Source organism: Sceloporus occidentalis, unplaced genomic scaffold, assembly GCF_023333645.1.
Source record: "Sceloporus occidentalis isolate IW3139 unplaced genomic scaffold, rSceOcc1.0.p SCAF_5, whole genome shotgun sequence".
Classification (NCBI taxonomy): Eukaryota; Metazoa; Chordata; class Lepidosauria; order Squamata; family Phrynosomatidae; genus Sceloporus; species Sceloporus occidentalis.
Window position 1 is genome coordinate 46,797,491 of NW_028316985.1, and position 103,516 is coordinate 46,901,006.

At 38.5% G+C, this 103,516-nt stretch overlaps 2 protein-coding genes across 6 annotated transcripts; one reads left to right on the forward strand and one right to left on the reverse strand.

Moving 5' to 3' along the window:
* Window positions 1–1,603: 1,603 nt before the first annotated feature.
* On the forward strand, window positions 1,604–84,241 carry CEP290 (centrosomal protein 290). 5 transcript variants are annotated; one of them, XM_089524000.1, is made up of 58 exons: window positions 1,604–1,792; window positions 4,349–4,469; window positions 4,578–4,655; window positions 6,546–6,615; window positions 7,835–7,881; window positions 9,151–9,294; window positions 10,985–11,038; window positions 11,822–11,842; window positions 12,017–12,169; window positions 12,802–12,984; window positions 13,214–13,303; window positions 13,386–13,508; window positions 15,189–15,209; window positions 15,306–15,429; window positions 17,440–17,612; window positions 18,413–18,575; window positions 19,467–19,567; window positions 19,646–19,733; window positions 20,458–20,570; window positions 20,895–21,497; window positions 22,052–22,144; window positions 22,467–22,551; window positions 26,508–26,650; window positions 29,653–29,817; window positions 30,232–30,381; window positions 31,100–31,215; window positions 33,670–33,772; window positions 39,988–40,218; window positions 42,420–42,593; window positions 42,863–42,974; window positions 44,883–45,088; window positions 46,350–46,501; window positions 48,641–48,752; window positions 48,864–49,319; window positions 49,848–50,012; window positions 50,218–50,325; window positions 50,427–50,561; window positions 53,516–53,785; window positions 54,946–55,053; window positions 56,464–56,663; window positions 57,902–58,115; window positions 59,651–59,788; window positions 61,250–61,471; window positions 62,192–62,308; window positions 65,371–65,516; window positions 65,767–65,922; window positions 67,406–67,529; window positions 68,973–69,593; window positions 71,955–72,089; window positions 73,517–73,603; window positions 76,433–76,597; window positions 76,878–77,000; window positions 77,282–77,454; window positions 79,241–79,364; window positions 81,420–81,493; window positions 81,589–81,692; window positions 83,413–83,495; window positions 84,038–84,241. In XM_089524000.1, the coding sequence occupies exons 2-58, from the start codon at window positions 4,368–4,370 to the stop codon at window positions 84,224–84,226; spliced, it is 8,730 nt and encodes a 2,909-aa protein (XP_089380126.1). In that variant the 5' UTR covers window positions 1,604–1,792; window positions 4,349–4,367; the 3' UTR covers window positions 84,227–84,241. The 5 variants fall into 5 exon arrangements, with proteins under 5 accessions (XP_089380126.1, XP_089380127.1, XP_089380129.1 ...); XM_089524001.1 differs by lacking the exons at window positions 20,895–21,497; window positions 22,052–22,144; XM_089524003.1 differs by lacking the exons at window positions 11,822–11,842; window positions 20,895–21,497; window positions 68,973–69,593.
* Window positions 84,242–84,788: 547 nt separating this feature from the next.
* Window positions 84,789–94,335, reverse strand: RLIG1 (RNA 5'-phosphate and 3'-OH ligase 1). The gene is given in 8 exon segments (XM_089524005.1): window positions 84,789–85,642; window positions 85,644–85,826; window positions 86,518–86,687; window positions 87,155–87,352; window positions 88,213–88,329; window positions 89,369–89,464; window positions 90,837–90,954; window positions 94,175–94,335. Coding segments are annotated over 8 exon segments (990 nt in total). The 5' UTR covers window positions 94,265–94,335; the 3' UTR covers window positions 84,789–85,624.
* Between the last annotated feature and the right edge of the window lie 9,181 nt (window positions 94,336–103,516).

Below are 103,516 nucleotides of genomic sequence, written 5' to 3' on the forward strand. Positions count from 1 at the left end.
AGGAATCTCTAGGTCCTCCAGTGCAACTCTATGGTCAACGTTCGACAGGCACTGACCATAGAACTGCCCTGGAGGAGCTACAAATGCCTAGTAGAGTATTCTCCCTAAGAGTCTCTAGGTCTTTTGTTTCAAGTTTTAGTTACAATTGACCATAGCTTTGCACTGGAGGACCTATATATTCCTAGAGAGGACATATTAATCAAATCCGCAAATATCAAAACCGTAAATATGGAGGGTTGAGTGTATTTACTTTGGTCCAAAACACACTGCAGAAACAATCCAGTTTGAGGCCACTTTAACTGCCCTGGCTCAATGCTAGGGAGTTCTGGAAACTGTAGTTTTGTGAGATACTGAGCTATCTAGCTCTGGTGCCACAATAAAACTACAGTTCCCAGGATTCCCTAGCACTTAAAGCAGTTAAAGCGGTCTGAAACTGGATCGTTTCTGCAGTCTGTTTTGGATCTTTGGTCCAAAATACATTGCAAGAATAATCCAGTATGAGACCGCTTTAACGGCCTTCGGTTATGAGTGTCCAAACTGACAGGGGCCTAGCTGCAAATTTCAGCCTTTTTAGGGAGAAAACACACTGCAGAAATAACTGAGCCCTGGCTCAATGCTAAGGAATCCTGGGAACTGTAGTTTTGTGAGAAATTTAGCCTTCTCTGTTAGTACCACAAGAAAATACATTTCCCAGAATTCCCTAGCATTGAGCTGGGGCAGTTAAAGTGATCTCAAACTGGGTTATTTCTGCAGTGTGTTTCGGACCTGTATGTCCTAACCACAGAGAAGGACAAGGCACGTTCACAATGTAGAACAGTTGGACACGACCAAACAAAAGCTATTCATATAAATATAAATTCATGCTTCTTAGCCAGGCTCAAAATGGAAGGCATTTGGGACATTCCTCCTGGACAGAAGGCAGAAAGGGAGGACACGTCCTGGAAAAGGAGGATGTCTGGTCACTCTGGCCCCTGAGTGCTTTGCATGTGGGCTACCTAGCCATGAGAAGAAGCAATAATAATAATAATAATAATAATAATTCTGAGGGACCAGGGTTACCATACGTACTCCAGTGTGTTTTGGACTCTGTTCATCCTGTGTGGAATTGATAAAAAAAAATCTTACTTATGGTTGTCCAAATTGTTGCTATTATTATTATTACTTATTGTTATGTGGCACCAGGGTTGTTGTTATTATTCTGAGGCACTGGGGTTGATGTCGTTTTTGTCATTCTGTAGCACCAGGGTTCTTGTTGTTGTTGTTGTTCTTATTATTATTCTGTGGCACCAGGGTTGTTTTTGTTGTTGTTCTGTGGCACCAGGGTTCTTGTTTTTATTTTTATTATTATTATTATTATTATCATTATCATTATTATTATTTTGTGGCACCAGGGTTGTTGTTGTCGATGATGATGATGATTCTGTGGCACCAGGGTTGTAGTTGTGTTGCTATTTTTGGTGTCATGGTTCAGGGTGGGCGGCGGCCCTGGCGCAAAGCATGCTGGGGCCCGTAGTCTTCGGGAGGGTCCCTCGCGGGAGTTTTGACTCGCGGGCTTTTAAGAACATCCGGGTCTTTTTTGAGCCTGGGCCAGGAGGAAGACTGTTTGATGGCGTCGCCTAGCAGCGGCCATCTCTCCTCTTCCTCCTCCTCTTCCTTTCTTTTAACGACTACGGAAACCAGTGAGTCCTGAGGGAGGCGGGAGGCCCTTGTGGACCATAAACTGTTGCGGAGCTGCTGGCCGGAGAGCGGCATGGAACAGCAACAACTGCAACAGAAGAAGAAGTGTATCAGGGTGAGGCTCCTTTATCCGAAAGGCTTGGGATCAGAAACTCCAACTCCCAGAATTCCATAGCCCTGAATATGAAACATGGGTCCAAACACACACTGCAGAAATAATCCGGTTTGAGACCGCTCTAACTGCCCTGGCTCAATGCTAGGGAATTCTGGGAATTGTAGTTTTGGGAAACATTTAGCCTTCCTTGTCAGAGACTTCTGGTGTCGCCGCAGACTACAAATCCCAGAGTTCCCTAGGACTGACCAAGACAGTTAAAGGTGGATTATATCTGCAGTGCAGATGCAGCCCTGGTGTGATATCGGGTTGCTGTAGAAATAATGTGGTTTGACACTGCTTAAATGGCCATGGCTCAGTGCTGTGGAATCCTGGGAACTGTGTAGCCCATTGTGGCATCAGAGCTCCCTGACAGAGAAAGCTAAATGTCACACAAGGCTACGAATCCCGGGATCCCAAAGCATGCCGCCATGGCAGTTAAAAGCGAACCGCCACGGCTCCTAAATTGTTTCTCTTGGACCAATTTGCATACTTTTGATATTATCATTTTCTCTTTTTATATGCTGTTACCCGCCTTGATCCAACACAGAGAAAGGCGGGTTATAAATAAATACTATTATTATTATTATTATTATTAGGGATTCTGGGATTTGTAGTTTTGTGTGACATTTAGCTTTCTCTGTCAGGGAGTTCTGATGCCTCTGATGCCATTAATCCTGCAATGCGGTTCGATGCAACCCGAGAAATAAGATCCAAACCTAAACGTGGAATTTATTTATTTATTTATTTATGTTTCATGTACACTTTGATACACATAGCCAGAAGGTCATTTTATAGACAACATTTCAATAATGGTGCGCATGCAACAAGGTTTGTGTGTATGGAACCATCGGAAAACAAAGTTGACACTGTCTCAGCCACCCATGTAGACATTAATTTGGATATTGGGATTCTGGATTAGAGAGACTCAACCTGTATCTGTTTATTTCGTGGCTGATGTTGCAATTGGCTAGGACAGGGTAGGTCTTTTACTCTGTTTTCTACAAAAAGAGGTGTCTGAACTCAGGGAAAATGCCATTGCTTGTAACAGATATTTCTTTCTTCTGGTACTTTTCACAGTCATAAACTAGTACAGATTTATTGTGGCATAGACTTTGTTCACTGAAAGCCTCAGATGTTACCCTCACTGGTCACAAATCTTTTACAGAACACGAAAAAAGAAGAAGGCAGCTCCTTTAAGAATCAATTCTGTGCTATTAGGAAGAGGCTTGCTGAGTGGCCCACAATTATTAAATGGGACAATATGGTTGCAGTGCTGCACACGCTGATTTGGGAATAGGAAAATAAATAAAGTAGAAAGGAGTTGAGGGAATTATTTGCAGAAGTGACTTAGTGTATGTATATGTATAAGTCTGAAAATTTTAGTCAAAAAATCTACCTGGGTCAACCTATCCATGGGTCAGTGTAAGTACTGTATCTTAACTCTTATCAAAATAGGAACAATCCCTTTCTCTGAGTAGAGTGACAAAAGGCAAGACCTAATCTAAAAGAAGCACTACATCTCTGCGGTGCCTCTTCTGGGCTTTTTAATCATTCAGGTGGGGAAATAGCAGAATGTTTTGGCATCATTATACATTGCTTAATCCTTTATATCCTTTGTTACATGCCTCTAGGTTTTACCCTTGGCTTATACACGAATTATATCAAAAGCCATAATTCTGGCCCCAAAAGCTGGCCTTTACTTATACATAAGGTGGACTTATAGTTGAATATATACAGTAAGTATTTCCAGTACTGTTATTCCACACCTACACCAGCAAGTCCTATCATACTAGACATAATTTTAGTAAACATACATGGGATCATGCTCTCTCTGTTGAAGAGATGTATCCATGTGTTACTTTGTCTGCGTTAGAAAGCAACCCTTCGCTTTCTTTTCTCAGCTAGGCATAGTCATCCATACCCTATAACTATAGGAATGGGACATAGATAAAATGTTCACCTCAATCTAGGGAACCTAGCACATGAAGGATGGATAAACTTTGTAAAACAAACAGCACAAATTCTCATATTGCAGAATTAGTCACTAGCAATATGGCCAGACCTTTCTGTGATGCAAATTTAATATAAACGGAAGAGTAGAGAAGAAAGTGACAGCAGAATTTCATTAATATAATATCCAGTATTTAGATACTGATACAAATTCCTGATAGGAACCAGTATGTTCACACAAACCAGAAAATATGTCTGTTTCTAAATCTGAGGTTAGTCCTTCATCCCCTCCCCCCCACTCCATTCCGATTATTATATATTTTCTTATCATTTGGTTGTTACTCCTGAAAGTAAACTGGCCTTCCAGAAAAAACTGTTGAAATTTGGGGGCCAGTAGATGGAAATGATGGTAAATCACTTGAATGCATGGATGAGGAATTTGGCTTCAAGTTTTAATGATCTGTTTACTTCTTGCATATAATATGCAGCAAACTTTCATTTCATTATGAGCAGGTCAGGTGATTAATATTTTGCTTTATTTATAATGCTACTTTTCTTTTTGTACAGAGATAAATGAACTTTCAAGATGGCACCCATTTTAGAATGGAAAAAGATTATGCGAGTAGATCCTGATGCTTTGCCTCGTCAAGAAGAGCTTGCTGATAATTTATTGGAGGCAGTGGCCAAGGTATTTTTTGTAGTGAATTTCATGTATTATATAAATATACTAAACAGAAATAGTATGTGTACATTGGGCAGTTGCCATAATAATATAGAATTCTTTGTGTATATTTAGGTTGATGGAAATGACCTGAAGGATGAAAACCCTGCACGTTTAATTCAGCTTTTTAAAATTTCTCAGTCACTAATGAAGGTCAGTCTTGATGTTTCCTAATTACTAGTTTGTAAACTGGTCTACTAGCCTTTTAAAGAGGAACTTCACATTTTAATTTTGTAATTCTGATAATAAAAGCTGTATCATAATCGCGTACATGAGCACTTGAAATACCTAATTTAAGATGGTTGTCTTGAATACTGATCAGTACAGCACATTACAAAATGTCTTGTCACAATGAAACAGTTAATTGGAAATTAGACACTGAGTGCATGGTGTACTGGGTTGCTCTGGGGAGAGGAGGGCACTGTCCTAAGAAGGGCCATTTCTAGAACACAGGTAATGAAAGAAGTAGGCACTGGCAAATCAGCTAAGTGTGGCAGTGAGCCTTTAACCCAAAGCATTTACCTCTCACCCAGGGCAAATTCTCTGACTTCTTTCTTTCCATGATATTTATCAGCAGCCCCCACATTACCCTGTGGCTGTGGCTGTGATTGTTCTGGCTGGTCTTCAATCAGCTGCAAGATTGTTTTTGGTACTGTTTCTTACTAACAGGTGTCAGTTGGCCACCATAATAACAAAACAGCTGTGTGAGAACAATACATGCAGTTGTTCTTGCCAGGGGCTCAACAGAAGCCAGTTGTCTTGTTTAAAGTTTAAGGACTAATTTGTAGCACATCCTGGTGGTAGAGCAACTTTTATTTATCTAATCCCCTCATATACAATGGGTTTGTATAATAATTGCAGTTGAGCTGAAAGTGTGAGAGAACACTTTTCTGTATTTAATACAATGGCATAGCCCTTCTGAGTTAATAAAATGGCACTGAGTGATTCGGGTCCAAAACACACTGCAGAAATAATCCAGTTTGAGACCACTTTAACGACCCTGGTTCAACAGCTAGAGAATGCTGGGAACTGTAGTTTTGTGAAAAATATAGCCTTTTTCTGTCAGAGAGCCACAATAAATTACAATTCCCTAGCATTGAGCCAGGGCAGTTAAAGCAGTCTGAAACTGGATTATGTCTGCAGTGTGTTTTGGGCCTTAGCTTGTGTCTCTTTCATGCACAAGAGTACCTGGATGTAAGTTCCAGTGAACTCAGTGAGACTCATCTCTGAATGCATATGCATTGGATTATATTGTTTATTTATTTATTCATTCATTTATATCCCACACTTCAGCCACAAAGACTCTCAAGGTGGCTTACAAATTGTTAAATTGACAGTTCCCTGCCCTATGGCTTGCAATCTAAGGAAGACACAACACATGAGGAAAAGGGAATGGCAGTGCAGGAGGGGATTAACTCCATCTTCTGCTTCTGGGTTTAGGCATGATGGGGCTGAACCTAACTCCTCCTCTCTTGCTCTGAGGCCAAGGCAGCCTCTGGTTTTCTGATTTCTTTGCCTAGCATCAGAAGAATAACCTTTCATGGCCTCTGTGTCTTAGGGCCCATACAGACAGGCCAAAATAAAGCTGCTTCGGGTCACTTTGGAGGTATGCTGTTTAAATGATGCATGCGTCCTAAGAGGCCAGAAGCTGTGCCAAAGCTACGTTGCAGTCCTTAGGACTGGAGCTTAGCTTTGGCATGGTTTCCAGCCTCTTAGGATGCATGCAGCATTTAAACAGCATACCTCCAAAGTGACCCAAAGCAGTTTTATTTTGACCTGTCTGTATGGCCCCATAGATTCCAAAATTAGTACTGTTTTAGTTTGCTTTATGTTCTGATGGGGAGAGCACTTTAGGGTGTTCATATTTGAGGTGTTTTGTAGACAAATATCTTGTGAAAATGTTGTTCCCACACTACACATCTCTCCTTAATTGTATGACACGTGATAGGAATTTATTTGAACGTAACAAGGGGTTATTTTAGATCCTGTAAATTGTAAAAGTGATTTTGTTTTATCCGCTTGTTCATCTTACTGTATTTTTAGATGAAAAATCAAGAGGTGGAGCTGGCACTGGAAGAAGTTGAAAAAGCTGGGGAGGAGCAAGCCAAATTTGGTATCATCACTTCCTTGCATAAGTAACAGTCTCATGTGCCCACATGTGTTACCAGTTTTTGAACAATAAAGTAAGGTGTTTACTGTAGCATCCAGTAAGATGATGATGGAGAGTCTGGTACAGCAAGGGAAAGTCTGGTAGAGCAAGGAAGAGAATCTTGCAACCCAGCAGATGTCACCTCCTAGCAATGCTAGCCAGGATAACCAGTTGTGAAGCATGCTGGGAATTGTCCAAGAACATATGGATGGCTGCATTAGCCCTACTTCTGTGGTGGAAGCCAAAGTACATTAGACCTTATGAGTTTTGTATCTGAGTATTTGTTCAAAGGTGGCTTCTATTATGTTTTCCTTCCCTCTACCACTCAGTTGTTGGAAGTCCAAGAGTTCCACCCTTGGATTGTAACTTGCACAGAATCAAATCATGTTAAGACAAATTTGGATATTTTCAGCCTTTCCAGCTAAAAGAACAGTCAGGGAAACCAGTGATGCCCAAATCACAAACTCATATGTTTGCTTTAAAAATCAGAACATTTACATCATAGTGAAATAGAGATTCACTGCATTCATATTTTCAATAAATAGCTGAATCTTGGTTTCATATTAATAAATGAAATAAATGGGTAAAGCAGGGATGGACAAAGTGGGGCCTGCAGGTTGCATGTGCTGCCTGGGGTCATATTTGTGCCCCATAAGGTCAAAAATATCTTATTTAATTTAATCTTTTGTTTTGTTTTGTTTTGTTTTGGCAAATTGCTCTAGAATGCCTCCAAATACATTCCAGGGTTGTGGAGGGCATTTCCCCCTATATCTGCTAGACAGAGCAAATATATACCTATTTATACATATATTTTATTTGGGAGGAGATACAGATGCAGTCATCAATGGTCTTCTAGGAGATTAATACAACGTGTTAGCATTTCACAATCTCGCACCCTGGTGTAGAGAATGACTGACATTAATGGCCAGTTAAAATTAATCAGTTTTTAAATTTCAGTAGTTTTGATTAGGAAAAGTTACCTTTTTCATTCAAATAATTGCAACTTAGAAATATATCATTTTTGTTGGATTGTCCCATAATTATTAATTATAAATGAATGAGTAAGAGGCTCTTTGTGAAGCTGTCACCATATATGGTCTGTTATTGTTGTTTGTTTTTATTCTAGCCTTTAGCTGAGGGTTTTATGAATTATATTTTAATAGGTTGTATTTTGTTCAAACAGAAAATCAATTAAAAAGTAAGGTGATGAAGCTGGAAAAAGAACTAGAGGTATGTTGTAGTTGAAATTGGTTTTTTAATACTATCTATTCCAATAGTGCTTTTAAGATGCTAATTAATTAATAGCAGTTCTGTGAACCTTTTAGGACTCTTCAGAAAAGCTGATTAAACACAAAAGATGTTATTTGTGTACCCAACAGTGGTTAGGTAATTTTAAATCCTTCCATTTTCAACAGGAAATTGGACATAGCCTACATCTAGAAAACATATTCAGGGGTTGCTATGTTGGCATATAGCAAACTATGCATATAGCAAACATCCAAAATCCACAAAACAGTGATACCTTTATGGAGTCAACCAAAATTCAAAAAATAAATGATGAACGCTTTCAGAGCTCCACTTGTTTCTTCAACAGGCAAAGGTGTTAAAAATCAGAGGAAGGGAAAAGAATGATGTTACTCACATGTCTGCATTTTGTCAAGTTGTTGGTGTTGTTGTTCTGAGTTGAGATGGTGTGGAGGGATATCTATGTAGGCAGACCCCTCCTCCTCCTGGGCATGTGGCACTGGAAGCAAAGCATTCCAAACTCCAGGATATAAAATTTAAATTCCATTAGCAGTACAAAGGAAGCCCCGGTGGGACGGTGGTTAAATGCCTGTACTGCAGCTATTCACAGCTACAAGGTTGTGAGTTTAGTCCCAGGGTTTCAGGGTCGATTCATTCTGGCATCCTTCCACAGGTCGCTAAGATGAGTACCCAGTTTGTTGGGGGCAATTAGCTAACAAATTATAAACCACTTAGGAAGTGCTTAAGTGCCCTGATAAGCATTATAGAAATGTAATTGCTATCGCTACTGCTAATGTATAGATAAAGAGCTAGCAAATTTAATTTCCTTTTGCACATTTGAGAAAATTTTCTTACTAGTATTATTCACAGAGAAATCTGACACATATTTGTCGAGCTTTTAAGCACAATATGTATATGCAGAGAATATATAGACAGTGTATAATTTTGCAGGGTATACATAACATTCTTTTACTTTTAACTTTTCATTTTTCAGTTTGTTAGATTTCAGTTTGTTATATATTGCAGTAGAAATTAAGTTAATAGCTGACAATTCAACAATTCTGCTTCAGGAGATCCAAACTGCATTTAGTTGTAGTCCAAAGTCTGTTATGTTTAGAGAGAGAAACTCATACTTTTTTATCAGTTGGAGGCCCTTGCATTTTGTGTTTTGCAGTTCTAACTGAAAGAATTCACTCAGTGCCTTTTTTATTTAGCTTGGAAGCATATTAATGACTTCTGTTTCGTTGTCATAAGGCAGCACAGCGATCTACTGGTGGTCGTGATACTCGCTTTCTCCGTGATGAGATCCGTCAATTGGAAAGACAGCTAGAACAAAAAGACAGAGAATTGGCAGATATGGAAAAGGAGTTAGAGAAAGAAAAAAAAATCAATGAGCAAGTAAGCAGTATTTCTAAAATCCACAAATGGGGAACCTATACTGAACAGAGTTGCTTTGAAGATAACAAAAAAGGAGGGGAGTTAGGACTAATTGTTTATAATAAAATGTCAGGGTAGCTAAGAGTTTTGTGTAGTGCTCTTTTGTTTGATAGGACCTCCTAATGGGCACATCAGTATAAAATTGGAACCTGAAATTCTTTGCTTTCTTTTTAATTTTTTTTAGTTCTATATTTAAAAGGTTTTTTTTTTAAAAAAAAGGTGTGTTGGGGGAAGAACAAAAAAAGGAGAAAGGGGAGGACTACATAGAATATGAACATGGACTAGGCATATACAGTTGGCCCTCCAGATTCACGGTTTTGATTATTTGCGAAGTCAAGGCCGCTCACCAGGACATTCTTCCTCCCCTCCCTCCTGGGCTTTTCTCCTCAGGAAAAAAAGTCCAGGAGGAGCCAATACTGCTTCTTTCCTGGCTAGCCAATGGACGAGAGGGTGGGAAAAAAGGAGCATGGGCTCCTGCTCCTCTTCATCCGCCCACCCCTTCCTTTAACTGGCTTCTAGGTGGGAGGTGGAGTTATTTGTGATTTTTCTATATTCGTGGGGGTTTCATTCCCCTAATCCTGCAAATATGGAGGGAGGACTGTACATCAATAAAAACTAACCATATGACCCCGGGACATATGGTACATCAATAAAAACTAACCATATAACCCCGGGACATATGGTACATCAATAAAAACTAACCATATGCCCAAAAACACATTGTCCTGAAATTGGCATTTATAAAATATTTTGTAGATACCAAATTAGCTTTCTTTGGTTGATTAACTAAATAGAAGGAAGTCCTTCCCTCACGGTTAGAAAATCATGCTATTGTGTATATATGTTTTCTCAAATATTTTAAATTTGTATTATAAGCAAGTTAAAGCTAGGTTTTTAGTGTGCCCACACTATAAATGTACTACCATTTAATGTTCTTTAAATTGCCTAGCACTTGGGGTGGGGGGAGGCATCATGTAAACGCCATACCCCTGGAGCAGCCGGAAGCCGCCCCTGTCTGCCTGTCTGTTTTGGACCATAGTGCATTTACCGTGCAATCCTATATATGTCTACTGTCTAGTAAACATCAGTGAATTTAACTGTGTATAGGATTGCAACCTTAGTTCTCAAGAGTGCTTTGCTATTGCTGGATTATTCAGCATGTATTACTTGTCCTCCGCACGAAGTGTAAACAACACTAAGTTGTTTGGTTGCATATCTTCTCCACTCTTAAGTGGGGAAATTTGTAAACATTTTACACTGTAATATGATGTTTTTGTCTGTAACAGAAGAAACTATTACAGACTAAGTTTTTAACAAGCTATCACTCTACATTATTCACTTAGTTTTATGGGGGCTTAGGTATACTCTTCTGAAATTCATACCCTCCCCGTTTGCTGTTCTACTTTTTCCATCTTTTTCATTACTGCAAACATTTCATTAATGAAAAAAGAAAGAATAACTCCACAGAGTCATCTGATTGCTTGTGTGAACAGCCCTTGTTCTGGAAGCATTCTTACTGTTTTTACAAATATAACATTTGCTATTTCTGTACACCAGGAGTATTGCTAGTCTTGAAAAGAAGAGAAAACATGGATCTATATATCTCCTTGACTTGCTACATTTTCCTAAATAACTGCATTTGTCATTGCAGCTTGCTCTTCGAAATGAAGATGCAGAAAATGAGAACAGCAAATTGAGAAGAGAGGTTAGTAAAATAACTTTGATTTTAGTCCTGATTTAGTACTTTTATGTTAAATAGCAATAGCATGTACATTTCTATATCACTTATCAGTGAACTCAGCACTCTCTAAGCAGTTTACAGTCTGTACACCAATTTCCCCCTACAAGCTGGGTACTCATTTTACTGACCTACAAAAAACTTTGGAGCATCTGGATGTGTGTAACATTTAAAGTATATTTTGAAATAAGTGGTGGGTGGGTTGGCTAAGACCTGGACATCAAATAGTTCAGACTTCTTTTTTATGTGTCTGGAAAACTGTTCATGTTAAATGAGACATTGCTTTCTGTCACTACTTTTCTTTCAGTGTTACTACAGGCCTTGGGGTTTCTATGTATTCTTCACAGCATACCTTGCTTACTTGTCTTTGGCTTATTATAACTGTGTTTTTTTTATTAGGTGCTATGCTTCCAGCTTTTCATATATATTTATCTTATCTTTATCTTTCAACTTGATAAACATTTCTGAGAAGTCCCTTTAATTTTGTTTCATTTATTTGATACCATGATGAAGAAGGATGCAAAGGGAAGGGTAGGCTCATTGTTGAGCCATGGACCCTTCACTCTAGTTTATGATCTACTGCAAGGATTAAAGTCTCATCTTGCTAAGGCATTTGTATGCTTTGTTAAGTACATACCACAATGTTATTACTTTTTCTCATACAAAAGAAGCTTCTAGTTTTTCTTTGTCTTCTATCTACTAAGTTATGGTTTCTTAATTTTTCCTGATTTTTTTTTATTTTCTTCTAAGAAAAAAAGAATGAAGAAAAAGGTGAGTACTCAGTAGGTTGACTAGTACTGATGATAGTGGTATGTGATGTGATAGCTTGTTCTGAAGAATCTAGGAGAAATACTGATTCCGTTAGATTCATTGGTCCTCCAGCCTTCTGTGTTGTCAATATTTCCCTGTAGAATTCTCAGACTAATTCCTTATGTTTTGGTGCAGAATGAACAGCTCCGACAGGATGTGATTGACTATCAGAGACAAATAGATACGCAAAAGGAAACACTTTTTTCACGAAGAGGAGAAGAATCAGACTACAGGTCACAGTTATCAAAAAAGAACTTTGAACTGGTCCAGTATCTAGATGAAATTCAGGTAACCTTGTAAAAGCCGTTCAGAAGAAATGAAAATGATACCTTTGCCTTTATTTTCAGATTAGAGCATGACAAAACTTAGTTTGAAGGAGTTTGGGGCTTTCTGGCTTATTCTGGTCAATGTCTATCTATTTGTCTAAGAATAGCTTTTGAGGATAGGAACTTCTTGAAATGCATGTACCAATGATCCTTAGTTTAGGTTATTTTGCAGAGTAAACTCCTGTGCATCTCTACTTGGAGATGTAAGTAAATGTGTATAGCTTTACAACTTGTTCATCTTAGGTCATCTTTGAGTGTGTGTGTGTAATGCTGTTGTGTTTTTTTAGGCATGGGCATAGTGAATTTGTTTGGCTCTTAGAGGTGAGAAAAAGGTGTTATCATATTTCTGTGCTGATTAATGTAATAAGGCTCACGTTAAGAACCTGCTTGATGGTCAGACATTGTCTGAAAATCACTCTTATTGTCTAATTTAAACAGAAACTATCTTAGCCAATTGTTGAGCTCACAGCAATAATTGAAGATATCTTATAGTAATTTTCAGAGTTTTAGTAAATTTAGGTTTGGTGCATTTTTAATAATGGTTTGCTTACACCAAAATAATCTCATATTTTATTTTTGCTTTTAATTTTGTAGGGTTTAACTGAAGCTAATGAAAAATTAGAAGTACAGAACCAGGAAATGAGGAAGAATCTAGAAGAATCTGTGCAAGAGATGGAAAAAATGACGGATGAGTACAATAAAATGAAACTTATTGTGCAACAATCTGATATTGTTATGGACCAACTAAGAAAGGAAAAGGAACAATATAGGTTACAGGTACAAAGTGATTTGTATTCTACTTTGTATTCAACATCAGGCCAGTAACACTATTGGGAATATATAAAAGGCTTTCAGAATTACCAAGGACCAAGTCAGAGGGCTGGCATTTTTTGAGGGAGCACTGAATAATATTAGCTGCAGCATTAGATTTGTATCATAAATATATCTGACTCACTAGTTGCTGTCTGCATACAATATATGATGTAGTACCTCATGCATTTTACAGGTGAATGAACTAATGGAGCAACTTAGAGCAAAGAATGAAGAAGATGATCCTCTTATGGTAGCTGTAAATGAAAAAGTGGAAGAATGGAAGGTATTTTGTGTTTAATTATAGCTAACATTTAGAAATTCTATTTATATGACCCCGTTTCATCCTGATTTTACTCTTCTTACAGGGAATTTTAGCTTCCAAAGATGAAGAAATAGTTGAATATCAGCAGATGTTGTTCAGCTTGAGAGAGAAATTGAAAATGGCCCAGCTTGATACTGACAAAAGTAGTGTTATGGCACTCCAGCAGGTATTATTTCTTCTACACTAAGAAACTAATCAACTATATATGAAACATTTCTGACATATGCACATTAGAAATCTACTCATACTTGTTATGTGCAGCAAGCTGAAGAAACTTACCCTCTATAACCAAGTTATAGAATCTTATAATTAAATATTTTCTGTACTATTGGTTCTTTATCGTCAATATCATTATTATGATTTTACTGTATAAAGTACTGGTTAATCCTTAAAGTCATAGGAAGTTTCTTTTCGGAGGTAAAGCTTGATTGTCCCTTCATGAATTTAAGTGGCAGTTGTAAATTTAGATGATTGCTGGAACTGATGCTTCAAGTGTACACAGAATCTTGCTCCCCTCCCCACCAGTGCTTTGGGGAACCACCTGATACCATTCTAATAGTTAAATAGTTACATTATGCATGCATTTGGAGTATCCATAATAAAATCAGAACATGGGACATTGTTTGGAGTCCATACATTTGGGGTTCTTGCATTTCCAACATTGTCGGTCATCACCAATTCCTCCCTCTCTTGAGTTCCATTGAACATACAGACATATCAGAAGGAGTATTGCTTTGTCTTCACTGTGGGCTTTTGTCAAAGGTACAGGCAGGGTTTTTTTGTTCTGATGTCTCCTGGAAAAGGTCAGGAAGAAGAGAAAAATTCCTTCACTCTTCTATACTCTTTTTAACCTTCAGAGTACTTGATATGTTATGGGCAGGAGAAAAAGGAAGGATTTTTGCCCCTGCCTTGTTACATTTTCCCATGTATTCCACAATTCAAAGAGAAAACAAATGATGATACGTTTAGGTTATAGGAATGTTCTGTGCTCTTGTACTAATATTTGGTGCAGCAGTGGCAATATTCACTCTGGAAAACAGGCAGATAGACTTTATGACATATTGGAAACATGTCTAAAGGTGGCTGAAAGACTTGCTTACTGTGCATGAAAGATTAGACTTCTGTGTAGTCTGTGTACACAGTCCAGCTCTTCCACACTTTTTGTCTATTATTATTATTATTATTATTATTATTATTAACCTTTATTTATATAGCGCTGTCAATTTACACAATTGCCTACTCCCTATCCTGATTTTTTTCTCAGTCCCTTGTTTTGTATTTTATCTATTTTTCTGTCATTCCTGCAGACGTCAATAACTGGTTCCCACATTAACTCTCTTTAACATTCCTTGCGAAACCTACCTGTTTTCAGCCAAGTACAGTATTTCCCATCTACTCTAGCCATCATAGTTAATGATGTTGGGTAATGAGAATTGTATTCCAACATCTGGAAGGCCATACGTTTCCTAACACTGATCTAATTCCTCATTGCTTCTGACACTTCACATTTTTGCAGGTTATGCTGCACAAAGTTTTCTCTATTACCAATCCTGCCTCTTCTGCACAAACGTTTTGGTGCATTTGGAGGCTATACACACAAGTAATTCATTATTGTCAATTCCATTTAAAATGAGTTGTAAAGCATGCAGATCATCACAATAAACAGCTCTGTTTGCATAAGCATATACAGAGGTCAGTGTCTCTTAAGAATAAAGTGGAAATGATGCTAAGAAACAATGTAATTTTGAAAGAATTGTTATTTTTTATGTTGTAATTATTATTTTTTTGTTTTTTGTTTTCACTTCTCTGTTTTATTTTTTGCTGCATATGCCTTTGCTTATCCTAGATTATATCTGAACTCTATATTGTAAGTATTTCTGCTTTTTCTGTTATATTGACTTTTTGTATACTTTTGTGGTATGCCATCCATGTTATTAATTAAGAAAATAAACAATTTTTTCAGGGTGTGCAAGAAAGAGACAGTCAGATCAAACTTCTTACGGAACAGGTTGAACAATATACAAAAGAGATGGAAAAGAATGCACTGATTATTGAGGATCTTAAAAGAGAACTCCAAACAGAAAAAGGTAACTCTCTTTTATGTTTAATATGCTAGTAATATGTATAATTAGATTGGAGACCAAAATTTTTGAAGCTGGATTTAAATCATGGTAGAAGTGAATTTTGCTTAGAGTTAACTATATTCATGTCTGTGAGTAGAGGAGAAGCACCTGTTTTAATGCCCCACTGCTGAGTGGGAGCACCATACCCTGAATCCCAACTCAGTGGGATTTATCAAAATATTGACTCTCCATACAATTTATCAAGGTGTGTCATACCTGCTGATTTAAAGCATTAATACTCAATTATTTAGCACTCCTCTCCCCTCCTCCTCCAAAAAACCTGCCAGGATGGCTTATAAAAAGTAACATGATACGCAGTGGTTAAATGCCTGTACTGCAGCCACTCACTCAAAACCAGAAAGTTCCGAGTTCAATACCAGCAAAAAGGGCTCAAGCTTGATTCAGGCTTGCATCCTTCCGAGGTCGCTAAAATGAGTACCCAGATTGTTGGGGGCAATTAGCTTACAGTTGTAAACCGCTTAGACACTATTAGTTCAGTATGAAGTGGTATATAAATGAAGCTGTTTGTGTTTCAGAATTTCAGTCTAAATGTAAGACATGTCATAAGAGATGGGGTCAGTTTACAGTTTTTATAGTGACAAGCAGGTGTAGGAGATTTTGGAAAACTGAAAAATATATTTAAAGTAGTCTTCTCATTTGATGCAATTACTGGCTGAGTGAAATATCTCCAATCATTTGTAAAGCCTGGTTTGTTAGTCTACTTGCTGAGGATTCCCAAACACATGTAAGATTCAAATCAGGTTGTCGTTTTATTTATCATCATCGTCATCTTAATTATCATTTATTCATATAATGCCACATGGCACTTTACAAATAAAAGACCAAACAAAAAACAAAAACAACCATATTCCCTCAGGTTTACTGTTTAATTGAAAGAAAAAGGGGATGGTAGTGAGGGAGGGGATTACATTCAGAAGATATTATCTCTTCTCTCCCTCCACAGCCAGGGCAGTGGCAGTTGGAATGAAGGGGAAAACCTCTGTATTGGGCCGCAGACATGATGGCCCTGTGCCTGCCTCTTCTCTCTGTTGGAGATTAAACAGATTAATGCCATCAGAAAGCAGAGCAAGGATCACACATTCATCACCAAGAAAGAGTAGACCATTCACAAAATTCAGTTAACAATATATTACTATCTGTGGGTGATCTTCATTCTGGATTCACAAGTATAGAAGGTGGAAACACAAGAGAGGTTCTTCTCAGTGGCTGCCTCTACACGTTGGAACTCCTTAGGGAGGCTAGAATGCCCACTCCTTGCTGTCCTTCTGTTGGCAGGCAAAGACTTTATTGTACAGACAGCTTTTAACAAAGAGCTGTAAGTGCTGGATTATTTGAAATTGTACTGTGTAATTTTAAACATCTTTTTAGAATGTATGTTTTTAATGTATTAAATAGTTTAATTTTGTTTTAATGTTATTTTTGTATATTCTTAATTATAATCTTTTAAATGTGTAAGCTAACTTGAGTCCCAATCTTGGGAGAAAGGCAAGATACAAATAAAGTTAACAACAAGGACAATATAATAATGCTTGACACTGAATGTCCAAGTATAAATCACCTGCCCCAGCAACTGCTTCTCTAATTGTTCTTTCTAAATGAGCTGGCATAACCCAGGAGTTCTTAGAGGAGTTCTGCACCTGCCCAGCACACTGCACAAAGGTTCTTCAGGATCTCTTGATTCTTTTTTTCTTTTCTTTTTTTGGGGGGTGGGTGGGTGGGGAGGTGGAAGTGGATGTTTACTACTATACATTCATTGAACTAATTGTGCTGGAAAAGGACCCCCATATTTTTCATGATTTATGCAGTGATTATTGTTTTGTCACTTAATTTTCATTCATGAATCCATTAAAGATAATGAATTGAATATCAGTTTCTCACTTAATATTCTTTAATGAATGAATTAGGATAATGGAACAACAAATTCCTTATGGGCATTTGTTGTGCTTTTTCCAGGTCTGCCATCTTTTAGACAACAAGATTGTATTGAGGAGATGCAAGTAAAGTTGCATACATTGGAACAGAAAACAAAAGAAGCTGAAAGGATAGCAGAAGTTGCAGAAGCTGATGCAAGAGAAAAGGACAAAGAACTTATTGATACTCTGAAGAGAATGAAAAATTATGAAACAGTATGTAACTGAGTTTCACATAATAGTGGTAGTTGTCATGGGCTGCATTGCATTTGCACTGCAGAAATAATCCAGGTTGACACCATTTTAACTGCCATGACTCAATGGTAAGGAATCCTGGGAAATGTTGGGGTTTTTTTGTGTGTGTCACCTGAGTGCTTATTACACCTCCCAGAATCCCATAGGATCAAGCCATAGTCGTTAAAGTGGTGTCAGCCTTCATTTCTGCAGTGCAGATGCAGCCATGGTTTCAATTTCCTTCTATATTGGATTTGTGAAGTCAAAGGCTTTCATGGCCGACATCCATAGTTTTTTATGGGTTTTTCGGGCTATGTGCCCATGTTCTAGAAGAGTTTCTTCCTGACATTTCGCCAGCATCTGTGACTGGCATCTTCAGAGAATGTTTGCCTGGAAAGGACTTGGGTATATATATTGTGTGACCTGGAAAGGCAGGAGTGATTTGCATGTATATTGTTTAGTTGCTAATGGCAGACCTTAGGGTGGGAGGGTCTGCAAAAGAGAATTAATGTCTGCTTGATAGTGCTCATTGTCTGCTGGGAGATGCTGACAAAATATTAGGAAGAAACTCTTCTAGAACATGGCCACATAGCCCGAAAAATCCACAAAAACTATATTGGATTTGTCTGTTAAAGTTTATATTAAAGAAACAAAATCCAAATTTGAAGTGTTGTGTCTGTGGCCATGAATGCAGGCTCCCAAAAAGGTGAGGTGAAAACAATTTCAGTTATATGTATTTCTCAGTAGTTCATTATCTACATAAATCATTTCTATTTTCTAAGGGTATATATGGTCTGGAAGATGCTGTTGCTGAAATAAACAATTTGAAGAAGCAACTTAACATAAGAGATCATGAGATTGAATCATTAATCAAAGAAGTTAACAAACTTGAACTTAAAATCAATGATTTTCTTGATGAAAATGAAGATCTTCGGGGTCGATTAGGTATGCGCTGTCAGCATTTGCTCATACTTAATTATACAGTGGTAATGAAACAGTTTCCTTAACCTACATTAATGAACTGAGTTTTTTTTTTCTTTAAGTCAAATTTCAATTGATTTTTTGTGTGTGTTGATGTGAAATGTAGAAATAGTCCTTTCTTCCTAAATTAATGCAGTCAACAAATTGTAATTATTTGGCCTCAGTCTAACAGGGCTGAGTAGGGAAGTATCATAATGCACAGGCATCATCTGTAACCACCCATCAGAAAAGACAGCGGGGATACAATGAAGATAGCAAGTTGAAACCAATAAATTATAAGTAATTAGAAATAAAATGGGAGATCCTTGAATTCATATCTCTTGATTGCAACCAAAAGACCTGTCTTATATTTCCATTTTATTAACTACTTAACTACAGACTGTACAAAGCTATCTGTTCTGAAATAAAAATCTGAATCTGTGTAATCATTCAAATTCACACACATAATTTCTTTGTCCTGAATAAAAAGGAAGGTTACCAATAAGTATTTAAGTGTAAATTCTGCAATTGCTTGCAGCCACTGCAGGGATAGTACCAGGCCCTTTCACAAAGCTCTTGGAGCCAGTGAACTTCCTAGTGTTGAGAAAAATGTGCAGTGGATGCCTAGTGCAAATTTAGAAGTGTGTGTCATAATCCACTGATTTCAGAACTCACAGGGATATTTGTTGTAGCAAGCAAGTTGAAGGTAGTAGTGGCTGAAGGTTGTCTAATCTAAGAGTGTAGCAAAAAGGAACTTTAGGATGATAGGTGAGGAAAGAGGTTCTCTCCTCATCTCCATCCCTCAACCCATTGTCCTGAGTAGCATTTCTCCAATTTATCCAGTATAATCTAATACATGCATGTATTGTGTTTCAGGCCTAGATCCAAAAACAATGATTGATTTAACAGAATTTAAAAACAGCAAAGCATTAAAACAGCAGCAGTACAAGGCCGAAAATCAGATCCTACTGAAAGAGGCAAGTGATAAATTTTACTTTAGATTTCCTTGAAAATAAGTTTAGATAAAGAATAATGAATGTTCAAATGCCTTGCAGATTGAAAGACTGGAAGAAGAAAGAGTTAATCTGAAACAGCATATTCGTAAATTGGCTCAGGAGAAGGGAAGAAGGGCTGCAACTCTAGGTAGGCTGTATTTTTTCTTTAAGTTTGTTAGTGCCTTGTGGCGGATAATAGAATGCTCTTGTTAACTTGTTTTTAGACCACTCAAGGCTTCTTGACAATATTGAGATGACAGATTGAGAAGAACTGTTCTCAGATTTTTGTACTTTTGTTGTGACTCCATTATGGAGTTTTGCTTCCATGACAATTATGGAGAGGCTAGTGTAGATTTTTTCCCTTTGAAATATAATGGAAAAGAGTTGCTTTTAATTAGATGACCTGTTCTGCTGCCAAACTGCCTATCCATTTAATTAATATTCACTACCTTACGTTCTTTATCGTCTTTTCCTGTTTCTATTCCTCTCCCCCCCATCCAGTTTTGTTCCAGCATAGACACAGAAGGCACAAACTCCTCTGGATCAGGCAGCTCCTAGGTTTTTTGTGGGTTTTTCGGGCTATGCGGCTGTATTCTGGTAGATGTCAGACACAGACACAGGTGAAACGTCATGAATAAACTCTTCCAGAACATGGCCACATAGCCCGAAAAACCCACAAAAAACTATGGATGCTGACCATGAAAGCCTTTGATTTCATAGCTCCTAGTTGTTCATGAGAGGCCGCCTTTGTAGGTTAAACACAAAAAAAGTGTTCATTACAGTTTCCTTCTAGACTTTTGTCATGATTTTTCAGGTCAGTTAGGAATTCACTTAATTTTTAATACCCTGGTTATTAATTTTGTTCTGAGTAGGTTTGGATACAGATGATTTACATCTGATTGATACCTTTACTGAAGATCTGAAAATGAAAAGGAGGAAGTCTGAGTTCATGAGTACTGGGAACACTGAAGAGATTCAAGCAAAGGTAAATAAACACATGGTATCCATCCATTACAAACTGATTTCTTAAATTAGAATACTGTTGAAATACTTGCATAAACTATTGTTATATACAAAGAAAATATTTGAGAAAATTATATTTAAAATATTCTCTTAACATCTGGTCACCTTGTTAATTGCTTGTATGATCACAAGATAGTAATACTGTAACACAAATAGGAAAAGACATTTCTTGTTACATGATCATCACTTTTTATTCCTTGTAGTTCTAAGGTGCAATAGTAAAAACAAAACAAAAAAACCAACCACAACACTTCTTTTTTTCATTTTTCTTTTTTCTTTCTTTCAGTGGAGTTGTCAGTTGACTTCACAGGTACAAGTGGAGGATAATAGTGATGGCTCCAAGGCTTTAACAATAGATGAGCTTTACAGTTCCCTAGGGAAAGAATCAACAGAAATGCTAGGGACAGCTTTATGCCCAATCAGTGATGAGGAATACAGAAAACTGAAAGTAGAATTTCCAGTTTCATTTTCTGCTATGCAGACTAAACAAAGAACTAGTACAAGAAAACTGGTGCAAAGGCAGGAAAGGCAGATGAAGAAAAATGAAAGGCATTCTCGTGCTCATATGTCAAGATGCTCAGCGGGGACATTATCCTTGGATTCCCAGGAGGCGTTGCCTCTTACTCTGCTTGGAAAGCCAGTTTCATCCTATGTAGTACAGGAGGTTCTATTGAAAGATGAGGAAGACAATTCTGAAATAAAGCTGTTGGATTTGAGAACCGATTTGCAAGGTACAGGCAAAGATAAAATATATTTTCCAGAATCATGGCCGGTAGAACACTTGGAAGGAGAAATTGATTGTGGCCAGCCAGTGAAAGCATATCAGATAGATCGAGTTGAGAGTCTCATAAGACAGCTGAAGAATGAATTAATTTTCCTTAGATCAGAGGTGAGGTATTTTAATCATACTGATTTATTCATTTATTTATTACCTTTGATCTTACCTTACCACTAGAAAATATTGCTCATGGTGGCTGAAAACCATCATGAAAATCCCATTACACATTGAACAATAAAACTTGTAAATTATCATATATGTCCCTAGATTTTCACTTTAAAATTGCATATATGCCATGTTTATGAGCAGGTAATTAATACAGGTAGTTTTCTGGATGAAATGCAAGAAGATTTAGATCACTTACTGTACATATGAGAATTTTAGAAACCAGAACAAATGTAAAAACTCATTTAAAGAGGGATTGTGCTGTCTCATAACAATTCAGAATCTATTATCCTAGCAGTTATATCTGCATCTTTACAAGACAGGTAATTACAACAGAATTGCACTAACAATGATCATTTCATATGTACATAATGTATTACAACTAGTTCAATGTACAGTTATGATTAGCTAAGATAGAATTATGAGTAATAGGTAGCATTGAAGCCTTTAGATATTGACAGTAAGAATGCATGATTTGCTAATTATTACTTATTTTTTAGAATGAACAGATATTAAGAAACTTGTTCGCCAGGAATACACTGAATAAAAATGCAGAACTAGAGCTTGACAAGTTCAGAAGCCAGAAATTGGAGGTAGTGGAAAGGTTTTAGAAAGATAATATTATGAAAGCTTACATTAAGAACCCTGATAAGTATTTTTTTTTTCTTTCTCAAGAATTTAGTATTTTGCAACTGGATTGATTTGGACTCAAAATGTCTGACTGCCAATTCCTTTTTATATGTATACTCTGTTTTGTTTAGAATATGTGAAATGAGGTACACATTTCATATAAATGGTTGCAAATGCATTTCCTATATGATTTAGCAACATTTCATTAACTTCTCCACAGTCTGTGTTCTGTTCAAACATCTTGGCTTTTAAAAGTGGTAAATGTTATGTTTTTCCTCCCCACAGAATGACTATCTTGCCAAAGAACTAAATGAAAGAGAGAGAGACCTCGAACAAAACAGGAATGTAATAGCAAAATTTCAGTCCAAATGTAAGCAGAAATTTAAGTAAATTATATGATGGTCAGTATCAACTTAACTTTTAAATCTTGGCAATCTTTTAGAATTTACCTCTGATTCAATCAGTAGTAAAACTTCTCACTTTAAAGAGTGAAAATTTGAAATAGGTTCTCTGAATGAGAACTTACATGAGAAAATTCTATTAATTTTAAACCTATAAATATTATCATTAAATTATATACTAATTGGAATGAACAGAACCTAGCTTCGTAGTGATCCAACTATTTGAATTTTTCACTATTAAGAATGAGATGGAGGGATACTTGCCCTGGGCCCATGCAAAGCAAGTACAGTAACCCCTGCCTCAGCTTCTTTGTGTACTTAACTCCTCATTTGGCTCTGCTGCATAGCTCACCAGAGCCCTATGTCTCCCTCATGAGGAAACCCATTTGCCATAGCACAGGTTTTGAAACTTTTTATATCGTTCTGGGGAAAAAGAAACAGAACAGGAATGTTGCTACTGTACCCCCTGCCACTGCTCAGCAGTCTTGCTAACTGAGATGGTCTCAGCTAGGGTTGCCATAATCCGGCGGCCCCCATGCCATTCACGGTTTCGGGGGGGGGGGCCCTCCCGGTCACGGTCCGGTTTGGGCCCCCACCCGTGCCTTGTTCCCGGTTTGGGCCCCCACCCGTGCCTTGTTCCCGGTTTGGGGGTCCTCTCCGGCCATTGCCGCTAATGCGGCTGCTGCGGCGCCGACCCACCTCCTCCTCCTCCTCCGGCTCCACCTTCCTCCTCTTCCTCGGCGGGCCGGCGGTAGAAACGCCGCTGCCACCGCGCCCCCACTGTGAGGGCTTGCGCACTGCCCAGGCCTCAGTAGGAGTCAGTGGCAGTGCGCGTGCCTTCCCCATTCCCTCCGCGCGCGCGCCTGCCCCGCTTCCCTTCTTCCTCCCGCGCCAGCCATCCTAAGGAGGAGGAGGGGGGAGAGGAGGAGGAGGAGGAGGAAGGAGCCGGAGGAAGGGTGCCTGAAGGCCAGGGCCAGGGCAGAATTGGGCCAGAGGAGGAGGAGGAGGAGGAGGAAAGCTGAGTCAGTGGCCATTAGGTCTGCCTTGGTATTTTGGGGTTTTAAAATTATATTTAAAAATATAAAATACTTATTTTATTTAATTTTTTAAATATTTTTATTGCTTTTTATTTTATTAATTTTTATTATTGCTTGTTTTTATTTTATTTCATTAATTTTTATTATTGCTTGTTTTTATTTTATTTCATTAATTTTTATTATTGCTTGTTTTTATTTTATTTCATTAATTTTTATTATTGCTTGTTTTTGTTTTATTTTATTAACTTTTATTATTGCTTGTTTTTTATTTTATTACATTAATTTTTATTATCAAATATATACACCCCTGCCTTGTTTTTTATTTATTTTTTCATTATTTTTTATTATTAAATATATGCAAGTGCATTTTCTGTGTATTTATGGCGCTTTGAATGCTAACAAGTCTGCCATTCTTGCACAATTATAGTGATGATGATGATGATGATGATGATGATGATGATGGTGATGGTGATATTGATATCAACAAGCCTCTGAGGCACAGCCAATGTAACTTGCTGTGATTTTTACAAACTCATGCGCAGTGAAGAAAAACCACAGTCCCTTGCCCAAGTACACACTTCTGAGAAGTAAAGTTGAACCCGAGGGCAAGTCCATTTCTGCCATCTGTCTAGGAATAATGCCAAAATGTCCTCCATTTTGATCATGCCTAAAAACATGCATTTATATTAACATTAAAAAAAAAAAAAACCTCAATTTTTTGCGCGTCCTCCATTTTTATAAAAAAAGTGTCCTACATTTTAAAATGTTGCCCTACATTTGTCCTACATTTGTCCCGGTTTGGAGGTCCTCACTTATGGCAACCCTAGTCTCAGCAGAAATAGATAATCCCAAAATTGTGGTTTTCAGTGACTTAACACCAAAACTGTTCTTGATGGGATTGGCTTAGAGCCTGGTGCTGGCCCAATGGATGTGGTAGAACATACCCTTGACTTGTTTTTGTTGTTGTGGGGCATATGGAAGAAAATTTAGTTTGGGCTAGAGATTTCAGTGACCTATTGTCAGGTTCTGTGACCCACTGTCAGGTCCTGTAAATTCATACCTGTGACCTCCCTAGTTGAGTCTAGCCATCTAGCATAGGGTCTTCCTCTCTTTCTACCATTTCCTGTGGGGTGTGTGTTGTGTGTGTGCACAACTTGTACATCTGATTAAGATGTTCTGCCTTATCAAATCTGAAGTATGCCTGAATGCTCTGGGGGATTTTCTGATTAATTCAGTCAAGGTTTTTAGCTCACTATGGAGGGGTGAGGTAGAAAAGGCTATCATGAGAATAGTTCCCAAATGTCCAATCCACTGCTGTGGGGCCCAAAATTCATTTTGATTTTCAGAAGATCTTTGGGCACTGAAGCATGCTGAACAATAGTTACAGTATAGGTAGAATGGATCTTGGAGCAGGTATAAGTGAAGATTAGCTGGTAATCTTAATTGCGCCCATTAAGTGGCAGTGAGTTTGGCAAAATAAAGTCTTACTATTCCTTAATTCCTTAAAATATACTCTATTATTATTGTTAACTGTCTTGTCCCCATCCTGCTTCCCAATGACATTTTTTCAAGTGTTCCAAAATCTATTGTAAACATGCTTAGAGAGACCAGGAATGGAACCTTTAGTTGATTGCTCTGATAAAATTCCTTAGGCACTTTGAGGAGAAAATCACTCGTATTTGCTCAGAACTTGATGACTGATTATGTGGATGTCTCTAGTTTTCTGTCTGTCAAGTTCCTTGAGATCAGTTTCAGTTGTTGTCACATATGATGTGGCCAAAATGTTTGAATCAGTCCATCGCAACACGGGTAAGCTTGACTTTTTCCTATCTTGGCTGATAAGACTCAGCCCAGGTAGATTGAGTGGCTGGGTGCAAGTGATGGTGCCTGCTGCTTTGAAGGAGGCTGTGTTGAGCCCTCTCCTGAAGAGAACCTACCTCAACACAGGTATGTGAAAACTACCGCACCATCACTAGTGTCCCCTTTTTGAAGAAAGGTGCTTAATAATATATTGACTGAGCAATTTCATATATTCTTGGAGTAAACAGATTATCTGTACTGATTCCGGTCTGTTGTCAGGGCAAAGCATAGTGCCAAAACAGCTTTAGTTGCTCTGACAGATGATGGAGAAAAATGGGGAGTACTACCTTGTTAATCTTTCTGGATCTCTTGGCATTTTTTGATATCAGCAGCCTGCAGGATGTGACTGGAGGCACTGTGTTACAATGTTTCCCCTCCCATCAACAGATCTGGTACTGGAGAGTGGCAGGAATGAATGATATATTCTTGCCTGTTTGTTAAAATAATCTTTAGAGGTAACTTCTTTGCATTCTCCCAGCCTAAATGATGTACTGGCTGGCTAAGAAGAAAAGAGCCTTCTCAATAGCAGCACCCTATCTGGAGAATGTTTTGCATAGTGAGATGACTTAGATGATGGAATAAAAGATATGTTTACCAGTTCTGCAGATGACACCAAGTTGGCAGAATGGTAGTGAACATTCCAGAGGACAGCATCAAAATGCAGAATGACCTTGACAGATGGGACACTTGGGCCAAAACCTAACAAAATGATTTTAAACAATGCTAATGTAAGGTACTACATCTACTCCATTTAGTCAGGGGAAAAAGTGCAAATATAGGGTGGGTGATGCCTGGCTTGAAAGCAGTACATGTGATGGAGTGAAATTGTTTGTTCTGCTCCAAAGACTAGGACACAAACCAAATTTTATTTTGCTGGCTTTAATATTTTATCATTTTAATACTGGAATTAGCAAATTTATTTGTTTTAGTGGTTGTTTTAGTTTTGGCTTTATGTTTATAAACCTCTTCAAGACTAGTTGCTAGCTGGACAGTATATAAATGGAATAAATAAATGTGTATAATTTCAGTAAAAGAATTGGTACAAGAAAATAAGCACCTTGAGCAAGGCATGAAAGAAATTCTTCAAGCTATCAAGGATATGCAAAAAGAGCCAGGTGTAAAGGGAGGCGAAACATCTCTAATGATTCCCAGTCTGGAACGTTTGGTAAATGTAAGTCCTTTGTTTTGTTTCATTTATTTCCCTTAATTGAATCTGCTTTTGTTAAAGGATTTCATACTGAACAGTTTGTTGTGTTCTGTGCAAAAGGACACAGAAAGTACAGACTGGAAATGTAAATGTTCTTGGAGATCTGTTGTTGTTAACTGCCCTTTAGTCTACCCCAACTCATGGCGACGCTGTGGATGAGACATCCCTAATATCCCCTATCCTCCACTGCTTTGTTCAGGTTCTGCAAATTCATACCTGTAACCTCCCTAGTTGAGTCTAACCATCTAGCATAGGGTCTTCCTCTCTTTCTACCACCTTCCATCTTTCATAGTATTGTCTTTTCCAGTGAGTCATGGCCTCTCAGGCTGTGGACAAAGTACAACAGTCTCAATTTGATCACCTTGGCTTCCAGGGAGATTTCAGGCTTAATCTGTTCAAGGACCCATTTGTTCTTCTTTTTGACTGTCCACAGTATCCTCAGCACTCTTCTACAGCACCAAATCTCAAACGAATTGATTTTCTTCTTGTCTGCTTTCTTCATTGTCCAGCTCTCACATCATACATAGTGATGGGGAATACAACTGCTTGGATGATTCTAACTTTTGTGTTCAGTTGTATATCTTTACTCTTTAGGATCTTTTCTAGCTCTTTCATTGCTGCTCTTCCCATTCCTAGTCTTCTTCTGATTTCTTGACTGCAGTGTCCATTATGATTGATATTTGATCCTAGGTACAGGAATTATTGTATTATTTTGATTTCCTCATTGTTTTTGTGGAATGTATGTTGGTACTCTGTGGTCATTATTTTTGTTTTCTTCATGTTCATCATGAAGCCTGCCTTTGCACTTTATCCTTTGACCCTGTTAAGCAGTTGTTTCAAGTCTATGGTGCTTTCTGCTAGTAGTATGGTGTTGCTTGCATATCTCAGATTCTTGATATTTCTTCCCCCTATCTTTACTTCTCCTTTTTCTGAGTCTAAGCCTTCTATTCATATGATATTTTCTGCATACAAGTTAAATAGATACGGTGATAGAATGCAGCCTTGCTTGACCCCTTTGTCAATTGAGAACCATTCTGTTTCTCTGTGTTCTGTTCTAACAGTTGCCTCTTGTGCTAAGTACAGATTTCTCATCAGGACTGTCAAATGTTGTGGCACTTCCATGTCTTTTGAGAATGTTCCATAGCTTTTCATGAGCTGTGCAGTCAAAGGCTTTGCTATAGTTTATAGAACACATGCTGGTTTTCTTTTGGAATTCATGGTACACTCCATTAGACATCGTATGTTTGCAATATGGTTCCTAGTGCCTCTTTTTTTCCTGAACCCCATTTGGGACTCAGGGATTTCTCTCTATATATATATGATTGGAGTTGATGTTGCAGAATGTTGCTATATCCATACTGAATATTTTTGAAAGGGTTGCAGCATATTTTAATACTGAATCAACCATGGATACAACAGCTACTTAGACTCTGACACAATTGTAAAATTTTTGCTTCATCCCTAATTGCTGCCATCTAGTGCAGTCATTTGTTTCCATCTAGGAGAAAAGTGTATTTGAAGGAAGGAACTGGGCATGCTTTCACCTGCCTCAGGTAACAATATGCATATAAATAATATTAATATGGATAATATGAAGCTGGTAGCTGAGATGGTTAGATCATTCTGTAATTCTTACCATGGCATTAGGAAATGAATAATTACATTCTTGTTATCTAAACTGGTAGAAAGAATATCTTCAGGGTGCTTTTCTCATTTAATTGATATTGTCCCTATAGTTTCTGAAAAGTTGCAAGGTTCTTTTGTGTTGCAAAACTTGAGAGTTTAGTTATCATGTTCTTGATTTGTTGTTGATTTGTTTTTGTTTTTTAATGGTCTCTATTTCACCTACCTCTGTTTGTCTAGATATAAATATAGATACATGTGTTCTTTTAAAAACATTGTTCATTGACCACAATATGAACCCTATATGGGCCACATATTTTGCTTATATACTTACAGTCTCTTGGGGCGAAACATATGGTCAAAATAAGCAGGTTTCCGGCTGGCTTCGAGGTGGGACATTTAGATGATGCATGCCTTGAAGCCAGCTGGAAAGTGCACCCAAGCCGCACTATGGGGAGAAAAGCCAGACTAAAAAGAAACTGGATTTTTCTTCTTCTTGGAAAGTTCGCACCTTCACATGTACATATAAATGCACCGACGTCAGGGCAGCTCTAAATGGGCACCTTTTCTAAACCCTAACCCTAATTATACATGTAAATGCCCCATCACAGGAGCAAATTTAAAAGGGATGGAGGTGTTGCACCCAAGCAGTGAGGGTGGCAATGCCCAAAGAGAAACTGTGACACTTCTCATGGAGATAAGTACAACATACACAAAACAGACAACCAAAGAGGGGGTATGGGGCGATGGGGTGTGAAAGGGGCATGATTGTAACTTGGAGGCATCTGCTCCAATGCCTGTCCTGGTGAAGCGCTTCACTTGCAAATGTGTGCAGTTCACAGCCATCCAATGGGATGGCAGTCACCGGCAGTTCGCTCCTGCAAAGGTGTGCAGGGATGGTGAAGGGAACAGTAAAAAAAAAAAAAAGAGTACCCAGTGGCACAGCTTGAAGCCGTGCTGTGTAGTCATGACATACACACTCCAGCCACCTTGAGAGCGGGTGGTGCAGCTGGTGGGATTTCAATGTGGCTTCAGAAAAGGCAGTTTCAAGCTGATTTTTCCTGCCCATCTGTTTCATCCCTAAGTCTGCAGTAAAATAGAAAGGTAATGGTAAGTCTACAGTACTCATGCCAATTTTACTAATCATGCAGATTATGCATGTTACTCTTGCAGATGTCATTAAAAAATCCATACAACTATACTGTGTTAATTAAAATTGCAGAATATTCTGTGGTGAAGCTCATGGATAAATCTGAACAATTTATACATTTTTCTAACTTTTCAGGCTTTCTGAAAAGTTTTTTTTCACTTTTCCCCCCTTCTGATCAATGAATTCTTGACAGGCAATTGAATTAAAGAACACAGAAGGAACTTTTGATGCCAATTTGCATTTGAAGACTCAAGTTGACCAACTTGCTGGACGAAATGAAGAGTTAAGGAAAGAACTGAGAGAAGCTCGGAAAGAAGCTATTAATTTTTCTAATCAGCTAGCCAAAGCAAATACAAAGGTTTGTAGGCTAACATGAACTTTCAGATTTTATACAGGCTTCTGTTCATAGCTCTCCGTACATGTGGTGCTTGAATTGCAAACTGTGATCAGTTCAACACCATATGCAAAGCTAAACTTTTTGAGTATATTTTTCATATGTGAGGACAGCATCGTTGGATAACCCAGATATTGATTTTGCGACCCCAAAAATGCTATTCCTTTGCCCTTATCTGCAAATTTCTTTTTTAAACACTGTGGAGCTTCCAGAGTAGCCAGCTTTGGTATGTTGGATTTTCTGAAAGATTTCTGGACTATGACCATAATATTTTTGAATAGATTCTATTACATGAGCTCTGTAACATTTGAAAAAAAAGCATCATTGATAATATGGCTTTCTGCCTCTATATTTGTGGCTTATATTTTTATTTCTCAGATTGCCAATCAAGAAAAAGATATTGAGTTGCTGCGACAATCAGATGGTGCCAATATAGTATTCAAAGCAGTAAATCTTCCTGAGGGGATGGCTCCTTCTAGCAGGAACATAATTAATTCACAGAATGAATATTTAATACACCTTTTGCAGGTACTTGATTTTAAACTGGATAGTAATGTATTTCAACATGTCTTCTGCTCTGTCATCTCTATTCTTATAAAGAACATGGCTGTTAAAAAGCTGGGCAATATTTTAACAAAAATCAGAAGATTCTTTGCACATAATTCCTTATTCACAGCAGTTCAGTACCTACTACCCATACAGCTCCTGAAAATGAACTGCAGACAACAAGTATTTTAAGATTGTTTCATAGAAGGAATTTCAAGAAAAAATGAAATGTAAAAAATCCAAATATAGTAGAACCTTGCCTTACGCGGGAATCTGTTCCGGACCACCCCGCGTAAGGCGAATTCCACCTATGCTTGAACCCCATTCACTTGAATGGGGCTTGTGTGCGCGGTGTCACGTGTGCGCCACAGGCTCACACCTCATTCATCTGAATGGGATGTGCTGCCCCTTGCACTCCCGCGCGGCTTGAGCACATAAGCTCAAAGACACATATAACGTGGGCGCACTGTATGATTAAGTTTCTGTTTATAAGAAAAATTGATATTACACTTCATATATATGCTTGATATGCACATATAATGCATCCTTACATGCAAATTAGTGTGCTATTCCTTCCATGTACATGTTTTTGAAGAAGCCTGGAATTTTAATTAGACACATGTTATTTTGTACCATAAAATTTGAAATTGAAATTGAGATATCTCATGTATTTAATCATGTATCTCATGGTTATCATTAGGAACTGGAAGATAAAGAACAGCTACTCAAGAAGTTGGAAGAAGCAGTTGAAGAATATAAAAGAAAATTTGCAGTTACCCGCCATCAACAAGGTTTGCTGTATAAAGAATATCAAAGGTATAAGGATTGCTTCTAAGGATGTTTTGATTTACTAAGAGGCTATATAGAATCAAAAAAAGACACACATTTGAGTTTTGCCTTACAGTGTGTTCTGTTGCAGTTCGAGTTCGCTGAAAGACAAGGAACTCTGTGCTCTCTTTCCTATGTTTTTGGACCCTACCTTTCACTTGTAGAGTTGGTGGACTATCTGAGCCTCTCTGTCTTTCTAACTCATCTTTAGAAATAGTGCACTTTAGCTCTTATCATATAATAATATTCAAATGAACAGTGCAAACTGATCTTAAATTAGCATAAGCATGATAGAAGGTATTTAGTAAAGTCAGATTATGTAAAAGAGCAATTAAAATAGCATAGTGGTCTTGATTAATTCACAGATTAAAATTATAAAAGTTTAAAGCAAGGTCTCCTATAGTTTACTATCTATCGAGAATATTTAGTTCGGAGGAAGAATCCTTCAGATAATTTTGTCTCAAAGTGTAATTGACTATAACAACTCTTAAGTTTTCAAATATGGGACTTCTTGTATCCTGCAGATACAAGATAGAACCAGCATGGTGTAATGGTTTGAGAACTGGACTATGACTCTGGAGACCAGGGCTTGAATCAATGTTCAGCCATGGACACTGGGCAAATCACTCTCTCAGCCTCAGAGGAAGGAAGAGGCAAAACCCCTTCAAACAGATTTTACCAAGAAAACATCTGTCTTAAAGTGTGATGGGTTTGCCTTAGTTTTGCCATAAGTTGGAGACAACTTGAAGGCACACAACACCAACATAGTATTCTCGGGAGGGAGGCCCATGGGTATAGAGCCACTATCAAAACTTCACTGTTACTGTGAAGTTGAAGTCTTTCATGGCCAGCATCCATAGTTTTTTGTGTTTTTTTCAGGCTATGAGTCCGTGTTCTAGAAGAGTTTATTCCTGACATTTCGCCAGCAGCTGTGGCTGGCGAAACATCAGGAATAAACTCTTCTAAAACACGGACTCATAGCCCGAAAAAACCACAAAAAACTATTCACAGTCACTGTTACTGATAAGTCAAATGTGTTTCTAGTTGATCAGTGTCTTGGTAAATGACTGTAAAATTCAGTCAGATGATCTATTGGTGGACATGACTTTTCAGATAACCTGTCCCAAACCAGTTAGAAAATTAAAGGCCCACCAGCACTTTAAACTGGGTCCAGAAACAAAAAGCCAGTGTAACTGGTACACAATTTGTGTAACATATTGTATATGCCTGGACCCTGCTAGTGTTCTTGTTTTTGAATTCTGCACCAATTTTAAGTTTACCAATTGTCTTTAAAATCAGCCCCATGTAGAGTTGGTTAGAGTACCCCAGCCTAGATACATTTTTATATCAAGGCAAGGGACAGGTTTCAGTTCTGGACATCAACTGATGAAATTCAGGGGGATCTGTCCTTCCTCCATTTTAGTTCCTTTTGCATCCCCAATGCAAAATTTTCTAACTTCTAACTGAACTCTTGGGAGTTCAGAAACTAACTGGATTTTTGGGGGGTCGGGCAGCAGGGTTGTGAAGGTAGGGTGGAGGAAAAGAGAAGAATTAACTCTCAGAAGCTTGGTTTAGTCCAGATGTGCTTTCTCCAGATATCTGTTAAATGCAACTTCTGAATACTACTACCAGGGAAGTATAACCCTATCTTACACAGGCTGCAGGTTTCCCAGCTCGCAGGACCATTTGCCTTATCAGGATTATGCTTTACCTATGGCAAAACTGCCTCCAGATACTTGTTCAGTATCTCTTATCTTCATGGAATTGAAAGGGTGTTGAAACTGTAGGTTATCTACAGGTTAGTGAGGTTGCAAGCAAAGCCTCAGGATGGCATGCCCCAGTAATTTCTTGTTTGAAAATCGTATCTTCAGATCCCAGCCCTAAGCTTAAACACTTTTATACTTAAAGAATAAATTCACAGTTGCCAAGAAAACGTGGCCCAAAACTGGCTGTGAAAAGAGAGGTTTCTTACCACTCTTTTTTGAGGCCTGTTGACCATGGCACCGGGTGCTCCTTTAGCTTTGTCTGCTTGACCCCATAGATCATTTAGTAGCTTTGGTTTTAGAAATACCATGCAATTCACATATTCTACCATCCTTTGACCAAACTGCAAGTGGTAGAATTGAAAGATATAGCTGTGTAGAATCAGTATGCAGTGAGATCTTGCAGCACCTTTGAGACTAATTGAAACGCATCTGAGGAAATAGAGTTTAGTTTATGAAAGCTCATGTTGCTAATTTCTTTCCTTAACTTAGTCTCAAAGATGCTACAAAAACTGCACATTGTTCATTAAAAAAACTGTTATTGCCATGCATTATTGCCCCTTGCACATACGGTTATGCATTTCTTGACCTGCAGTTTTAAGGATCCAGCTAGCATAACATGTAATGGTTATTACAATAAACATTTAATAGTGTGGTACTTTTGAAACTATTTTTTTAGTGAAAGAGAACATTGGCAAACTGCTGGTGAAAAAATACGAGAAGAAAAAAGAAAGTTGGAGTATCAAAAAGAGCAAGATGATATAAAAATAAAGGAATATTATGTAAGTATTTTATATTTTTTTTTAATAAATGTTCACTTAGATGTAGAGATTTTCACATGCATCAGTATAGTCAACATGCTGAAATGGAGTATTGCCTAAAAAGTTGTTATTATACAGTCATCCCTCCATATTTGCGGCTTTGATATTTGCGGATTTGATTATTCACAGATTTCATTAATATGTTCTCTCTAGGACTGTCTAGGTCCTCCAGTGCAACTCTGTGGTCAACTTTAACTAAAAGTTGCACTGAAAGACCATTTGTAGCTACTCCAGTGCCATTCTGTGGTCAGTGTATGTTGGACATTGACCACAGAATTGCACTGGAGGACCTAGACAGTCCTAGAAAGGTGTCCTCTCAGGTAAAAACAGTGTTTTTATTATTTGCGGTTTTTTCCATATTCACGGGGGTCTTGTTCCCCTAACCCTAGTGAATATGGAGGTACAACTGTATATTATTTATGTATTTATATATTTATAATAATAATAATAATAATAATAATAATAATAATAATAATTAAATTTCCCACCTCTCCCTGTGCATCGAGGTGAGATTACAACAATAAAAACAACATTACAACAATAAAAGCTACAATATCATATAAAATATACTCAGTAAAACAGTAACACCACTACCAATACAATGCATTGACTAAATGGTCATCTAAAATACATACCATTACTAATGGAGGTGGAGCATTTTTGATTCTCTCATAACAGATTGGGTGGATAGGCCTGCTGGAAGAGAGATCCGTGTTAAGTGCCTTCTTAAAGGCATCTAAGGTGATGATGAGACAAATCTCCTCCGGCAAGCCATTCCAAAATTTAGGGGCTACAGCAGTGAATGCTCTGTGGGAAGTTGTTGTTAACCTGGTCTTTACATGCTCTAAGAAATTCTTCCCAGATGTTCTGAGAGTGTGGGATGGATTGTGTAGGGAGAGGCATTCCCTCAAGTAACTCGGGCCCAAGCCATGTAGGGCTTTAAAGGTAATAACCAACACTTTGTACTGTGCCCGGAAGCTGATCGGCAGCCAGTGAAGAGATTTTAATACTGGTGTGACCTAGATGTTCCAGTGACCAATCTGGCTGCTGCATTTCGCCCCAATAGAAGCTTCTGAACTTGGTATAAAGGTAGCCCCATGTAGAGTGCATTACAGAAATCTAGACGAGAGATTACCAGTGCATGTACCACTGCTTCAAGGTCCTTTTGGTCCGGGTAGGGATGCAGTTGGAGTATCAACCAAAGTTGGTAACATGCACTCCTGGCCATCATATCCACGTGGGATTATAACTGTAAAGATGAGTCCAGGAGTACTCCCAAACTGCAAACTTTGTTCTTTAGGGGAAGTGTGACCCCGTCCAGGGCTTGTTGACAAAATTTCATCCCTGGACTTGGGATACCTATTGTGAGTACCTCCATTTTCTCTGGATTCAGCTTGAGTTTGTTTTCCCTCATCCAGTCCATTACCAACCCAAGGCAGGCATCCAGAGGAGAGATGCCATCCTTAGTCACTGCAGCAGTCAGAGACATAGAGAGATAAATTTGGGTGTCATCAGTGTACTGATAACACCACGCCCCATGTCTCTGGATGATTTTTTCCAACGGCTTCATGTAAATGTTAAGCAGCATGGGGGACAGAATGCTGCCTTGAGGGATGCCAGAGGTCAGCTCTCTCCTAGAAGAGCAGCTGTCCCCCAGCCTCACCATCTGGAATGCCTGAGAGGTAGTAGAAATAGAGCCACTGGAGCGCAGTGCCCCCAATACCTAGCCTGAGGGAGCGTTCCAGAAGGATACATGGTCTATGGTATCGAAGACCCCTAAGATGTCCAAGAGCACCAACAGGGTCACACTTACCCTGTCAATGTCCAGACAGAGATCATCGACTAAGGTGACCATGGCAGTCTCAACTCCGTATCCCGCCCTGAAGCCGGTTTGAAATGGGTCCAGATAATTGGCTTCATCCAAGACAGCTTGGAGTTGGGAGGCAACTGCCCTCTCGATCACTTTGCCCAAAAATGGTAGAATGGAGACCGGTCTATAATACCTGGGGATCTAGGGAGGATTTTTTAAAAGAGTGGTCTCACTTTTGCTTGTTTTAATTTAGATGGAAATATTCCCTCCCGAAAGAATGCATTAATTATGAGTTGTAATAATGTTTTCATTGCATCCCCTCCCTGAGCGGTCAACCATGATGGGCAAGGATCAAGAAGGCATGTCATCTTCCTTACACTTCCAAGAAGCTTGTCCACTTCATTGGTATTTACAAACTGAAAATGATCCAGTTTAATACAGTCCACGGAGTCACTGGACACCTCTCTTACTGTTTCTGTCATAATGCCGGCATCTAGGTCAATCCTTATCTGAGAGATTTTAACTGCGACAAAGTCATTAAAGCAGCAGGCCTTAGTTGGTTCCAATAAAGAGTTCAGGGTGGAAGGCAGTTGAGTTAGCTCTTTAACCACCCTGCTGGACGAGACTCTGCAGATGCAATACATGCAGCATAGAAAGAATTCTTTCCTGCCTCTATTGCCACTCCATAGGAATCCAACAAGTTCTTATGGCATGTCTTGTCAGATAAACGTTGATGTTTCCACCACTGGTGCTCTAGTTGTTGTGCAGCCCACTTCATTTGACCAAAATTTTCTGTGTACCATGTTTTTTTATTTGAAGTGGGCTGGAAAGGATGCTCGGGAGCGATAGTGTCTGTAGCCCTGGTAAGATCGTTATTCCTGATATCAACCAGGGCTTCAACAGAGTTGCTCTCGTTCCCAATCATAAATCCCTCTAGAGCTTTCTGGAACCTTTTGGGTTCCATCAGCTTTGGAGGGCGGACCATTTTAATAGGTCCTCCACCCCCGATAGGGATATAGGTAGTAGCCTTCAGTCCCACTTTGGCCAGAGAGTGGTCTGTCCATGAGAGGGCAGATATCTGAACTACTTCTGCCTATGGATATTCCTGATCCGTACTAAAAACCTCATCAAGTGTATTACCAGCACAATGTGTTGGAACCAATACTATTTGGGACAGGCCCATGGCTGCCATGGAAATCATGAACTCCCGAGCTGCACCTGTCAGATCTAATGAGCCAGCCTTGAAGGGGATGTTGAGGTCCCCCAGCACCAAAAGCCTGGGAGACTCCAGCACCAGCTTCGAGACCAGCTGGGTCAGCTCGGCCAGGGAGTCTGTTTGGCAATGGGGTGGATGGTAGACCAACAGAATCCCTGGACTGTCTTTAGCCTTCAGGGTCAGATAGATACACTCGATGTGTTTTGTTTTCTGGACAGGTCTCCTGGTCAACGTGATGGTACATTTATGAACCAAGGCTACTCCTCCCCCTCGCCCACTTTCCCTGACCTGCTCCTTGACATTAAACCTGGCTGGGAGAGCCTTAGCCCATGTCACACTAGTTTTCTCCCCCAGCCAGGTTTCTGTAAAACAAGCCAGGTCGGCATTCTCCTTCTCCAGCAAATCATAGATTATGTGAGATTTGTTCCTCACTGACCTGGCGTTACAAAGAAGCAAGGTAAGGGTCTGTGGTATGGTTGGGACGGCCCTCGGTTCTTTTGGGCTAATAGGGTAAGTGGAAGACAGGATAGATTTCAAGCATCGATCTTGTCTTTCCTTGTGTTTCATGCCCACCCTGTTTGCACCACTCTACTCTGATTGACGCACCATAACTGGAGTCTACAATCTTATAATTTTCCCCATCCACAGTTTTCGTTCCCTTCCCATTCCCACCTTCCTCCATTAAAAGATATAATAATAGTAATACCAGTATGTTGAAGATCAGACTTGATAGTTGATTCCCAGTTTGACTTCTGGTTCCTAATTGAACCATTTCCAAAGGGGAAAAATGTCTGACAGTTGGCTTGATGGTAATTGTTATCTGCCTTTCAACAACTAAACTTGTTAGATATGGTTCTAATTCAATACTAGTATATTTCAAGAAGGTGGTGGAAGTGGGAGGGATAGGTGTCCTCTGTCTCCACTTCTTCTTCTGCTGCTGCTACAATAAACCACCCATTCAATTCAGGGTAGATATAAGTCCGTGGCGCTTGTGCTCCATGGCACGGTGAGTGTGTTCCGGCGCTGGCGCTTGTGCTTCTGGGGCTGACCGGCAGGCTGGCTTTTGAAGGTGCCACTCCCACCAGCACCTCCCCCTTCTTCACTCCAGCGCTGGTGCTTGTGCTCCATGGCACGGTAAGTGTGTTCTGGCGCTGGTGCTTGGGCTTCTCTTTTGTGTTTGCTCACTCTCTTGCCTCAGAGCCCCAGCTTTCTCCTTGCTCTGTTTGTTGGTTTTATGTATCACTTTTCATAGTGCTTTACAAATAAGATAACAATGAAACAGTTCCCTGCCCTCAAACTTACATTGTAATCAAAACATGACACAAAAGGAAGACAGTGTGGGAGGAGATTAAGTCCAATAGATACTGTCATTTCTTTTTTTCCTCTGAGGCCACAGCAGTGGCAGTTGGGAAGGAGGGAGGGCCTTTCTAAAGTGAAAAGCGTTGAAAATAGCTGGTGGGGAATTGGATTTAGTATGTCAGTGTGGGATATTTTTGGTAATGTCTTCATGCAAGGAAGCTTTTTAACAAAGGGCCAAAACAGTTGGACTTTTTGTGCCACCTTCTTGGATGCTTGAGAGCGCAATGTTTACATGCCGCACACTCACAAGCCACCTGGAAACCACCCAGCCATTTACACTGGGGCCAGCTTCCAGGCACTGTGGCAGCATGGTGTTTTTACGCTGCACACCGCCAGTGCGCCTTAAAGCAGGCTTCCAGTAGTAGTGGGGTGAAAAAGCTGGCTTTTTACCAAACCAAAAAGGAGCAGTTGTTTGCCGCTCCTTCTTTGGCCAGCAAAAAGGTGAATAAGGGCCTTCGGGGTTGTCTGTCTCGCCCCAGAGTCAAGAGGAATGCTCTAGCTCAGAACATAAAAGTGCTCCCCGTAGTGTAAATCTTTGAGTTTCAGGGTGCTTGGCTGAACATGTAGAAGGAACCAAGTTGCCTACTGGTTTAAGCATAGTACAGTTTTTCATGTTAGGAAATGCTCCAGTATCCAGAAGAGAGTAGGAAGGGAGAGTGAGTGAGCCCCCGACTTGTGCAGTTTCTTTACATAGCTTTTTCCATGATATGTGAACCTGACCAGATTAATACAGTAACAGAAAATTTTGAAAGGAATTGGCAGACAGTTCTGCATCTTACTAATGGTGCCTGCTAAATGTGGTAGAGGTTTATCATAATGTGCAACATGAAAGCAAGTCTTCTATTGTGCATTGGAAATGTTTTGAACTCCACATATAACCTGTTCTGTGTAACTGTGTGTTAAAAAGTTTCCGGATCTTCTATGAATTTCTGGAAAGGGAAGAAGCTTAAAAAACAGAAAGTTATGAAGAAGTTTTGTTTCTGAAAAGCTTACCCAAACTATAAAATCACTTTGTATGGATATAGTACCTTGACTTAATTTCATCATTTGAGTAAATTTCAATCTGTTACAGACTTTTTTCTGGAAAGAGTGATTTGCCAAGACTTAATATAATTTCCATCTGGTATTATTGTAAAAAAAGAAAGAAGGAGAAGTGGTTCATAGAAAGAAGAGAGATGTGATTTTCATTTTTTGCTTTCACAACTGGGAGTGAACACAAATCTCACTTATTTGCCTTGACATCTTTAGTTAAACTTTAAGGAATTTTACCTTGGGAGCAAACATGTGGTTCAGTTGTTTATGATGTGAAATTATGTATGATTGCAGATTTGTGTACCAACACTGGTTCCACATGTGCAAAAAGGTTTTTCTATCTATTGCCTGTTGCAATCAATTTCATCTCATGAAAAGCTGCTTCTGATGATTGTGGTCAACATTTTAAGAATGATATGAGATGTGACAATTTTTGGGGGGGGGGGGGGGAGTTGGGCAACTCCTCCTTCACTTTATTTGGAATGATTTCTCCTTTCCTGACATTCTGGAGATGTGTAGCTCCACAGACTTTCTTCCTTTCCTTTTCAGCCCCATATATCTCTATACATTGTATGCTGTTCTGAATTGTATCCCAAGTGGTCAGGAGCTGCTTTTCAGAGAGCTTTTGGGTTTGAGAGAAGGTGGGAAAGGTCTGTCATGCAAATTGACTCTGTGGTAATATTTGGATTCAGGCCACTGTGAGTGAATAGAGTGCATAATAATAATTGCATCACAGTATCTTTTGATAACTTCTTATAGAATTTGCTAGATGTGCTTCAAAAGGACAATGATGACTCGAAACGACTCTTTGCGGACTATAGTAGAAAAATTACTGTCCTACGAGTAAATGAACGATCATTGACAAGACAGTACACAACCTTACTTGAAATGGAAAGGCATCTTCGGACAGAGAATGAGAAGATGAGGTCTGAGTTAACATCAATGGAAGCAGCAGTTCAAGAAAAGATTGGATGTTTACAAAGGTTCAAGGTGTGCTTTGGAATTAATACCAGTTCTAGTCATGCATAAGTCATAGAATTTTGTGCTGGTTGTTCAATGAATAACTGGTGTGCTAGGCTGTATTTCAGAGAAAGGAACTGGCAAAACCACCACTGAGTAGTCATTATCTAAGAAAATCCTATAAAATTCATGGAGTTGTGATAGGTTGATGTGTGACACTGTCAAGAGCTGCCTTTTCCTCCCACAGTTCAGAGAACCAGCCTTCTGTCTTTCAAACAGCAACAACTTCATTGCAGTAACCATAGGTATGAGGAGGAAGATGTTTGTAGACAGAACTGCCATCATCCACAAACATTGGCATAAAATCAACAGTGTCCCACACAAAAATGTTGTGAGCTTTACTTTGCCGTTTACAAATTTTAAACATACCTGCCCTCTCCAGCCATATTTGCCCAGTCTGCTCGACTCCATAACTTTCATTCTTGCCTCTGTCTGCTCTTTTCCCTGAGAAAGTTCTCATCAAAGGAAACCTCCCCTGGACATCCGCACATTCCAATACCAGGAAACTGTCTTCTATCTGTACCACTACTAAGTGTCCAAACAATCACAATGCCTCCCATCATTCCCTAACAACAAGAATTATACACTAAAACTTTAAAATTACTACATTAACACCAATATGACACATCAATACATGCAGACAACACGACAGATTTGGTTAGATTCTGACAAAACACATCCAGTGATGAGTAAAGATGTTCCCTTGTAGAGATCATATCTTTCCCACCGTCCATTCAGAAAAGAAAACCAAAGTTGCTTTTTCTCCTGTGGCTGGAGGAAGTCATCTTGGTTCTGCCAATCTAACAATTACAGTAACTGTTCTGATCCTAAACTTCTGCCTGAAGCTTTGAAGAGTTATCATAATAACTTCATTGCCATTGTCCAAAGGACAAGTATCTGTATGGTTAGCTGAAACAGAAGCAAATATAACATACCATATATACTCATCTATAAGTTGAGACATTTATGCCCAAAGATTGACCCCAAAATTCCAAGTCGATTTATTTACAGGTTAGTATGGTAATGAGATAGCAGCTCTTTCAGATTTCCCCATGCAGTCAGGAAATCAATTTCTTTCTCTTTTGAGCCAAGCAGAAAAAGTTTTGGGTAATTGTTTTTAAAGAGAGTCCCTCTCCTGCCCACACTGCCACTGTCTGGGGAATGAAGGATGAAAAGAAAGCTGAAACAATTAAAAAACCTCTTGACATGGGCACACATACACACACTGAAGGAACCTCCAAGTTTTACCCTTGACTTATCCACGGCTCATGGCAAAATCCATAATTTTGGCTCTCAAACCTGGCCTTGACTTAAACATGAGGTTGACTTATAGTTGAGTATTTATGATAGATGGTGTTCAGTATTTTATATAAACATGTGAATCATTGATCAAGCTTCAGTTCAGCTGTCACTAGTTTTTATTTATGATTTCAGCAGAAAGATTGACAAGTACTATCTGTAGATAATGTAGATATAAGGTGTTATTCTTTGGCAGAAGGTTGAATTACCGTATGTACTTGTCTATAAGTCTAAAGATTTATGCCCAAAAATTGACCCCAAAAATCCCAGGTTGACTTATTTATGGCTCAGTGTGGTAATGTGATAGCAGCTGTTTCAGATTTCCCCATGGAGAGAGTGTTTATTTTTCTCTTGAGCCAAGCAGAAAGAGTCCTGTATGATTAATTGCTGTTAAACAAACAGACAGAGCCTCTCTCCTGTCTGCGCTATCTGCTGCTGTCTGGGGAATGAAGGATGAAAGCAAAGTTGAAACGTTATACACAATGGAGCCTCCAGGTTTTACCCTCGACTTATCCACAGAGTTTGGCAAAATCCATAATTTTGACCCCCAAACCTGCCATTGACTTTAGAGGTCGACTTACAGTTGAGTATATATGGTAGTTGAATTCATTGCATCTCTCATAGATGATTCATTGCATCACCTATGAATGTGGGTGTTTTGTTTTTGTTATTTGACCAAACAGAGAGATGGGATCTAGGAGCCACATCATTTGAGTCTTATAGCATTTAAAATTGGAATTACCATTTAATATGTCTTTGCATTTTTTGCCAAATCTAGACTATTTTCACTTCTTTCAAAAAAAGTATGACAAATATGTACTTGAATGTATTGTTGGTATTAACATTTTAGAACACCCTTCTTTTTTCTTTAGGATATGGCAACTTTCAAAATAGCAGCATTACAAAAAGTCCTGGATGACAGCGTACCTTTAAATGATCTAGAAGTGGCAAATAAACAGTATAATGAGCTAACTGCTAAATATAGAGATACACTACAAAAGGATAATTTGCTTGTTCAAAGAACAACTAATCTAGAATACTTGGAGGTAATCTTATATGTTTTGTGTTACTCTGAGAAAATGTTAGGTTCACTCCATTCTTTTAAGATTCCAAGCTGGTGGTGCATATCTCATGGGAGATTCAGCTCCCTATTATTATAGACAAGATTTGAAAAGTGGAGGACAGATGTGAGAAATCTCAAGAAAGCTGCCGACTCTTTAATATTAATGTACAGTGCCCCTTCTTCAGCTTGTGAAACACCCAAAGGGTACATTTAAATTATTTTTCTAATGTATTTTCATTTCTTTCTTTTTAGAGTGAGAATGCATCCATGAAAGAACAGATGGAATCTTTAAACAAGGAACTGGAAATTACAAAAGAAAAGCTTCATACAATTGAACAAGCTTGGGAACAAACAGTAAAACTGGGTAAAACCATTGTGTAACTTTTTTCACATAATGGGGTGATATTTGTTACATCTATTTAAATTTGTTACTGATTTTTTTTAAAAAAATGAATACTTTTACATGCTTTCTTTGTACTTTTAAGTTACAAGGCTACTCAGTTTCACTTGGTGTTCAAAGCTTAGTAAAAGTCTTAAATGGTGCCCAACTACTAGATTTGTTATTTTTTAAAAAAAGATGTTTGTATGGATGTATCCCAAAAAAAGCATCTCTGATCATTTGTTACTCTTATTTTGCTGTCCCAGTGTCTTACCAGCCAAGAGAACCTATTTGGGGTATTAAAATTATAGCATTGATGAGATTTCATGCCCTACTTGCTGATATTAGCTAGAATCCAATGTTGTGCTAATGTGTTTCTACTAATGTGACAACCCCTTTCCCCCATGGCATTATTTTTTTCACATTTGAAAATTGTTCTAGAAGGTTTCCCAGCCCTTTGGAGGACATTGAAGACACATGGAGCAGCTGCCTGCCCCCATTCAACTGACAGAGCAAAAAGATCATTGGTGTCTCAGAACAGATGCTTAGTTGCTACTTAATTGTGACAAAAATTGAGATGATGGTCTGATCCACTCAGAAACTGGTTAACCAGATGCAAGAATAGAGCAGTTGAACCACTTCTTTGATCATGTGTGGTAGATCTATGCATGCTAGTTATATAAATGCAAGCAAAAACTAATGTATATCTGGATTGGTAGTAGGCAAAATTCCTTATAGTAATTGGGTCACAAGGTGCATCAAGATTCCATTTGACGGATCAACCATAAAGCACTCAGCTGGTGGTGCATCTCCTCATCCTAGGGGGGAAAAAGATGCCTCTTATATAACCTCTCTCCATGTTCTAGCAACTGCAAAGTGCAGGTTAGGTCATACAGTCGGCCCTTCTTAGACACAGATTTTTTATACATGGATTCAAGCATCCACAGTTTGAAAATGTTCAAAAAAAGTATAAATTTCCAATATCAAACCTTGATTTTCCATTTTTTTAAGGGACACCATTTTGCTATGTCATTATATTTAATGGGACTTGAGCATCCATGGATTTTGTTATACATGGGGGATCTTGGAACCAAACCCCAGCGTATAACAAGGATCCACTGTATATCACCTTCTCTATAAAACAGGGCCTTAGAATGCCCAAGGATGGAGGCCAAGCTTACATTTTACCCATGGGATAATGAGATGCATCCATTATCTCAAAAATGTGAAGCAAGCTGACATAGCAAAGTAGCTGCAGGATTATGTACAGTATATCTGGTGCTATAGTACCAGTTAGCTGTGTGAAAAACCTTCTTGGTTAGGCAGAGTTAACAAATTATGCTAGACCATGTACATTTTCATGCTGTGTAAGATGTGATAGCAACTTAGGGGCAAAGCAGACCACCCCTTTGTGCCAGCGTGGCGGCGGTGTCTTAGCACAATGTTTAGACACTGCACACTCTTATGCTGCCCCCAAGCTGGTGTTACACCACACACCTGACCACACAGCAGGCAGCTTTGTGGCACTCCAGTGATGTGGTGTTTATATGCTGCATGCCGCAGGAGTGCTGCAATCAAGTGCGGTGATAGCAGCAGAAAAGCAACCTTTTTTCCAGCACAAAAAGAAGCGGCATTTTACCACTTCTTTTTGTACTGGAAAAAAGCTGGAGTGGGGCCGCAGCCGCGGTGCCCTCACAGCTTTTTTAGGGCAGTTCATTTATATAAGCTTTTCCATGTCTTCCATCTTCTTAGCATACCAAAAGATATTGTTTTAAGTATTTTGGAAAAATTATATATTTTTGTTTCTTTTCTCTATAGTTTAGATTTTATGTTGTGTTGTTTTTAAGGTGTGTGTGGACATATGTGCCAAAATTTTGTATTATATTGTTGTAGGAGGAGATAGTGGTACCGACAAGGCTGCAAAAGCCATAACCAACACTGAAATTGTTTCTATTTCTAAAAAAATTACTATGCTGGAAATGAAAGAGCTAAATGAAAGGCAAAGAGCAGAACACTCACAGCGAATGTATGAACACTTACGGAACACATTGAAGCAAGTGGAAGAACGTAATTTTGAATTAGAAGCCAAATTTGCTGAGGTTGGCTATTGAGCTTTTGTTACATAGTTTTCCTAAACTGCCAGATAATTCTTAGTATGTCATGTTATCTTCAGTCCATTAGGATTCTTAAAAATAATCCATCTTGCATAGAGATTGAAAACAGAGTATGCTGGTAAATATTAAATATTTGAAGGGATGTCATATTGAGGAGGGAGTAAGCTTGTTTCCAGGGAACAAGCTCTGGTACAATGTATGCAAATTACAGGAAAAAAGATTCTACCTCAGGGGATTGGACTGGATGGTCCTTGTGGTCTCTTCCAACTGTAAGATTCTGTGATTCTATGGTAAAGTCTACACATTCCTCATTCTGTGAGGTTTTGCTCCTATACATAATTCTTTGGGAGGAAGGCCCACTGAATGAATGAAACTTGCTACAGGATAGAACTGCATAGGACTGTGCTGTCACTGACCTTTTTTCCTCTGGTGTCTATTCTTTATTTGTTGCTGCTTCATGTTTCTAGAATGACATCCTCTGCCTTGGGCAGTCCACAGCTCTTTTACCATTCTGGGCTTCAAGATGGTGCCCTGAATCTTGCATTGTCCTCTTTTTATTCCATGAGAGATGCTGTTCCATTTGCAGTGCCTCTTTTTCCTATCTCAGCCATTTCTGAGCATAGTATCAAGCATAGGGGCATGGAAAGTAAAGCCCGCTAAATCCCCCAATCCTCTTTTTAGGTTTATCCTGAAACAATAAAGAAAATGGCTTTGAATGTCCAAATATGACATTTTTGTACCAGAAAGCAGCCATCCCAACCCCAAGTAGATTTATAAGTTAAAAGTTGGAAAAAATATCCCAAATTGGTTGAAAATGAAACATGAAATATCAGACTCATCAAGTGCAGTCCTTGGGTGAGGGGAGGATTTTGGCAGTGAAAAATGGCCTCCAATTCTCTGCAGTTGTGCAAATCTGATCTTTAATTAATACTGAGGACTGGCTTTCTAAATACTTAAATGCTGCTGAATTTTTATTTTTGTTTTATGTTGTCCTTCATTTGCATGTTATGATACCTATTATTATTCTTCATTCCTGCATGGCAGAGGGTTGGAGTGGATGGTACATGAAAGGTGTTTGTGAACTGAAATTGCTTGGTTTCACGTTTTAAGTACAAGTGACCAGAAAAAGATCATATCCCTCCTGACATGTTGAATCCTTCATCAAATGGTCACTTCTGTATTGAAATGCTTTTTATTGGATTGCACTGACATTTGAAATACATATATCAAATCTGCTGTATCCTAGCTTACCAAGATCAACCTTGAGACACAGAAGGTGGAACAGTCCTTGCGAGATGAACTGTCAAACAGTGTGAGTAAAGCAGTCAGTGAAGCAGATAGATGCCGTATAATGGACTTGGAGAAAAGTGAAACTGAACTCAAGATTGAAGTCTCAAAGTAAGCTTTAAAGTGTTGAATCAGAATCTTGATGTACTGCACGAGCAGTTGCACTTTTTTTCAGTATTGTACAGTGGTAGTGAGAGCAGGCAGATAGACTCATCTAGTTGTTTCCACTAATTCTGTATTGTTTTAATAGCTGCTGCACCTGCCATCTTGCTCTTCTTGGTTCCACTGTATCTCCCGCCATAGTTACACCAATGTAATGCATCAGTAAGATTGTGACCTTCATGTTCTTCTCATTTTAGGCTTGTTTGGTAGGATAAGGGACACATTGGCAAACTTTTTTGAGATTTTCTTTCTTAGAAACAATTCTGTTCCCTCTTCATGTGCATGTCGCAAGAGCTTTATTGGAGAAGAAAAGTGTTAAAAAAAACGAGAAGTCACAATGTTTTTCACTTCAATAAGTAAATGTTTTTCATCCTTACATTGCTTTGTGGCCACAGGGAGAATAGAAAATTAGAAAATTCTTTGGAGACAATATCTTTAAAATTGATGAGTACATACTTCAATTTTCACTTTGGCATTTATTTTTTGCTTTTACCATTTGTGTCATCTTTAATTTAAAACATTTATGATGGTTTTACAAGAAAACAAGTAAATATGTAAAATAGTCTGATAAAAAAAAATAAGAAGAACAATTAAAGTAAGCCTAACAAAAATACAGCAGAATAGAATTTATGTTACAAGGCCATGTTTTCTGGGGCAACAGATGTGAACATTTTCCAGCTATACTCCTCCAGCAATCTATGTCACATAGTTATGAGTTTACAGTTTCCCAAAGTAAACTCTACTCACACAATATTAGTGTTATATGGCACAATAATGGCATGTGGCATTGTGGGTGGAGGTGAAAACAGTGCTATTGTGGCACATCATCATTTGCCGCTTTTTACTAGATTTTCCACCTGCACATAATCCCCAAAACAATAGCTGCAATAGTAGCCATAAAAATTGCCTAGTTACTCATTGTTAAATTGTGGCTGAAATCGAGGCTTTTAAAAGCCTCAGTGGCTGTTCTTAATGAAGTGTGGCATATTTTGTTTAAAGTGTATTCTTACAATGCTATGTTTGTTTTGTCCTCTGTTTTATAGTTATATTTGAATAAGGACCATAATCCCATCCCTTAAAATAATGCTGCTTATTCTTGCATTATATATAACAAGAGAGAGGATCTATATCTAACTGTTGTAGATCCAATACAGTCTAATGTGGAGACTTGACAATCAATATGCATACTAAGTGTACTCAGGGTACACTGCACTGAATTATTTATTTATTTATCTATCTATTTATTTTTATTTATTTTCTTTTTAAGACATGCTTGCTAGTGTGCCAGAGTGATGTAGTGGATTGAGCACTGACTGGACTATGAGTCTGGAAACCAGGGTTCAAATCCCCAATAGCCATGGAAACCCAGTGGGTGACCTTGGGCAAATTATTTTTTCTGAGCCTAAGAGAAAGGCAAAAGCCAAGCCCGTTCTGAACAAATCGTGTCAAGAAAACGATGATAAGGTCGCCTTAGTATCACCACAAGGTGGAAAGGACTTGAAGGCACACAACAAAAACACAGATAATTTTGAGGAATTTTATTCTATTAGTATGTTTGAAACCTTCAGTGCTATCTGTAGCCATTTGGTAGTATACTTCCAAAGCCAGCGCAGTTACAAGCAGTGGCGTTTGTAGGGTTGGTGTTACCTAGTGCAGTCAGTCATGGCAGGGGGTGGGATTTACAGGGGCAGGACTTCCTGTGCATGCAGGAGCGTGCATGCAGAGCTGGAAATCCCCCTCGTGCTCTTGGGAAAGGCCAGGGAGGAGCTGCCGGGACCCGGGGAGGGCGGGAAATGCCCCATACGTCTCTTGGAAAGTCTAGGGAGGGGGACCCAGGGAGGGCTGAGGTCCAATCGGGTGTTACCCTCCTCTTCTGGGGTGTTACCTGGTGCAGTCCGAACCCCCCTGGTGATGCTGCTGGTTACAAGACTACCTCGTCCCCTACCAAAGTAGAATAACAGACCCTCTTAGGGGTGCCCTATAGATATGGCCTTGCTGAGAGGGTCACTCAGATGGGTTATCCTGCATTTTTCCCACCACCTCCATTTCCTGTAACCAATTTGTTCTTTTTGTTTTTTACTTGTCAAGGTTAAGGGAGCTTTCTGATATTGCCAAGATGCAAGTTACTGCTTTGGAGAATCGGCAACAATCCAGAGAGAAAGAGGTAGAATCACTTAGAATGCAGATTTTGGACTATCAGGTATGGAACTCAACGATTTCACTGAGAAAGTTAATGACCCAGTTTTTTATAGATGTATTAGAACTCCTCTGAGAATTTTTGTTTATTTGTTCCATCTTGTTTGGTGTTTAGACACAATCGGATGAAAAAACACTTATTGCAAAATTGCATCAACATGTCGTGGCTCTTCAGATTAGTGAGGCTACTGCAGTATCCAAGTTAGAGTCTGCAATATCAAAACTTCAGAAGATGGAGATTGTAAATATGCGCCTGGAGCAAAAATTGGATGATAAGGAACAAGCGTTATATTATGCACGGCTTGAAGGGAGAAACAGAGCCAAGCACCTTCGCCAGACTGTGCAGTCACTGCGGAGGCAATTTAGTGGTGCCTTGCCCCTGGCCCAACAGGAGAAATTCTCCAAGACTATGATTCAGCTTCAGAATGACAAACTGAAAATGTTGGATGATATCCAGCATGCTCAACAAGAGCGTCGAAATGCAGAGAAGAGAACACTAGAGTTGGAAATGAAATTAAAAGGATTAGAAGAACTACTAGCCACATTAAAAGATACAAGAGGAGCGCAAAAGGTGTGAGATATTAACTATTTCATGTGACAGCTTTGAGAAGTGTTTAGTCCTCCATAGCCCCTGTATCAAACTGAATTTGCCACTTGTGTTGATTTATTAATGCTCCTCTGTGCTGTGAAGGATTTTGGCTCAGTCTGATTTTTAACCTAAAATATTAACAACAGTTTACATTTCAGAGGTGCTGTAATGCACTCTCTCTTAAAACAGACTTCAACTTTTAATAAGAAAATAACACTGGTGATTTGTTAATGCTTCTGTGTTAGGACAATATGAATTGTAAGCATAAAAATGGATAACATTGCAAGATGGTTGAATCCCCCCCCCCCCCCAATCAGCTCAAGCCCCAGGGTGCAACAGGAGCTTGCCTTTTCTTCTCATGAACAGGCTGTTTTCTATGAAGAATGCTCTTGTAAGCCCCAGTTAATCTCCTTAAGTGTCTCACTTTTTTTGTTTTGTTTTACCTGCCATGTTTTGCTACTTTACCTATAAATTACTGTGGAGGTTTGACTAGTTGTAGTTTATTGTCAGGTCATTGAGTGGCATATGAAAATTGAAGAGCTTCGTCTTCAGGAACTCAAGCTGAACCGAGAACTAGCCACAAAAAAGGAAGAGATCAAATATTTGAACAGTATTCTTTCTGAATATGAGCGTACAATCAGTAACCTGGAAGAAGAAGTTGTTCAGCAGAACAAGGTACAAAAACAAAAACAGATGGTGTTGCGCTACCAGGTTTAAAGCTTTTAAAATGTAATTTTAGAAGTACTTCAGATAATATTGCAGTTCAGGCCTTACTACATTTTTGGTGATAAAATTAAACATGTTTCATCTGTGGTATATTTATATTGATCTCAAGTACTTTTAAGCAAAAAAATCTTAATAATTTTTTCCAATCTTATAGTTCCACGAGGAGCGGCAGATGGCCTGGGATCAAAGAGAAGTAGAATTAGAACGCCAGCTAGACATATATGACCATCAGCAAAGAGACCTGTTAAGTACAGCTCACAAGGTACTTATGTCTGTTTAGTTTCAGTTGGATTAGTGCTTGTATTGAAGGTAGTAATCAAAAAGTTGCAGCCATTCTGTTGTTGTTGTTTTTCTATTTTACAGTTGGATGAAACTACAGGATCATTTCCAGATCCTAGCTTATCACTTCCACATCAGCTTGAGCAAGCTATAAGAAAAGTTAGAGAACATGTTCGAACAATCCTGGAAATGCAGGTCACTTGCAAATCCTTAGAAGAGGTAACTGAATTGGTTATATAAAAGAGTATAGATAATATTTCAAGATGGCATAGAGTATTTCATTAATTACTAGTGTCCAGGTCCCTGTTCATATTGATAACTTCCTTTCTATCTTGTATTGTAAAACATAAATAGTTTTCTAGCTCAAGGTATTATACTTGTGAAGATTTGCAATGGTTGAAACTATTTCTCCAACTTAATTCTTATGTTTTCTTAGGTGAAATAGAGAAGGAAGATTCTGCTAATAAAATGTAAATGTAAAGATATTTGTGGTTACATTTCTTAATGCAAGCAATTATATAAGCTTTCTGATTAATATTAACTAGTAAAATTGTTAAATCAGGTTTAACTCTCTTGTGAATTTAAGTCTGAATTAAGGGAGTTTCATTCAATTTTTGTCCATAGTATTCCAGTTTAATTGGCTAGTTTATAAACTAGTGTTGCTAGTCTCTTTGGGATATAACTATGAGGTTTTTCACTAATCCTGCTGCTGTGGCCACCAAATGTGATGATTTTCAATAATCCTTTCACTGCCACCAAATGTGAAGGCTTCCATTTATCCTCACCTCTGCCACCAATGTGTGGTCTTCCTCCTATCCCACTGCTTTAGTCACTAACTGTGGGGCTCTCCTAGAATGCCCTTGTGGTTTTTGTGCAAGACTTTATTCATCTTTTCTTCCCACTGGACACAACTACAGTACTCTGTATTAACTGTTGCAGACACTCATGCTTCACAATATGTAACATTATCAGAGGCACAAGTGTATAATACAAAAATAATGATTTGTTAAATAGAAATTGAATTTAGGCGGGTTACACACTGCCATTAAAGTACGCGCGGAGCGCGTACTAGGGTTAGGGAGATGCGGTGCTTCCGCACCTCCCTAACCCTAATACGCGCTCTGTGCGTAAAAAATGACTACGGCCGTTCCAGACGGCCACCGCCATGAGGACGTCACAGCCGCGCCGCCTCTATACAGGGCGGCACGGACGTGACGTCCTCGCTCTGCGCCAGGGTGCCTAGTGCGCCCTTTGCGCAGACCAGGAAGGAGCTCCGTTTCGGAGCTCCTTCCTGGTTTGTGGCACCGCTTTGCGTCGCTGGGCGCAGCCTTCAGATGGCTGCGCCCAGCGAAGCAAGGGAGAAAGGGGCCAAGCGGCCCCTTTCTCCTCCTCCCCGCCGCCACGGGGTGTCCTTGGGGCTTGAAGCCCCAAGGACACCCCTTTTCAGGGAAGCGGCGGATCAGGACCTCAGCAGCTGCCGTTCTGGCAGCTGAGGCCCCGATACACCGGGGAAAGGGGCGGGTACAGCCCGCCCCAAATGGGCGGTCTGTAACCTGCCTTAGCATCACAGATTATTTATTTAATACTTATGAATCCTGAGAGATTCTAACTCTAACATACATTACTCAGTTTCTGTCTTGCTTATTTCCTAACTCTCTCTCATATCTTAATTATTTCTATCCCTGACACTAACTCTCCTCTAGCTCTTGTTAGGGGAGATGGAGCAATGAGGGATTATTATTGGAATGAAAGGCCTGTTAGAGCCTTTACTCCACCCACAGTGAGCAGGAGTGTCCATCTTAGGATGGTGAATTTGAAAGAACCAAATTGCCGGCAGAAAAATAAGTGTAGAATCCTCAACAAGAGGAACATTTATTAAGGAAATATATTCTCGGATAGCAATAGCCTGATACTTTCTAAAGTATCTATTTAGTATCTATTAAAGTATCTTAACGTATTTCTATTTAGAATAAACTGATCTAAAAGACAAAAGGTTGATGAGGAAGGGCATGTAGGTGAGGTAAACATGTTGTGACATGTCCTCCCTCATCAAAGAACAGATGAGGAGAGGGTGGAGGGGTTCAGTCTGGGATGGTTCTTTTTGCTTTCCAAATAGAAGGCAGTTACTTAATTAACCCTGACTAAACATGACAAAGTTATCTGTCCATAGTGTTTTTGAAAGAGGAAGGAAAAGCAAGCAGGAAAGGAAGACTAAAAGTCCTAATCTTTATCTGTCTAAAGCCTCTCATCCCTAGTGGACAAGAGATTAGCAAGGATAAATGCAGAAGCCACTGTTCCTTCCAACATCTCTGACTCTGATTAAGGGCCTGAACAGACAGGCTAAAATAAAGCTACTTTGGGCCACTTTGGAGCTATGCTGTTTAAATGACACACACATCTGAAGAGGCCCAAAGCTGTGCCAAAGCTGCGCTCCAGTACTTAGGACTGGAGCATGGCTTTGGTGAGGCTTCTGGCCTCTTAGGATGCATGCTTCATTTAAACAGCACACTTCCAAAGTGGCCCGAAGCAGCTTTATTTTGGCCTGTCTGTTTGGGCCCTAACTTTCTTAACATCTCAGGCCCCTGCTATCCTTTGCATACATAACCCTATTACCTTAATGAAACTTATAAATGCAACAGCATTTTCTCCAAAAATAGTCCATAACATCATAATTACCAAATCAAAAATTGAATTACTATTGACATTTTGATAATTGTACAAAACTAATTTGCCCAGGATAAAAGCATGTTAAATAAATAATAACTGAAATTTAAAATGAAACTTTCCCATCAAAAATCTTGCTGGTAGTCATTATGTACTAATCCTCCCAAATACACATTCTTTATCTGTAAATTTAGAAACATAGATAGAAGGGGAAGTGCACATACACAGCTCCTGTGCCAACCAGATACCTATGAAAGACCATAGCAGGACATGAATGCAATAGTTTCCCTGTGTGTTTCTCAGCAACTGGTGTGCAGTTTAAACTTTTGTAACTATTTGTGGAAATGCTTTATTTGCTTGCTCATATATCATCAAACACCAGTATTTAAATGCAATATGTTTGAAGCATAACTGATATAGTCGTGAAAATATTGGTATATGAAAAAAAATACTACCTAGAGTAATTTGTATTTTTAGTTTTCCGTAATATAGCTTTTTTGTTATTACAGAAACTGAAAGAGAAAGAAGCTGCTCTATGGAAAGCAGAGCAAAATATCTTGTCAAGAGACAAGGTAATAAATGAACTAAGACTTCGATTACCAGCGTCACTGGAGAGAGAGAAGATAATAGCACAGCTTGACCAAAAAGATGATGAGCCTTCTGCCCATGCTCATGCCCTGAAAGTTGCACATCAGACTATTGCAAATATGCAAGCAAGATTAAATCAGAAAGAGGAAGTGCTGAAAAAGTACCAACACCTTTTAGCCAAAGCAAGAGAGGTATTTATGAGGGTGTGAAATACATATCTTATTATGAAGTGTTCTGGAAATTTTGAATTGATGGCTGTTATGGAGACAGTTAAATAAATGTTGTCCTGGAACTTGTGGGGTTGATAGTGGAGTTCATGGCTGGGCAGTGTTATGCAGAGGTACCATGCTTCCATGTGGCCTGATTTCAGTGATCATGATGTTAGTGACCATGCCTGCAACTTTTCAAGCACCATACATGAAAAGCATTGAAGGCTGGAAAAGGAAGTAGTAGAGGGATTATGGTGAAAGAAGACAGGGAAAAAATATAAGAAGGTCTCATGTTGTATTGCAAGTTCAAAAATGGATCATGGAATTCATTTTTAGAATATTTGAAGACCAACAGCCTCACTGATGTGAACATAGTTCTTCTATATTTTATATAATATAGTACACCCTCCCCATATGCAGGGGATCCATTCTGGGGCCCCTCCCCATGTGGGGAAATGAGAGTATGCTCAAGCCCCATAGAAAATAATGGGGCATGTGCTTGCGGCAGCGAATGGGGTGTGCGGCCCCGGTACAAGCCCCATTATTTCTGCCGGGGCTTGCCTTCCGCATAAAGTCAAAGCAAGCCCACCTATGGGGAGGGCTGACTGTAATTCCATCCCCCTTGGGAATGTAACTCTAAAAATAGGATAGTTCCAGGTACCTTTGTATATTCATTAGCAGAAGAAAGAAAGGAAGTGTATTATTTGCTATTTGGAGCTTTGTGGTTTACGTGTCTACATGGCCCAAATTAATCATTCCCCCCATCCTCAAGGCAACCTGTATTCATGGCGAATGACCAAATTCCTGATTCCAGTGCAGACTGTCTTTACAAAGTAAGGCCAGTTCCACACCAAATCCACCCTATTCCTCCTTGAAACCAGTTTTAAAAAACATACCTTTTACTCAAGGTTTTGCAAGTAAACCAGGCACACTCCATAGTGATGCCAGGCAGCTGTGTACATACACATTCCTGCTGTGTTGCCCAGTGCCACCACCACAGGCACAAGTCCCTCCCTCTCAGGTCAATATGAGGTGACCAGCCATTTGATTGATACTGGGCTTCTCTTTCTGACCTCAGATTAGTGACTCACTTTACTTGAGTGTTCTGTAGTGTTAAGAAATATGCATTGTCTACTGTTTAGGAACAAGAGGAAATAGCAAAGAAACATGAAGAAGACCTCAGAGTGCTACATCAAAAGTTAGATTTACATGCTGACAATTCTTTTAATAAATTCAAGCAAACTGCAATGGTAAGTATAAGCATCTTTTTTTTAAAAAAATGATTATTTGGGGCATGAGATAAAAGATAATGAACTCATTTGAGTAGTCATTGTTATTTTGGGGGGGTCCAACAGCAAAACTGTAAAGGGGGCAATTGCCCTGTCCCCCATACAGTCTCTTATATGGTCTTTGAACCTAAATGACCTCAAATGCCTCTCTGCAGCAGGTTTTCCGTCATCATGGAGGGATGCAGCAGGGGCAGGAGGAGAGGAAAATCCTTCTGCAGTAGCAGACATCTTCTAACTTGATGTTAGATTGAAGTTGTTGATTTTTGTTGCTTTGGCTTGGATCCAGGAAATGGCATGTGAAACTGCTTGGGAGACTACATCTTATAGCCCTCTAGCCTTTCAAAAGCAGATTTTTGGAGTAGAGTCATTTTTATGTGTGTTCTGGTGAGGTTTACTTGGATGCTGAATATAGAAGAGGGGATACATTTGGTGGGAGGACCTGACAGAAATGACAGAGTTGCCTCTTGCTTGATCAGAGCTAATCTAACTGTGATCACTTTATCCCAAACTCATTACATTTCATCAAGCTTTCATGCATTGATTTTCCTATAGTCTTCTGGATAAACATTCTTGCCTGTAACTCATTTATAAAAAAGGAACTCTAGAAAAATCACCAGAGTCTAAGTCTAATAATATTTTGTGTTACACTGTTTAGGTTGTCTAGGTTGTACTGTTGATAGCACTTTGGAATGTGTATGTTAAAACACTGCTGATTTTGTTGAGTTATTGTAATTTTAAAAGGGAATATAGGAATAGTGAACTAGTACTTTGGAATGCATATGCATAATACCATGCTAATGCATTATACTCATATGGCTTTACAATACCATGTTATTGTTTTTCATTTTCATTTATTTGGCTAGTGTAATGAGCTAAGGAAGTAAAGAAGTTGGAATTGTGCAGCCTTCCAGATGTTCAACTACAACTGCCAACAGTTCTCACCATTGGCTGAGCTGCCTAGGGCTGTTGGGACTTCCAGTTTAGGAATATCTGAAGAACCACACATTTTACACAAGTAGCATAGTATATATAATAAGGCTTGCAAGTATTATAATGATGTAATATTTTCCACCATAATAACTGTCTGACCCTCATTCAGATATCGAGTTTTGTTACATCATAGATCTGTTATATCATACTAAAATTTATGTTGAGAAAATATTAAGATACTAAACTATCAACAGAAATCAATAGAACATTTGCTAATTTTCACTGAAGTGTTTGTTCTAAAAGTTGGGTATGAACAGTTAAATGAATTCCTTTTTAGGTGTGTGTCTAGAAGTAATCTGATCCTTTAAGTCATAAGTTGAATGGTACATTAAATAAACAAATAGTGAAATATTTATTCCCTAAAATATGTTGGTTCTACAGGAGCTGATGAAAAAACCTTCTATAGCTGTCACAGCAAATAAGCACTTTATTCGTCTGGCAGAGATGGAACAAACAGTCGCAGAACAGGACAGTTCCCTTGCTTCCCTTCTGAACAAATTAAAGAAAACATCATCTGACTTACAGAAGCAAAAGCAAATTACTCTGGCAAAAATCAAGGAATTTGATAACATCAGAGCACAGTAAGTCTAAACCAGAGTTATAGGTGATATGCTGACAGTTTGCAATACACAGTGGCCCCTTCCCATCCCCCCATGGCTGGCAAACAATGGCAGTCTGTTTCCTCCCAGAATTACATCAAAGTTCTGTCCCACCCAACTTAGTAGTTCTTAAAGGATTATTCAGCTCCTTGATGAAACTCAGAATAGATGGACATTGTGGAATCAAGATTTCTCATGCCACACATGACACTGATGTGTTTTTCAGTTCACATAGTGGCCTACAGATACAGAGCACTTCTAACTAAACCCAATCTCGAATATGAAGTCGAAGGCTTTCATTGCTAGCATCCATAGTTTTTTGTGGGTTTTTTGGGCTATGTGGCCATGTTCTAGAAGAGTTTGTTCCTGACGTTTTCCCAGTATCTGTGGCTGGCATCTTCAGAGAGCTTGCAGTTGGCCTGTGGTGATTTGAAGGTCCTTTTTGTTATGAGAAATTGTGTTATGGTGTCTGTGTCTCTGCAGTGTAGCAGGAATGTTAGTGAGCAGAGTAGATGTGCTTTCCTGGTCCAGAGTTTTTCCAGTCTCTGGGTGTCTTGCAACAGTTTATCTCCGTAGAGATTTCCAGTGTGAAGTTGAAGGCTTTCATGGCCGGCATCCATAGTTTTTTGTGGGTTTTTCAGGCTATGTGGCCATGTTCTAGAAGAGTTTCTTCCTGACGTTTCGCCAGCATCTGTGGCTGGCATCTTCAGAGATGCTTGCGAAACGTCAGGAAGAAACTCTTCTAGAACATGGCCACATAGCCTGAGAAACCCACAAAAAACTACCAATCTTGAATAGTTTGTACACCAGAAATCAAGATGTGCTGGTTGGGCCTACGTGCATTAGAATTTGATTTTTTTTTTTTCGAGACCCCAGGAATACATGAAATCAAACATAGTAGCAAAGCTGGGGAGTTCCCATACAGGGTGGGTTGTTGGGGCACCTAAATGATCTTTCTCCTAAATATATGTTCTGAAAATTTTGAGCCATAAGGGAAATAAACTGAGGATTAATTCTCAATTGACTATGAAGTCAACATAATACATCTGATTTGACTTAATACAAAAAGAAATTTGATGATGTTTCTCCCTGTAGGCCACTGCTGGGAATCTTTATAACGATAAACAAGCTAGTGTAATATTTCAGTCCTGTTAGTCCATCTGGAACATGCTCAACTTAGCTGGTAGATGTCAGTATTATTTATTATTTTGCTGTGCTAGACATGAGCGGAAGCATGCAGCTGAAGAGAAAAAATTGAAAGATGAAGTGGATGAATTAAGGAGTTTGTTGTCACAGATGGAGAAAGAATTAATGAATACAAAAACAGAGCTGGAGGTCCAAAGGGAAGCAAATAATAGAGCTCCAACAACTACAATGAAAAATCTAGTGGAACGACTGAAGAATCAGCTAGCCTTAAAAGAGAAACAGCAGAAAGTAAGTATGATATAAAAAGTCTTGTAAACTAGTTGAGAGTGTAAACTAGTTCCTTTTTTTCTAGGACACTGGAATTATTTTACTATTTAAAATTACTTAATCCAAGATTGGGCTTGTTCGCTGTATTTAAGAATAGAGCCATGTGTAAGTGCTTTATTAAAAATAAATAAAAGTAAAAGTGAATAATGCCACCCAAAAGTTTACCAAAAAAATTACTAATTCAACTGGATGTTGGCAGAGGAGGAGTGAGATGCTGTGTCGTTATGATAGGTCCTAAGGGATGAACTGCTTTCCTCTAGCAGCCCACTTGGTTTCTATGAACTATTCTATTCCATTCCTCCTCAGCCAGTCTGCTTACATGCCTACACAAGTTTGTGTCTGAATACAGTGGTGCATTAATTAAATAGTGCTGGATTGAATTCTATCCATTTTCAAAAGTCACAGGCTCAGTCTTTTTTTAGGAGCTAAAACATACATTATAGTAAATGTAGGGTGGGCAACTTCTAGTGTCTGCAGCAATGGGGGTGGGGGTGGGATGTATTTCCAACTCATGAGGCACTGTCCACTAGTGCCTCAAAATTAAATAGCAGAATGTGATGGAAACAAAAAAAAAGTTGGTTTCTTAGGATTAAACTAGCTACTTCTGCATTAAACTGTGGAGTGCAGGAAACAAACACCTTCTTACAAGCCAATTGGCGTTCCTAGGAGGCTACTAGGAGGGCTGATCAACTCACATCCAGTGCTTGTGCTCCATTACACCTTGATTTAATGTGGAAGTGGCTAGCTTCATGAAAAATATGGCCAGATGTTTTCCATTGTTGTGCTGCAATTTTTAATGGTAATGATGATATGGGCTCTTTGGGCTACAAAATGGCTAGAGTATTTCCTGTAGCCCAGAAATCACATGTGAAGCCACTGCTTCCAAAAACATATAACTCCCATCAAAAAAAGGCAGCAACATCTGGGACAGAGGTCAGTGAATTCTAGATTACTTTATTTGTAAATCTAGGTTTAGATAACCTTGGCCTGAAATAGACATACCAAAAGGACTGTGGTGAGACTGTTGTGGCGCCATTCGCATCGAGGCTGCAGCAACTGCACTCGCCCAGCCTCAATCTGGGCTGCCACTGCAGTCCTGAGTTGGGCTACTGAAAAGGAGCAGATTTTTCCGCTCCTTTTTGGCCTGCTTCTTTTTGGAAAATGCAGTGCTGGCTCGGTTTCTGGCCACATTCAGCACATGCATCATCTAAACACTATGCCCTGAACATGGCTGGAAACTGTGGCATTTGGCCCATCTGTTTTGGGCCCTTGGCAATTTCTGGCCACTTTGTATTCTTGGCAAGTTTATCAATGCTGCCTTTTAAATGTATATTGCGATTTTAAAGAGAAAATGCTTGCTTTCTTCTGTTGCCAGTGAAGCATGTCAGCATATAACTACCTAATTTTAATTAAAAAGGTGTCAATATTTATTTGCATTGGTGTTTGTTTGTTTTGTACAAGTTCTTTATATTTTCAATAATTATAAATATTTGAAGGCTTTGAGTAAAGCACTCCTGGAGCTCCGAGCAGAAATGACAGCTGCTGCTGAACAACAAATTATTTCTATAGCATCACAAAAAGAGACACATATGAATGTCCAGCAGATTGTTGACAAACACACAAAGGAACTGAAGGTGAGAAGGAAGTAGCATGCTTGTAGAATGTTACCTATTTTGTTTTGATATAAAAATAAAACATAATAGGGTTCAGATGTCATTAGGAGCATTGTATTTTCATGTTCCCAAGTGTGTTTTCGGGTCATAAAACCACAGGTTTCAATTTTTGTATTCACACAACACAAAACTCACCCAACACAAAACAGGAGAATGCAGCCTGCTGCTCAGCCATTGTTTTTGACAACAGTTTTCATAATCCCTGACCATTGGCCATGCTGGGTGGGACTGATGGGAACTCTAGTCTAAAACATCAATAGGATACCAGATTGCCTAGTCTAAAACCTCAGTTTCATTGCACACATGTACCTGCTCCACATGCAAACCATTCAGGAACAGTAGTAAACATGACATTTCAACAAATATAGTCTTAGATGTCCTCTGACAAAATATTTGGTAAGCCCACTATCAGTAACAGTGCATGGTACTAAGATAGATGGATCAGCTTCTCATGTTGAATCAGCAGCATGGAGCCAATGTGATTTTTAGCTGCATCAATAGAAATATAGTGTCTAGATCAAGGGAAGTAATAGTGCCACTCTATTCTGCTCTGGTCAGGCCTCACCTGGGATATTGTGTCCAGTTCTGGGCACCACAATTTAAAAAGGATGTTGAGAAATTGGAGCGTGTCCAAAGGAGGGCGACTAAAATAGTAAAGGGTCTGGAAACCATGCCCTATGAGGAACGACTTAGGGAGCTGGGGATGTTTATCCTGGAGAAGAGAAGGTTAAGGGGTGATAAAATAGCCCTGTTTAAATACTTGAAGGGATGTCATATTGAGGAGGGAGCTAACTTGTTTTCTGCTGCTCCAGAGACTAAGACCCGGAGCAATGGATGCAAGCTACAGGAAAAGAGATTGTACCTCAACATTAGGAGGAACTTCCTGACAGTAAGGGCTGTTCGACAGTGGAACAAACTCCCTGAGAGTGTAGTGGAGGTCTTTAAAGAGAGGCTGGATGGCCATCTGTCGGGGATGCTTTGATTACATTTCTTGCATGGCAGGGGGTTGAACTGGATAGCCCTTGTGGTCTCTTCCAACTCTGTGATTCTGTGACTCAACTGAGTTTTCTTGTGTGCTGTGGAATGGGCAGTAGCCCTTCCTTTATCATTCTTTCATAGAAATTCATTCAGTCATAGTCTTCTGATCTCCAGTCAGTACTGTAGTAATGTGTCCGTTGTGGCTGATTTGTGGCTGCTTTCTCCCACTGCAATAATTCTCAACCATTTTTTTGTCCAGACTTCAAATCCTAGAATCCTATACCATTAGCCACATGGCCTGAGGATTCCAGTACTGAAGCCCAAAACATCTGGTGGAGCAAAGGCTTAGAACTGTTCTTAGAACATGTTAGTGTAAACCATATTCATCCATTTCACTGTTAATCATCAATACCATGCCTTTTCAACAACATTTGTTTTTTTCAGACTCAGATAGAAGATTTAAATGACCAGCTTTCCAAAATTAAAGATGCTCTAAAGTCAAGCAAAAATAAAGAAAATTCATTGTTAGATGATTTGGATGATTTAAATCAGGAACTTCAGAAAAAAACCAAAGCCCATGTGAAAGTTCTAAGAGAAAAAGATGAGATGGAAAAAGAAAATGAAGAACTGAAAAAGCGAATTAAAAGACTAAGTACTTCAGTTCAGGTAAATAGTATATGTCATAGGACACTTCTTTGGGGTTTGGAATTTTTCATTGTTGAAACCTTTTACGTATCTGCATACAAGTGTTATGACTTGGTCATATATAGCTAATAATCAGATTATGGAGGTATCTATGAATATATCAGAGTAAATGTAGTTAGTTTAAGACATAAAATTAGCTTATCTGAAAAACATTAATTTTTTTCTCAGATATTCATCATATAGTTCAGTAATTTACACAGCAGTTTACAGCTACTTAAATAAACCAAATATAGAGCCCTTGTGATGCAGTGGTTAAATGCCTGTACTGCAGCCACTCACTCACAGCCACAATGTTGTGAGTTCAGTACCAGCCAGGGGCTCAGGGTCAACTCAACCTTGTATTCTTCCGAGGTCGCTAAAATGAGTACCCAGCTTGTTGGGGTCAGTTAGCTTACACACTGTAACCAGCTTAGGGAGTGATTAAGTGCACTGATAAGCAATATAGAAATGTACTTGCTATTGTTTGCTATTGCTATATAATAGGAATCTGCATTTTAAAGAACGTAACAAGAATCCAACAATCATTGTTGCTTCCTCTCCCCTCCCAATTTATTTCAGTGGCTTTTGCAAAGCAAGTCTAATTATCCTTTTATAATGTCTCTAGAATGCTATAGTCTCTGTATTGAATGAACCATGATGTAAAGCAATCATAAGTTGTTTAAACTATTCCTGATTTTTCAGAGTAAAGCTGATGACCAATCTCTGATAGATGAGCTTCAAAGAAAAATCAAGAAGATGGAAATTGAGCTAGGAAAGAAAACTAATGAGTCAGAAAAGAAAAGTCCAAGGGAAGACAAGGTATGAGAGGCACACTATGAAGTTGGTATTTGCCATTCTCTATGATCTGTCTTGCTCCCTTCCTCCATCTTTGAGTTATGTCATTTTTGGTGTGCAGGATGGGCTCTTTGTCTCATAAAGAAACAGGTAAAAGGAAATAGAAAAATAGAAAACCCAGCTGAATTTATTAATGTAAAGGGAAATAACATTTTATTGATAATTATATGTATACAGACTTTTAAAAAGAGATGTTTTAAAGAGAAAAGGGAAGATGCCATTCTCTGGGTTGATGAAATGCGGAATCCACAGAACTTGGGTTTGTCCCAGCAGTGCCCAGACACAGGCATGGTCACACTGAAATAGACTTTGATGACTACACTGTCTGTGTCCAGAGTAGTGCTCTTCTTATTTCCTCCTATTCTGTCATTGGCTTTTCTTCAATCTCTTGTTGGCTCATTTATTATTGACACCTCCAGTTTGATCTGCCTTCCTCTTGCTAGTGTTTTCTTTAAATTGTTCCTATACACACACACACACACAGACTGTTCTGTGGTAGCTCCAGAAGGAGAGAAGGTAATGTTGTCAAAAAGAAGAAGAAATCTCTTCTAAGTCATGTTTCAGAAAATACACCAGGGGATTGTGCTGACCTAGGCCACTCTGACGGTGGGTCTCGTCTGAGCAAAGATAAAGCTCCCCTTCCTCTGAAGCAAGCAAATGCTGGTGGAGTCAGCACCTCACTCCTGTTCTTGCAGAGCCACATCAGTGCCTGAGAAGGACGTTGTGGAGATGCTGTTAGAGCATGAGGGAGATATATAAAGGGATGCAATAGCAGTGGTGGTGGCTGTGCTGTGCTGTGCAGTCCTCTATGTCTTGTGATAGAGAAGGCAAGAACAAAGGATCAGCATCCAGTTGTTTTGGATTTCCCCTGGGGATGGCCAGAAATCATGGCCAGAAGGTTTCTGAGGGGTGAAACAGAGGGCCCCTTCAACATCCAGATGTGGCTTGATTTCAGTTAGCCACCTGGAAGTTGGACAGAGAGCTTTAAAAGAATACAGGTAGTATGTGACTTCTACTATTGATATACTTCTGTCTTCCTGAAGGTGGTCTAATGGAAGAATTTATGAGGCTAGATGGAAAGCCTTCACCAGGTGGTATAAATCAATTTTTTATTTAGTATTTTATTTTTTAATTTTATTTATTTCATTTATATGCTGCCTTTCTCCTAGGAGTGACCCAAGGCGACTTGCAGATAATAAAAACATTTTTTAAATCTCAGTAAAATTCAAAACAATTAAAATCATGTATACACAATATAAAATCATAATTAAAAATTCCTTCAGAAGAACAGGATTTCTGTTTCACACTTCCTGGCTTTCATGCAAAAAGGCTTGATTTAGACATCAGACTTAATACACCAAAGTGACAGGCAGCTGCTCCATCCTCAGTTCTGTTTAACACCCATGGGGCCTCACTTTCCTATCACTCATATGTAAGAAGGTTTCTTAGGAAGGATATTAAAATTTCTCCTCCAGTCAGGCATCATTTCCCATCATGGAGCCTTCCCTTAGTTTTGAAGCAGCTCACAAAACAACTGTTTGAGCTACTCAACAAGGTTCCCCTGAGTCCTCTCTCCTAAAAAGTTGTCTTTTTGGTAGAAATCACATCCACTCACCATGTAACCTTCTTGGTTAGGGAGCACTTTTGCACCTTTAATATAGACTTCATTTTTCTCCATCCTGATTTTTCCTTCAGGCCTAAGATGCTTTCTACCTTTTACACATCTGAAGGACTTATTCTGCCTTCCTTCTATCCTAACCCATTGTACCTACAAGAGAGGTTATGACACAATCTGGATATGTGCAGAGCATTGAAAATTTGCATTCATATGATTAAGGCATTTCGACATGACTTTTTGTGTCTTTCAACTTGGCTTCATTGGGAGGCGAATTGCCACATCGCTCAAGCATGCACCCTGGTGGCATATGCTTTAGCAAAGATTCTTTGCCTGGCTAATGTAATAGCACATTCTACCAGGGCAGCCACCACTTTGGCAATGTTTTCCACTAAAGATTCTTTCATTGGCATTTGTAAAGCAATACATTATTATTACAAGAATGACAAGTTCAGATCGGCAGATGCCAACTTTTGGAGGAAAGTGCTACAAGAGGTGGTTAGATACTAGGACACAGTTACTTTCCCCCCTTTTATTCAGGTTGAGGGGTTGAGCATATTCTTTGTTGTATGGATTCCTCCTTTCACCAATCCAGAGATTGTCACACAGTACTTACCATGAAGGTGCATGGGTTGTTGAGAGGAGAAATCCAACTCCTCCCATCATGGCTGCTGAGGTTTTCTCTATGGTAAGTTGGATCCTATGTTGTCTTTCCTGTTTCTGCTGTTTTTCTAAGCCCATGGTGGCTAACCTATGGCATGTGTGTCCTCTCTAGCATACAAAGCCATTTTTAAGGGCATGCAGGGAGACAGGAGGGTGGGAGAAGAACAGGCATGTGCCTATTCTTCTTCCCCTCGCCCTCCCAGGCTTTCAGCTGTCTCTGGAGAGATTCTGCCCCTGGAAGTCCCACCCCAGAAGACAGAAGTCCCATCCCCCTGGAAGTCCCGCCCCCCCAGCACCTCGTAACACCCAGTGCAGAAATACCTTTGATTTTGAGCAGTCGGTCTCTAAAAGGTTTGCCATCACTGTTCTAAGCTCTTAGTTTTCAGATGTGGTTAGTAAATGAACTTGTCTTTAAGATGGGAGTGGGAGAAGGCATCAAAATTTATTTCAATTATCATAAGATTATATTGTTCTTCCTACCTCTATCTGGGCAGTGATGGGAAAACCTGGATTTGTCTGGATTCCTTCTCTGTACAACCTGAAATGCACCTTTGCAATAAATCCCTAATATGGTACCTAATATGGCATTTTATTTATAATATATAATTTTAAGTATACAACTTTTTTAAAATTTAAAAAAAAATTAAGAAAAATAAGCAGACTGGGATCAAGATTGGTTTCTTGTTTTTTGTTTTTAAAAAAAAGTAGATTCTAAGGACAATGTAGTTTGCTTTTTGACCATTTACAGAGCCAAAAGGAAGAATTAATTAGATGGGAAGAAAGTAAAAAATGGCAGACTAAAACTGAAGGAATGAGGAACAAACTAAAAGAAAAGGAGAAAGAAGTAGAATCTTTAACCAAGCAGCTAACCACAGTAAAGGAACTTTTTTCCAAGTAAGTTTGTTTTAATAGAAAATTCATAATGATTTTTCACGATGAAGTTTTCCTCATAAAGTTGGCTAGGGACCAGGCTTCCATCTTATATATACTTAGTGGGAGTTGTCCCATTGAATTCAACTGTGGTTATTTCTCAATATATGTACATAGGATTGTTCAGTTAAGGATGAAACCAAATCTTTTGATATAATTTATTCATAGAAACAATTGTACCATCATATTAATAAAGATTAATTAAATATTACAGGGCTGATAAAGAAAAGCTTGTTTTGCAGAAGAAGCTCAAGAGCTGTGGTGTCACTGTTGATCAGGTAGTTGGAGCACGAGTCTCTGAATCAGAACGAGAGCTTGAAGAGCTTCGAAAACGAAACATGGATTTGGAGAATGAAATTGTTCACTTGAAGTATGAGAACCTAAGAATGTTCTTCCTTTTTTATTTTTCTTAATCAAACATATATCAACACAGTAACTGAGAATAAGTGATAAAAAAGGGGAATGCTTCTATTGAGCAAACATGTTATATGATAAGTATTTTTGTGGCATTTTCTTGTTAGGTGGTGTTTTAAATATGTTATACTTTTATATGATTATTTGTATTGTGATTTTTCCCATAGTGGTGATCTAAAGATCATATAGAAGGTAAATGTCTGGTTTAGAAATAACACTAAAATATGGGTGATGATTATTTGAATCAGCTTATTTCCATTTTTAACTAACCACAGTTATGTCTGACTGTGGTCTATACTCTCCCCCACCTTTTAGTTTAGTTGGAAGATTAGCCATCCTTTCAGGTTGAGATGAAACAACAATCCATGTTTGACAGAAAATAAAAGTAAAAGCTTCTGGTTTGTTCTTGGAACTATGCTGTAAGGGTAGTAACAGTGCACAAGCCTGAGACTTGTGCATGTAACAATAAACCATAGTTCATTGTTGCATCTGAACCATATCTGTATATGTGTAGACAATTTTTTTAAATGAAAGGATTTTGGTTTAGGTGCTGAATTTGCCTGGTGGGAATGGAAGGAATCTTTTCACTTGCAAGAGAATATTTTTGATAGTAGAAGTTGAGGGCAGGTCATCTTTCCTGATTTCCTGTCCTTAGAATTCCCACCACAGTGCTATGTGCTCCCTGAAAATCTGCTAAAGGGGATAGAAGATCTGGGAAATCATGCCGGTTGTTGTAGAACAGGAAGAATAAGCTGAAGCACACCCCTATGTCTTTCCAGCAGAAAAAAGTAACTCTACTCAGGAAGTGCTCCCTCTTGCAGTGGAAAATCCTGGATCAGCCCCCCCCCCCCCTTTTAAATTTATGCTATGCTTTTCAATCAAAATGGTTCTGAAGATGGCTTATGTTACATGAGTACAGTTAACTATTATATACTCATCCCTCCATATTTGCGGCTTTGATATTTAAGGATTTGATTAATATGTTATCTCTAGGAATATCTAGGTCCTCCAGTGCAACTCTGTGGTCAGCTTTAACCAAAAGTCACACTAAAGGACCTAAATTCCTAGAGAGAATATCCCACTAGACATTTGTAGCTCATCCAGTGCAATTCTATGGTCAATGTCTGGCAGATGCTGACCACAGAGTTGCACAGGAGGACCTAGAGATTCCTAGAGAGGTGTCCTCTCAGGTAAAAACATGGTGTTTTTGTTATTTGAGGTTTTTTCATGTTCATGGGGGTCTTGTGCCCTAGCCCTAGCAAATATGGAGGGAAAAGTGTATTTATAACGCTCTTAATACTTAGACATGGCTAAGTAAAATGCTGAAGTATTGCCTTCATACAAAAAGCTTGTATAGAACATAAGCTTGTGTAGAACATAAAGCATGTATCAGCTTGTGGACTTCTGAAGCATTGGTATTCATGAACTTTTCTGTGCAGGACTCAGTATGCTGTTCCTCGAGATTCTGTTGTGGAAGATTTGCACTTAAAAAACAGATACTTACAAGAAAGACTTGTTGTACTGGAGAAGCAGCTTTCTAAGGATACTTTTTCAAGACCTTCGGTATGTTAAACTACTTTTTATTTCTTGATGCCTACAACCATATGTTCATACACACATAACAAGCAGTCTTTAGAGGTTTTTTAAATTATTATTATTTCTCCAAGCTATTGATGTTCTCAGTTCCAGTATTCTGATGTATGTGTAGATTCTAACCACTCCCCAACCCCCAAAAAACAGGGAAAACTCCATATGTTAAAACTCACACATTTCTATTATTGTTTACTCTGGAATATTAGCAGTGTACTGATCAACAGGAGGACCTTCAGGTTTTATGTTGTAGGGAGGCATTATTGCCTCATAGGGAGCTTCTTGAGTATTTGAGAGCTGAGTAAAAATCACACAAGTTATCTTAGGTGTGTAAAAGTAAAGGATGAGGTCATTATTGTCTGAACAGTTCCCAGGACTGATTGTACAGACACATATTTTAGTTTCATCTTGGATGCAGAGGACATGGCACCTGAACACACAAAAATACAGTAATATCTGAACTTACTTTTTCACTCAGTGCATGGTTAGCTTAATAAATTTCACTGCCAACAGACATGACAATTACTATAACATACGTGACTTTAATGCTGCTGCTTTATATTTTCTTGTTTTGTTGTGTGTGAGACATTTTAAAAACATTTATGTTGCCTATTTCAGCCACCTTGAGAGGCTTTTCTGCCCTGAAAAATGGTATGAACATGTTGAAAATGATGTATAAATGACAATAATTAAGCATATCCAAAGGCCTGTTCAGCCTTAATCAATGCCTGTTAACTATGATAGCTAAATGTAAACTCCTTGTTCTGAGCCAGTATAGTTCTGAGAGTACTTGCTGGAAACATCTGATTGGCTAACATTGGAAATACAGTTGGCTCTCCACTTCTGTGGGCTTACCACCCATGTATTGGAGCAGCTGCAGATGGCCTCACCCTGTTCTCCCCAATGGTGATCTGTGCATGCAGCCATGCCAGTACAGTTATGTGCAGGTGACACCACTATTGGGAAGAATTGGATTTGAGGTCCCACGGATTTTGCTATCTGCGGAGGGGAGGGGAGATCTGGAATGGAACCCCTTCTGGATGCAAAGAGCCGACTGCATCACTTTGGGTCAGATCACCCTTTATCAGCCTGTTCCTCTTCATATTATTTTGGACTTTAGTTCTCACCAGACCCAGCTATTACATTCAGTGGAGAGGGGGAATGGGAGCTGAAATCAAAACATCAGGAAGGCTCCTGTTTGGGAAAAGCTGATGTATACTTTTTTCTGCTTCAAATGGAATTGAGATTAGGAGAAACTGATTTTCTCATCAACAGGATAGGAATAAAAGTGCAAAAGCAAACTCAGAGGTAATGAAGTTTTAGTATATACAGTATAAAGACTTTTTTAAAAATGCATTTACTCCTTTACAATCTGCTACTTTTTCTTTCTGTGCTGCATTACATCTCCCATATCAGAATGTTCCATGTGAAACAACTTCATTGGCTAATACCCCCATTTCAATTAACTCATTCTCTAAGCACAATCATTTGAAACATCCACCTAAGAAAACACTGTTAGATAAAACCAAGTCAAGCCATCAAAGTTCTGTTAATATGATTAATGGTAAAAACAATGGAGTCCACAAGACACACACTATAGATGAATCCCAGGAGGTTGCTGAAGGTGTCGCTGTCAATGGTGCTGCAGAAGCACAATTTGAAAATGCGGGAAAACAAGAGGATTTAAAGGCAAGCTCAGAAGCTGAAAAATGCAGCTCTCCAGAAGCAGAAAACATTATTGAACAGGAAAATGTTTCTGCTGAAGTGGATAATGTTGACCAACAATGGGAAATATCTAAAAAAGAAACAGAAGAAATCTGCAAACATTCTAGAAGTGGTAATGATGAAGAAAAGGAAAGCAGACATGAATCTTGTCCTGAAAAGGAGAACTGCATTCAGTCTGACTCAGATGAAACTACTAACCTGCCCTCCAAAATTGATGCAGAAATGAAAAATAATAATGAAGAGGTGGTAGAAGATATATGTGAGAGCCATGAAACTGCAAAAGGGAAGAGTGGATTTTGTGAAGTTCCTCAGGTTTGCCATTATGAATAAATTTCCCACTATTCCCCTTCACAATTCCTTTGTGTAGCTAAGTTTGTTACCTCTGTTCTAGAAACCTAGTGAGTACCTAGCTGCTTCATTGACCTGTAATTTCTTAATGTACCCTTTCAAACAGGACGTTTGTAGCATTTATAGTAATTGTGCAGTCATTAGATTTCTTTTAACACATAGCATAACAAGTACTGTACAACACATTATTGTGGAGATAGTGCAGTAAATGAAATAAAAAACATAAAAATTAGTGGCACTGTGTTCATGCTAAAATCTTAGACTGTTTCCCTAGAACAGAACGATAATAACACCTATCTGTATTACAAGTTTTGGTCCATTATGAGTCTGTTCAACTGTTGTTGCTTCTTAGAAAATAAAGAGAAACAATTTCTCAGTATCCTTAATACTGAAAGTAGTTGTGACCAGTGTAAACAGTAGGTACTGTTTTACAGTTATAGTTAAACTGGGTTACTCAATATAATTCCAGTAAAATATTAAGTTATAATCTGGGTGAAGCTAGTGGGACTGCACTGGTCAAATTGCTATATGAATGCTAACCAGGATTGAATGATAGCATACAAGTAAATAAAATTGTAATACATTATTAATGTAGCTGCCTCTGAAGACTGTTCAATAACTGCAAATAACTATTACATTAATCAATGGGGCCAATAGGTTATAAATGCAATTCACTGTGCTGGTGTTTATCTTTTAAAGCCCAGTATAGTTCAGGAGTAAGGCACATACTGGAACAACCAGGCTGCCTGTGTACTGAAGCTGCAGTTGTAGGCTCCCCTCCCATTTCCTTTGCCATCTGAAATATGGCTGGTGATGACACTCCATTTGTCAAATTTCCCCATTTGGCTTGCCATGCACCATGGTTGCTATTTCAGGACAATGCAAATATGTTTCCTTCTCCCATGTTTTAAATGTATTTGGATGGTGCTGTCTTTATAATAATATTTTATGTATCCTTTATTTTTTTATCTTGTTTTCCTAAACTGGCCTATAGCTTTGCTGAAATTTAATATATAAATATTTCAATTAAATAAATAAAGCACATCTTTCAGTATGGTGTAGTGGTTTGAGCATTGGACTATGGCTAGGAGACCAGGACTTGAATCCATATGCTCAGCCATAGAAACCCACTGGGTGATCTTGGGCAAGACATACACTCTCAGCCTCAGAGGAAGTCAAAGGGAAACCTCCTCTGAACCCCCTTTCCAAGAAAATGCCGTGATCTTACTATCATCATAAATAAGAAATAACTTGAAGACACACAACCACAACATAAACATCTTTCAAATAAATACATAAAAGATATATTTTGGTTTAAAAAACCTACTTACTTGCTAATTAGCTTACTTGCTGTTCACCGCTATGATCTTTTGAATAGCGGTATATAAATAAAACTTATTATTATTATTATTATTATTATTATTACTTCCTGGGATATTGATACTGATGTAAAGATTCAGGATATCTGATTTAATGTCTTAGAAATCATATACATTGAACAATAGCAGTAGAGTATAGAACTTATAAACAACTTGTACTAAACTTTGAGCCATAGTAGTTCTCATGTCCCCAAAGGGCATTTTTGTTAGGTCTGTTCCATAGTTTCTAATATATATACACAAACAAAACAAGCAATCTTCAGTTATATACTGTTTACCACCTAAGCAGTGTCTAAGCGGTTTACAACAGTAAGCTAATTTGCCCCAACAATCTGGGTACTCGTTTTAGCGACCTCGAAAGGATGCAAGCCTGGGTCAAGCTTGAGCCCTTTTGCTGGTCTTGAACTTGCAACCTTGTGGTTTTGAGTGAGTGCCAGCAGTACAGGCATTTTAACCACTGCGCCACCAGGGCTTCTCTAAGTTATAAACTGATCAGCCCTAATTCTTTGTATCTGTTTCATGGGTTGTTCCTTAGAGCTCCTCCCGCAGGCTTGTTCTTCTGTTTTAGTTGTTTTCTGCTGTCTGCAGAACCTTGTCCTCACATTTCTTTTTTACCACATCCTGCCACTCATCCTTCTGCTCATTCCACCTCCTCTGTTTTTTATCTTCCCTTTTAGTTACTGTTATTACCCTAAGTTCCAAAATAAAGTCATTTTCATTTACTTCAGTGGTTGGATGTGTTGACTGTCTGGAAAATTATACAGCTAAACAGAGCATATGTCAAAACCTCTGCTGCCACCCATCAAATTTATGGACAATAGAGGCATATAACAGGCTTACTTTACAGTGTCATACATAATTGTTTCCGACAATATTGTTGTCAAACTTAACAAAATGCAAATATTCAGTGTTTTGACATGCCTTATACTTCTTTCTGCTTCTTAAGACATCCGGATTAGGATCAGATGATCAGTATCAAAAGGAACAAGAGCTTCAAAAGGAGAACCTAATGTTGTCATCTGAAAATATGGAACTTCGATTCCAGCTAGAGCAAGCCAATAAAGACTTACCAAGATTAAAGGTATATTTTTTTGCATGTAGGTTGATTGTTTAGTCCTAAGGCTTCTAATCATTCATGTTACCAGATAAAAATGTCACATTTCATGGCTGGCTTCACACCAACAAACTGGGCTTCTTCCCTGTAAAAAGTTTGAGAGTAGCAAACTTGACATTGGTGAGATAGAAGAAGAAAAAAGTTACAGGGCTGTTGTTTCCAAATTACCACACAGAATTGAATATTTTACACTGGAATACTTTCTTATTGATTTTGTGTGATCATATGTGTTACTGTATTAATCTTCAATGTAGGTTCTTGAGCTTCTGATAGCTGTACTTGTTTATAGCTGAAAAGATTTGAGTGTGCTAGAACAGGAGTTGCATAACCACACAATGTATTCTTCCTCGTTCTACCTAAAGTGCTAGAAAGAGAGTTTCTAGGAAGAAACAATCAAAAAGCCCCACAAGTGTAGCCAATTAGCACAAATAGTCCCTGGCACACGGGGGGGGGCACTATTGGTCCCCCACCAAATAGCTCAGGAACCACTGCGCATGTCAAACGTTATTGACATGGACAGGAACCCAGGGAAATATAAGAGATCTGTGAGATGCATATAAACATGGTTAATTCTGCTGTATTTCTGCAGCTACTGTCTTTGGCTTGCACTATTTTTATAAAATCAAAATTATGCATCCCTTTCTCTTCCCTCTAGCCTGGAAGTGAATGCAATGAGTTACTGTATATTCAAAGGCTGTTACAGCAGATCAACAATAATATGTCTTCAGTAGGATTCCCATTGAAATGCATGCAATACAAACAGATGGCTTCCACATTAAGACACACAACTGCTTTCTGTTGCAGTTTTCTCATTTGGATGTAAAAGGCTGCTTCCCCATATGTTGATTCTTCTCATGATCAAGCCAGTAATTTCTATATTATTGTGAAAAATAATGATTCTATATTTCCAATGATCTGTCATGATAGCTGAGCCCAGTTACTCTTTTCAAAATATTTTTACATACCAAACTACCTGATCATTGATAGGGAAGTGCTTCATGTAAATTATGACTTCATTGAGCATCACTAGATTGAGGTGAAAACAGAGTGGTATTTGTAGACCCATACTGTATTGCTAGTATTATTGTTGGAAATATGTATTAGGCAAGATCGTGTAGAGCAATGGACATACAGCTCTGCTGCAGCAGATTTCTGTGAGGTCCAGTACATTAACTGATTATGATTTCTTTCCCTTTTGTCTGCATGTCACTTATATGCAATTTCTGGTTTAAGAAGTCATTTGTAGAAAAATTCTTTCCAATAAAACAAAAAGGAGGAAGGGGGAAAGAACCATCTAACTGGTTTTTATTTTTGCATGAGGGTTTATGCATATAAACCCACATTTTTGAATGCAGTACAGAGTGGGATAAAACTGTTGTTTTATTCTTTCTTAGAATCAAGTGGCTGATTTGAAAGAAATGTGTGAACTTCTGAAGCGAGAAAAGGCAGAAGCTGAGCGGAAGTTAGGCAATGTCAGAGGGGTAAGAATCACATTCTGGAATTTGTGTTTTGAGGACAAGGCAAAACAAAATCTTTGTCATCCTTTTATTTACCAAAGCTAAAACAGGAAAATAATACATTATATGGATTAATGTATGCACAAATGCTTATTTACCAAAAATACTTATTGATAAATAAATACAATTTAATCACTAAATATTTCTCAATTAGTGATATATTGTAGGTAAAATATAACTTTTGATGTTCTACCTTATATTTACACTTGGTAAAGTTACTAAGAATATGGGAGTCACCTTGCTTAATTAAATCTAGTTCATTCCACACCAGCCACTCACTACACAAGAAGAGAATTGGTTTTAGGAATGAAATGTCTCAAGGAGATTCTTTTGCTTTGCTCCCCGTCTTATTAATATTTTGTTGCAATTAGGTGTTATTTCCCAGAAAGTGTACCACACAAAAGACTCTGGATTTTCATATTATCATTTACCTACTCTGTTTCTCTAAGTATAAGTACTTCTGAAACTGTCTGTCAATATCTACTGTCTTCCAGTCCTTCCCCATCACCATTTAGGCTATAAATATTATTCTAGTTTTTTTTTCTCTCTTCTTAGTTTTCTTCCCTTAGCCTTTTGTCCTGTCTCCTCCCAGCCTCTGCTCTGCTTTCAGCTTCAGCTACTCCTAACAGTGCTGTGTCTGGTTCTTGTAAACTGTGCTAGCCACAGCTTCGGGCCAATGATGTGTAGCTACCTTAAAACCCACTTCAGTTAGCCTTTACCAAGGGCCATTAAATGTTATTTTGGAATGTCCTTCAGAACACCATCATCTGAGGTCTTTACAATGCCACTGGTTAGTATATGTATATCCTTTCAGTTCAGTTTACTTTCAGATGTGATGTGTTCCTTATGTGATTGTTAACAAGTTTCCATTGTCAAGCCCTAACATATTATTACCTCATAAAAGTATGATGCCTGATCAGAAACTTTTTCCCGGTTTCATTTCAGGCTACCATGTTTCATCATTGTTTAAGTGTTATTCTTTATTTTTAAATTGATCAGTATCCTGCCTTTCCCCCAGAACTGGGATCTAAAGGGGCATACAACATAATTTAAATAAGCAAGTACCAAGAAAGCCCCAGTATGTTACAAATATTAAAATGCAAAATTAAAACACATTAACACCTTCAAAATATATCAAATAATGAATAGAATTGATTTAGTACATCCATTAAAACCCTTCTCTCTAAAGTCATTGTTTAAGCCTATGAAGCATCTATCTTTTTAAACATGATTTCAGTAAGGCCTTTGACAAGGTCCCCTATGACATTCTTGCAAACAAGCTTGTAAAATGTGGGCTAGACAAGGTATCTGTTACATGGATTTGTAATTGGTTGATTGGCCGAACCCAAAGGGTGCTCAACAATGGCTCCTTTTCATCCTGGAGAGAAGTGACCAGTGGGGTCCCACAGGGCTATGTCCAGGGCCTAGTGCTGTTCAATATATTTATTAATGTCTTGGATGACAGTATTGGGGGCATAGTTATCAAATTTACAGATGACACCAAATTAGAAGTAGCAGCTAATATCTCAGAGGATAGGATCAAAATTCAAAATAACCTGAATAGGCTAGAAAGCTGGGCTAAAGCTAACAAAATGAATTTCAACATGGAGAAATGTAAGGTAATGCACTTAGGGCAGAAAAATGAAATGCACAGATATAGGATGGGGGACGGACACCTGGCTGAACGAGACTACAAGTGAAAGGGATCTAGGAGTCCAAGTAGACCACAAGTTGAACATGAGTCAGCAGTATGATGCAGTAGCTAAAAAGGCCAATGCAATTTTAGGCTGTATCAATAGAAGTATAATGTCTAGATCAAGGGAAGTAATAGTGCCACTCTATTCTGCTTTGGTCAGGCCCCACCTGGAATACTGTGTCCTATTCTGGGCAACACAATTCAAAAAGGATGTTGAGAAACTGGAGTGTGTCCAAAGGAGGGCAACTAAACTGGGTGAAGAGTTTGGAAACTGTGTCCTATGAGGAACGAATTAGGAAGCTGGGGATGTTTAGCCTGGAGAAGAGAAGGTTAAGAGGTGACATGATAGCCCTGTTTAAATATTTGAAGGGATGTCATATTGAGGAGGGAGCAAGCTTGTTTTCTGCTGCTCTAGAGAACAGGACCCGGAACAGTGGATGCAAGCTGCAGGAAGAGGTTCCACCTCAACATTAGGAGGAACTTCCTGATAGTAAGGGCTGTTCCACAGTGGAACACACTTCCTTGGAGAGTGGTGGAGTCTCCCTCCTTGGAAGTCTTTAAACAGAAGCTCGATGGCCATCTGTTGAGCATGCTTTGATTGAGAGTTCCTGCATGGTGGGGGGTTGGACTGGATGGCCCTTGTGGGCTCTTCCATGATTCTATTATTTCATCACACTGTTCCTGCAAATAGTCCTGCTTTAGCTAACCTTACATAGTACTACTCTGTAGAGGCAAGTGGAGATGAAAACTAGTAGTGTCGGAATAACATGGGGATGAGTTGGTCGCTCTGATAACATTGGTTGCTCCTGGCATGTCCAACTGGATACATGTTTGCTCTTTAAAAAGTTCTTCATTCTCATTTTCACACAGCACCATCTCCTGTTTTCTACAATGATGTAAGACTGTGATAGCACCAAGTGTACCTAAAGCATATGATAGGATGTTGACACAAATATCAGTCACCAACTGTTTTTGACAATCAGGGAAGAAAATTGTGAAGTCCAACAATTGAAAATATTAATCATATTTCATTTACTAATTTTCCTAACAAGTCTTTATTATTCTCCTCCCTCTTTCCCAATTGCTTTGCCATGTAGTCTGGAAGGAGTGGTAAGACTATTCCAGAATTAGAAAAAACAATCGGTTTAATGAAAAAGGTTGTAGAAAGAGTCCAAAGAGAAAATGAAGAGCTTAAGAAAGCACCTCGAGTAGTCTCCAGTGAAAAAATGGCCAGTCTTGAACAAGAAAATGAGTGTTTAAAGGTAATGTGTTTTCCTTTAAGAGGAATTTGTTAATATTAAAAGTACATACCCAGAATGATGATGCTAATTCAAATAATGCCAATAATTTCACATGAGCAAAACAAATGGTTTTTATTTAGATTTTTATATATATTAATGATTAAAATTTAGTTAAACAAATTTATTCACTAAAACCTTTTTTTATAAAAACCGTTTTACATAGTACAATAAATACACTACAGCATCAGCAATTTGAGAGATAACAAATATTTCTTTTTGTTCTTTATCTGTGAAACGTAAGTCTGAACTGGAAAAACTGAAGCTTCACCTTAGTGATGAATTGAGTACACGCTATGAACTCAAGAGTAAAGGTACAGAAAAAATAATTGCTGAAAATGAGAGAATACGAAAGGAGCTGAAAAAGGTACAGCTATAAAATGTACAGTTATGATGCATGTATTTTATGAAAATTGTTATAAATTGGTTCCTCCTGCAAGACTAAAAGACATTTTGGCTTAAAGGAAATCAAGCTTGATTACACTTATCACCATCATTCATCATTGCTACAACTACTAAAATGGACTTTTCTAGCTGGGATTTTTACATCTTGTTAACAGTACTGAAGTGTTAAAGCTGGCTCATGAAGAGTGAAGATAAAGGGACACAAAGAAAATTTATGTCCAAACTTGTTTTGTTGGTCAACAGGAAGCAGAGAATGCAGAAAAGCTGCGAATAGCAAAGATTAATCTTGAAATAATAAATGAGAAATTGTCTGCGGAACTGGAAGAAACAATAAAGAAATTAAACATGGCAGAAAGCAGAATCCCACAGCTTGAAGGCGCTGACAGCAAGAGCTGGAAATCTATGGTCATAACAAGGTAGATCGAAGAATACTGTAGTCTGGTATTTCCATTTCCTGCAAAGTTTCAAATGAACAAGAGACTTGTTTTCAAATTTGCTTGCATTTCTATACTCACCATCAAAAAGACCAGAATTGACCAATTTGTTATCATACTTTTGCTAATGTAACAGGATTTTCTTTGCACTGCCACCCAAAAATCTGCTTTCAACAGTTTCTAATATCTTCAGAGATGTTGAGGGCACAGGAGGAGGGCTGCAGAGGTAGTCCTTCACATTTCATGGATGGAACTGTTGATATTCAGTGGAATATCAACACTGGATCCTGCCTAAAAGATGCGCATTAAGGATCATTTAAGTAATTAATTAGTTTGAGAGCCAACATGTTATGAGCATTGGACTATGACTCTGGAGGCCAGGGTTCTAATCCCTGCTCAGCCATGGAAACCCTCTGGGTGACTTTGGGCAAGTCACTCTTTCAGCCTCGGAGGAAGGCAAGGCAAACCCTCCCTGAACAAATCTTGCTAAGAAAACCCTGTGACAGGGTTACCTTAGGGTTGCCATAAGTCAAAATGGATGTAAAAGCACACAGCAGCAACAAGCAGTCCTCATCATGCCGTTCTGCTAAAGGAAAACAAGGGCGGGTTACACACCGCCATTAACGCGCGGAGCGCATATTAGGGTTAGGGAGGTACGGTGCTTCTGCGTAAAAAATGACGGTGGCCGTTCCAGACAGCCGCCGCCATGAGGACATCACGTCCGTGCCGCCTCTATATGGGGTGGCGCGGACGTGACGTCCTCGCTCCGCGCCAGGGCGCCTAGTGCGCCCTTAGCGCGGACCAGGAAGGGGCTCCATTTCGGAGCTCCTTCCTGGTTTGCGGTGCCACTTTGCGTCGCTGGGCGCAGCCTTCAGATGGCTGCGCCCAGCGAAGCAAGGGAGAAAGGGGCCAAGCAGCCCCTTTCTCCTCCTCTCCGCCACCGCGGGGTGTCCTTGGGGCTTGAAGCCCCAAGGACACCCCTTTTCAGGCTGCGGGGAAGCGGCGTTTTGCTGCTTCCCTGCAGCCTGAAAAGCGGTGGATTGGGGCTTCAGCGGCTGCCGTTCTGGCAGCTGAGGCCCCGATACACCAGGGAAAGGGGCGGGTACAGCCCGCCCCAAATGGGTGGTCTGTAACCCGCCAAGGAGTGACTTGGCTATATCAAACTAGGGCCCAGCTGATCTGCTTTCCAACAACTATAAATGGTCCAATGTTGGATCAGTGTATCATCTGCCTAATGCCAATAAACCTGTTTCTACATCTACTTGGACTTTGGCAATAATGGTACATATTGTAATGTTAAGTAAACTCTATTTTATTGCAAGCAGATTCTTCTCCCATTTGAAAAGCAGAGAGCAATTTACATATTTACTGTAACAGAGATGACTGCAAAGCTGTCTGTTCCTCAATTTTTTTTTTTTTAATTTGTCCTACTTGTGAATTTTAACAGTTTGGAAGATTTTGCTATGTATAATACTTATTTTTTTTAAATTTATACCCCGCTCTTCAGCCAAGGCTATCAGAGCGGCTTACAATTTGTTAATTAGGCATTTAAGCATGGGTTATGCATGTTCCACAGCAGATGACACCTTAATATGATTTATAAACCATTAATTTTGTTGTACTGTACTATATAAAACATACTACTTGTGCTCTATTATTTTAAATAGTGTCTCTTTCCTGTTCATTCTTGACATAACAATTTGAGATTTTCTTTTACTATCTGCAAATATTATAGTTTTAATAGAAATGAATTTTCTGCTACTTCTAGAATGTATGAAAATAAGATGAAAGAAATGGAGGCTGATATTGCCAAAAAAGCTCAAGCTATTAGTGATCTTAAACAGCAACTGGAGAAAGCCAAAGAAGAATATACCAAAGACATAAAAGAACAAGTGAGTAAAGAATTACTATGGATTTAGTTTGCTAACCTTCTATCACTGAAATTTTATTTGAACTCTTAATGCACTATAGTACCTTGGCTAGGATCCAGAAACAGAACTTGTCAACAGAACTGAGGTATTAACCTCCTGTGCAACCCCACACTTGTTCCTTGTGGCTGAAGAAGCTGCTTTTTTATGGTGCAGAAGGAGGCAGAGAAATAAATAATAATAACAATTTTATATCCTGCCCTTTTCCACTTTGGGACTCAAGGTGGTTTACAAAGCTTAAAAATATAATTAAACTAACAATTCAGTTAAAAACAGTTAAAATTAACAATTAAAAAGAGCAAATATAAACAACACAACACATAAAGGCCCTTTCCCCCAGGCAGTCATCCCTCAAATGCCAAAAAGGTTTTCACTAGCATGCAAAATGACAGAGAGAATGGTGCCAGTCTAGCCTCTTTATAGCCTAGGAGCAGCCACCATAAAGGCCCTGTATTTTGTTCCCATCACATATACCTATGTAGATAGTGGAACAGTGAAAAACCCCACTACCAGCAAGATCTCAAGACATAAGCAGACTCCTAGAAGTAGATATGAACTTTCAGGTAACTTGTAGGACTTTGTAATGAGCACTTTGAATTGTGCCCAGAAATACACCGGTAGCCAGTCCCTGTTAAGAAAACCTGATCACATACCATCATTTAGGGTTTTATTTTTATTTTTTTGGCAAGATTTATTCAGAGGTTTGCTGTTTTGCTAAGAGAGCGACTTGCCCAAGGTCCCCCAGTAGGTGTCCATGGTTGACTGACCCTGTTCTTCCAGAATCCTAGTTCAACCCTTACCCCAATTATATCACATTGGTTCTCACAGAAGTACCAAATTAAAAACCACAACGCAATGAAGACTGAACACACCACTGACTTAGGTCTTGGAATAGCACCACTGTTTAATCTTCAGATTTAATCAGGTGGAAGAGTGCTTACCCTTCCCAGATTAGGGACAGTCTTGGACAAGAAACATGGTTTTTGTGACGCCCTTAGCACTCTTATCTTCCATGGACATTAACTGATTTCTGCATTTTATGTTACTTTGTTTTTAGTTTTTCCTTCCCCAACAAGGACTTCTGAGAACAGAAAGAGGGTTTTTTTTGGTTTTTTACTAGCATGATGTAGTAGTTTAACTATGGTGAGACCAGTGTTCAAATCCCTGCTTGGCCATGGAAACCCACTGAATGTTTTTGGGCAAGTCATACTCTCTCAGCCTCAGAGGAAGGCAATGCCCCCATCTGAAAAAAGCTTGCCAAAAAAATCTCATGTTCACCTTAGGGTCACTGTAAATTGGAAAGGACTAGAAGGCACACAATAGCATTTTGTTTTTTGAGGTCTTTAAGGTTCCTTCTTGCCAATTTGAAGCCTTTGGGGGGAGTTTTGGTACAATTCTCTTTACTGCACTTGCCTTCTCTCTAGCCAGTCAGACATAGAATGCTGGTGAGTGAACTGTCCCTTCTTCAGGGAGATTGTGTCTGCACTACCTTTTATATTTCTTCACACCTATCTATTCTGTATGGCAGGGAATTGTGAGAAAGAAAAGCAAGGCAACCAAGAGCCCTCCCTTTGCAAGAGATTAATTGTATTTTTATTTTTTATTTATTTAGGTATTTATACCCTGCCCTTCAGCCCTAATGGCTCTCAGAGCGGCTTACAATTATTATTTTTAATCAGACAGTTATCAGGCTTACAATCTAAAATACACGAAACAAAAGGAAAAGGGAATAGTGCAGGGAAAGGGGATGAGGTCCAGTGGTTCTTCTCTCCCTCTGAGGCCTGGACCAAGGCAGATGGATTGGAGGGAGGGCTCTTCCTTCTTCCAGGCTAGTTCTGATGGAACTGGACCTGCCTGATGAACTTCCTCTCAGGCCGACGGATGGCAGTTATGGAGGGCGGAGTCTCCTTCCTTCAGGCTAGTCCTAGAATTGTAGCATGCTGTTACCCATAATCTCTTCCAAATATTAAAAAAAATCTAATATTATTATCTAATTATTTCTCTTTCCTCCATATAAAGATTGGGCTTCTCCAACACTATCCTGAAAGTGCCCAAACGGAGCAAGAACTTATCAGGGAACTTCAGCTTCTCAGGTAATGCACAGAGCAGCATGTTTCCTCTGCAGAACAAATCCAGGGGGAAAAAAAGAGCTACCCACGCTCCTGTATCCCATTCTTTATTTCTGTAGGTTAGCCAATGACCGTTTGGAAAAGGAAAAGACAGAATTAGTTCACCAGTTGGAGGCATCTCAAAATTTAAGTGAAATAAAGGAAGGACAGAGCTTTGCTGCTGGTAACATTTAAAATACTTTCATTATATTGTGGGACCTTTCAAAAGTTATACTATAAAAATTATATTGTGTCAAACCTTTCAAGAGCACAGCTAAATCCAGTTGCTGATGCCAACTAGAATAGGCCCATGGAATCAATGGTACTTCTCTAAATTTTGACTTTAGTAAGACCCATTGAAGCACTGTTCTTCAAGACCATATGGGATACAAAGCTGTACTTGAAAAAGAGAATTCTTCAACATGGAAGGAATACCTTAAAACTCTGTGGAAATATAGGTGCCTTGCATTTCTGCAAGAGTAGGTTTGAATAAAAACCTAAGTCCTTTGAGTCATAGGGAACAAAAAGTGAAATATCAGTGGATTAAAACAGGGGAGCCTGTTTTAATCTACTAATATTTCACTTTGTTTGTAGCCCTCCATATATTCTTCCAACAACTCTAGCCAGCATAAGTAATATTGAGAATTGAAGATCAGCAACATCTGGAAGAACCCATAATTTCCAGCCTTTGATTAAAATATGTATCTGGGTTTTGTATAACACTTCTACTATGATAACTTTTTGTTCTGAAACAAATGTTACTTATTCTGAGAAAATTTATGCTTAAAGTGTCTTGGGAGGGCTAGGGAGTTGCCTTCATTTCTCCTACTTGTAGTAATAGCTTTATATTTGTTAAAGGTATCTGCCTTAGTTTTGTAATATCATTTTCTAAGGGAAATGAAAACTGGAGTGTGCTGATAGTTTTTATTCTTTTCCACATAATTCCACAATATTAACATAATATTTAGTCTACTGATTCAGGGCCTATGAGAAAGAAAGTAGGTCAAATAGTTTTGGTATTTTAACCTACTAGTAGTTTTTTTTTAACATAATTTATCATATAGCATAAACCTAGTGTTGTAACACACTGGCAAAAATTTAGCCTTGCAGAAATAAGCTATTGGTTTTTAGTAGAGACCTATTTGATCCCTTGGTTCTCTTAAAGTAGATATAGATGCAATTCTCACAGTCCCTACATCATTGTTTAATGACTAGGGAGTACAGTGGGATATGTGTTCTTCCTTCTCACAAGTTTAATTATGTAACTCTTAACTGGGCCAAATTTAAAGTGGCACCAGTATTACTTATAGATAAATGCTAAAGTCCAGTTCATGCTGGGATGAGTTTTTGGAATGCTACTATAGATGTCCAATCCTTTAATTCAGCAGTGGGCAGCATGGCCCGGGGCCACATGCAGCCCACAAACTGTTTTTGTGGTCCCTTTCTAAAGATGTCAGAGATCAGATTTTCTGTTTAATTTAGAAATCTCCCGGTCAATCCATCTTTTAATTAAGTAGCAGAGGCCCCCATGCATTATATAACATTAAAAAACACCCATTTAAAAAACAAACAAACAACCATCTGGTGACTTCTGGGTGGGGCATTTTTGACATTCAAGAGATTCTTTGGGACCCACTGCATTTGCCCACTCCAGTTTTATCTGCATATTAATTATGCAAAACCATTTTGTTGCATTTCACATATACTAGAAAATTTCCATTTATAACCCTTTCCTTTACATTATCAATTTTGTATTAACTGCAAGAACTCAGAAATCATTTCTAGTCTTAGAGGAGGGGGGAGCTAATGCACCATATGCCATTTTGTTTAAATAGAAATAGTTATGATTAATTCAACTTCATGTATATTTTTATATGTATAAAACTTTCAACTGAAACATTTAGACAAGACTGGAAACTACAAGTTACTAGCAGAAGACCTGAAAACACAGTTGAAAACCTCAGATTTGGAACAGCAGCGACTTCAGGTTGGAATTGCAGCTATAAGTATGTTGATTTGGAAAAGTTGCAGTTGCTTGAACTCTCAGATAATATGTTGTTTTGCCCATTTGTTCCTTGCTAGATAGTGTACTGTACTAGTTACCCACTTTACCCTCAATATTAAACACTTATAAGGACAAATGTACTTTTCCCATAGTTGCTTTTTAAAGTGAGATGTGCCTGGTTTCTGCTTGCTAGTGTAATTCAGTATAGGCTGTTAACATTTTGAATGAGGCAGCATAAAATGCAGACTTTTTGTAGGCTGTGCAATACCTGAATTTTTTGTGTGATATGAAATGAAAAGCCAGGTTTCTCCCATGCTATTAAGTACAAATAGAGTATGAATCCATGATTTCAACAGCAAAGCATTTGTCCATCTTAATGCACAGTCTAATATTCTCGTTACAATTAACAAGATTTTGAAGTACACAACTCTAATTTTACATATATAGCAAGTTTACTCCCTGGGGGGAGTGCATATGTTTATGTAATTGTTTTATTTATAACAGTAATTTCTGTTCCTCATTAGGAAGAAGTCAGAAAGCTGAAAAATGAACTGGATAATTTTGATCCATCCTTTTTTGAAGAAATTGAAGACCTGAAGTACAACTATAATGAAGAGGTTAAAAAAAATATTATCTTAGAAGAGCGACTGAAAACACTTTCTGAACAATTTGGTGTTCATGTAGATATTCCAGCCCAAGTTTCTATTGATTAAGTGGAAAGGTATGCAACTTTTCAAAGACACATGCAATCTGGAGATAATCACATAGCCTTGATTAGGAGCCAAGCAAACTTTTCCCCACCCTTCAAAAATGTTAGTAGCGCACAACTCTACTACATAGCTCTTGTTGACTTTCAATAAAGTCTGCATCTTCTTCATAAATTTGAGCTACTGCTTGTTTCCATTTTCTGCAAGCATGGAACCAATTAATAAAAGGATGATAGTACTGTGAATTGGGATATGCATGTATCTTTCTATATGTGTATGTATTTTGTTATGCTAATTTATTAATTTTTGGGTTTTTGTACATTTTGTAGATTTCCATTGACATGCACAGAGTGGAGTTTAGTAGTTCTTTATTTTTCTACATTTGAATAATATATAAATGCTGTTTACCCTGTTTTGAACTGAAACACACAAGTACTAGGTCTTTTTATAATAAAGAAAAGCTACAGTTTACTAAACAAGTTTACTGCACATTATTTTAGCTCTACTGGGTTGTATAGTGAATTACACGAAACAGCTCCCCATGGGCCCCCTACATCTAGTCTAGAAGGTTAAGGATTCTTTACAGATTTGAAAAAGAAGAGTAGAGAGCAAAGAGAAATACTCTCATATAACAGTCAGTGCAGTCCATAATCCTAAAATACGTGAAACTATAAAATTAATTAGAACAGTAGCACACTACTGCAGTATTATATACACTTCAAAAGAAGTACAGAATTTAATTAATCTCAACATTTAAAAACAAATGTTAAAATTTGGTGTGGCTTCCAGACTACACTTCGGATTCAATACATGCATGAATCATATCGATAACATTTAAAAGGTAAAGAATCAGACCCTTCCTACACAACTGCTTCAGTGTATTTTAAGGTAGGGATATTGATATATATATGCATGTATTCTTCATTTACTCCAGAAGTATTTTGGGCTCCTCTACCTGCAGTATGAAACATATGAAGTCCAGAGGATCAAAGAGCCTTATGTTTTTACTAGCATTTTCCATCTACTGATAAATATTCTGTTAGTTATATGTTGCTAGAATAAAGTCATCTGCACAAATTATTTTTTTTACAATAACCGCAAATGTCAACTATACAGACTTAAAGAGAAAAAATGTATCATTCTCAAGATCAAGTTGTTACTGCTTTAAAAAACATTCAAGGTACATTTCAGTCTTAATTTGGGGGGGTTGGAAAGAAAAATAATGATGTCCAAATTTAGGTTTTCCTGCTACATACATGTATCTGTTAAGCCATGTGTAAACTAAATACTATTTTAACTGCATTTCAACAAAAAATGCAATTTTTGACATATACACCTTATATAAGACAGAGTTAAATGGAATGAAGCACAAGTAAACATGCTGACACCGATGTGTCTATCTGTTTAAGAAATCTGATCATAGATCACCTGTTATATCCCTGAGACTACTGAATCTTTGTCCATCCAACTTTGAAAAATAATCAAAAAGTGTCTTTGGTTCAAAATTATAGTCATATTTGACCATACTGAAGTTGACAACAACTGGCTGAGAAATCAAGTGAGGGTCTGCAATTGGCCAGGACAAGCCAAGATGATGTCGATGAAGCTATAAAGAAAAGAAGCACAAGTAAACATGCTGACTTTACATATCAGGTAGCGTGCAAGTATATTAAAAACAGTCATGTCCTATTTAGATATACAAAAATATAAACATACCCATGTTTAAAGAGGCCAAGGTCCAATGCTGTATTTTCATATTTGTTATGATTAGTGTTGAACTAGAACTTAAGTTCTGTATTCTAGTCTCAATTCAGCCATTAACACTCACTGGATGATTTCAGCTAGTCATTCTTTTTCAGCCTAACCAATGTTACAGGCTGTTGTGAGGAGGAAGCAGGAAGGAGAGGGAATGTTTCTTTGAGTTCACTGGAGGAGAGGTGGGAGATACACCTCTCTCTCTCTCAAATGAATAGTCACCTGGTAAAATCAGGATATTCTTCTCATTCTCTGGTGCTATAAACCTGCTTCATATGATTTAACAGTCTTTTAAGTTGCCAGAGTTTCATTAGAGTGAAGAGACTGCCAATTCTCATGGAAGTACGCCACTGGATCCTGGCCAAAAAGGTGTGCAGGACAAGCAAAGAAACTCAAGCAAATGTCTCACATAGGGTGACTCACACATACCCCTTCAAAACAGAAATAACATTGTCTTGAGCAAACTGTATGATATGCTACAAATACTGACAGCTCATGAAAGTAGAAATATGGAATAAGTCTAATAAAGCTTTCAGTATTACCTTGACTAAATTTCCATCAACACAATGCCATACAATGCCTTCAATTTTCCCTTCTTTACATCCATCAAACCATGCCAATATGTCACTGTGATTCAGTGCAGGTGCATTTTTTATTTGAAATATTCCATGAGGGACAAGAAGGTGTACAGGGTATTTCTTGCTTCCTAAACCTATTAAAATTAAGCAGAATTAAATTATTTATTTTCATTAGATGTTCCCACATTTCTCTAAACTATTCCTTCTCCCATATGCCACATTTTTTTTCGTAATTCTCTCCCCTACTTCTCTACTACAGTCTCAGATCTCTAGTATACCCCCATGTTTTAAGCTTTCCTTTATCAGGCTTATTCCACATATATTTTGTCATAACCAGAAATTTTCCTGTCTCCTTGCCTCTCTCTGGCCCTGATGCAGATCAGCCACTCACTACCTAGCCTTCCATAAAAATCTGTATGACAAATTCTCTCTTTAGTAGTAAACAATTGCAGTAACCTACAACCTAATGTGTGCCTTTTCCAAACAGTTTTGCTTATTTCTGCGAGATTAAATTTGTAATTTGAAGACAATGGATCTGTTAGACTAGCTTATGAAAATCTTCTTTAAAATATCTATATTGGTATAGAAAGAGTATACTTGCCATATGGGTTGGCATTAATGTTTGTTCCAATAAGCTCCAGTGTGTGTTCTGAAAATTTGGATAAGGGCACAGGACTAATTTCTAGAAGACCAGGTTCTTCAGTGTGATGCTTCAGAATGAGAGCTAGTTCAAATTTATAGTTCACAACAGAAGTGTGCCAACAATATTGTTTGCTGTTTTTCTCCACAGGGACCCAACCTATGAAAACAAAGCAAGCCTTTTTCCCCCACTGTCAAGATTGTTTTTATGTGCGCAATTTTTTAAGCTGATACAAATACTAGTTTTAGTTGTACATATGTTTATTTCATCTAAAAATCTTAAGGGTTGCCAATATATAAATAGCAATGTTTCAAAAATTATGCATAAACCAATAAAAGCCCCAAAACATCTATCCCGGAAAACACTAAAATCCATTAAATAATTACAGCTAAGAACACATTACATACACCCAGAAACCCAATGAAATCATTAAAAAATATCAAAGAAGACAAATTATTAGGGTCTTTTTAAAGGCCAGCAATGATGACTCCTGACACAGCTGATACTTCAGCTGACATAGCATTCTGCCAAAATGGAGTGTTTAAAAAAAAGTTAAACTCTTATCCACCAATCAATTTTATTTTTCCTTACAGCTGGCTATATAAAAAAGTAGGACTTGGAATGCCTGAAAAAATAACCACTGATTTCCCCCCCACTTTGGAGAACTCTACAAAAGTAATTCTGTGCCATTATCCTATACTAGAGAACCATGGTCTCAAAATCTCACTATACTTCAGTAAAACTATGACAATGAACAAGATATTGTGGACTTCTCTGAACAAGAAATATGTTGCACAATGTAATAGACACAAACTTGTACTTCATTAGATATCTTATCCTTGTTGACTTGGGGCTATTTTTTTGGCTTCCCTATAAATTTCTCTAGGCAATCTGTTGCTCTGTGGATGCAACTGAACATGTAAATTGTTAATGCATATTTTTCAAGTGCTGAAATGCATGGGTAAACTAGCTGAAGATAATATTTAAAATTGATTTTTTGCTATTAACAAGTATTCCACCTGGAATATGTCCATTTTCATCAGGAAGAGGTTTTCCATTACAATGCTCTGTTTCCTTTGCTGGAATCCAGCCTTCAGGGACAGGCCTGAAATCTTCTTCAACACTCCAAGTAAATCCTGAAAACAAACACAGAAATATACTTTTTGATACCAGAAACATTTTACGTCCAGCCTACCTCTGAACAAGCATTAATGCATTTTAGTGCTGGATAAACAACTTAGCAACAGCAGCTTGATTAGATTTAGGTTGTGTAGACTGTTCTGCTCTATTGTGCGTATATGTAATTACATGTACGTGCATAAAATACTGGAACTGATTATCCTGCCACTGTGTTTTAGCTGTCTCGTTTAAATGGAAAAGCTAGATTTCACTAATCAGAAAGAGATGTAGACTCCACAGTCGTGGAAATTGCTGACTTTTGTTAGCATGATTTTGTTGCCATTTCCGGTTACTTAAAGCTGCAGAGGATGCCCATTCAAGGTTAATACCAAAAAGAACGCAATCAGAGCCCAAGCAAAATGTCTTATTAATCAGGAACAAGCAAAATTCTGTAAAACCAAAAGACGTTGAAGATCTAAACAGATCCACTGTTTGGGTCAAATTTGACCTGTGGGTGCTATCTCATGTTCCAACATTTTTAAATCAATAATTACTTTGGTGTTCTCCCTGAACCTATGATACTTAAGGGTACTTCATTTGCATTGTGTTTAATGAAGCTGCACATGCCTCTATCACTTTGCCATCCTTCATTATGCTCTTCAGAGAATGCTATTGCCTGCACCAGACAAAAACAATATAAAAGCAACAGGTGGCAGCGTATCTTCTTTCTCCAACACATGCATTATTTTTTCCACCACTCGTGAAACAGCAGATTTTTTAAAGGCCTATTGGCCAAATGCATGTGTGTGCAAACAAAAACCACTCACTTTTATTCTTCCCATCTGTCTTTTAAAAATGCTGGTATTTCAATCAATGTGTGTTATCAGATGGAATAACAAGAAGGCAGTTTGATATAATTGGGTAGAAATGACAACTGCAGACAAGATGGACTAGGAAGGTCATTTGAAGCAACAGATTTCATCACTTCCTTGCTGTCCCCCAGCTTCCAAAAACATTTAACTGCCGGATTTTGTTAAAAAAAATATCATCACCAACCTTGTAAATTGTCTGCTGAGTACAAGAACCGTTTAAATCTTTTTTCAGCTTGCTTGTTAGGTTTTCTATCCAGCCTGGCCCAAAGGTATGGTTGTCCTGCAGTTATGGCATCAGATTGAAATTTACATTAGCTTTTCTTACATAAAAACTGCAAGACAAATATTTCAGCAAATTCCATATATATTGCTCTTATTATTCCTTTTACATATTTATATACTGCTGATTTAAAAAAAAAAATCAAAGTTAAAATATATACAAGGCACAAATACACAGAGCACAATACACATTTTTGAGGTTTGATAAACAGGTAATTGCTTGAACAAAATAAAGCTTGCTTATGTAAACACATTTTTTCCTGTTTTAACTTATGACATAATGAAGAGAAGTATTGATAATTATATAATTTAATTGATACTTTCACATTTAATAGGATGATTTATTGTTTTTAACAGCTGTACATATTTTGTAGAATAACTGAAAAGTGTTTAATAGCTGGTTCCTAGCTGGGTCCTAGTTATTTCAAAGGGAGTGCTAATCATACGTTTAAAGTCTGCTTATTTAAATCAATGAGACTTAAAATCTGGTTCAGTGCATGGTACTCCCAGTCACTTCAGTGGGATTTACTCCCAAGTAAGTATACATAATATCACAGTGTATGACTTCAGTTCGATTGTACCTTCTTTTTTACTGTACAGTATAACCCCTGTACCTATGAGGAATACATTCCTGGACTTACTGTGAAAATGCAAAACCACAGATAATGGCAAACCTTGTTGAAATGAATTACTTCCAACAAATGTCAACCACAGAATCACACTGGAGGACCTAGAGATTCCTAGTGAAAATACTTCTCTAGGCATTTCTAGGTTTTGCAGCAAGACTCTATGGTTAACTTACACCAGAAGCGTACTATAAAATCACTCTGGAGGACCTAAAAATGCCTACAAAGAACATTTTTTTCAGAGATGGGTAAGTGAAACCGCAGGCATTAATACCATCGATAAGGGATTCATGCTATAATCTTGATTGCTCAAGGACAAATGTTTATCAATTTGGCAGTATTATTTTAAATCCACATCAGTTTTTGTTATCTGCAGATTTACTGAGAGGAGACAACTGCAAAACATGTTCTCCCTCCTTACGAATGGGCATAGTAACAGCAGCATCGCTGAAATACCTGTGGCTTAATGGAGGCAATTTGTGAAGTAGTGAAAGGCACAAGATTAATGATTGCTAAGGCAACCACTTGATCAAATAGTCCAGAGATAAGACTGCAAAGAATGGCAGAATCTGGAATGTGACATGCCCTGCCAGATAGCACAATATCTTCATTTTAAAAACTAGGTTATTTCAACGTGGTGAGCAATAGCACTCAAAGTGTATCTGCCTGAAATGATCTCAATGGGGTTTGAACTCGTGCAGCATTTATCCTATCTACTACTCCCCACCATTCTGGATTTCTACATACCTTTGTAAGTAGTTATGTAACAGCAAGTTCCATCTACTTTTTCCGTTGGGACTGCATTGTATATATCTGCATCAAGCGCCTTCTGATTAATCGTTTCAGTGGCCAACACTTTAAAAGGCTAAGGAGAGGGGGGAAATAGTATACATTGTTTTGGAAGCAGAGTGTTTTTTTTCAAGGCAAGACACTGCAAGTTACAGGGCAATGGAGCAAGAAACCAACTACCAACCTTCGTATTGTGATGATGCAGTACAACCTTCAATACTGATTCACCAAAGAGGGAGAAGAAAATTAAATTCCATGTGCATCTTTATTTTAAAACATTTTTTCCATAGGTGGCATAATGGGAAAGCAAAACGCTGTTCCATTTTGAAGTGTTCAAGTGCTTTGCTAGAGAATCTTAAAAGGTACTATATCCATGGTAACAAAGATTCCATGCATCATATAGGAAGGGAACAACAGTTGCTCCCAAGCTTCATTTTGAAATTAGAAGCCACATTGCCAACAAAACAATGGTAAGTTAGTTGTGTTTATCCCTTTAATATTGTGTAGGTAACAGTGACAACATGATTGTCCAAATTAAACCTGTTTAATTCAATAAAACTAAGCACAGAAAGTGCAAAATGGACTAAGGGTGCTAAAACATGCTTCTGAGGAAGTAGGCTCGAGTCTATTAAAGTTCTTTCAGTTTGTCTGAAAGGTGCTACACAACAGCCCTTTGCATACTAAGTGTGCTAATGACAGCTGCTTTTTAATTTTCTCAGAACTTCAGGGATACAGAAATGAAAAATTATTAGAGAACTTTCCCTATGGATTGTACAGTCAACCAGGCCTTCCATATTCATGGATCTTTTTATCCACCGATTCAAGCATCTATGGTTTGAAAATACTTTTTAAAAAAATATATAAATTCCAAAAAGCAAACATTGATTTTGCCATTTTATCCAAAGGACACCATTTTACTATGCCATTGTATTTAATGGGACTTGACCACCCACCAATTTTGGTAAATTTGGGGGTCCTGGAACCAAACCTCAGCTGTATCCAGGGCCCACTGTAATGCTTTATTCTGAATCTGAAATCATACTTATCAGAATTGTTTTAATTCCATAAAACTAAGCAGAGAAAGTGCAAGATGTACTAAGAGTGCTAAAACATGCATCTGAGGAAGTGGGCTCAAGTCTACAAAAGCTAATGCTACCAACTTCTTTCTTTCAGTTTGCCTGAAAAATTTGTTGTTACACAACAAAATGTAAGGCATCTGCACCGGTATAAAAGAGGTTTAAAAACAGGGTGCTTATGATATTTTGCTAAAGGCCAGTTCTTCTGTATTCGAGGAGGGGAGGACAGGTCCATTCCCTTGGCAGAATATTCCTACAAAATTAATCAATAAAGCTGGCTCAATCATCTCAGCTCCCTTGTGCAGTGAAGAGGCAGGAAAGCCACCATGACAATTTTCACCCATTCAGGATGCATCTGCACTGCAGAAATAATCCAGTCTGACACCACTTTAACTATCATGGTTCAATGCTATGGGATTCTGGGATTTGTAGTTTGTTGTGACACCAGAGCTCTGACATAGAAGGCTAAATGTCTCACAAACCTACAATCCCTAGAATTCCATAGCACTGAGCCATGGCTGTTAAAGTGGTGTGAAGCTGGATTATTTCTGCAATGCAGATGCAGGCTAAGACAATCATGAAAGGACTGTAGTTGTATACATGGGTGTGAAGCAAAAGGAAGACAAGAAGGAATTAAAACACAGGTGAGCAACCTATTTCAGGGTCTCCAAGCGGGTTTCTACCAAAACTTTGCCTTTGACAACAGCCCAGGTTTCTCTGGAAAACCCAGTGAGGCCAGACATCCTCCTTTTCCAGGACCTGTCCTCCATTTCAACCTTCTGTGGAGGAGGAATGTCCAAAATGCCCTCCATTCTGAGCATGATTAAGAAGCATGAATTTATATGAATGTTTTTAGCTTTTCTTTTGGTCATATCCTCCGTTTTTTCTTGAATCTCCTCTATTTTACAGTGCCTTGTCCTCTTTTGCAGTGAGGACATCTGGTCACCCCGACTACAACTCCCAGCTGGTTGAGGGTTCAGGGGGCTATAATACTACTACTACTACTACTACTACTAATAATAATAACAACTTCCCTTAGCTTTCAAATGAATACTGAGCTGATGCCCCTTACCTCCATCTTTCTGTAGTAGCAAATTTCATAATTTAACCATTTCAGGGGGGAGCAGGGTGACCAGACACGTCCTCCTTTTCCAGGACCTGTCCTCCATTTCAACCTTCTGTCCAGGAGGAATGCCCAAAAAATCATCCCATTTTGAGCATGACCAAGAAAGATATATTTATGTTTCTAGGAGTGTTTTGAGCTTTCCTTTGGTCATGTCCTCTTCCATTTTGTGGTGCCTTGTCCTTCTTTGCGGTTGGGACGCCTAGAAATAATCCACTTTGAGACTGCTTTAACTGACATGGCTCAAGGCTAGGGAATTCTGGGAACTGTAGTTTTGTGGGACTTTTAGCCTTCTTTGTCAGAGAGAGCTCTGGTGCCACAATAAACTTCAGTTCCTAGGATTCCCTAACACTGAGCCAAGGGCAGCTAAAGCAGGGACATAGTAAAACATATGACAGTAAAACTTGCCCACAGGGAAACCATACCTGCCCATAGGGAATTACTGGGAATACTTACCCATAGAGAATCATTGGAAATTATTTGTCTATAGAGAATTACTGAGGAATACTTGCCCATAGGGAAACATAGGAGAATACTTGCCTATATTGAATAATTGGGGATTATTTGTCTATAGAGAATCACTGAGGAATACTTACCCATAGGGAAACATAGGGGAATACTTGCCCATAAACAATGACTGGGGAATACTTGCCCATAGAGAATCATTGGGGGCTATTTGCCCATAGAGAATTACTGGGAATACTTACTCATAGGGAAACATAGGAGAATAGTTGCCTATAGAGAATAATTGGGGATTATTTACCCATAGAGAATCACTGAGGTATATTTGTCCATAGGGAATCATTAAGGATTATTTGCTCATAGGGAACCACAGAGGAATATTTGCCCATAATCACTGGGGATTAGTTGCTCATAGAGAATCATTGGGGATTGTCCATAGGGAATCATTGGAGATTACAGGTATTTGCTCATAGGGAATCATTGGGCAAGCATCCCCCTCTGTTTCCCTATGGGCAAGTACTGCCATCTGCTGAAGCGGCCTCAGAGTGGACTGTTTGTGCATCATTATTGGGCTGGGGCTGGGGCTGGGGCCTTTCCCTCAGCCGCCTCCTTCCTTCCTTCCTTGCTTGCCTCACCTGGTGCTCTCTTTTGGCCGAGGGCCCCTCCGCCACCCGCGTCACAAAGAGGCAGGGCAGCTTCTGCTGCACGGAGCCCAGGCGGCTCATGGCCCTCAGAGGCCTGGCCTCGGCTCCAGTCGTTGGGGGTTATTATTACTGTAGCCACGCTCTGCGAGAAGACTAGTCGCAGAGGCCGCCAAGCTAGGCCTGGGCGAAAGGCCTGCCGGGAAATGTAGTCCAGGAGCTGAGAGAGAGGCCCAAAACACACTGCAGAAACAGTCTACTTTGAGACGGCTTAAGTCGCCAGGGCTCAGTGCTAGGGATCTCTGGGAATTGTAGTTTGTTGCGGCACCACCACAACTCTCTGACAGAGAAGGCCAAATGTCTCACAAAACTACACTTCCCAGAATTCCCTAGCACTGAGCCAGGGCAGTTAAAGATAATAAAAACTAAAGTGGATTATTATTTCTACAGTCTGTTTTGGACCAGAGAGAGAAAGAGAGAGAGTGGGTGACCAGAGGTCCTCCTTTTCCAGGACATGGCCTCCATTTTAGCCTTCTGTCGAGCAGGAAATGTCCAAAAACTCCTCATGACTGGAAAAAAAGATGGATTTAGCTTCTGTTTCTGGTCATGTCTTCTTTGGAATAGCGGCATATAAATAAAACAAATTATTATTATTATTTCAGCCTAGGGATGTCCAAAATGTCCTCCATTCTCAGCATAAAATTTACATTTTATAAAAGTGTTTAAAAAAAAAAGCTTTTATTTGATCATGTCCTCCATTTTATTTCTCTTTGGATATCCTACATTTTACTGGGCCTCGTCCCAGAGTGACCAGATGCCTCACCGCCAAGGAGGACAAGGCACTGCAAAATGTAGGACATTCCAAGGGGGAATGGAAGACATTTGTAAATGAAAAGCTAAAAAGACTCACATAAATGTAAATTCATGCTTCTGAGTCGTGCTCAAAATGGAGGAGGTTTTGCAGTTCCCTCTGGACAGAAGGTTGAAATGTAGGACATGTCCTGGAAAAGGAGGACGTCTGGTCACACTGTCACAGGGAACATGCAATTCCCCCTCTCTCTATCATGTGTTTAGTTGTATGTTGTATTTCAATCATATGTTGTATCTCGCCTCGAGTTTGGGCATAAAAAATAAATAAAAATAAAAATGTATTATTAATTATTATTAGTATTACTATTAGAGGGTGAGTGTGGCATAATGATCTGGGCACTGGATTAGGACACCAAGAGACCAGGGTTCAAATCCTGGTTCAGCCATAAAAGAAGTCCTCTGGGTGACCTTGAGTCAACTGTGTGACGCAGCAGCTAAAAAAGCCAATGTGATTCCAGGCTGCATCAATAGAAGTATAGTTTCTAGATCAAGGAAAATAATAGTACCACTCTGTTCTGCTTCGGTTAGGCCTCACCTGGAATACTATGTCCATTTCTGGGCACCACAATTCCAAAAGGATGTTGAAAAATTGGAGCATGTCCAAAGGAGGGCCACCAAAATGGTGAAGGGTTTGGAAACTATGTCCTATGAGGAACGACTTAGGAAGCTGGGGATGTTTAGTCTGGAGAAGAGAAGGTTAAGAGCTGAAATGACAGCCCTGTTTAAATATTTGAAGGGATGTCATACTGAGGAGGGAGCAAGCTTGTTTTCTGCTGCTCCAGAGAACAGGACCCAGAACAATGGATGCAAGCTGCAGGAAAAGAGATTCCACTTCAACATTAGGAGGAACTTCCTGATAGTAAGGGCTGTTCCACAGTGGAACACACTTCCTTGGAGAGTGGTGGAGTCTCCCTCCTTGGAAGTCCTTAAACAGAGGCTTGATGGCCATCTGTTGAGCATGCTTTGATTGAGAGTTCCTGCATGGTGGGGGGTTGGACTGGATGGCCCTTGAGGTTCCAATGATGACTTTTTATCACATATGATAAGTACTGAACTCAAATACATTCAATGGAGGAGATTTTTTACATTAAAATTCAGTTGAAATCAGAAACATTTTTGTTGGGAATGTTAACTGAACAAATTGAGAAGAAATATGGAAGGAATTTACAGTACAGTATATGATCACCGCAGCAAAAATAGTCTATGCCCAGAAGTGGAAAGATGTTGCTGCTCCAACAAAAGATTGGCTAGTGAAGACAACTGACCTTCCTGAAGTGGAGAAATTGACAATGTTGATTAAGGAGAAATCACTGAATAACCTTAAGAACGATTGAGAATTGTTTATTACTTTTTAACAGTCTCACTGGGGCCACATAACAGCTTTATATTTTGTAAATTAAACAGTTTGTATTAAACAGAATCATAAATATATTGCTATTATTATGATTTAAAGGAAGTATAGAAAATTGTGGAACATATTTATCAGTTAGAGGCTGGAAGGTCTGCAGTCCAGATATTGTTTGTTTTTGTTCTTTAGTAATGTTTGTAGATTTGTTACGGTTTGATTTTGTATATTTTAGATATACAGTTAAAATATATGTATGGTTGTTTTTATGTTTCATTTTTTTAAAAAATCAAAAAGATTTTGTGCAGTTCTTCTGGCTTTTCCTCCCTAATTGTTATTTTGTTTGTTTTGTTTTGTTTAATAGGGAGGGATAGGGGGAAAAAAAGCTGAAAAAAGCAGTGGAGAAAGAAGTAAAAGACAACAATATCCAGATAAGAACTCCCATAAAACTAGGTGAATGAAGCAGAAAAATGTTTGGTCTTTTGGTTACGCTTACATTTTGGTTCAGAATATGTCTATACATTCTACTATATCAATACAGAACTATATTAATACAGAAGGAGACAACAAAAATGGAAGAACAAGAGACTTCTTTCACAAGATCCAAGAAATCAAAGGGAAATTTAAACCAAGTGTGGAGATGCTCTACAACCAGCAAGGAAGCAGATTACATAAACAAACAGAAAGAAAAAGACGATGAAAACAATATATGGGGAAAATGTATATAAAAGAGGTTAAAGGGTGACAGATTCATTTAAGGAAGAATCATATGAAGACAAACCTCCAATTTTAGAAAGTGAAGTGGAAGCTGCATTCAGAACGTTTGTAAGAAATAAAACACCAGAAACAGATGGCATGCCAATAGAGTTGCTTCATTCTGCAGAGACAGAATCTACACTAGTTTCAACTAAAATTTCCAAATATGGAAAATAAAATAATGGCTTACAGACTGGAAAAGCTCAATATACAGTGTGCCTTTGCTTCCGTGCATGTTGAGCCCCATTTAAATGAATGGGGCTCGTGCGTGCGGTGGCATGACAACACGCGTGTGCCATGGGCGCGTACCCCATTACTCCCTATGGGACGCGCCACCCCTTCCACGCACAGCTTTCAGCGTATGTTGAAAGCCGCGTATGACGCAGGCGCACTGTACATTCTATTCCCCAAAAAGGGGAGAACAGAGATTGCAGTAACCAAGGGACTAGTACATTAATTTCCTATGCAAGCAAAATGGTGCTCAAAATTCTACAACAAAGCCTTTTACTATATATGGCGTGAGAAATGCGAGATGTCCAAACTGGGTTCAGGAAACAAAGTCAATTATATTATAGACATACACTGGATAATGGAGCACAATAAAGAATTTAAAAATAAAACCAGCCTGTGCTTTCTAGGTTATAGCAAAGCTTTGTATAGCTCTTGAAAGACTATGGATCACTGTTTATGAAATGGACGTGTCACAACATTTGTTTGTCCTGATGTGTAACCTGTGCTCAGGACAAGAGGCTACTATTAGGACAGAATTCTGAAAATTGGAATAGTTTCCAAGTGGAAAGGGGGTCAGGCAAGGCTGAATCTTATCACCCTATCTGTATACATTCATTCATTGGCTTTTTTTCACGAACGAAGATTCAGGAAGGACTCATCCCACGCTTTCTACAAGCGTGTTGATAACTAAAAAGGCCAATCCGAGGTAAACAAGTCCGGTTGCAGAAAGCACAGCAGAAAGTCTCCTTGGGTAATGTTTCCAGGTTGTGGTTCTTTCTGTATGCTGAACATATCATATCTAAAGCAGGATTAGACTATGAGGAAGGAGGTGTGAAAATTGGAGGAAGGAGCTTCAACCACTGAAGATATGCAGATGACACTGTACTACTAGCAGAAAATAGCAAAGGTTTGGAATGATTACTGAAGAGAGTCAAAGAAGAAATTGCAAAGGAGATTTAGAGTTGAACTTAAATAAGCAAAAATAATGGCCACAGATGCTTTACATTACTTTAACTGAAGACATTGAAATCGTTCAAGATTTTCCATACTTTGGCTCAGTCATTGATCGGAATGGAGAATGTATTCAAGAAATCAGAAGGAGACTAGGATAAATTGAGGTTGGCTTGACTGCAGATAACAATAGCAAGCATTTGACACTAAAAGCAATGCATTTGATGTGGAATTCTAGGTGGACCCATCCTATTTATTTATTTACTGTATTTATACCTCACTTTTCAGCCAGAAAGGCTCTCAGAGCAGCTTATAGATAGTTAATTAGACATTTCCTTGCCCTCAGGCTTACAGTCTAAAAATGACACGACACAAAAAGAGAAGGAAATAGCAGTGGGAAGGGGAATAAGTCCAGTGGTTCTTCTCTCCCTCTGTGGCCGGAACCATGGCAGATGGACTGGAAGGAGGGCTATTTAGACCTATTTAATTTTATTCAAACCTATTTAAGTATTACCTTTTACTTGATTTAGGTTAATAATAGCAAAATATATACTTTTAGTTAATTTTAACTTAATGTACAGTAAATGTCATATCTAGGTGGATACCATTAAACAGACTACAGCATGTCTTGAGAAATTTTGGGTTTTGGTTGGGGTTTTTTGTTTGTTTGTTTGTTTGTTTTTGTTTTGGGGGCATGTGTGTTTGTTTCGTCTCACATTAGTATGAATGTCTAACAGTGAATCATGGCTTATGAGAGTTAGACTTCTGCACCTGTTTGGCACTACAGTATCTGTTTGATACTCCAGATTCAAGTTCTAGAAATCCTAAGGACATATTGTTTATTCCTTCAAAATACAAAACCACACACTCAAAATACCATGGAAATTTGTAAGTGGGTTGCTAATTTATTAAGCAACCTCTAAGCCTATGCCTTACAAAACAAGTTTAATCTGCATTAGTGGGTGGTGATGGATCTCTTCCATAGGCATGAGGAGAAGCATCACATGCTGATTTTTGTTGTTAAAGCTGCTGTTAGAGCTGTACGTAGTAGATCAAACCAATGTTCTTCTGACAGTTTGGCATTTCTGTTTGTAGATGGGTTTCTCATAGAATAATAGAATTAAAACAACACTATTAACAATGAAAATATACTGTCTAAAATATGTAAATTTCAATATATATTATGCAACAGTATTGTGGTGGCAACTAAGAAATTCTGTATGGCAGCAGCTCCATGGAGGGATTATAACATGGTCACTGTCAGAAGTTGGTGGAGACAGGCTGGTTAATCTACTGTCCCACTTTCTATGTTGTAAAAATGTTTCAATTTCTCTTTCATCCACTTTCCCCCTTCACTCTCAGCTTCAGTTGTTGTAATCCACTGCAATTGCGATTGCTCTTCATCAAGGAGGAGCAGAGTAGAAGGGACAGAGTTTTGCCCTTAACAGCAGTCTCAGGCGAAAGCAGACTGCTGCAGCCTCTTCTAGCTTTGGAACAGAGCATCATGTGTGTGCAACTTGAAATTACTTTTTTCAGATAAGCAAAAGGAATGATCACTTTCTTTCTCTTTTGTAAAAAAAAAATAACTTGACAGTTATGAGAATCATACACTGTACCAGTCTGAATTTGACAGGGGCAATCCTGATTAATCTTCAAATGTCGCACTATTTCAGTTGCTTCTAAAATGTCCCAGTTTCTCTCTCCTCCAATTTTCCACTTTATCCTCAGTTTATTTCAGCTGCTGGAAACTGAGTTCAATGTGCAAAAGTAGTTTTTACTTATATAACTTAGCAGATGGGAGGAAAGAGAGGAGAGGTTGGAATCTTGTCCTTCCCAGTAGGCACAAGCAAAAGCACACTTCTGCTGCTGTTTTTAGCTTGTCTCTTTTTATATGCATACATGCACACACCAAGTGTTCTATTTATTAATATGTGTTTTTCCCCCTTTCCTAGGCTTTCCTAACTAAATTCAGTATATAAATTCTAGAGCTTCTCTGCTTAAAATAGTAGCCTGTGTGATCTTCCTGATTTTGGGGGGTGGCGGTGGTTTGGCCACACACTTTTGGCCATACTCTGACATTGGATTCACAATTCCCAGTTTTCATGTGTGAAAAGTTGGCAGGTATGTAATTGTAGAGACTTGAATCTCTGTGTCTGGACTAACACTAGGAATGTAGAATGCTGGTTTGGAAAGGTGACTACTTGCATAGTGATTCACAAATATGTAACACTTATACTGAACCCTGAACATGCAGATGCATACCTTGCCAGGCTCCATGTGATTTCTATAATATACTATTGAGTATCATTAACTGATGTACATACAAAGCACCAAAATATATATCTGCACATAAACATGTTCGTTCCCACAATGCTCTGCAGTAATAAAAAAAAATCACTCTTCTCCCAATTCCCTTATTCCACAGAGGTGTTCATATTAAACAGAGTAAAAAAAATCCCCTGAGTGTTTTCTACCTAGAACAGCTGCATAGTAATAGCTTGCTACTTTTGGACTGACCATGCACTTCATTTTATATGCAGCATGTGCTTACATTATTTCTTATCTTCAGTAACTGAAGCATAGTTCAGAAGCAATGAAATGTTTCTGTGGTACATTCAGCTAACCTTCGGGTGATTTTTCTTGTTTGAAAAGATGATGACTAGCTTTTGAAATCTGAAAGTAAGGGTTTTAGAGAAATACGTGCTTTATAAAATAATATTACAAACATCTGATATGATATGCAACCTACTCAGCAGAAGTAGTTTATTTCTTATCTGTTAGTCATAGGTACTTCTTGTTGATGCATCATGAAAATAAGTGTGCCTTTTCCCCTGTGTCAGACATGGAACTGATTGATACCAGTGCTATTTAGAGTATTTTAAGCTGTGAAACACATGAATAATTGACACTAGCCACAAATACTACTGCATTTTAGATTAAACAAAATCAGCTTGTTCCCTTTTTCAGATGACATCTTCATGGTTTCATTTATGGAAGGAACAGCTGGTGTCGTTGAACTACAAGAACTGTTAAGGTAAACATGTTTTAGGAGGTTGCAAAGCAATATGAACTGTTGTAGCTGGTACTGTTCCATATTCTCCTCTCTTCTATGTCTGCCTTTTAAATAGCCCATTTTTATTATGTCTAACATTTTAAAAACATACGTCCATTACACGGGCAGAATGGAGAATGCACAAGTGAGAAGTGGTACATTTGCAGAAGCATCATTCCCAAAGCTATAGTAACCCTAATAATCCAGAACTGCTTCACAGCTTCAAAGTTCTTTTCACAAATACATGTCTACTCAGATATAATTCCCATTAAGGACTTTTTCACACAGGAGACAACCGTCATTAAATCGTGATTAAATCATACTAATAGCGTAATCATACTAATAGCGGGGGGGGGGGGGGAGATAATAATAATAATAATAATAATAATAATAATAATTTATTTATGTTTCCCCACCTCTCCCAATGGATCGAAGCGGAGTTACAGACTACTTATCATACCCCTGTGCACTTCTCCTGTTCGTGTCCCATACGTAAACAGTACTGGACACGTCATTGGGTAATAAAGGAAACTCCTGTTATTACCCAATGACTCACCCATTACTGTTTATGTATGGGACATGAATGGGAGAAGTGTGCAGGGGTGTGATAATCATCCACCCGATCGCACTATTAGCATGATTTAATGATGTTTGCCTCCTCTGTGTGAAAGAGCCCACTGTTCAGTGAGGCTTACTCCTAAGCAAAAAGATGTAGGACTTCACTTCTAGCAACTCTTGCAATCCAAATCCAAACTCAAATGTGCACACATATCTGACCATGCAAACCATCCACACAGGTATACAGTACACACTGAGATATCTGAGACAAAAAGAATCTCAGTGTCTTTTTCTAATACAGCCAAAGGCTTTGCCTTACCAAGTCAGAAAGTCTTGTTGCAACACAGAATAGCATGACTGTTATAGTATTTGAAAATGTTAGTGTGCCAGTAACTTCTCACCTTCCTTCCATTCCCAGAAAAGTGTGTGGAAGTTTCTTTCCTAGAAACACAAGTAGAATTCCATGTACTAGATGGAAATTGTGGTGCATTGTTCTGTTCATTTAAAATGATAGACATTTATACATTTTTATTTTATTTTAGATATCAGCCATTAAGACTGATTGGTATAGGAGTGAGTTTTGAGGAATCTTATGTGCATTATTACATGTGGAAAAATCAAAACACCCTTTTGTGCATTCTTGCTTGTTAGACTTACATAATTTTTAAATATGAAACCAGGTTCAGCTTTAACATTATGCTTGTTTGCTTACTTATTAAACATATATACTGCTCTTGTAAAATGGCTACTGTTAAATTCCACAGAAAACAATAACAACTATAATTAGAACAATGCATATCATAGTAACAATCCAAAAATAAACATGAAAGGGAACAAAGCCGCTATTCTATCATTGAGTATAATATATTAAACCAATTTAAAAGTTATTAATTTCCTTATAATCAAGGAAAGAGCACCATTGCCCTGCCAGATGAAAAGGAAAGAGGTACTCGTGGTTAAAGCCATTCCTTGAGAATCTCAGAGTAAGGTCAGTTCTGATAGAAGTCTGAGATACAGACCTGTTCTTTCAGGGGAGTGAAAACTCCAACTAGAATGTGCCTGTTTCAAACAATTCAGATTCTGACAGCCACCATAATCTCTTGTCTTCCATGGATTAGTGGCCTAATTAAACCCATTGTTGGTCCTCCTGTGCAATGATCCAGGGAAATTGAATGTCATCAGCAATACGCAAAATGAAACATTCTAATCCAACATAAGTTGGGCTTGATGCAATCTGGACAAAAATATAAACATAATTACAAACTGAAGGCACTAGGAACACACAGTATAATGCCCAGCAATAATTATTACGGATGGGAACATGAATCCCCTTTACTATTTTCTGAAAAGCTGCCTAACCTCAATTAATAGAACCACTGCACTGTTATTTATTCTCAGCTCTGCCAGGTGTTTCAGAAGGATAATATGTTTGATAGTATCAAACACCACTGGTATCAGGAGAATCAATAAGGACAATCTCCTATTGTATATGTCTCCCAGTTAATCATCCATTAATATGATAAAGGAACATTCTATTCCAAAATCAAGCCTAACTTTGTTGGCTGAACTTCTC

Coding starts and splice junctions, on each gene's coding strand:
- CEP290 (XM_089524000.1), top strand. CDS start 4,368: ATGGCACCCATTTTAGAATGGAAAAAGATTATGCGAGTAGATCCTGAT. Junction 13,509..15,188: donor GTGTTATGGCACTCCAGCAG/GTATTATTTCTT, acceptor TGCTTATCCTAG/ATTATATCTGAACTCTATAT. Junction 29,818..30,231: donor TAGCCAAAGCAAATACAAAG/GTTTGTAGGCTA, acceptor TTTATTTCTCAG/ATTGCCAATCAAGAAAAAGA.